The 126,406-nt window shown below is 43.3% G+C and overlaps 4 protein-coding genes across 14 annotated transcripts in view; 1 reads left to right on the forward strand and 3 right to left on the reverse strand.

Annotated features, from left to right (window-relative positions):
* cdh4 (cadherin 4, type 1, R-cadherin (retinal)) overlaps nt 1–6,308 on the reverse strand; it is a 230,048-nt gene extending 223,740 nt beyond the window's left edge. For all 3 annotated transcript variants that reach the window (XM_086040754.1, XM_086040753.1, XM_086040755.1), the window contains exon 1: nt 6,165–6,308. In XM_086040754.1, coding sequence (XP_085896880.1) covers nt 6,165–6,220 — 56 coding nt within the window. In that variant the 5' untranslated portion in view covers nt 6,221–6,308. The remainder of the gene's footprint in view (nt 1–6,164) is intronic.
* A 3,444-nt stretch (nt 6,309–9,752) lies between these two features.
* LOC147142593 (uncharacterized) lies at nt 9,753–28,518 on the reverse strand. 8 transcript variants are annotated; one of them, XM_086040230.1, is made up of 17 exons: nt 28,373–28,518; nt 25,999–26,114; nt 24,995–25,746; nt 24,759–24,916; nt 23,306–23,702; nt 22,658–23,032; nt 21,124–21,346; nt 18,637–19,174; nt 18,399–18,558; nt 18,175–18,291; nt 17,932–18,087; nt 17,565–17,721; nt 16,180–16,651; nt 15,791–15,938; nt 15,593–15,682; nt 15,317–15,512; nt 9,753–14,561 (listed from the first exon to the last, which is right to left on the reverse strand). In XM_086040230.1, exons 2-17 carry the CDS (start codon nt 26,078–26,080, stop codon nt 10,201–10,203), a joined length of 8,382 nt encoding a protein of 2,793 aa, XP_085896356.1. In that variant the 5' UTR covers nt 26,081–26,114; nt 28,373–28,518; the 3' UTR covers nt 9,753–10,200. The 8 variants fall into 8 exon arrangements, with proteins under 8 accessions (XP_085896356.1, XP_085896351.1, XP_085896352.1 ...); XM_086040225.1 differs by adding an exon at nt 27,074–27,130 and having other exon boundaries at nt 24,759–25,746; nt 28,373–28,484; XM_086040226.1 differs by adding an exon at nt 27,074–27,130 and having other exon boundaries at nt 24,759–25,746; nt 28,238–28,375.
* Nucleotides 28,519–36,514: 7,996 nt separating this feature from the next.
* Nucleotides 36,515–68,421, forward strand: slc25a26 (solute carrier family 25 member 26). Of its 2 annotated transcripts, none has more exons than XR_015088225.1 (10): nt 36,515–36,672; nt 37,812–37,968; nt 38,828–38,946; nt 44,177–44,281; nt 44,969–45,016; nt 58,585–58,629; nt 60,875–60,944; nt 62,535–62,599; nt 64,655–64,802; nt 68,165–68,248. XR_015088225.1 is itself a non-coding variant. In XM_086041688.1 (10 exons), the coding sequence occupies exons 1-10, from the start codon at nt 36,640–36,642 to the stop codon at nt 68,262–68,264; spliced, it is 816 nt and encodes a 271-aa protein (XP_085897814.1). In that variant the 5' UTR covers nt 36,515–36,639; the 3' UTR covers nt 68,265–68,421. The 2 variants fall into 2 exon arrangements, 1 of the variants encoding a protein (XP_085897814.1); XM_086041688.1 differs by having other exon boundaries at nt 64,729–64,802; nt 68,165–68,421.
* A 1,765-nt stretch (nt 68,422–70,186) lies between these two features.
* Nucleotides 70,187–102,278, reverse strand: lrig1 (leucine-rich repeats and immunoglobulin-like domains 1). The gene is made up of 18 exons (XM_086041002.1): nt 101,294–102,278; nt 91,974–92,045; nt 90,421–90,495; nt 86,772–86,909; nt 86,394–86,537; nt 85,577–85,720; nt 85,118–85,261; nt 83,287–83,430; nt 81,585–81,665; nt 80,417–80,488; nt 79,754–79,825; nt 79,485–79,648; nt 78,204–78,560; nt 76,986–77,267; nt 74,900–75,334; nt 73,819–73,953; nt 72,894–73,145; nt 70,187–72,589 (listed from the first exon to the last, which is right to left on the reverse strand). The coding sequence occupies exons 1-18, from the start codon at nt 101,494–101,496 to the stop codon at nt 72,378–72,380; spliced, it is 3,126 nt and encodes a 1,041-aa protein (XP_085897128.1). The 5' UTR covers nt 101,497–102,278; the 3' UTR covers nt 70,187–72,377.
* Between the last annotated feature and the right edge of the window lie 24,128 nt (nt 102,279–126,406).

Genomic DNA, 126,406 nt, shown 5'->3' on the forward strand with positions numbered 1-126,406 from the left:
TCCACTAATAGACTCGAGTCTGCGGACCTCAGAACCCGACTGGGTTTATATTCAATTAGAATTCAACTTCTTGAATGGATTCAGGACCCAAACCGTTCGGTGATTTTTAGACCAGTAGCAGAATTTTAAAATCTCTTCCCCAGCCGCCTGACCGGTTATTCTCTGTGTGAGCATCCGTACATGACTTTTGACCGACCGAAGATGCTAGCAAGCCTTTTAATTTTCTATTTGTGCGTTGTGTGTAAAAACACGCTGTTTTTTTTTTTTATCTGACTTTTCGGGGGTATTTGCCGGCTAAGCCTTCAAGTCGTCTGGCTTGTGTGTAGCTATAATCAGGCATCCTCCCAACTTTGCTGTCAAAAAAGAACATTATTCCCTTGGGATGTTAAGAATTTTGCAAGGAGCCATAGAAACGCGGAAAAAATAAACCCCGAGTGAAATGTTGCCTCACCGGGTCCCATGCGACACCAGTGTCACAGAATCAAAACGCAGAGACTAAAATGATTGTGGGTGTTTTTAAGCCAGAGAATCTCGTCTACAAATCACACATACAAAAATGGTTGCCCACAAGTGCATGGCGCACACCTCCTCCTGCAGCGTTAGAATAACAAAAAGAGCGGTGTTGTATAAATGACAGCAATATCTAAAGTGACTATTAACCTGCAGTTAACCTTAGTTAAAAAGAGTTAGTGCAGAAAAGGGAATTGCACCAAAAGATTTTAATGAGACTTTAAAAGTGGATCTGCGTGTAATAATGTCTCCTTTTTGCGTATTTTCTTTGCTCTCGCTTGATTGTATAGATCACACGGTTGCTGCCTGTCATTGGACCAAAGTGAAAAAATTATCGTGGGTAATATTTGACGGCTGTAACAGGCATGAATATTGATTTAGCAGGGCACATTTATGCACAGCGGGGCTTTTTCGTTTGTTTGGTTTTTGCCACACACACGCGCACACAAACACACACAATTCTCCAACCTACTTTTGAGCAAAGGTCTATAAACAATTAAAGCATAGGATGCAAGAGGCATTCGGCACAGAATAATGGTAGTGGTTGGCCTTTTTTCCTTTCTTTTTTTTTTTTTTTACTTTAAGTAACACTCTAAGGTTACTTTAAGTAACACTCTAATATATTGTATTTTTAACCATTTAAAATACGTCCCAGGTGTCTTACTAAAAAATGTCTCTGATATCATTCAGTCAAAAATACACAAAGGATCAAGACTTATAGCACGCTACATGCTCTATTTTTGTCCTGCGGAAGTTAGTCACGTCTCATACAAGTGAGTGACTGTTATCTCTGTCTTGCATACTCCTCGCCCAATAGCAGGTACGGATTTGTTTACAAAGATAGCTATGTTTGGATCTAGGTGAACACCTTTCATTTGAGTGTCATGAGTCAAATCGTCGATTGCATTTATCCTTTTTGGAGTTAGCGCTTCATCTGAGTCAGCGTATGCGCTAGCGTGCTGATCTGTGTACGTGGCACATGCGGCAAACACATGCAGGACAACAGCTAGCAGCTCTGGCACTGAAGTATTTTCACAAATGAGCAGATAATGCAACATTAACTCGGTTGTTTGATTTCACACTTGGTGGGTGGGCAGGCACTCCGGAGGCCAGAGCTTTGTATACAAGCAACCCCCCCCCCCCCCCCCCAAAAAAAAATAATTTCCAATATGCCCCTTTTAAAAAATACCTGCACAATGAATAAAAGTTGTGATGATGGTGACGAAGTCATTTATTCATTCTTTTTCTATTATTTTTTTTAGAGAGAAAAAAAACGAACAAATCAGAGCGGATCGGCATACCCAGGAACGGAATTTATTCACCCTTCGAGGTTCCATTGTCGCAACTCAAAGATAGTACCGGTACTTGAAGCAAATCGGGCGACAAAGACACAAAGCCTTCTTGAGCACCCATTAAATCGTTTTTGATGGAGGTGTTGTTACAACGGCGATGTCGCGGCAATATCACTAACGATAGCGTTGTCGAGGTTGATGCTGAAAGACTTTTGTTTCCCCCAGCATATCAGCATCATTCAACTGAGATTGGGTTAACGCCTCCTTCCAACACTTTCAATACACAAACTGAACGCAATTACCCCAAATGAGGGAAGCCCGAATTGTACCGCACTCGTTTTGTCTTTGTGTACCTAACGAATGAGTAGCGAGCCCGTGTGCCAATGAGAAATAACAGTGTGGGCATGATGAAAAGGACGTTCACACCGTTGGCATACCAAGCAGATGCTGATCAGCACAAGCTTTCGCTTTGCCTGCGTGGACCTTTGATGATGAATGCCAGGCGCCGCTCTGCTGATGGAAACGTCTGCTTCCTGCTCAGCAGACCAGCAAAGACACTCAATGGAATATAAAAATCGTTATATCGGAGAATGATACATAAATAAAGTATTTTTCCATGGGTTTGCTGGCAAAAAAAATGGTGTTGTGGCAAAACATTAAGGCGATTGTTCAATATGAAGGATTTTACCTGTCAACGTCCCGCTCTCCAGACACACAATTAGGTACACCAACCTAATCTAATGTGGTCCAAGCATTTTGCGAGTATTCATATATATATATATATATATATATATATATATATATATATATATATATATATATAAATTTGTGCTGCCAACCGATTAAAATATTTTAGCTAATCAATCGCAAACATTTCCATAATTGGTCACGATTAATCGGATTCTTCAACTACAATCTTTTTACGAAGCTTGGAACCAATATTTACTTGAGTAAAATCTTGGAATTAATGTGGGAAAAAAATTAAAGTACATTTCGATTGAAAGACTGTTCTAATAGCTTTCTTTGATCCTTGAATACGATACTTTTTCTGTAACACAACAGTTGAACGAACGATACACCAAAGACGTACAGCTAATATGGTATTGGAATTTGGCTTGGCAAAGTGTGACAATTATTTCGGATTTCTCCAATAAGCCGTCGAGCAACGTAAAAATCTGTCTTTGCGATAGTGACTCATCTAAGTTTGGCTGCACAGTGAGCAGAAGTCAGCTGCTACAGGAAGTAAATAAAACGGAATTAATTTTTTTATGTGCGTTGTAAAATTAATTACAGTTAATCTCCATAGTTAATGCTTTAACTTTGACAGCCCTAATATATATATATATATATATATATATATATATATATATATATATGCATACATACTTTATGTGCGTGTATGAATGCAGAAATGCTTATTTCTTATTTGTGTTGCAATCAGTACTTCTCTGTGTCATTGCAAAGCAGAAGAGGTGCTTTTCATTTTCTTTCAACTCTTTGCTGTTACCACGTGCTCGGCGCAGGCTTTGAGCAGAACAAAGTGGTACATGATACAATGACAATGACTGGAATCTTTACAGCTGACAGGGGGTAAAAAGTTATAAATGGAATGAAACCGAAGCACAGAGTAGTGAATTATTTAGTGTGGGTGCTGGAGCAAAGATCTGACTACTTGCTCATTTAAGAAGATTAACAGTTGTGGAAAATCACTCGGTTGTCAATCTTCACTGTTCTGAGCTAAAGGGCTGTGAATAAATTGGGTTTCATTTCTCCACTGGGAACTATTTGTCCCTGTTTCTTTTTTTCTCTGGACAGTACATCTGAGGACTTTTTTTTTTTTTTTTCCTCCTTCTTTTTAAGGATGGATTTCTTATCCTACAGAATTGATGGCCCTGTGTTTGTGTTTTGCTCGGTGGCCTTATCTCATTCATTCGTATTCAAAGGCAACGTCGTGAAACAGTGCTCTCACTGTGGGGAGTCATACATTTTGCACAACGCGGACAACCCTCATCTCATCGTGACATAGTTCTTTATAATGCCTCATACTCAACTTTAACATCTTTTGCAGTTTGCTCATGTGAACCATTAATTTAATGCTTGCTTCTTCTCCCCCCCCCCCCCCCCCCAAACCCTCCCCGGTCCCACTTTACTCCTTACTGTCACACTTTTTACAGCCTGCCGTTTACCAGAGAAGCCCATGCACCCAATGAAGACACCTTCACAGTCATTAATCTGCCACTGGCCACAGCCTTGCCTCACGGCCACAGATATATGAGCCAAGGAGAACAGGAAGCGCAACCTCTTCCACCTTTCTTTCTGACATCCCTTGCTCCGATTCAGTGCCACTTCTTAAACTCAAGGCTGTGTGCAAAGAGGATATCTTATTGGTTGTTGGCAAAAATCATTGTATATGTACGAGCGAGGAGGAAATGGATAATTACTGTACTCAACTTTAGCTACCGTGCTGCCGCTTGCCTGGTTTGTGTGGGAATGAAACTCTTGAAAAGTAAATGTTTGCATCTAGACTTATCATACTAACAAGGTCTTTTATCATTTAAATAAAGAATGGTGGCTTTATTCAAGCCTTCAGCAATCTGGTTATTTCAGTAATAAATGCAGACACAGAATTAAAGGGGAGGTCGGCACCTGAGGCCTAAGCAACTGTGATGTCATTTTCAGTCAACTGAAATGACAAAATGGCCGCCCCCTGAGATGGCTAAAAAAAACGGATGGATTTTGCTGCTTAACTCCTATTCCACAAACACAATATTAATCAGAATGCCATGTTTAGACTAGTGGAGCTGCATAGAAGATATTATTGTCAAGTAAAATCTGGGGCACAAAAGTCAGTCAAACCATGTTTCAGTTTTACAGAGTGTATTCAAAGATGACAAGAAGTGGGATACAACCTGGACAGATCAAAAGTCCCCTCTAGAGTAGCCTATTCATCTCATATTGATTTTTTTTTTTTATTCAACTTACTCTGTTCAGGGTCAAGGAGAGGTGGAACTTGGTCCAGATGACTAAAGTGTGATCGACAGACACCCATTCACACTCATTTTCACACCACATTTACAGTCTTCAGTGAACCTCACATGCATGTTTTTGGACTGCACGAAGAGGACCCCGAAAACTGGGGCAACAATGCAAACATAAAACCCATTCATCTTTTCTGAACAATTATCCTGTTCACGGATGCAGGTAGAAAGAGCCTCTCCCAGCTGACCTGGGCAAAGTCGGGATAAAACACCAATAACCCGAATTGGTTCATTGTCATTGGCCACTAAACTTGGAACACCAATTCAATGAGTGAGTTAAGACTCCCCAAGTGCAAAAACAGGACAAGCGCAGCGAAGGAGCAGCCTTTTTTTTTTATTTATTTTTTTTAAATGTGTTCCACACCGCAGCAAATTGGCCGGAAATTAAAAGTAATGAGCAATTACCTTTCTGATGAACTTCTATTACAGCCAGTTTTCCCAATGCTGTTCAGTAAATCCTGATTTGATCTTGTGTGATTAAGCTGAATTGAAAAAAAGAAACTTGCTTAATCTGTTATTGTGATCAGAAACAGCCAAAGAGACAAAATCTCCAAGTCACTCTGGCAAGGCTGCGACAGCAGAAGTCAAATAATTTCAGGCAAGTTTGGTTTGAATTGTAAAATACAGAAATATGCGTTCACATTGCTTCCATTACAACCCTCTTTCTCCATTTTGCTGCCAGGTCAACGATAGTTACCCTTTCGAAAGTACTTGTTGCCCTCTGTTTGAACCGACTGCTTGCTTCTAATTGAATCTTGCATTCCCGGCTGTGTGACGGCACATGAAAGAGCCTTCAGCAGTGGACTGTAATGACTGAACGTGTTCACAAAGAGAAATATCTAACTAACTAATCAATTATTCACTCACCCGCTCTGCCATGAATGATGGCGTGGTATTAAAGAGTAAGCACGTATGTTGCTGGAACGATGGAATTCGAGGGTGCAATTGTTTTAAAAGCAGGTAAAACATTGTGTGTGTTATTTTGTTGTCGGTTTGTTCTGTTGTGTGCAGTGACTGTGTATGTTTAGAGGTTATTGACGATTTTCTAAAGATCAAAAGTGGTCAACAGCACATTTTAATCACAGATGGCTTTGTGTCCCTTAGAAGATTCCAGTGTCCCGCCGGTGGGACGATCCCTATATATTCGCTATATATACACACACAACAACTTCAAAACATGCCCGGGCATGTTATATATGGTTACAAAACTGAGTTTCCAGAGATGCGAATGATGCCAAACATTTTTAGATACGATCATATCGGCAGGCTAGGCGAGCATTTCAGTCAAACACTCGCAAAAACACACAAAAAATACAGAACTCACCATTTCAGCCTCATAACGTCCAAGACAATGCCATAATCCATCAAAAACCATCCCATTGCGTCGACCAGGGTCGAGTAAAAGTATTCCAGTAATATAGTTTGTCCACACCAAGCCTTACATCTATAATGCCACGTGCAAGGTATCAAAACCTAGGTCTACTTCCTGGTGTCCGATTGACACCTGGCTTGATCCAATAAACTAATGTTTACTGTGTCAACAGTTCAACAATAGCCAATGAAGAATTTGTATGAAATTAGTTCCACCCCTCCATATCGATGATTCGTCATTTGTGCCTGCTAGAATTGCCAAACTTGCTGGTGATTGACGCATCCAACGGCCAATTAAATTCTTAATTAAAAAAACGTATTCGGTTGTTTTGCAAACAAGTAGAGCTTCAAATTTACTTTGGGTGCACCTTTTTAGGCGTTCAGGTAAAAATGACAGGTGGACTTTTAAAGAGTTTTAATGTATTTTTTAAACTGATTGAAAAAAAAATGTCATTTCTTTGTTTTCCATCACATCAGGTTTTTGAGACAGGACTTGTCCAGGTATACACCGACTTCCTCCCACATCCTCAAAACATTCATGTAGGTTTATTGAAGACTCTAAATTGTCCATGGGTCCAATAAACAAACGTTACAGAAAATGGATAGCTGGAATATTCACTAACGTCGTCATCGAGGGTACTTAAGCATGTACATGAGAATTTGCAGGCAAAACTAATAGATCACTACCGCCACCTGCTGGTCACAACTTTTAACGACGCTCATTATTTGAAGCACAAGGTGCACTCACTATATACATTACCAATTTCTGTTTGTGCCGTAATACAAAGACCGTGCAGCTTGTCCTCACTTATCAGGTACTGTGTGGTCCTTGGCCAACACTTGTTTTGTAATTTTTAGGACCTTTGTCGAAACAAAACAGTAAGAAATCGGAGATAAACAGGCACAATTGCATTAATTAAGGCTCCATTCCATTATTGTCATTTTCTTACAGATAAGCAGACACATTATTTTTTATTTTATTTCTGTTTATGGGACATATCATAGATAAGCAGCTATTTCAATCTTTTCCCGGTTGTCTTCTAAAAATGTGACTATGAAATTCTGTTTAAGGATGCAAGCCTTGCTAAACAAAAAATAAAAAATAAAGCTTCTGGTGGCCAACAACTTTGCACTGACAATATCTGCGCATGAAATCTAATGAGATGATGATGTGGTGCATTTTAAAAGACGGTTCTGAATTGATTACCAGGTTTATTTAAAAAAAAGAAATGCTTCAAAATGTTCTTGTAGCTGACAGTGCGCAGCATTGCAAAATTGGTTGCATCATACTGACTTGTATTTCCAATACTGTATCTTGGTTACATCACTCGGCTATTTACGACGGTCAAAATATTTAGCACACACCTCAGTACGATGCACTGCATTTCTCCACCACCGCAACCTACCAGGAAACCACAATACAGTATAACATATTGTATCGTTCAGTTTTTATGCAGTGCTTGAACAGAATCTGGTTCTAGACACCAGTGGGAAAAAAAAAGACCAAGACGGGCACCGCCGTGTGTCTTTTGTATTTCTCGGGGCACTCTAAAAGACTTTTGACTCTCTAGGCAGCCTTTGTGGTTTGCTCTTCTGGGGCATCAGCATCTCCACTGCATACAAATCCGCTTAGGAGAGCCATCTCCTCAACCTCCTCAGCACCTGCCAGCCAAGTCGAGGTGATGTGTGGGAGTGTATGTGTGTGAGGAGAATGGCAGCCAGGCATTCATCCCACGTGACCAACATATCCCTCACTTGTATAACACACTGACAGCACTGATGCGCTAATGGCAAAAGGAGTGCTACGCATGGTCCGTCATCGCTGCTGTCGTGGGTTTAGAGTTAAACCATTAGAACAAACTGTAAGGGCCTCTGTACACTTTATCAGCTGTTGTTTGCTGGTCATTCCTTCATCTATGTTATTCTATTTTATGTTATGTTTCTCGTCGTCCGTTACCCATGCATGTGTACGATCCACGTTGCACAAATCTTGCATACAACAATGCTCCTCTCTAGTGGTAAAAAAGTGGTATCGGTTTAAGAAAAAAAAAAAAAAAAAGTGGGCAATTAAAGTCGCGCGCAGCAGGTGACTGGTGCAAGACTCCTGTTAATAATAGAATGTTTTGCAAAACTGCACTTAACCCTTCAGCGCAGGGTCAGAGTTAGCCACACGTGGCTGAAATAATAACAGGCTATGAAAAGGGAAAACTTGCACAGAAAAGAAACTTACGAGTGGTCAAATTTCCATATGCCATTTGTAAATTCAGAATACCCGAGCTGTGTCAGCCTTGCGAAGATTAACTTGTTACGCATTGTAGTGCTATATTTAAAACCATGCATCATGCAATTTTGAATGTTAACTGTATCTTACTGGAAAAGCAAATTTCTATATTGCAGCTTCGTGTGTGTCAAACTAAAGTCTAAATCTGCAGACTACAGGTATGCTAATTTTATGTATGCATATCGTTGCTGTCATGTGAAAAACATTTATCTCCATTTTTTTTCATTTTCTTATTTTTACATTAATCCTGTTTCCGCATTACAAACATTGCATTAAAGTGACAATTCAATACGTTTCCGAAATTAGAGATAAGTGTTTTTCACAGGACAGCGGCGATATGGTATTTATGTCAGCATTAACCAGCCAACAGACTGCAAACTTTATTTTTAGAAATTATATGCGTTGGTCAAACATTTTGGTGTTTCTAAAAGTTTCAAAGCGTAATTCTCTTGTTTTAAGTGTGACAAACGGCTTCAAATATATGTGCCTCTTCTTCGTTAAACTGTACAAGCGCAAAGGAATACTTTCAAAAGTATTTTTGAATAACTTTAAGGTTGTTTTAATCAGTTCAAATGTGTTTAAAGGAGGTATCAAACTACTGTGCGGTATTGTAAAATTTCAATGGATTCATCCATATCGCCAAATATCACGTATTGCAGGTGGGTTTGGAACATGACCATAACATCTTCAGGCACACCCATAACAACTTGCGCATCACCAGAATATTTAGTGTTTAGGGGCGCAGGGTTACAGTCACTACCAAGCACCACTGGTCGTTTTCTTCCTCAATTTAGACGCTGGTCCAAAGAAAACTCAGAAATGTCAAAGACAGTGTACTCGGCTACTTTTGTGTTTTCTGTCCTCAATAGGAGTGAACGTAGGAAATTCATCCAGTTTGAATATTTTAATTATGATCAGGACGAGTTTGTGCGGTGCCCATGGAAGATACAAGCTACTGTATATGGTCGAGGAACATTGCCTCCAAATCATAGGAACTAACACAAAACCAAAAGGGATGTGTGTGAACTTGATTTTAGGGAAAAACAGATAAGACACTTTTATCTTCATCATTAGAATATCAATCATTAGATTCCAGTTCATTATAATAAAAGTTGCTCTTAAAAGTTTATTAAAGTTCCTTAAATTGCCATATATTTAGATATAAAAAAAAAAAAAACAGCTTTGCCTATTACATGAGTAGTGAACACACATTCACTGACATTTAGCAACCGTCAGTTAAAAATTGCAAAGACAAATCCATACGTGATCAAAAATGTTTAATTGAATTGAAACAAATGATTGATTAGGTACTGTAGATAAATGGAACCTTTTCTCATCCTGTTCAACAGCCACAGTTCGAAGCAGTTTTGTTTCAGATGATCCATCCAGAGTATATGGCTTTATTTTTGCCTACTTAGAAAAGTATTAAAAACATCATTATGTACATGAATACAATCATATTTACATTTGTTGTGTGACTTGACACAGAATTCTTTCCTAAACTGGGTTTGACTCAGTAGCTATATTCCACACCCCAAAGACAATTAACTTAAATGTTCTTCAGTTACGGTTCGTAAATGTATGAAACAAGACAGAAAATACAAACGCTGGAACCTATAGAAATGAAATACTGCCATTGCCATTCACAAGGATTTTCAGTTATTATAAATTATGTCTCTCCAAGGTTAACTAGTGTAGTTGAAACACACTAGGACGGGTTTTTATCATTTACTGCAGTCTTTTCTTTCTCCTTGGATTTTTCATGTTTGCTATTTTTATCTTCTCTCCTTTCCCTGATTCGGCTTGTTTCCTGGCGGTCCCTGCCACGGTCTCTTTCACGGTCTTTATCTCTGTCTTTCTCCCGGCCTCTCTCTTTTTCACGGTCTCTGTCTTTCTCTCGGTCTCTGTCTTTCTCCCGGTCTCTGTCTTTCTCCCGGTCTCTGTCTTTCTCCCGATCTCTGTCTTTCTCCCGGTCTCTGTCTTTCTCACGGTCTCTGTCTTTCTCCCGGTCTCTGTCACGGGGTCTGTCTTTATCTCGACTTCTATCTTTCTCTCTGTCTCTGTCACGGTCTTTATCTCTGTCTCTATCTTTCTCTCCATCTTTGTCTTTCTCTCTATCTCTGTCTGGGTCTTTATCTCTGTCTCTATCTTTCTCTCCATCTCTATCTTTGTCTCTGCCTCTGTCTCGGTCTCTGTCTTTATCACGATCTTTTTCTCTGTCCTTGTCTCTGTCCCTCTCCCGGTCTTTCTCTCGATCCCCATCTTTGTCTCTGTCCCTCTCCCTGTCTTTGTCTCTGTCGCTGTCCTTTTCTTTGTCTCTACTCCTGTCTTTTCCTCGATCCCGGTCACGGTCTCTGCTTCGGGATCTGTCACGTCTCTTGTCTCGCTCACGGTCCCGTTCTCGCTCTCTGTCACGATTTCTTCCTCTTTCGCGATCATAATCCCTTCTCTCTGACTCCCTGTCCTTGGTTCGGTCCTTTTCTCTTTCGCGGTCACGGTCTCTCCTCTTGTCTGTGTCTTCATCCCTGTGTCGCTCGACCTCTGCCTCTTTGTGTTTCTCACTCTCTTTCCCTTTGCTGCGCTCCCGTTCTCTGCTAGAGTCGCCATCGATGTCCCGCTCTCTGCTTCTGTCCCGCTCTCTGCTTCTCTCCCAGTCCCGCTCTCTGCTCCACCGCTTGCCCTGACTCCGCTCCCACAACGATCTCGCAGAGGGAGGGTTGTCCCTGTCTCTTCTGCAATCACCAGAGAGTTCCTTAAGTCTTTCTTCCAATGATAGAGAGGAACCAGAACCCTGCTCTCTGAGTCCTGCTTCAAAGTGACTGAAGAGTTCCGTGCTTTGCGGTTCTGAGCCTTCTCGGTTGGTGCTGGCTCTCCTCATGGCTTCAGGGAAATGTCGGTGCCAGAAGTCCTCTCGTCGTTTATCTGGACTGTGACTTCCTATGCGACTCGGAGGAGCAATAGGCGCCTCCGTGGGGGTCGGCAGAAGAGGGCCACTGTGACGAACAGGTCTTCCCTCATCTGAAAACCTATGAAAGCGGTAACGTTCAGAGCCACCAAAAGGCTGATCTCTGACTGCTCTATTCTCCTGTGCAGGAGGAAGAGCTATGTGCTCATTCAAAGCTCCTCGGTGTGGTGGTGAGTGTAGTCTGGGAACCCCAAACTTGGGTCTATTCTCCTGAAGCGGAGGAACAGCCAAGTGCTCATCCAAAGCTCCTCGATGTGGTGGTGAGTGTAGCCTGGGAACGCCAAACTGGTTTCTATTCTCCTGAAGAGGAGGAAGAGCTAAGTGCTCGTCCAAAACTCCTCGATGTGGTGGTGAGTGTGGCCTGGGAACCCCAAACTTGTTTCTATTCTCCTGATGAGGAGGAAGAGCTAAGTGCTCATCCAAAGCTCCTCGATGTGGTGGTGAGTGTGACCTGGGAACCCCAAACTTGTTTCTATTCTCCTGATGAGGAGGAAGAGCTAAGTGCTCATCCAAAGCTCCCCGATGTGGTGGTGAGTGTGACCTGGGAGCCCCAAACTTGTTTCTATTCTCCTGATGAGGAGGAAGAGCTAAGTGCTCATCCAAAGCTCCCCGATGTGGTGGTGAGTGTGGCCTGGGAACCCCGAACTTATGTGGATTCATGTGTTGTCCGCTAATCTCCACACTAGAAGGTGGGCCTCTTGATTCATCATACTGGCTAGGTGGAAGACCACGGTAAGCTGTCGCCGGACTGTCTTTGAAGATATTCAGAGGACGATTTTGATGTTGGTCCACATGTGTAAATGGGTGACTGTCTTTACTATACTGTTCCCGAGGGCCACGGCTTTGGTCTACCATTTGGGGTTGGATTTGAATTGGAGTTTGATTTGTATGGTCACCGTACTGAGATGGTAGCGGACCCCTTGGCCCTGAGAAGTGGGACAGAGGAGGAAGCCTGGTATCCAAAGGTACTGGTGGCGGCGCTGTAAAAGGTGGGGGAGGACCTCTATTTCCAGGAAAATTAAATGGTGGGGGTGGACCGGAGAATCGTGGAGGAGGCAGCTGATTTTGTCCATCAAATGTAGGTGGTAGGGGAAAGCCTGGAGGCGGGCCTTGTTGTCCACTATGCTGAGGGGGGATCATAGGATCAAAAATTTGAGGTGGAGGGCCTCTCTGGCCAATTGGTGGGTAAAGTGGTGGTGGTACTCTGGGTGGTATAAGGTTCTGAGGGGGTGGTCTTGAGAGTGGCTGCTGCTGCTGCGGTGGTGGAGGTGGTGGTGGTAGTTGGGTGCGTGTCCATTGGTTTTGATAGGGGGGGAATGAAGTTGGAGGTAGGCCATACGGATGGGTGCTGTCAGCTTGAATTGGAGGACCAAGTACTGAGGGAGGAGCATGGATAGCTGGTGGGGGTCCTTGCATAGACTGTGGCGCAGACATTGAAGAAATGCCTTGTATGGGCGGTGGAACTGAAATCAGCAGAGGTCTCATCATAGGATTCTGTCCGTGCCTTGGTTGAGGTGGGAGAAAACTAGATGGTGGGGGGATGTCACTTGGTGGTCTGTAATCATTGTCAAAGTCTAATGTTGTCCTGTGATGTCGCAGGTGATGAGAATGAGTGTCACTGAGGACTGGAATTGTGGAAGTAATTGTTGAGGAGTTTGGTGGATCGTTGTAGGAGCTACACATTGCCGTGTCTTGGCTATTGTCATCGTATTGCGAACCCTCACTACTTTTTAAAATACTTGCAGCATTTGGCCAAATACTATACTTGTCTGTCTCTATTTCAGCCTGGTCCCTCTCAGCCTGTGCTTCTCTCATTTTCATTTCTTTTTCTTCAATATAGTCATACTCCAGATCAGGTTCCAAAGCCTCTCCTAATAAAGGAATTGACACCTCTTCCTTCACAGTCTCCATAAAGGGCAGTGTCTCAGATTTCTCTTCCTCCATGGGTAATGGCTTCTCTGGGTCTTGTGAGGAGTCTGGAAGGTTCTCAACAGAAGGCAACTGTGGCTCTTGAACTGACTGCTGTGGTGGAGAAGGGCCATCGGATGACGACTCCTCTTTATCAAGCGGTTCATCTGTTGTTTTTGTCGTGCTACCTGCCACCTGGTGAGAGTCACGGCTCTGTCGAGGGTCTCTCCTCTGGTTAATCGTGGGTGTAGACGAAGATTTCACAAGTTCTTCCACTTTTTTACCTAGTTGCATTAACTGACTACTGCCCAAAAGGGTTGGAGGAGCCTGCGAAGCCCCAGTCAACTCACTGGATGGCATATACTCGTCTTCCTGTTTTTGTAGTGTCTGATTTCCTTTCTGCTTAAGGCTAGCCAGGGTCTTCTCTGAATCTGTTGCAGCTTCACATGAAGACTTTCCGGTTTCATCTGACACAGTAGGTTTGACTTCATCAAATATTGAGTCATCTTCAGGGTCATATGCGATATCATCTCCTTCACTTGGTACTACTTCAGGTTTATTTACTACCTCAACCGGTTTATTAGGCACTCTGTAACCCATGCTTGGATCGTACTCTTCCTCTGGGTCATATGGCCGGTCATCTTCATCCTCCTCTACCTGTTTCTCTTTTGAAATCTGCGCAAACTGCTGCACAATCGGATCGAGCATTGTAGATTGTGGGATGGAGGTTTCCGCACCCTGATCAGACGGCGAGTTGGAAGCTTCAGAGTCATGCTTTTTCTTCCCAAAAAGAGTGTTGAGGATGGTCTGAAGAGGAGTGGCAGTTGCTGCAGAGGCAGGGATAGAGCTGGATGAGGATGGGGATTCCACACCTGTGACAGAGGCTGTGGCAGGTGCTTTAACAGATGACAAAAGAGAAAAGACAGATGAGGTGGCCACAGCAACATTTGGTGTCCCAGTGGAGCTGACAGGAGGTGACCCTGGAGGAGTGGTGCTGAAGGGAATTTCCAAACTTTGTCGTGTGCTTCGCTCCACTTTGACTGAAAGAGGTGGCTTTGGAAGACCAGTGTCATCAATATCTTTCATTTGTATCTTAGAACGTTTCTCCTCAGTTTCCAATGGAACACCAGGACGCTTTCTATCCTTCTGGCAGATCAAGAGCCCCAGTAGAAGGTTGGGCCGGGCTGGCTCAAGTCCTGCAGAAATAATAAACATACACAAGTGAATTAACAAATGTAAGACCCCAAAACAACACCCCAATTTCAAACAAGGGTTTCAACCTTTTTTTTTTTTTATGCAACTACAAGGACCCACAGCAAAGGAGGAACAATGCATTTCTATCACATTATTCAGAGGCTTCACACTTCAAGTGTATTCATGTGAATGTGTGTGTGTGTGTAATAACCACATGGACATTGGCAAGTGCACCCAAACACTGGATAAATGACAATAATCAAATGAGTACACTTACATATGTTTACCTATAATCTCTCAATAGCGCTGGTTCAACATTCATAATGTTAATGCGTTCCGGTGGCGTATTGCCGCTGACTTGATGATGATCGAAACAACAACTTTAACTCATTAACATCATGTAAAACACTCTACTTACGCTTTCATGTGCTACATTTAATGGCTAATGCGATAAAAGGTTCTTGCGGGATATTAAGTGTTGTGGCGCTACTCACACAGCCAGACAAACTTATAACCCGGCACACTCTGACCCATTCAAAAGACACAGAGAGGGAAATACTGTTGGAGGGTTCCAAACAGGCCGTCGGTGAGGCCTGTGGGCCACCTACCGAAAGCCTATGCTTTATGGGTTGCTGCAATTGCAGATAAGTTTTATGTAGACAGTTGTTCTATTCCATTTTAAATATTTGTATGAATCCTGTCCAAAAGCTGACACACACAAACAAGACTCCATTACAGTTTCCCTTTAAAAGCATACCTGGTCCATCAAATGGTAAGAGTTTGGAGGGTAGTGGGTCCTTTGAGCTCAAAGGGATTAGATAAAGGTCTTTGATTCGCCGGTTGCTGTTAGCTACCACACCAAATCTTTTCCTGCTGCTGAAGTAACAGAAGAGAGACACGTAAGCTACTTCCTCTTCCTCTGTGGCTGGCTGGAATCGGATCAGACACAGCTCCTGTGATTGGTAGGAGTGAAAAGATCAATCCACTGTGGCAAAAATACGATTTTTACAATTAAACCTTTGCACAAACCAACCTTGGACAAGGAGGTTTTCAACTTCCCAACATAGTCCCACACTGTGTTTGGAGAAATGCGTCCTCCAACATGAATGGTGTCTGGCAAATCCTGCGTAATATTGACCAGACATGAAGCATTGCCATTTTTTAATACTTAAATTAAACACACTCGCAAATGAACGAAAAACATGACTAGAGAATTTAGACTTTTACTTACCTCTTTTAAGTACTCAAAAGAGCCTGAAACCAGGTAAGCCTTGGTTACAAACTTGGCCACAGACTGCATGTTGATGAACCCTTTCCAAATCCTCTCTTGACCATGGAGAAAGATTGCAGTCTCCCCCTCAGGAGGAGGCTCAGAAGTACTGTAGGGGGGGCGGGGGGGTTGCAGCACAATTTTAGATAGATTAGTTACTAAAAATAAGTTGCCACGATGTATCATTTATAACTTAAAACACACCCAACTCAACGTGGAATGCTTAACAGTCTCAAATTAACTGAGAAAGCATTGCTACATTTGAGTTAATTAGTTTTTGACACTTGAAAAAAAAAAGTTTGTGAAATTAGCTGATCTTAATACATTATCCTTTAATTAGACTAAAGTACCTCGCTTTCGATGGTTTGGACAAAGCCAGTGAGGGCGGGGGAGCAGGAGGCATAGGAAGGGGTGCTTTGGCTCCAACATCCAAAGGAGCAATAACAGGAAGTGGGAGTGTCTCTGCCATGGTATTTGTGGGTTTTTCTGGAGAAGTGTAAGTGACGGTGACGCCGGAGCCGTGTCTGGCCATGCGTGGGTCTCTGCGCGTGATGCTGACAGAGGAAACAGCGGGGGCGATGGCCTGGGGGGTCTGCACCGGAGGGGCCAGAATGTTAGGGTCCTCTTGGTAAATTTGTGGCTGGGACTCGAGGACCGCTTGCTCTATGCCAGACTGGTATGGTGGAGGGATGAGCTGCTGGTAGGCTGCGGCCACTTGTGGTTGGCTGACAGCAGCGGCTGAGTGCAACTCTTGCCTGGATTGGTCTGGTTTCTTTGTGGGTTTGCTTTTTTTGGAGGCAAGCTCATCTTCTGTCTTCTGACCTAAATGAAAAGGAGAGAAATACATTAGATGGATACACTATTGGTCGTTATGTCTTACAGTAGTTATGTAACAACCGCTTTAACACTGTTATGCAAGCAACAACTAATATCATTAGAGTAATTACTTCCTGTAGTCTTCCACTGTAGATGCATCATTGACTGGATGAGATGACATGATATCATGATTGGTTGTTATATCACTCAGTGGGTGTACATCCTCTATTAACCATTAGGAGCCCACACTTTGATGTTTACATGAGGACATTGAAAATGTTTTTGGACTAGGCTATGAATAGAGAGAAAGATTATTTGGTCAAGATACAATTGGAAGTTGGCTACAGTAAAGCATACCAAGAGGACTGACAACATGTATGTCAGACTTCCAACTGTTTTAGTCCAAGTACATAATTCACAAATAAGGTGGAATAGTAAAATATTACAATTCGGGGACAGTAATATTCTAAATATAAAATAATTTTAAATGACAGCAACTAGTAATACTTAACCTTTGTATGGTGTTCGGGTCTGTGGGACCCACGTTCAGTTTTTATCAAAAATGACTAAAGGCATATCTGAAACATCCTCATGGTGAAAACACATTGTTATGGGAGGGTTTTTTTTTTTCCTTTTTTTAAATTACATTTTATTTTTAAAACACATTAATTCATAAATGTGATCTAACAAAGGGAAACGGCAAACATTAACAATGTTTGCGGTTCATATGACTTGCAATTGGAATGTAGGAAAAATCTGTTGAGTACTTTAACAGAAAATTATTTGATTGTGTTGTTTTGAATAGGGGGGTCTACCAGACCCATCAACACTGGGAGTAACAAAAATACAAACACCATACAAGGGTTCAATTAGACCACAGATAATCCAAGAAAATCCCCCTCTGACCAGACTCATTTACCTGTGCATATTTTACAATTGAGGTCAAACAGATGAGTCCTGTGTTCCGATGTTGTGTCTTTGAGCATGCTACTGAAAATATCTGGCATAGTACTGCTCCCCTCACCAGCAGATGGCTGAGGTGCAGCTGAAGCAGTGAGGCTGGGCTCATCTTGGTCCTGAGGGAATACAAAAGACAAATGTCAAAGAACCACAACAGCTTTGTGGATAACCACAGTGAAATGCAAAGTAGGTTGAGTGCTTTTTTTTTTTTGATGAAGAAAAGTCAAGAGGAAGATCACAAAGTTCAAGCGCACTATTACCCAAGGCATTAACTTGCACAGGTGAAGAAAAAGTATGAAAACAGAAGAAAGTGTGCCACCACTTACTACAGAGGAAGCCATGCGAGAAGATGAAGCCGTGGCAGGGATACATACATCTGCATCTGATGGGGGCGGGGCATCCTCCACATCCATGCTATGAGAGTCGTACCTACTGCTTATTTTGGAATGAGCTGAATGGGCCCTTCCGCCTGAGGACTGGGCCTGCCGGTATAACGTGTCAGGTCAAAGACATCTCATCAAAAAGTCACTGACTAAAACAGTGTCGTTTGACGGTTAAGAAACATTTACCTGGGGTGGATCAGGCTTCTTCCACTCAGCTATCTCCTTGGAAATCATTTCTTCAGCGCTCAGCCTTACCAGTCGGAAAGGGCTAACCTCACCTCCAATGACCCTGTAGAACAGGCCCTGAACATCCCCACCCCCCCCATTTCATTTAACCTCTCTGTTCAAAATCAGAAAAGTTGCACTTTTTTTCATACGCCAGGGAAAGTTTTACATTCATGTTGACTCACTTTGTTTTTCGGGTCCTTGAGGTTGAACATGAGCAACCGGTACTTGTTTTTGTACTTGCTATCAGTGCTGAGGCAGATGTTGAACATCTCTTTCTCGATGACTGCGGCTAGCCGCGCGACCTCGCTCTCCGTCATTTTCAGATCATCGCTGTCATTCACCCTGGCGGGGGGAGAAGCGCAACAGAGGTGCTCGAATTCAAAATATTCTGGAGGGAATCAATATCGTAAGGGCTCTCACCTCTTGTAGAGGATGTCCGTCAAAGAGCGACGGATGTTCTGTCTCATCTGGTGGTTGGCGGGCGGCGGGACCGAGGACGCGGAGGCTGCAGCTGAATGGTGAGACCTTTGGGATGAAGAGTGACCCGAGGGAGCTGAAGACACCGGAGATGAGGGGACTCTTGAGGATGACGAGTGTTGATGATGAGACGGAGAGTCTTTTTGCTGAGGCTGCTTCTTAGGAATGGTAAAGTTGGTCTTTGTGACTCTTAGTGCTCCTGTGACATGGATTGGGCCAGGAGGGTAAGGGGAGGTGGACGAGGTGGTTGCCGTCCGCAGTTTCTTGGACTTTGCTGCAGATTTACTGGGAGGAGTCGTAGACCTCTTGGTGGCTTTGGAGCTGCTGGACTGAGAGGACGACGACTTCTTGCCCTTTGGAGAGACTTTGGATGCCCTCGTGGTCATGGTCTTCTTCACTTTGGTACGGGTCTTGGATTCAGAGGAAGGTTTAACACGAGCCGGGACCTGCTTCTTTGTCTGCTTCTCTTCTTTAGGAGGGGCTGCAGAATCAAAGTAAAAAGAAAAATAACACATTAAAATTTGCTACAATATCGACAATTACTGTGGCGTCATTCAATTATTTTGTACAGAGGAGCACCCAAACCACATGAACAATGTCAGCCTTTAGTCATTTGGTACAGCAATGAATCATTTTTGTAAGACTGTATTTGTGGTAGCAGCAGGCCTTCCGTACATCTTGCCTGTCAACAATATCTGACAAAGAGCTTCAATCTGGGGCTGAGCAGCATTGGTTCTTGCATGACCTGTTCATCTAAACTGACTTTTAAGTGGGATTATGAAAGAATTCTTGGTATTTAAAATTTACTCAACCTTCTTTACATCCTAAAGCTAGACAGGTGCCAATTCCCTAAGTCTAAAATGACATTAAAAAAAAATGCATACTTTTGAAAATCCTTGCAATGTAAAGACAAACTTTGATAGGCCCAGGCAAAATCCATAACCATCTTATCAAAATTGGCAAGCAAAACACAAAAGTGCAGTAACACCTCCATCATGATTTTACAGATAAATATTACACATTCTAAAAGTTACCCAGTAATTCAGCAACATTGTCAAACCTGCACTACAGAACAAAAGCCAAGCAAACCACATTTTTCAAACACACATGCAAGATATGTCCAGAGCTGCCTCCTTTAACAGTGTGGAGGCAAGTTGACTTTTTCAAAGTGCCCCAAACTGATCATGCCAGTGGCCCCTCATGTCCTTAAGTGTCATCAGAGAACATGAAAGCAACCACGCTTAGGTGTGAAGTCTCACTCATTGACTGCGGGGAGCCTTGGTTGAAACCTCTTGTGCAGGTAAATCACAGCTTCATTCTTCTAGCATCACCTCTGAACTTCTCTCAGGCCTCTCTTCCTTCTTTTCGCCAGTCAGGATAGGAACACCTGGTAGATTTCTGTTCCACCTGCTTGCCATCTGGGACATGGGCTGCACAATCTCCACCTCCAGTGCTTTTTCTTTGTACCAGACGTAAATGCTTATGTCGTTGACCTTCAAGATAGCCAAATGGCAAGCCAACACTGCTCAGAAAAATCAATCAATGAAGGGATCCAAAAATCTGTCACATCATCTTTTATTTTAAGACAGTTTCCCACTGTAAAAGATGCATCATAATGAGCTCGATGTTTAAAAAAAAAAAAGTCACCATGTTAACCTGGGGGACAGTGATTCAACTTTGCATATCTGAACAGGTCAATGCATTGTATAATCGGCTGTGGGCGGGTAGCAAAAGGTTACAAGACGTACCTGACGGAGAAATTACCTGCTGAAGTGATGAACCCATGGAGGCGAGACTTACAAATGAGGTGGTCCAAAGACACCACATACACACCGCTCTTATCCAAAGCCTAACCCTGATTAAACCATAATAATTTAATGTCTGAACTAACAACACCGTGATATCCCAGAATGCCTTTGTCTTAAACAGGGATACCAAAATGATGCAGCAGAGGCCAAAGTGTCCTCAATTAGCTAACGACCAGGATGACAGATCCTTCAAATCCCAAAGGGCAATTTAGCAGGACAATTAAGGTCACTGCCTGATGCACTGTACGCATCAGCCCATTTAAGGATTTCCCCTGACCGACTACCAGGGGGTCAATTTTGCCAGCCTGGCCATTCCCTTTGAAGCTACTGACATCACCTCAACAGCTTTTCTATGAATCTGATGTTGAGAATCTCTGCAGTGCCTCTATTGAAATGTTTCATGTTCATCCAAAAAAGTCAGATCACACACTTACCTTTTCAGCAGCTGCCACTTTTCCATCCAGAGGCACACGTCATCAAAATCACACGTAACATGTCACGATTACGTCTAACACAGAAAACTTCACAACTGTCCAGCTTTAGGTTATGCTAGCATGAAAGAAACAGCTATTATGCAAAAATGGAACGAGTTCAGCAAGAAGACCCTCAAAGAGATACATACACTTTTTGTTTAACACTGTTGTTGATATGGGTGTAGTCTTTTCTGGTGGTACTGCAATGTAATTATGGTCGCTGCACCAGGACGCAGTGGCAGGCGGCGGCGGCTGTTCCACAGCATGTGCATCTTCATCATCCTCATCAGGAACGTAGTCGTCATCTCCTCCATCGCTCTCAGAGTCGTCCCTGCTGTCCTTGCGGGCCCTCGTCCGGCTGGCAGCTCCCCTCTGAACGGATCAAAGAGATGCACATTAAGGCAGTTTCGTCACAGGACCTCAATGGCACTCGCCGAAACCGTGTAATCCTGCAACTCGTCAGGAAAACGCAACGTTGCGCTAATAGATCGATTGTATGCTGGTGGTTAACCAGCTTTGTCTCTCACTCACCACATCGCACTTAAATAAGGCCAACGCAAGGTCGTTTGCCAAAACATTTCCAGGTATGGTTGCAAGGGCATGCATTAGTTGGTTCAGTTTTTTCTGTCTTTAAAAAATATGATACAGCTAAAGCACACATCTGAGTGTGCATTTTCACGTGTATCATTTCCTTATCTTGCAACAGTGATTGCACATTTCTCCACCCATCTTCTATAATTCATTTGAGTCGCAGGTAAGCTGGAGCCTATCACAGCTGGCTTTGGATAAAAGGTAGGGTACGCCCAGTACTGGTTGCCAACCAATCACGGGTGTTATAATTATATACTGTAGTTATACGATAGTAGTTAGTCCCCCTTTAAATGGCAAGCACATAAGAAAATCCACTTGCACACCAATATCGCTAGTCACCATTACTTAGCACCACTGGGATAATTACTTTGTTCACACTTAAATTAGCAACATGCTGTTAGATGACCAGCAAAAAAATATTGGGGAGGAATCAGTTTGATCAGTATTGTTGGTGAAACGCCGCGCATGCTAATGGCATGTTCATTAGCCTCACGTGACTGAAGCTAGAAAAGAGTCGCTTGATATCTATGCTACAAGTCTGGACCTTTTTAATATCCCCCCCGACCCGACCCCCCTCCTCTTGACTACACTTGAGGGGGTTCACACCAGTTAGATTACAATTCAAAACAAAGCAAATGGGCAGTGGGAACACTAAAACACTGGCTGCTTTAAGATACTGTAATCATATTTGCAATCAGAATGTTTATGATCAAAGCACATTCTTCATCACAAAGTGTTTATGTTCAAGGCATTTAGTCATATACTGACAATATGAAACAATACCAAAACAGAGACAACAAAGACTACATACAGAAAATTGCACCAGTACAAGTCATGTTCATGCTAAAGCTCGGTGTGGATATGATTTTGTAGTTTTGCGAAAAACAAATGTAAGAAAAATGTGTCAGTAAAAAAGACTTATGAGAGGTGCTGCCATCTTAGTGATGACATCTTTGAACACAAGTCAACTGTTGAGCAACATGAAGACATGTGTCTGCTTGATAGCTCACCAAAGACACCTCGGTTACAAACGCATTCACTTCAAGAAGTCGTAGCGCACATCTTTTCACAACTTAATCTCGTCCAAATTACCTTTGATGCAGAGGTGGATTTCTGAGCTTTGCTCTTAGGCTCTTTGACTTCAGTGAACGACTTCATAGTAGCGGCAGCATGTCTCAGGATGCAGTCGTTGCCACAGTACACCGAGTCTGGCTGGGCGTTGCTCTCGCAGCCGGGGCCGATGCATTTCGGAAGAGACACGTCCTCCGGTGCCGCTGACTTTCCGGCCTCTTCCGCCTCCGTTGTTTTCACCTCCACGTTTGAAGCCACCTTCTCCTGCTCCATCTCTGATGGTGCTTTTGGCTCTGGCGTGGGGCACGCTATCTTTTCTGGCACAGGCGCCCCCTTCTGGCCGACGGTGGGTGGTGTTGCCTGCTGTATTGTCTGCTCCAAACCAGTACACAATAGCTGACAATGAGCACAGTGATTTAGAAGTGATGAGGCCATCTTAATGTCATTATCATTCATAATTGGACAGTATTCTCATTCCCACTATTATTCATGACCAATTTTTAGTCTTTTGAGAGCATGCAATGTGAGCAACACTACAGAGAAGTTTTGCACTTTTATGCTGTTATGTCACGTCTGTAGCCATCGTGTATAAAATGTTCAAGCCTTGACTATCAGTTATCCCCCCCCCAAAAAAAAAACAGTTAAATCGGATTATTTACAAGGACATACCGGCTGAAAGATTTTTATCTTCTTTTTCCCTGTAGGATTTGTGGCTTTCTCGATCCTGCCTTTGATCCCGATGTCCTCCACTCCTTTCTCGTCGGTGCCGGCAGATGTTGAGGGTAGTTGTGCTGCCGCTGCTAAACTTGCTGCGGGACCCGAGTCAGCAGCAGCGCCACCACCAGGTGGCGGCGGCTCAGCGCCAGTGCCAGCTTTGGTCTTCGCCAGGTCCGTGCTCATAGACAGCATGGAGGTGGCGGGCCTGATCACCTGGCTTTTTTTAGCCGTACAGTTCGGGCAGACGTAATCCTCGCCATTTCTCTCCATCAGACGCCCACGAGCCTCAGTTATGCCCACACAGTCTCCGTGGAACCACTCCTCGCAGCGGTCACAGCAGATCATGAACCTAGTGAGCAAGAACATTTGTGATGCCAACCCAGTCGGATTCCGCTCATTCTCATGATTTCTGCTTGTTCATATCAATGATTGTGTACATTTATACCAAATTGTCAAAAATATACTGATAAGTTTAGGTACTTCTTGCATGATTGAATTGTTTTAGAAATGCTCGTGGGCTAGTCAAAACAGTTTGAAAATGTGTTTCGCCCAAGTTCCATTCATTAAAATGCCTCAGACCCTGAATCACTCCCCTGAAGTGCTGCATGGTGGGAGCTTCTCATTAAAACCTCCGCAAAAAGGTATTTGCATTTGCGAGCGTTTGCAGCTTGTGTTGGGTGTGATGCTGGAATATCAAGTTGGATTCAACCTTAGTGAGAATCAAATGGGTTTTTTTGTCGCCATCGTCATTTGAGTTTTACAAACTGCTTATCGTCTACAAGTTACTTCACTCAGAAAATGTCAATAAATACACAGAAATAAATTAAATGGAAAATAACATTTAACATAAGCATGCCACCCCATGACATGCCGTCTCTGTGTCGCCTGGCTTGCTTGGGAACACCATGAGATCGCCCCCGAGCTGGAAAAAATGGCTGGGGAGATGGAAGTCTTAGCTTCCCTGCTTAGGGTGCTGCCCTGCAACACACCCCAAATAAGTGGATGGATGGATGTTAAATCTAATCAAATTAAACACCCCACCCCAAAAAATGACGAAACTTGCTGCTAATGCTTTCCCTACATCATGATCATATTTATATAAGGTCAACTCTATTTGAAAACGTACCTCAGGATTATGTAGTCGTAATATTTTGTCATCAATAACAAGCCCACCGACAGATTCCAAGTTACCAAGAGGACAAATTCCTTTGCTAATACACACTGACTCAGGGACAATTTACCGATTCGCCAAGTTGATGTTCAAATTCCAATCAATCTTATGATCCATCTATTATTTTTTTCTTTACATCTTGATTTTATTCATTTCTACAGGACCGCTTGTTTAAATGATAGAATAGTTAAAACAGTGTTAGATTTGCCGCCCAGTGAAGCATTCAAAACAAACCTTTTGTTGTGTTTCTGGCGACAGATGCAATAAAGTGCATTGGGGTCGTATCCTCCATCAGAATCACTGCTTGATGAAGATGAGGAAGAAGAAGCGTCATCGTCACTGTCCTCCTCTTCCTGAGACTTGCCTGTCTTGCCAACACCTTGCACGGGAGTCTGCGCTTTGCCAGACGCACTGTTCACATTAGCAGCCCGTTTTTTATTGATGTATGTTCGAATTGGGCCGCGCTTTACCATCAATCCCGGGTTTTCCGTGTTGTCCTCATCATTGCTGTTCTCCTCCTGAGCTTCCCCTTTAACATTGGGCTTCTTTTCCTCCTCTTTTTTCTCCGGACCCAACTCGGGCTGCTGGTGTTCCTGAACAGCATTTCCGTCATCTATTTTTGAGACAGAAGCCCCTTTGCCCGATTGCTCGGCATCCTTGTCCTGCAGCTCGGTGCCATCGCCGCTGTCCTCATTCTCGGAGCTTCCTTCGTCTTTGGCGGCGGCGCTTTCGGTTTGCCGTGTCCACCTGCCGCGCTGAGTTGCCCTTTGGGTCTGCTCCCTCGTGCTACTTCTTGTTCTCCTGTCGGACGCCTCAGGCTTGTCCTCCACCGTCTTTGCGTCTGCGTTGCCGTCGAAGCTGGCCTCAGAGGCAGTTTCTGCATCCGTTGGTGTTTGTGAAGGAGGATCTCCACTCTCGAGGGTTGGGGGCGCGCTCTTTCTTAGCACTCTTTTCGTAGTGGAGAGGAATTCCTCCAGTTTGTCAGTACGCTTGGACTGTCTGCCGCTACGGCGCACAGGATAGCGGCTCTCTGGGTTGTCGGGCGCTGCCTCCACTGGCATCTCTCGTTTAGCAACGGTGGACCGACGGAAGGCCCACGTTTTTTTTAATTCGCTGTTGGCTTTGGAAGATTTGTCTGGTTTCTCTATTGTTTCCTCTGACACCTTTTCACTTTCTATTAGGAAAGTTTGCGTTTGCTCACTGGGCTGCTCTTCTCCATCACCTGTAGACACATTGCAGAAGGCTCAAGGTAAAATTAATTACGGCTTCAAAACATTTCTCAATATTTTAAAGAATCAATCGAGGTTTCACAAACTACAGATGTGCTCAACTAGGTTTTTGTTCTTGTGTGCCTTTAATTTCCACCCACCTAAAGTTGCCTAAGGTTGATACAACATCACACCACACTACTACCCAATGCAACGCAAATATTCCCAGCCTTCATTAAGGGAAAAAACAAGCTCGTTCAAGGTACCTTGAGAGCAGCTATCCGTATGGTCTTGGCTCTTTTCTGGCTCATGAGCTACAGAGAGCTCTGGGCTCACATTCTCCTCCATGGGTGGAGTCAATCACTACTTTGAAACCGAATCACTAGTCAGGAGAAGAGCACAACAGAGTCACTAATGAAGTGCAAAAGAGGTCCAGCAGAGCCCTACTCATTAGGAAATCAAGAACAAATTTAAAAATGTGCTTTATACTTGTCCAACTAATGTACATTTTAAATCATACAATTTTAATAGGCAGGGGATAGAATGAAGACAACTTTGTAAAAAGTGCCATTTCCACTCCTTTATCGCCATGCAAATCAATGTGAGCCTTCAAAAAGTCACAAAAGGATAACAGGGTTCCTACAATTCAAGTCAAGTTAAATTCAAGGCATTTTAATTTTATTGCAAAGAAAAATTGAAACTAACTTCCCAAAGCCCCACATTGTCCCAAGTTTCTCGAGTCCATAAATGACATGCCGATTGCTTGATGTTACCACAAGTTAAGAATGTGGATTTATAGATTCGAGAACAAAAATAAAATCCAGATGATCATATGTTATCTGTTTTAAGACTTTTGAAAGACTTAAGACATTTTAATGCCAGTAAAGGCCTTGTTTTAAGATTCATGGGCCCAATTTAAGACTTAAGAAACACAGGAACCCTGGATAATTCAATATTTTAGGAATGCACATTTCTATTTAGTTAAAGATGATATATTTAAAGAAAAGGGTAAACAGGAGGAGTTACAATTTGATCCATTTGTATTACCTAAAATCTCTACAAAAGCAAAGGAAATTTGTTGCCACCGGAGTAACGGAAGTGGCAAGGTTTCTTTATATCACGTTACCTAATGCAATAATTAATAGGATGCATAAGAATGTGTCAGCTGCAGAACAATTCAAATGCATTGCCATATCTTTAAAAGAAAGTTTAACGGTTTGATTATTTGTTTCAGAACATAATTTTCACTCCTAAGCAGAACACTATATAATGATTTCACACTGCCACCCTAATTAAGGTTAAAAGTCTTAAGGAAATTGACTAACATTGTGAAAACTGTACCTGCAATTCCTCAACAAAACAAAGGCTTCACAAGTACAATCATCGGGATTTGAAGATCTGCCAGGAGGAAAAATGCAACTTAGGATAAAAGAATTCTGTACCTTGTAATCAAATAAGTGAGGATGTGGTTTTTTTTCGTATTTAAATTGTCAGAAGGCATCAGCTACATGTTATGCACAACAATATGCCTAGAGTCAAATTATGTTAAGCCATATCCGACCTCTTCCAACAATGTGCTATTTGACTTCAAGACATCCATGAATGTTTGGTCATCAAGATGCAAGTTAATTAAATAGCATAGCACAAATGTCCTCCAACAGGATATAGTAATTTGTGCAGGTATGGGGTATCCTCATGTCGTAGTTTCCTCCGACATAAAACAAAACCGTGGCGAGGTTAATAAAACGGCACCGAAACCGCGCCGCACCGTGCCACGTGACTGGGTGTGATAGTCACAAAATGGGAGGACGGTCCAAAATGGAGATCCAATGCTGCACCATCATAATTATGGGAACGCTAGAAAATGCGGCCATAACGTCCCTACATTGTGTAAACATGTCAAGAAAGTCGTGAAGAGCGGCGCTAGGCTAGCTGATGACGTTACGTTATTACCTCTAGAACGGGGCTATACGCGGCCCTCAACAAACACAATCCAGGGGCCTGTAAATGTCGCACCACAGCAAGAACGACCACGTAAAATGTCAAACACTTTCGAATGCAATGCACTCTTTACGGATATTGGCGCAACAGGGTCATGCGTAAGGCTCCACATCAACATGTAATGGCCGCAAAGCCTCAGTTGCTAATCGCGTTAGCTAACACAACGCCGCGCCGCTTCAACACAAAAACTAATCGATCTGGGCGTCTGGTGCGTGGCCGTAGATTAAAAGCGAAACTCGAATCGCTTCGTTTTTAAGTTCCACTTGATTGCCGTTGTAACGGCAGTGCTGTAATGAAATGTTCGATTTCAACAAATCCTCGTGAAAGCGACCGCCCACCACGAGCCTCAAGCTAGCTAGTTTGGTAAACTGCCATCTCGATGCGCATAAACACTTCATAAAAGATCATTTAAAATGTACAACAACGCCCGTTTACGATATATATGAAAACATACATAGTGATTAAATCGGACTTGTTTGGTGAGAATACGTAAGCACGTACAACCTTGCATGAGGTTACTGCAGAAAGCGTCGACTGAAAAAAAAAATCCTGTAACTAGTGAGTTGGTTAAAGAATCGAATGCATCCCATAAATATTTACAGAGAACAACTCAAGTAAAACCCACAATCTTCTACCCACCTACACGGCAGACATACGAAGATGCCCTCGCTCATTCTTCGGCCGTGCCTCCATTTTCCCAAATCCTGCTGAAGCTAGCTGACTGCGCCAGATGGCTGACCTCACCGTCGGCAGGACACACGGCTCCGTGACTCACCATCGCCCCGACTGGCTTGGAGTGGTACACCATACAAGTAATTCTCTCCCAACTTGTTTGTTTTTGTTTTGTCTGCATGTTTCAATATGGTTTATGCCACGACTAGAAAACCAAAACGAAACAAAAAAAATACAAATGGGTTACTTTGTAATAACTTCATCAATAACAGTCAAGAATCCCACTGAATTTTCTTTGGAAAATCAATTAATATTACTGATATGAGTAGGCTATTTAATTATTGGCACTTATCATTCAAAAGATAATATCTACTTCTAAGTAAAACTTTATTGTAAAATGTATGTATGTATAGTAAATGAAACAAAACAAGAAATAATAAAATGAATAGTAATTTCATCTTTGTCATTAGCGTTCCTTTTTTGTTGTTGTTGTTCTTAAATGGTTTTCACTCAAGCTGCCTTTATCGTTAATGCCACTGGAGAGAGCCAACCTATGTTGGATCTGTGAGCTGAAGTGCCAGGATGAGGCGGCCAATTTGCATTCACACTGTAGCAGACAGCAAAATAAAATAAATTGTGTTCATATTTCTCAGATATGTATGAAATTGTGAAAGTGACTGAACTATTGCATGACTTTACGATACTACAATTGTATAAAGACACGACTGTAATGTGTGTACACAATAGTGTAATGTCCATGTTCACTGTTCGCATTTTAGTTACGTAATCTTAAATAATACAGATTTATAAAATAATTAACTTACACTGGATATCAGTCGATTGCTGGAGTGGTGTTGTAATAAAAATACATCCATCAATTCATTATCTTACATGTATCAAAAGGAAGGGTTCTTTGATATCGGAATGGCAGCTGACTCTCATCATCCTAACTGCTATCTATCCTTGAGACTAATGTTAGGCAAAGTCCATCCATCCCTTTTCTATACCGCTTATCCTCACAAGGAGCCTATCCCAGTTGTCTTTGGGCAGTGGATGGGGGACACCCTGAATTGGTTGCCAGCCAATCGCAGGGCACACAGAGAGAAACAAACATCCGCACTCACAATCACACCTTAGAGGTGTCCAATTAAACTACCAAGCATGTTTTGGGAATGTGGGAGTACCCGGAGAAAACCCATGCAGGCACGTGGAGAACATGCAAACTCCACACAGGGAGGCCGGGGCCGGGATCGAACTCACAACCTCTGAACTGTGAGACGGACGTGCTAACCAGTCGACCACCGTGCCGCCGTAGGCAAAGTCTATTTTGTTTTATCTAGTAAATTGAGCTGAGCAAAACCTTTTAACTTAAACACAACCCTGCTTGTATTATGAGTGTGTTGAGCGAGGTTCTGTGTTGTGCAATTTATTTCACGAAACGCTGCATTGTGCTTTTTGTTTTCTATTTGTTGTCGTCCTGTAGTAATCATAACCATGCAAGGCACTAACAAAATCCCTAGCCATGTTTCTGCAAATGGGGGCAACACTGTCTCATTTCAGTTGATATTGATGGCAGCAATTATTGGAGAGATGAATTGTGAAATTAGCACATTAATTGGTTATTATCACACAATCAAATATGCTTGTCCCAAAAGAAATTCTTCTGGCGAGTTGCTTGATGGAAACAGTTTCACATGCTGAAAAAGAACATGACTGTATGTATGACTTGACAACTGATAAATGTGAACTACATCAATTATGCATGCAGGGCTAATGGAGTTGTACATTCTGACTTTAAAAGGCTGTCTCATTCACATTCAGCTCAATGAACAAGTTGGTTATCAAACGGAAAATCTTCCACACTATAATTTAAGTAAGATAACTGCAGTCCTCTATAGCAGTGTTTCCCAACCAGCGTTGGGGTACACGAGCACATTGCAGGAGGGTTAGGTGGAAACATTTAATAATGTACTTTCCAGCTCAATAACCTGTGGCACAGCTGCCCCAAAATCACAACAGCCAAGTGTCAACTAAAGTGTCTCATTAAAGATAAGATGGCTGATGAAAAGAAAGTAACACTGCTATAATGGGTTTTGAATATACATGTTCAATGTGTTCTTCTTCATATTTCAACTTTAAAGGCGTGTTTATTTAAAGGATCTCCAGTTTTTTGTGTTAAATGTTATCAGAGTTATGTATAACAAAAGTAGGTTTATTCTTTAGCTCTTATTCATGCCTAAGAATTAAATGTTCAAATGAAAGAAACGAAATAAAATTATTTTCATGTAATCGGTTGTGTTTCGCCTTTCTTTTGGAAAATCATCGCGTATGAGTGAGGAGGTACTCATGCTATGACCAAAAAAAAAAAGGTTCAGGGTACGCGAGACAAACGGTGTGGTGTACACATTCACCACTAGAGGGCACTGCGACACTGCAGCAGCACTGCCTTCGTTATCCAGATGTTATTTAAATTTTAAAGGTTAGCTTCTCCCTCAGTGCTCACTCTTTGCTATTTGAAAGGTCATCATTCGCAAGCAGAGGACAATCAGATGTAACATTTATGTTCCAGAATCATATTCATTGTCTCGAGCTGATCACTATCACATTTTGGCTCACACTCAAAAAGTTTTCTGATTCCAACCAAAGGTGAACATGAGAGTGTTCTTTTGCCCTGCTGTGGTCAGTCTCATCAGCAATGTATTCCCAGCAGTGTTAAAGCATTTCTCACTTACATGCTCAGAATTTGTCAAGAGTTCTCCTGTGACTAAAAGCGCCACAAAGTGTCAATGTGTCACACAGACGTTGGATTGGGGCCATCATATCAGCTCATGAAATCAAATGTCACTGTGCCACAGACCATAGGAGCACAGATCCATATTTCTATCAGACGCCACGTTCTGACCAGATAGGACAGGATTGTCGAGCATGTTTGTGCATATTTTACTGTGATGGAGCTCCTCGGTCTTCATTGAACCGCAAAGGAGGTTGGGCGAGATGCCTCCAAGGGGTTGGTTCATCAATGGACATGCATGCTCCAAAACACACATACAGTACATGGGAATTCTGCCCTGCTCCCGCTTTTCTATTAAACGTGCATGGCGTAAATCAATCCCCCCTCTAAATCCTTTTTTGTCACAAGACCCACTTAAGAGTTCTCATTTTGAGAGAAACGGGGAACCAGTATTATTGATCCATCTGCAGAAAAGAATGGCTGGCAAGCAACAGAGATGAAAGTACTTGTTCGCTGACCTCGTAACAAAAATGACACATGGTGCACCACAGACGGTGTTGCTTTGACTTTTGTGCCCCTTTCTCACTATGAACATGGCAATATTTTATTTTAGTTTTGCATCTTTTTTCTATATATGCTTTTTTTATGAATATAAAGTCTGATTTATGTAGAGATGATGGCGTTTTTTAAGGGAATTTAATTGTCTGTGTGGTCTGATTGATTGACTGTAAAATCATTGATTTTAAAGACAAACACTTGTGCTTATTTGCATGAATAGTTTGGCAGATCTCATAAAGTGCATTGTAATGTTTTTTGCTCTTGCTCTAACTGGCCACAACTACATAATCTGGTGAGTAAGAATTACATCTTTGTATTGTATTTTGTAAGATTATTGAGCTAAGCAGTCCAGTTTCTTGCACACTGTAGCTCTTTTGTACTGATCTCTTTCAATGTTTGTTTTATCAGTGCTTGGGTGAAGTCAAAATATTATTGTTTTTGTTTTTTGTTCATTTAAGTATCGTAAATTTGACAAATAAAATACACATCACATGACCAAACACAGAAAAGAGGTTAGCGGACTCCTCGTGTATGCTGCAATAACTACAGTAGCAAATCTGACTGCATTTTCTGTGTCAGTTAGTTTTTTAGGTATTGTTGACGAAACAGGTGCAACAAACAATTAGCTAGGCACTACACTCTCACATGAGCGAAAACACAAATCCACTCCGTCCCTCCAAAGTAGGGTTGCTCGATTCTAAAAAAAATATGAATGCAGTTTCGACATGGGGCTTGTTACACACTTCCCAGCCAGTTGAAGGCTAGACAAAGGTCTGCGATTGGCTGTTCGACCAATACAGGATGGAACCCGCCTCTCGCCCGTCAAAGTCAGCCGGTGTCGGCTCCAGCACACTCGTGACCAGAATGAGGATAGGCGCTACAGAGAATAGATGGATGTGAAGACAAAGTTGTGGGTGACGGGTCTTCCCTCAGCTCACCTGGTTGATGTGAAAACGCAATAGCACAGAGCACCAAACCCAAGTGTTTGCATCATGGCTGGATTCATCTCAGGAATCAATAAGAAGCATCGAAGCCATCGGCGCCGCTTCTGCAGCATGACAAGAATGTGTCACGATTGCTTTGTCTTGTCTGTGATCAATCCATCTTCCCAGCAAAGGATCAATATGCTACGGGCAACTCATATTTCAATGATGGCCCAGCAGTGTTGAACTGGCTGAGGGGGAAGCGAAAAAAAGAATCGGAAGACGAGGTTATGACAGGATTTTAGCCAGGTTTTTATGGGTCGTTCATATACTGTGGCATGCAATGAGGAAATGCCACCTAAGGTGAACAATCCAAGTTTTGAGTGGCACAGTTGTTGTGCAGCACAAGTTTGTGCGCTCCACGGACGGCACCGCAGCCTGACAGCTTGTCGATTCAGTGAATTTATAATGAATGTTCTTTTATTCTCATCTTTCTTTCTAACCTTTATCTTCTCCTTTACCCCCCCCCCCCTTGCCTCTTTTCCCTTTCTCCTTTCTCACTGTCACCTTCCTCTCTTGCTTTTGAGAATCCTCTCGCCGCTGCCTTCTGGTCTGCCTCCCTGTCACAGACCCTTGTAGCCCATCATCCTAAGAGCAAAAACAAAGATTTATTTGAAAGGCGCCTAGTTGCATCTCTGCCTGCTCCTGCTGTCGTGGTGGCCTAATGATGCAAATGTTAGGCTGTCTAATGAGCGGCAGTTTTGTCCCACCCAAGTTGGCCGCACTGCTCGGCCACACTGTCTCATGAATAATATCACTGTGTCAGATTCAAGATGTGTGCTTCTCTCAACTCACACGTAATTGCCATTACAGATGGTGCTTGACGGTATATTTAAACGAAGAAAAAATAAATAAATCACTGATCCACAAGGTTGTCTAAAAAGACAACTCAGCTATCTAATTTTAATATATAATTCACAGGCATTTCTTCAGTTCCACACCCACGGGTGTAGAGACGAGCGAATCAAGGAGAAAGAAGGGCTTGTTCTATTGCTATAAGCTTATACACTATTTTCCCGGCAGCCATGACGGCCCCGTTTGCACAAAATTTATTACATCATGGTATTTTGGCAATTTTTATCTCCCTTTTCAAGTCTTACTCTATGTTGTCTATCATGGTGTTCTGCAGGCTCAAAGGCAAAAAGTATGCAGAGTAGCATTGCTGTGTCTGCTAGACAACTCAAATTTTATTTGGTTTCAGCGTGATCCACAAATGACTGTTATCTGCTTCCTCTATAACAAGGGCTGGTGGAAGGAGAAAGCATCTCAATATTTTTCTTTTTCCTGCAGTATAAAAGACCACTGGATGCACTCTCACCTGTTCAAGTCATATAAACGTTTGACTCAATAGCTTATCCTCACAGACATTGCCATGCTTGCCAATAAAAAGAAATAAAGGGGGGGGGGGGCAAACTGTCAACTCGTGTGCTCTGTGTTACCACAATAACACTTGGGTTATGGCTGCTTGGTTTTCTCCCTCCCCACCTTGTGCGGCTTAATCCACCATGCTTTGCCCTTCAGTTTTTCAAAGACGGCCTGCGGGCTAGATTTGCCCTTTGCTGACTTGTGGCTGACAGTGAGTTAGTTTCCCTCTCGTTCACTCCTTTTTATCTCGGAGATGGTACTCCGACTGGGTCGAGATCAATGGTGCTCCCAGCAAATCTGCATAGACTTTGGGTGCTTCTTATTAACCTTACACAGGGGTGATGGAACACACCTTCTCTCATGCAGGCAGCCTTTGAATTTAATTTTTGGAGCTACAACTGGAAGTTTAAAAGTATGTGAACCCTTTAGAAGCGTGATCTGATTGCAACACAACAATAAGCATGATGCCACACAGACAGTTATATGTTTTCATGTTTTTTGGGGCACATCCATAAACATTCCCAGTGCAGGGTGGATTTATAATAAATCATAATTGACAAAAAAAACCCATTGCTACTGGTTTAAAGTTTGCAAAAGACTACCTACCCTGCATGTTACTGTGGACAGATGAAACAAAATTTGAATAGTTTGGAAGTACTCTCAAACGGACAGGCTTTGTTCTTGTGACTCTTACAGTATACATTGCAGTTATGGAGTTTAAATTTGGTTTGGTTCATTTTCCTGTAAGATACACAACAAGAGTTCCCTTCAAATTGGCATTTGGAATACAGGTCCAAAGTTTTATTCCCTCTCTTTGAACAGACCAATAAAGTTGATGAAAGATGATAGAAACATGACTTGAAGTCTTGACTGACCAGCATGATGATGCAAGTTTGCTAAAATTGTAATCTGCTATTAATATCGTGAAATGACAACGATGATATATCATGGCAATTTTAATATTGCGATATCACGATATTGCCAATATTGTGACATCCCTATTAGCTATATAAGTAAATATTTGTTTAGGGTAATCGTGACCATATCAAATTAATCTAATCTTATGCTCTGTATTTAATTTCTAAAAACACAAAATATTCTAAAGAAAATTGCCTAGCGTCATAATCAAGATTGCAAAGAAACTAGTCCACACATCACCCATGTCCCACTCAGTGCTTTCGAAAGAACACGAAAGGGTGAGAAGGAGATTGTAAGTGATGCTGTCTAGCCTTCCTAAGGCTTATTTTACATCAGGAGAATGAAGCAGCATCCAAGTCCAAATCCAGCTGAGGCTCACATTCGGAGGGATCCCTCCGAGACCCGCTTCAACAAGATGGATGATGGGCACAGAGCTTCAAACTGGGTGCACTCAGCCCAGACATCATTGGGTCCGGGCTGAATAAGGAGGTGGCAGCCCCTTGCCTGCTCTTCCCTAATAGGAGACACTGCCTGGGTGACAGTAGCGCATAAATAACCGAGTCGGGATGTCAGTGGAAAAGAACACATTCACTAGTACGCGGTCACGCAACAGTGTCATAAATGTATGAGGAAGAAGAATATATGGACTTGCAAGAAATGTGAGCTAAAGTAGGTCATAAAAGCACATTGTTAAATTCATTATTTGGTCAAGGACTCAGTTTTGTATCTATTGTCATACATCAGCATCCAAGCATGCATTTTAAAATGCCCAGCTGTGGACATATAAATAATATAATGAAACCACGTTTTTTTTTTAATGATAAATCATTCCAAAACCTGATGCCTTCATCTTGCTCTTCGTCAGAACAGAGCTTTCTATGGAGTCCAGGTCTCATCTTCACATTGTATGCATTTTCAATAGAGAAAAGAAGAACAAGCATTCATCCTTTTAGGCCAGTTTGCTAACACTGACGTGAAGAAGGAGCTGAAGCCACCTGCAGCTCAAGGACACAGTTGACCTCTACTTCTTGTCAAGTTACTTGCTTAGCAAAGGGGCCAACCAAATACACACTTGTCCTCTCATTGAAGCCATAGACAATGTATACATTAGAAAGTTAGGTCCTCCTTTGGGTATGTGAAAGCTACAACTCGTACAGAAACATACAGAAACAAGAAAAACAAATGGATCCACCTCATAAGTTTTGAACAGTCTTTCGAATAACTTGTATGATAATAACTTTGCAACGTCTTTTCTAACAGGTATTATGTTTAACATTTCAGCGTGAATGCAAACATACGCTTGTAACATTTTGTGCTTTTTTTAATAATTTTTTGGGGTAAAATTACGATTTGAAATATAATGCTCATCTAAAGAAAATTAAAGTGAGTATTTTACGAAATTTTACATAAACATTGTGACATTGTGTCTGTTTCAAAATACAGTACACGTAATAATACTTCCATAAAGTGAGTGTACAGTATCCGAGGAGACTGACCTGTAGTTGTCTGCGTTTGTTGTCATGTGACTAATACGTCATGAAGTAACAAGGAAGTCATTGCGTCAAGATGGCGGCGCCCTTGGCGGGCGTGTTTTGATTTCAGTTCCCTGTCAAATATGAACACATGTTCGTAAATTGCTGACTTGTGAGGCGGACGATAGGACGCATTGAAAGCGGATCATGGAGAGACGACAGTTCATCGCGTCCCTCGTGGTATGAACTGCGCTGCACTTTTACTTTTGACAGCATTCAACCAGTTGAACGCCTTTACCGGCTCAGTATAACATAATTGAACCGAGTCTTATTGCAGAGTGATTGGAAGTTGCAGTTACCGAAATAGCACGGAAATTATTGTTTTACAGCGGTGTACTCTCCATGCATATTCCTATTAAATTTGGTTTGATGCAGCTACTGATATCAGTAAGATCGCACATATATGACATAGATATTAAATGTAATAAATTGCAACAATTTTTATTGTATTGGATTGTATTTAAATTTTTCAAACATTTTTTTGGTATTGTTATAATCATCAATGGAAGAATACCTATCAGGAAAAAAAAACTCCTCTTGAAAGGTTCTAACCAATGTTGATGATGTTACTTGAAGGAGCAAGGAGGAACATATTGTGTTGTTGTTGGGTTTTTTTTCTCCATAGTTAAATTCCCAGGTGTCTTGGAAACATTTATGTTACATGCTTACACCAAACACAAAACATGATAGTGGGCTATGAATTAATGTCATTTTTCTTTTGGCTGATAAAAATTTTGAGGGCGTGATCCAGTCTCATGCCAACACGACAAAGACATTCCTTAGCCTGAGACCCTGCACTGCAAGTGTAACAGCAAGGTAGACACAGCAGAACAGTTCATTTTCCAGTTGTTATTGTATTACAACTTTCACGTTCTAAGATGGGAATGTGTAAATTTATTAGTTTTTGTGTTTTAGAAATACTGTATCAGAGGAGGAAGAACCAGGGAAAATGTACTACTACTACAAATTCTAAACTTACATAAACAAATGGTTTCTAAACAATTAATAATGTGTGTGTGGAATACTTAAAACCTTATGTAAGGAATGCAAACATTTGAAATTATTTAAAACAAAACAAAACACAATGATAAAATTATAATGGCGTTCCCCAGTGTAGACATGCTAAGGGATTAGAATGGCTAATGAACAGCATCAACATCACAAACAAATACCATGACAGACCATGTGGAAACTTAGCAAGACGTGAATACGGAGGGGAAAAAAGTGGCCAAAATCCCGCAGTGCACTACGAAATGGAGCTGCTGTGGCCGCTTGGAAGATGGCGTAAACGTAGCCTTAACAGTGTTTATGTTACCCAGGCTGGAGGGTGTGCTGGGATGTGTGTGGATCTTACCCTTTTCCCGCTGGACACCATTAAGACCAGACTGCAGAGCCAGCAAGGCTTCTACAAGGCCGGGGGCTTCAGGGGCATCTATGCAGGGGTCCCATCTGCTGCACTCGGCTCCTTTCCTAGTGGTAAGACAGTGGTTGTGATTGCAGCAAGTACTGTATTGTTTTGTTGACAGTTGAGAGATCACTCTGGCGCCTGGGCCGATACTAAAACTGGACAATGCGCTGAATTATTTTCCTATTCATTAAATAACTGCGGGTCGAGTCGACTGTGCAGCCTGCAGATTGTAGTAATGAAATATGTCATTTCATTTTCAGTTTGTGGTATCATAAAGTCAAGTCATGGCTCTCATGTGTGAGTTAAGTCATTCGTTTACAAGTGTCAGTTTTACTTTGTGTCACGCTGTGTGTCATTCCAAGCCAATGACAAAGTTTGTCTAATATCGTGTGATCCACGGAGGTTGAAAAAAATGAGCAATCCACTCTATACATCAGCCAGATAATAAAAGAATATACAGTGGACCCCCACTATTTGCGGGGGATAGGGACTGGTCTGGCCTGCGAATAGCGGAAATTTATTAGAAAATACACTGTTCAACACATTCAATATGCGTTTCCATGAAAATGGGGGAAAAAAACTAAAAGCTTCCAAAATATTAAAAAAAAAAAAAAAGATATATAAATATTGGGAAAAAAAATGCAGATGTCTGAATGAAAAGGAAAAAAAAACAGTGAATATGCAAATCCATGGGTGCCAAATCGTGAGTATACAGGGCTCCACTGTACCAGTAATAGATCATTAATTTCAGGAGTTTTAAAAAATTCAATTGAACAGTATTTCCTCATGCTATACAGCTAACTGAACATGTAGCCTGACACGACCAGCAGCTCATTTTCTTTCTTTTCCGCTCATACAAAGACAAATTGAATAACGGTGTTGGGGTCAACTATTTGACTCAAAGGTCTGTGTGGCTCTTGTTTTCAGCCGCCGCCTTTTTTGTCACCTATGACTGTGCAAAATCTCTCCTTGGTTCTGGCGGAGTGCTCAAAGAACCGTCAGTGGCTTCAGTCACGCACATGCTCGCGGCCTCCTTGGGTGAAATGGTAAGTGTGACCCTGCCGCCTTTTGTCTCTCCACTCTTGTATTTGTCTATGCAGGTGTGCAATTGTGACAATAGGCCTTCGGGTCCAGCTGGGTGAGTTGAACCGGCTTTCTCTGGGCCATCCCTGTATTTACTCCCCCTGCTGGGTAAAAAAGACCTCATTGACTAATTTACTGTGCCAGCTCCCGAGACTCCCAGACTCTCAGGTGACTGAAACCTAGGAGCAGTGTAATTTCCTCTGCCCATCCTCTCCCAGTCATACTCAGTGGGCCACTGGTATTCATATTGGCATAAAGCACAGAAGTAGAGGGACAGGGGGTACAGAAAAGGGGATGCCCCCCCTGCGATACCACAGTACGGGGTTTTTCTGTATTCATGGCTTTTAGATGGATGTAATTTACCCAAGTTTTGCATGTATATGAAATGTGGTTGTTCCCTGTGGGTCTGCGTCCCTGTGGTGTCTCACACTGTTTGACTCTCGCATTAGTGCAAATTCAGTCCGAACTGTCATTATAACAGAGCCATCACTGCTGGAGCAGACAATCACCTAAAATAAAAAAAAGAAGAAGAAAAAAAATTGCACTTGGTTTCAACTTTTTGTTCGTGGCTAAATCCAGATAAGTGTGAAAGGTGAGGCTGAGTTTGTTACTAGGTTTAACCCATTTCCCGCTGTTCTGGATTTGAGCACATCAAAGATCCAAATCCTCAATGTGGAGCAGAGCCGTTTCTGTATCCCATTAGAGTCTGGCTTCTGCATGCGTTCTCTTCAAAGGAAGTAATCTTCGGGCTTGGCCGCGAAAAGACTACCTTACTGCTTAGTTGTATCCAAGGTCAAAATGTTGGCACCGTGATGCAATCCCAGCCACTTATTGTCTCTTGAGTCTTCATTATTAGTCTCTTTTAAAAGTTATTGCACCGAACGCCTGTGCGGCAGCTCAGTGAGCTCGAGCTGGTGCGGATGTGATGAAAGCAGTCATTCAAGTGTTAGTGGAGCAACTGAGTGAGAGGCAAACGATCAGTTGTGTTTGATTCAAGTTTCATAACATTATTGATGTATAGGTTTACAATAGCTTTTGTGTTCTCTTTTTACGTTGTGTTAGTTAAATTTTGTTATTATAATGTCATTATAATCACATATTATGTAGCGGTAAATATTCTTTTGTTCTTCTTGGGGGCTACACACACATTGGTCCTGACAGTTACATGATAGTACATGTTGATTATAACCCAAACAGATTTGATCAAGCTAAAAAGCTACCCAATACAGAACATACACTAATAGACAGATGAAGTATGACATTAGTACAATTAAAAACTAATTTTTACTTTAGTAATAATACAGACTCACAAAAAACCCTTTGTGATTTGTCATTTGATTAGTGATAAATATAGATGAACCTTTTTTTTTTTTTTACTATAGAAATGACTATGAAAAGATATTGTAAATATAAGGACCAACTATCTTTGAGGCATACAGTACATTTAACCAGTTCCTTTACCAATACCAAATGTTATTTTATATTTTTATTGAGGCAAAGCTACCATTTTTCGTCTAACAAATCTCATGGCACACCACCAAATGAAAATGTCACCAAATGAATACTAAAATATTCATTCAGGCGATCATCTGAATTCATTCACAAATTGACTTATTGAGAAATCTGTACAGTTACAGGAAGCTATGTCTTAGTCTGTTGTATAAATACGGTAGCAACAAGTGGGTACATGAGTTTATTGTACCATATCGTCATTTTTAGAACATTTTTTACGCGAATGGGGTTTCTGCATTACAGACACCTAAGTGAAAATGTAAAAAAAAATTTTTTACAAAATTGGACATACATTTTAGACAGGACATTGACGTTATACAGTGTATCATCATCATCATCATGTAAAAAAAAACAAGAAATACTTTTATACAGGATCACTAAAAGTTTGGACACAACTTATCATTTTTAACTTCAGCAAGTCCAAGCATGTGCAAAAATCCTTTGATGTTACTCATCAATTCTTTGCAATAAATGTAATAATAATTCCGATAGAGACTGAAATGAAAGGAGGTCTCACATCCAAACCAAAATGTATGTATGTGTGTGTTTGTGCGCGGGTCCTCTCCGAAAAAGTCACTCGGAGGGATTAAAACAGTGACAGAAATTGGCCCCCGCCAACCAGCAATGTTTTGGTGACGCTGGGACGCTCCCATAAAGAATGTGTAAGATGATGGTGGCTGTCAGGCTGGAGCAGGCTGTTATCCAGCCATTAGATCAGATTTATCTTCATTCCCATTCGCCCGACGTCTGGTGTGAAAGCTCATTTGTCAAAGGCAGGCGGCGGCCTTCTCTCGCATCCTCACGCCCCTCCACCCCGCCCCGCCACATAGCCTTTCTCTTACCTCACATCTGTGGGAGGGCGTACGGGAAAATGTAGCGTGCAGCCGGCGATGGTAAAACTGGCAGCTACTTGAAGTTGGCACTGAGAAATAATCCATGGCCGCCTCGGAGCACAGCGCTGCGCTCTGTGATTTATTGGCTGTTGTTTCAAAGTTGGGAGACATGCGGTGTCCTCATACCTTGGCTTTTTCTTCATGACCTGTTTTTTTCCCGCTCATCCTCCCATCTTATTTGACCAATTTTGTATCCTTTACGGATTTAATGTATGAGGCTCAGTGAGGCCATAAGAAATAATGTCCTTTTTTTTTTTTAAACGCGCATTTTACATTAGAAAAATATCACAGCACAACAAACAAGAATGTCAAAAAAAATAAAAAGTCAGTACGCTGGTTAATCACGTGGGGAAGTCAAACCCCACGTGGGGAAGTCAAACCCCTGATTAATATTGTGTTTGTGGAATATGAATTAAGCAGCAAAATCCACCTGTTTTTATCCATCTCAGGGGGCGGCCATTTTGTCACTTGCTGTCAACTGAAAATGACATCACAGTTGCTCAAGGCTCAGCTAACAACCAATCACGGCTCAGCTTCAGAAAACAGTTGAGCCCTAATTGATTCTTACCTGATCCTTGAGTAGCTGTGAAGTCATTTTCAGTCGACAGCCAGTGACAAAATGGCCGCCCCCTGAGATGGATAAAAACGGATCGATTTTGCCTCTCAAACACAATTATAATCAGATATTATTGTAAATAATTTTTGGGGGGTTGACTTCCCTTTTAATGAGTAATAATTTCCAGACCAATAAAGTGAAATTGGACAATTTAGCACAGTGCAGTAAAGTCCCACAGCACACTATTGCTTCCTCATTTCTAGTCTGGGAACTGTCAGCCTCACCTTCTTCTGTGGCTCATCATTGTTATTCCTTCATTTGCATTCATTTTCAGTGATCTAAGATGTTTTTTTTTTACTAAAGTGCGTCATTTACCTTTGACTCAGTGCCCCCAAACAGCTCCCAAATAAAAAGTGTCCCTAATCTATTTGATGTAATCCTTGGCAATTTCTGACTTCACCTCTGCAGTGACAGGAGAAGAAAACTGCAGGCACCCTGTCCAATTTCATCAGTAATGACTTGTCATGGACACTTTATTTCTATTAAGCCTCTTTGCTTTGATTCTTTGGAGAATTGCTTTCGGAAAAACATGACATGCAATGTATTATAAATGCTTACTTGACCAAAGTGAGGAGGGTAAATGAGATCTTTAAGATGAAAAGCGGCTGGCATCAAAAGGGCTTGCGTGTGCATATTTATCCACTTGGTGGTGCTATTGATCCATGGTGAAATTAGTCAACGTGCCAGACTGCCAGTTAAACTCACCTGATGGTATGCAAAGACGCATTACCCAAACAATGAATGAATTACATTTGGATTTGAGACCGTTTGTCATGCAACAGCTGTTCAAGTCTTGTTTGCGGCTGCTCACTTTTTCCCGATAATCACAGACTTGTTCCCGAGTCACCTTATTGTCTGGCTGAGGATGACTGTGACTTGAGTCCTCTAACAGCTGTTGCTATAGCCTTCACCCCCACATCGAGTTTAAGAGCAATATCCTCAAGGGACCATCTCCTCAAACTTTTGTTAGGGCTTAAAGCTAAATCAGGAGATGGAGCACAAGTGGAAAGGGTGACAATTCATTTTTATTGCATCTCCTTGCTCACTCTTCCCTCCCTGTAGCGGCGAGAGTGACACTGGCAGTCTGGCATCTGTTCGACTGACTGGAGCCCCAGCAGGGGGACCTGCCCACCAATGGGGGTCCCATCCTAGATGCGGGATAAGTGGCAAATCCAGTCGCCAGGTGGGCAGATTTGCCAGCCTTTGGGGTGAAAGGACCGATCAAGCTGGAATATTCACGTCTATCTTTGCGTTCCACATATGGTCGATGTATTGGGCCGTGAAGTGCGTTCGTGGGTGTCCCGATTTTATCGCGTGTTGTTTGGATGACAAGGTACGCCTGGCGACCTCTTTGCCTGTTGCTCGGGTGCCATGTCTGCGGTTTGTTCTGCCATGTTAACTGGCTAAAATATGGCAGGAAAGCACCTGTTGGCCTGTAAGTGCTCCTTTGACTGGGGAACACTTGGGAAAATGCATCCACAAACAATTCCATGTCCTGCAAGGTAAATCAACAATGAATGTGTACAGTATTAAAGACCCTTTAGACCAGTGTGCCGCGAGATATTGTCGGATGTGCTGTGGGAAATTATGTAATTTGTGTGCCCGTGCGGTCTAGCGCCTGGCAGCGTAATCATGGCTTTACTACATCGTAGTACTCTTCCATACCAGCAGGTGGCAGCAGCAGCAGCAGGTAGCCAATTGTCTTTGTTTAGAGACAAGCGAATTAGTGACGCATGTTTATCCAAACAGGCCCATGTTTCACACTGAGTATCAATATGAAACCTTATAAAATACTTTTTTCTTTGTGTTTATTTAATTCCTATTCAAGACGTTATAATATATACGTCGTTCTTCAATGTTAAAAAATGCTTCTATAAACAATATACCACTTATCTTGTTAAAATAAGCTTTTTTTTTTTTTCTCAATTTCAGCTGCTGGTGTGCCGCGGGATTTTAAAAATGAAATAAATGTGCCTTGACTCAAAAAAGTTTGAAAAACACTGCTTTAGACCACAGGTGCGCAACTCCGGTCCTCAAGGGCCACTATCCAGCATGTTTGAGATGTTCCCCTCCTCCAACACAACGATTCAGAGGAATTGCTCTGCATGTGCCCGATAGCGATCCTGATCATTTCGCAGGAGTTCCCCAATAATTTGTTCTTCCATCTTGTAGGTGGCGTGTCTGATCCGGGTGCCCACTGAGGTGGTGAAGCAAAGGACACAAGCGTCTCCCTCATCCAGCACGTACCACATGTTTGTGGTTGCGCTCAGGGAAGAGGTACAAATGTGCAGTAGGGCTGCACGATATTGGAAAAACTTACGATATGCGATATGGATGTTGACTATAACCATATCGATATTATTGCGATATTTAACATCTACCTCAAGAAATTGCATTTTTATCATCTCATGAATGAAGTGCATTTTTTTCATGCGGCAAAATACGCAAGCTCAATGTGTTCTTAGCTAATTAATTGTAATTCCCCTCGATAATGCGATGTCAAATTCAGAAAAAAAAATGCATACAATTCCATAAGAAAACGATTGCATGTCTTTGCGATAAGGCCAATATCGCTATATCGCAATTTTTAATCGGTATATTGTGCAGCCGTACTGTAGAGGCACATTGTTTCTTTTTTTTAGTCAGCTCACATACAGTAGCTATTCCATTTCGCCAATATTTTGAACACTGTACTGCATACCTTGATCGAAAATTAAAACTATCATTGTTTTTAAATTTTAATATCTATGTAGTCAAGGCTTTTTGATTGATTTTGATGTGCTCACTGCCTTTTTACTTGCTACTCTGGGCAGCGGGCTTATTATATGTTTATTGTGTGATAAGGTTTTTAATCCCCAAATCGTAACCTGTAGAAGAAGGTTATTGTTGATTCATTCAGAGTGCCATTGTTCAACCAGCAGTCTTGTTCGTCATGTTTGTGTGCTTTTCTGTCTGATTTAACAGGGGGTTCGAGGCTTGTACAGAGGATTTGGCACTACAGTTCTCAGAGAGGTAAGATTATTTTATTTCGCTTTTGTCATTCCGTATGTTTACATTGATGGCAAGTATTTATCACTCGAAGGACTCCGCTCTAAAAATGGTACAGTAAAATCTGTCTAAGTTGAGTTCGCCTCCAGTTTCTTAGTATATACAAGTCCTAAGAAAATAACGTAGAAGTCTGAGACATAAAGAAGTACATGAAGGTGACACTTGTCTTTTAGTCTTTATTTTTTATATTTTTGGTTTGGAGGTAGAAGGGGGCGTAATCTAGTCCCCTCCGCTGTGCGAGCCTGTACTTATTTTCTGCCTCACTAAACTGATGTTATTCACGCAAATTCCATCTGGACAGCGGGGTGGGGGGTTTGGGGTGGGGGGAGGACAACAAGACACTGTGATTTCTCGGAGGGACTCAGAATAAATGAATACATTTGTAGCCAGGCGCACGACCTGCGTGCATACTAACACAGGCAGATGAATCGCAGCGGTGGCAGCAGGGATATGTGGCGCAAGCAACAGCAAAGGATCCCGTGTGGTGATTGGCTTTGACGCTTGTCGGGAAGGTAATCCATTTTCTCTCTGCCCCCTTCGCAAGCCACCTATCTCCCTCCTTTGGCCAAGCGACTCTGTCAAGATAAGTTTGTTTATGTGCTCTGGCGTGCCGCCTTCCTCGCTTGCCCGCCAACTAATTGGGGTTCTACCTGTGCTCTATATTCGTTACTTAGTCTTCAGAAGACATTCCTGATGGGCATGATACTACATTAGGGGAGGATGCAAGCTGGTGGAGCGCGGGGATGGGGCTACAGAAGTTGGAATGTGTTGTGCTATTTGGTTCACAAATTAGCACCAACACCAGTTCAGGTCATGGTAGCTGCACACAAGTTTGGTCCTCCGTGTCTTTTATATGCAAAAAGGTATTGTGCATTGCATACCTCATTTTTTTTGCTCCTGCTTTCTGTATGTGGAGTCACCGCTGGTTACTTTAACCATATTACGCCCCACGCACACACACTTAAAGAGATCACCTATCGAGATTATATTGTATTATCGCCCGAGGCCGCATTTCATCACCAAGCCACCAAATTTGTCACTTCATGTTGACAGCTTGAAGCGGAAGTCAACCCAAACATATATTTTTTTTAAGAATATGAATAATATTCTTGAAAAAAACATGTTTGGGTTGACTTCCTCTTTAAACATCGCTGTCAAGTCATCGGCTGAGAAAATCTGTCTCTGGGTTGTCATCTTGCTCACGGACACTGATGACAGACAGATGACGAAAGATTTATGTGGTTGTTAAACAGAAACAGCTACTTCTATACAAGACACTAAAAAAGTGATTTTCCATAATATGACACTTAAGACAAATTGTCACTTGTGTGCTGAATTGAAAGCCTTTTGTGTTGCGACTGCAAAAAAACAAAAAAAAGTTGGGTGAGAATGCAGTTGCGCCACTACTTACATAATTGGTGACACATCCTTTTTTTTTTCCCATATTTTTGAACTGACACTTGTAACACATATTTGTCATTGTTAAATTCTTAAAAACCTATACGGTACTGTACTCTTCCATTTGTAGTTTGTATTGAAATTGATTGATAATGCCACCTCACAATTCATAGTTTAAGAGGTGGAGAGCAAAGAAGATGAGAACAAAAGATAACAGAAAATAAACAATTGGCACAACAGCAAATAAAACCAAAGATGACAGTGACAATACCAAACAAGATATTGTTGCTGCCATTAACTAAAGTCGGAAAAAAAAATCATGTCATCTTATACGCTATTCCACTACAAAGTTTTGGGAAAATTGGTTGACTATTTTTTGTATAAAATGAAATGAAATCATTGCAATCACAAAGGGCACAAGTTGTATGCTTTTGTATTACCTTTCTGTACCACTAGGTGGCAGGCCAAGCTCAGTATTGTATAGTAGTGTGTACATTTGATGTTCACTCGTTTCACTCTTCTCTTTGCTCTCCTTTTCCCTTCTCCCATCTCTCCATTACCTCATCACACGCTTCAGTTTGGAATATCAGCCACTACAATGACTTTGTGTCCTCGGCTTTTCATCGAAAGCGCTGTAAGGCGACGTTCAATTTGATATAAACCGCACCAATTTGAAACGGCGTAATGAGTCGGAGATGAGCAATTGGATATCTTATTGGTGTCGTGGCTACAGTGACTGTGGCTGTAAGTGAAACTGACAGTCTGAGGCACCTTGAGCCCCAGTTGATTGACTTTTGAGTGCAGTCACTGCACACTATCAAGTTCTTAGACTATTAGACACAGCGAGACAATTCAGCTACATATGCGGAAGTGTTTCTTCTCGTTCATTCTCTACCTTGTCAGATTCTGAATACGTTTTAGTTTAGTTTGGCAGCCTACCTGGGCTTGTGATGATGTCGGCGTTGGGGGCGGGGGGGGGCGTAGTGTGTGCTACTGTCTTACGTCATCTATTTGCACCTCCTGTGGTGAGTAGCCAAGAAGCCTGCGATGACCTGTTGACTTTTGGTGATAAGACCCTTGACATGACTTGACCTGACGAAGTGCGGTTGGTGCCTTTTTGTGATCTGTGGTGATGATAACGCTGCCTGCCGTTCATTGCACACTAACGAGATGTTTGAAGGGCTACACATCCAGTTTTGTTTTTTCAAGTGTGACTCTTGGAGAGATGAAAAAAAAAAAGTCGGATGAGAGTGATCAGGAAAAAGTATTCATCCTCACCACAAAGGTCGGTTTTAAAGTCTGCCCTGGCCAGTTGAAAGTTAAAGAATAAAGAGTCATCCTCACCATTTAGCAGTGGGCAGTGGTGACAGTGGCAGGCCGTGGCTTAAATAAAACTAGTAAATGGGCATGAAATGGGCTTCTAATTGTCCGTAAATAATGATGAAGAAATAAAACTTGCAAATGGCGACATGGTGACTTTTTGCCATATTCTTTTTGTCTATGAACTTTTTTTTTTTCTTCTGAAAAATCAGATGCTTCTGCTGACCCGCTCAAAAACAAATAATCAATCAAAACTGATTCAAACTCAAAATGATGCTTTATTGTGATGGCGAGCTGTTCAACAAACAAACAAAAAAAAACGTTATAGCTGTCTTCTTTAAAGGGAAAGTCATCCCCAGCATTTTCTTGACAATTCTGATTTAATATTGCTTTTGTGCAATATGAATTAAGCAGCAAAATCCACACGTTCTCAGAGGGCGGCCATTTTGTCACATGCTGTCGACTGAAAATGACATCACAGTTGCTCAGGTAACGACCACCCACGGCTCACCTGTTTTCTGAGCCATGATTGCTTGTAACCTGAGCAACTGTGATGTCATTTTCAGTCGACAGACAGTCTTCAAAATGGCTGGCCTTTCAGATGGGCAAAAACAGGTGGATTTTACTGTGGGGCTACATAGAACAAAATATAGTAAAGAACATTTTTGCGTTGACTTCTACTTTAATCTATCATGATAGTTTTGACTGCCCCTTCGCCCATTCATCCCGATGGACTAGTCCAACTTTTTACTGTGCTTACTAGACTTGATTCAGGAAGATGGAAACTTTTTTTTTTGTTCAATTATATGGCTAATACGGGTGTAGCTGCATTCTGAAATGTTGATCTTTCACATTCACACCTTAAGCATTTCTCAAAACTGGACTATCGACCGAAACGGGATGTAATTCATAAACACTGGAGATTAACTTGAACCTGCTCAGATGAGTGGTTGAATGTTGTCGAAGACCTGGTTCAACGGATTTGACATCATGAAGATTAAAAAAAAAATGTTTTGGATGTCTTGTGTGATCTGCTCATATACGTATCGCCCTTTAGAAAATAGCTCTTGCTATCTAGAGAACCCACTTTTTTTTTTTTTTTTTTTACAAAATAATGACATCGGGTAGGACATATTTTGCTTGATTTACTGTCGCTTCCTTGTTCATCGGTCAGAACATTGTGTTTATGTCAGCTCTAATGGATTCATTGACTCGCGCATTTCCCCCCGGTTCCCTTAGCTGACAGTTGACCAGAGTATTCTAATCCATCCGGTTCCTTTTGGTTGCCTCGCTTGTATTTCTTAACAAGACCCATTTACTGTAACCACCAAATGACCGATAGCAGTGTTACTGGAGAGTTTTGCTGGCAGATGCGCAGGAGTTAGCTGCTCTGCTGTCAGGCCCGCACATGTGTGCTCTGCATGGTGCACATTTGGCTCTGGAAGAGTGCACGACTCTTTTGGATAATGAATTTGACGGCTTTGCCCCTGAGACCTATGGATCACACTTACAGACACACTTATGTAAAGCTTGATTTATCATTTAATCATTTGTAAAGCAGGGAGTGTCTTTGCCTTCAGAGGTGCGACCACAACCACATGCTAGTATCTGCCCTTTTTTTCTTTTTTGGGGGAAAAAAAACCCCCATGTTGGTTACTTGTGTTGTTCACATGATTGTTGATTAATGGGGACATTAACACCCAGGCGATGTTTTCATTTAGAGTCTTGGGGCTATATTTGCTTCCCACAACATTTGTTGTGCAGAAAACCTCTTGCGCCCTACATGTGTTTTTAATCATGTCTAGCAAGAGAGTTGTGGTAGGTGTTCACTGGTGGGAAGTTGTAGGTTTAGAATGTAGGAAACTAGAACGCACGTCATGTCAAAGGAAATTAGTTTCAGGGATATGCACTTCTCATTTGGAATTTAGTGCCCGCAAACCAGATTGAAGGTGATCTCATAATCCCCTCGACAGCAATATGCAAAAATAATGTTTGAAAAGGATGCCTGTTCTACTTGAGTTGAGTCGACATGTAACATAATACGAATCGCTGCAGTCCACAAGTAGCATTTGACTACAAGCCAGCTACCTTAAAGTGGCAGTCAACCTCAAAATTGTCTTTAGAATAATATGTTCTTTGTACCTCCGCTCGTCTAAACACGGCATTTTGATTTAGGTTGTGGACTATGAATCGAACGGCAAAATCCATCAATTTTTAGCCATCTTAGAGGCCTCCATTTTGCCACTTTGTGTCGACTGAAGATGACAACACAGTTGCTCAGGTAAAAAAAAACAAAACAATAACGGCTCACCTGTTTTCTGAAGGTAAGTCATGATTGGTCATTACCCGAGCTCTGAGCAAATAGCAACTCGACAGAAAGTGGCAAAATGGCCGCCCCCTGAGATGACAAAAAACTGAACTCATATTCCACAAACGCCATATTAATCAGAATGCCATGTTTAGACTAGTGGGGCTGCATAGAACATATTTTTGGAAAGAACATTTTGGGGTTGACTTCCCCTATAAAGAATACTCTAGCCACAAAATTCTTTTTTGCAATACCAGGCTAGGGAAATTCTTTAATGGCAATTTCCACTGGTTTGTAATAAAATTGGGCTATTACAATATTTGATTTATTTACATGAAGGGTTGTCCTGTAGTTTGTGTAGCGTTGTGTTTTTCCCAGACAGTGTAATCGGAGGCTCCCCAGAAACGGCACCCGGCCTGCCAACCCAACCTGTCCCTCTGTCTTGGCCCCGCCTCCGCTCACCATAGCCTTGCCCCTTTTACCTCTGCCTCAACCATCATCTTGCTCGCAGGGGCGCTAACGACCCAGCAGCATCTGGAACAAAATGCCTGGAAGTCAAGGGGCACCTGGAAGTCAAGGGGCACGCTGTGATCTCACTGCTTAATGTCCAGCGGAAGAAAGAAATATAAAGTGTCAGTCGCAGCAAGAGCATTATCTGTCTCAACCCCAGTCGAGGTTAGCAGTTCAAACCAATTTGTTTCCCTTTCTCGGCACAGGCTGAGGAGGACTTTGACTGCTGCGGGGGTTATGTGTAGGTTTGTTGCAATTTGTAATTACGTTACATTTCATTGCAAAAGTCTGAGGTTATATTTATTGTCTTAGCTTTGGTGTAATGACTTAATACAGCGTTTTTTTTGTTTTGTTTCTTCGCACGTTCAATATGGTGCAATCAGAAAACACACACAAAAATGTTTAGTGTTATTTTTTTCCACATTTTTTTTTTTTACAGCTGTGTTATTATTCTCATTATAATTCTAATAATAATCATTATTATTATAATTAGTAATTTATTTTTAATCATTATTATTAATACTAAACTCTCACTGACCAATGGTTAGAATGCGGTTACGTTTTGAAGAAATGTTTGCGCTCCCGTTTGACTGAAGGACTGACAGGTTGAGCTTTTGGTTTTGAAGGACATTTGCCAAGTTTGCCAAGACCTTTATTCTTTTTGAATTCTCATTTTTCCAAGTTTGCGTTTTGAGCTGTAATTCAGCATTGCGGTGCGGTTTGTCGTTGTCTAGGCCTGCAAGAGATTGATCAGGCCCATACATGGTTTTGTTTGACTGCCTCTGGTGTGTGTATGAGATTGTGTGCGCTCGCGAGTGTGATTGTGTGCGCTCGTGTGAGTGAGACTTCAAACTGCACTGCCAATGTATACTTTAGAGTATACTTCTCTCACCAGGTCCGTTTTTACTTTTCTTCTCCAGAATGTGCTTATCTGATTCCCATTTAACTTGATATGCATGAGTGATGAAACCGCAACAACAACCACCCCAAAAAAGTTTTCAGTTGGCCCTCAGGCAGTGATTGGTTAGCTGAAACAATTGTTTCATTGCTGTGGGCGTTGGTCCCAGAGAAAATATCGCGTGTAGCGCATCCACGTATGCGTGTGTTCAGGCATTTGTTTGTTGCATGAGGAACATTTTCTTGTTCTTCAGCTTATTTATTTGAGTTTCTGTCTCGTGTTAGGCGTCCCATGAAATACTTTGTAAAACACACCACCCAACTTGTATGCAAATAGTCTCAGAGACAGTTTTGCATGTACAGTTAAAATTCAAAATATGATAAATCTCTAAAATGATAAGCATGAGCAGTGTAGCCAACAACTGTTTCTACTACTGGTTTTACTGGTTTTTGGGGATGGATACTCCTTTGCTTTGTAAGTTGCCCTCTAGTGTGTTGTGTAAAAGGGTCAAGTCATTGGATGAGTTGATTTGAGTCTCTGTTGAAGCGCTTTGCTCAACTTAGGCTCACTTATCCATGCTATTTTTTTTTTTTTTGCTGCTGGCCATGTCAGTTTTGATGTATTTTTTTCAGGCGCGCCGGTGCCTCAATTAAACACTAACAGCTGTTGATTGAGTCTTGGCCAAGGCTACTTTGGTGTGATGTAGAGATCGATATGGTTTTTCTCAAGACCGATACCGATTATTAGCAGTCAGGGAGGCCGATAACGGATATTTGGAGCCGATATTCATTTTCAGTTAGGAAAATATTGGTGTCAAAATAAACTCTAACCTTGTTGAAACGTCGTTATATTTATTGAACAATTTTGCAGATTTGCATAATTGTGTTTTTTAAATTATGATATTTTTTTGGGACAATATACAGTACATCTTTGTTGTAAAATTCTAACAAAGTTCAGGGAGCTGCCAACATCATCAGCATGTCTTAAAAAGTTAAACGAAAACTTGAACAATAGCTCCCTATGGTTTTGTGCAGTAAATAAAGTTGTCCAAAATTTCAAAATGACCAAAATGGTAACATTTCACTTATCTTTGTATTGATTTCAAACAAAAACAAAAGGTGCAGAATGTTCCCAGGGTCAGTAGAATCTATTATGAAGTTAAAATTGAATACGAATGGTTCCTTGAAGTTAACACAGTTTTATTATCGGCCATCAGATTTTTAAACAAAGGCTGAGCGCTGGGTTTATTCATAAACATTCACACATGCTGTATTCAATAAGAAATGCTTATAGGAAGCTGCAGGGAATTGGTAGTTCTTTACCCTTTCTTTGTCCATCACATGATCACATTGAGGCTGCACAAGAATGCAAAAAAAAAAAAGACAAAACATCACCAACTCCGCATACACATTTGCTCGTGTTTCAGGGAAGGGTTTCTCTCAAGTTTATACGCTTGCTCTCTTTATTATTTGCCGGCACATTGTTTCGAACCCTCCCTCCCACCGCCACCTCACCGTCTCTTAATTAGCTCCCTTGTCACCTCGTTTCCCTCAAAACAAGTCCTAATTTGTTGTGGATAGTACTGGCCCACGCTGACATTTGCAGGGATGGAGCAGCTTGAGGCAACTGGGGACAGTGGTTTGATTGGCTTGTGGGAGATACGTTGCTGAATCGTCTTCTCCACTTTGGCTTGTTTCAACGCACACGCACGCACGCACGCAGAGCGCAGCCCTTGGCATTCAAAACTGTCAGGTGGAATTCGTCAGCAAGTGCAGTCAGACACGTTCTAGTTTGTACGGAGCAGGGGAGTCGGAGAGGCTCTTATGAGTGATTGCCAATCGCTTAAGGCTGAACACTCCTCACTGTTACACTGTAAAGGTTCTAAAAGGGGGCCCTTGCTCATTCTGGAGGAGGGATGACCTCTAACTCATCTATGACAAATTTGATTTTCCGGAAAACGATGCTCAAGGCTACTTGCTTTGTAAGCATTATGGATTTGAAAACGCGGTATACACACACATTAGACAAAATTGTTCGGTACCCCTCTGTTAATGAAAGAAAAACCCACTGCGGTCACAGAAATAACTTAGAACGCACATCTGACAACATTTACTGATGTACACCATATAAATGTTCAGCTGGTCTAGTAGCTGGGCTTTTCTTAAAATTTTTTTTGGGTGTGTATGCGTCTATGTGCACACTAGTGTTACATTGTAAGAGAATCTATCATGTTGTATTAGCAGATAATAAATGCTAACTTGAATGTGAATTGCTCTTCTCATGACCTACATTCATTCGACTTTTTGGCAATGTCCCCCGCTGGATTTTTTTTTTTTTTCAGGAAACATCCACCCTCACACGGCGTGTTACGTCTTCTGTTTCTACACGTTAGTGTAAAGATTTTGTCCCAGAGAGTCATCAGTATTTGCAAGCGTCTATTTTCGGGAATTACCAGCAAACTTTGTGACCCGACACAACATCGTACATTGTTTTACAGCTGCTTTGTCTGAATTCTCAGACGCAGTTCACCCCGCCGTCAAAAAGTTGGAGAGGGCTCCGATTAGGAAAATGTCGAGTGTGATGCAATTGGAAAACGACTTAATGCGCCTTAATGTGCTGCGCCAGCAGAACTGTTATCTTAATCCTCGAATCAAATTTTGTCAGCTCATTTTAGAAATTGAATTTGAAATTCTTGATGCTGTATAATTCATGTGGTGCATTCCAAATCCAAGGGCTTTGGGACATTTTGACAGATGGATTTGCAGTGGTCAATGGGTATCAAGTACTAACATGGGATCCAGCTGCATTCTCCAGCTCATGAATCATTTGCTCCACATCTGGTGGCAAGTGTGGAACGGACTCACTCAGCACATACTTGTTTGTGATCTCTTTTCAAGGTTTAACTTTCTTCACTCAGGCACAGTGTGACTGGCGTTCGTCACTGTCAACATTTGAGGGGAATAGATCGGCGCCAACATATTTATTTACCCACAACGTGAAATGAGATCCGATTCAAGAGCTGGATCACAAATCATACGTCGTTTCTTTTATTGTAATGCTTTTGTTTGGCTTGATATTGTCTGACAAAGATACATAATCACTTGATACAATTGCAATGATACTTCTACAATATGCTATTTTTAAGCATCTTGTCTTTGGTTACTGTTTTTTTCCCCCTGCAATTCAACATGACTAGAACTCAGCATAACTAAAGCCGTACGAACCGTTTATGCTAACCATCCATGTGTTTTGATAATTGTGATTTTCAGGTGTACCTAATGTTGTGGCTGGCAACTGGAAAGTTTTTTTTTGTTTTTGTTTTCCCACCCTTAAAAGACGGTATTGCTGAGCACCAGACGCAGTGAGAGCCTTTGTTCCAACATATTACTTTATACATTCGTCTTAATTTTGAGGGCTGTCCGGTGGTAGCAGCCGGTCGAGAACGTTTTAAAGACCAACAATTTAAGGATGGGATTTGTGGAAGGAAGAAAGCTTTAATATCATGGCGGCCCATACTTCTACATTTTTGTCTCAACATCCATCATCTTGCCTTGCTCTCTTTTTTCAAAGCTCATCAGTATGCACAAGCTGCGGTCTGACCTATTAAAAGTCGTTTGTCAAATTGCAGCCAACTGGCTTGTCCTCCAATCAGGCTCATGCGGAATATATTCTGACACGTGTTTTTCTGCCCTCCGCTGAGCGCTTAAGGACCTGTGACAGGCCGAAGCCTCTCGGAATACTAATAAAAGTCCCCGCTAATGCAGTTGGCAACTATGCCCTGCGCACGCACGCACGCAAACAAACAGACAAGACACAAGAGTGACGCAGCCCACATCTCCATATGAATATGAGACAGAACCCGACAGTCAGGGCAAGTGGCGCTGTCACGTTCCATCAGCCGCAAAATGTGTCGGCGAGCATGTTTAATGCCTCATCTCATACACACGTTCACCACGGGACATATGATCAAGTGCGATGACATTTGCATGGCAAATTGTGAGATATACCCACACGAAGCAGGGCAGGTTCGCGGGGGAGTCGCTCGTCTGTTTCCCAGCCGTGGAATCCTCTCCCCGCAGGCCGGCCGGATAGCCCAGATGTTTTTGAGGGCTTTGGGAGCAGATGCCGCTGAGCTCCTGGAACAAAAGTTCTCACTATGTAGCCAAGATGCGGAGCGGTATTTTGACAGGATTTCTGCCAGAATATACGCAGCTCTATGTAATTGCTCCACTTTTAGGGATTATCTGTTTTTTATTGTAGTCCATGCCAAGCGAATACGTAGGATCGGGACCCGGTCCAGTATTTTAGCCATGTCTGTTGCGGTTCAGCGAGGTCTGATCTTCAAACTGTAAAATGTTAGACTTTGTCAAAGCAAGAATCTTACTGGCAAGCACAAGATGACTGTGGTGGTTTTAAGATACAACGGGGGGGGGGGGGGAGGGGCAAAGTACATGGCACACAGTGATTGGACTCACCTTATTGGACACAACACACATTCCTTTACAGTACTCTGCCCACTAGGGCTGTACGATATATCCAAAAAATGTCAATGTTGCGATAACAGCATATCGCATCGCCACCCAATGGTTGGACATTATCGAGGGGAATTACAATGAATTAGCGTGATGTTATCATGTTGGCATTAGATAATGAAATTGTAATTTCTTAAGGTACCTGTTAAATATCGCAATAATATCGATATCGCTTTAGAATTATTGGTATAATTGTTTGTAATACCCATAACAGTTATAGTTTTTACTTATAACCGCACATTTAGAAAGTGTTGTATAATTGTAGTAATCATAGTTTGTTTACTTTTATGTATGTACTCATTTGTTCTTGAATACTGTACTGAATATTATAGGAAAAGTAGAATGTTATTTAAGGGGTAGGATTACCGTAGATAAGTTTATACTTCTTCCTACCCCCTTTCGAGCAGGTGTCTGCTTTGCCTTGCCATATTTTTAATTTCTGTTTCTGTTTATTTTCTTCCTTGTTTGACCTATAGAGAAATGTATACTATTTTGATTTTGATTTGAATATTATTTTATGTTCGAAATAAAAACATTTCATTATAGTCAACATCCATATCGCATGTTTTTCCAATATCGTGTAGCGCTACTGCCCACCGCATTTTCAACTTCTTCAACATTACATGATTGATTTCCTCTTTGAATGGCTGTGTCAAAAAAAAAAAAAAAAAGGACATGACGCTTTCAAATCCTTTTCAGAACTATTGTTGCTGTCGTTATAATTACTATTATAGGCTACTGTATAAATCTCATAATATTGCCATCAAATTCCACTTTCTGTGGAATCCTTGCGACAGTTTTTCCACTCGCTTTTTTGTCTCCTAGGCTTGGAATGCTGCAAAAGCCTTTGTGGGGGTAATAAAAGACAGGTGCACTTTTATTCTTTCGCAAAGATTACTCTCATCTGCTCACAGTTGGAAAATGGGGGAGTTCTCATTCCTCATATTCTGCTGGCCGGGCACCAACAGACCTACATCTAATAAGATTGCCTATCCTCTCCAAGGAGGGACAGACTTTTCTTCGGTCTGCCAGGAGAAGACAGAAAAGCAGGGCCCGCTTCACTTTATCCACAGAAAACTACCTTTACACATTTTATGAATCTTACATTCTGGAATGTAAGACAAGTGTACTGTTTCTAAGAAAAAAAAACAAGACATGCTTTTTAGCTGATAATAATTGGGTAACTGATACCGACTGTGTGTAATCCCCCCAGCCACCACGTCCATGGAAATGAGTGGTGTCGTTTTAGCCTTAGCGCACCACACCGACCAGCTAACGGCGTAACTCTCTAAAACACAGGTGTCAAACTCAAGGCTCGGGGGCCAGATCCGGCCCGCGCTCTCATTTTATGTGGCCCGCGAAGGCAAATCGCGTGTGTTGACTTGACATGTTTCTTTCAAATTGTCTTCACTTTTAGCACTACATATGAGATATTGCAAAGATTTGTGATCGATCCCTCCTTTAAAATATCTTATAATAAGATTTCAAAACTAGTCATCCAATTTGTTGTGTATAAGTGATAATATAAGACGATCATACATTTCTACGGGTTCGCAGTTGCAACGGCCCTCCCAGGGACAGCACAACTATGATGCGGCCCGCGCCAAAAATTTGACTTTAAACTTTAAACTGAAGGCAATAACTATTCCTCGAGACGGACATTTGTTTTACTGATTAGAGTGGAGACATTCTTGTTGAGCGCAGTCAACTCACTAAACTCTGACTGACCCGCTCCTGAACTTGCTTCAGTCTGACTCTCATGGCAAGCGTCGTACTGAAACAGCCCAATGAGGAGTCGCTAATGACATCGCAACGCCTGTAAAACCCCGGTTCAGCCACAAACTTTGTCAACCACAAATAAAGCTCCAATTAGCTGCAAATGATTTGCAAAGCTCTTGGCAATTTTTCTCTGTGTGCTCTGAGAGCAGATGTTGTCGATAGACTTTGGAGTTTGACTATGTTCAGATTGACTGTTTATATGAGGTCAACTCGCGTCGGACAAAGTGTTTAATTAGCTCATTAAATGGCATAAACACACTTGTGTAGTTGTAGGCTGATGAAACAGATTGGGGCGAGAGGCACAGATGGTGGAATGACACCCTTGTTGCCGTGATCAAATAGCATCAAATCAGTCAAACTTTTTACCCTCTCTCTCTCTCTCTCTCTGATTTTTTTTTTTTTTTCCTGGTCTGGTTTTTGTGCGAGGTGACATGCTGCTGTATGTTCACGTGAGATGATGATAAAAAAAAATAAAAAAAAATCCTGTGCACTTATCAATTGTATCCTGTGGCAATGCTCCAACGCCAGACATCAATCTGGCTTCTTCCCATCTCATTTGAAGTCGGCTTCTATATGCGGCCAACCTTTCCAGACCACCACAGGCCGTCTCATTCATTAATCATCAGCGGTGAAAAAGAACGAGGCAGGCCAACATATTTAGAGGGCAAAGCGGCGGAGAAGGTGGACGGAATGGCACAGGCAGCTGTGCATTTGCACGTTAAAGACGAACCTCTTGGACTTTGAAGACTAGCGCAGATGTTAAAGATTGCAATGTTGTGTCTTTCAGATCCCGTTCTCTCTGGTGCAGTTTCCACTTTGGGAATATTTAAAGGTACGTATTGCGTCCTTGCTTTGCCGATCGGATTTCTTTCCTTATCGCAGTCATCCAATGTCATATTTCTCAAGACCATTCATTGATTGTAATGATGCCCAGGGATTAATACATAGTAGCGACGATAAAGTTGACATATTTACAGCCGAGTAAACCTTAGTGGCAGCGGAAAGATGGATTGTTCCGTCCCGGTTTAATGGGTTCTTCACCCGCCATTATCATAGCTCACAATTCATGACAGTGCATCAATTGGAGTAATGTGCAAATCCACTCGTGTGTGTGTGTGTGTCTCTCTCTCTCTCCTGAAAACGTCTGGCAGTGAATGAGTTAATTGCGTGGCTCGGGACACATTACAAGCGCTTTCCCTTTGAAAAGACGGCGTTTTGTTGGGGTGACATCATGTCTCAAGGGACACGAGAGACGGAGAGTCAAACATTCCGTCAATGTTGGGGGCCTAATGGCTCAGCTAATATGCACAATAGCCTGCACGTTTGTGCGTGTGTGCATGCGCGTCCTGATTTCTGACAGTTGGGTTTTGGTATCCACAAGTGTGCCTTTGTCCCCTCAGTTAAAGGCCTTCTCTTTCTGGGGGCATCTGAATGCATGACTGCAAGCTATGAGCATTTTATCCTCATAGACCTTTGAACTTATCGACTCTATTTTTGATTAAATTTAGTCTGCAAGTATACACTCTAAAAACAGTTGGGTTAAAAAGAACACAATTTTGCGTCAAAAATGGACCGATCCACTGCTTGGATCAATTTGACCCAACTTTCTGGGTTGTTTTTGCGGAAGACAACCCCCAAAATGGGTAGCTTTGAACAAAACAACGCCAAAAATTGGACTGTTTTGTACAAAACAATGCAAGAAATGGGGTCAAATTGACCCAAATAGTAGATCGGTCCTTTTTTTTTTTAACCCAACTGTTTTTAGAGTGTAAACTGCTCATTTACATTAAACATCCAGAAGGATTTTTTTGCAGTCTCTGAAATGGAAGAATTTTTCCCACAAGATTAAATTGAGTCTTAATTGTGCTCCAAATGTAGAAATGAGTAAAGCTAAAGTCTAAAGTCTATTTATCCCCTTATCTTCTTCTCGGGTTGTGGGTGAGCTGGAGCCGCCGACCTTAGCTGATTTTGCTTTCCACAGATAGAAGCTGTGCTGGTAAAGCTCATCCTCACTCACTCCACACAACAAATTTGCTGAAGAGGTTGTCGGCGAGACAAATGTAGAGAAAATGCAAGAAAGCGACTCCAGACTGTGCAGCATGAAATTGGAAATCCGCACCACAGCAATTTTGCATTGTTGTCAGGAGGGAAAATGTCAGCCAATGAACAGCATACCAGATCAAACTTTATGGTCCTGTCCTGCCTCTACCTGGACGGCTTTCTGGGGAGATGAGAGGAGCTGCTTCCGGGGGATTGCTCCCTGCAGCTGTGCGACCTCCCGAGCTCTGCGGCCCAAAGTGGTTTCTGAAGGAAAGACTAGAGGAGTTGGGGGATCCGGTTTGAAACAAGAGAATAGGAAATAACACAGAGAGGAATATCTTCAACTACTTAAAATTAGAGATGGACCGATTTTTTTTTTTTTTCACGGACCAATACCGATTATTACCGTAGTAGTCAAGGAGGCCGATAACCGATATTTGGAGCCGATATTCATTTTCAGTAAAAAGGAAAATATGGACTACGTTTACATGCAGCCAATAAACCTTTTAAAAATATTGGCAGTATTCCGGTTTTTAAAAGCGGAGCTTCATCCATTGCTTGCTGTTATTTCTAATTAGGTTGTTAGTACATAGTTAGTAGGTTTTTACTTTCCCATTCCTGTTCGAGAAATTGCTGAGAACAATTGTAATTCATTTGAAAGCGTAGTGACTGAAACACGGTCCAGCAGACCAACAGAATTGCTCTGATTCGTCTTCCTGGTCATGATCTGGATTTTTTTCCCGGCCACTTGTTGCTCGGTAGACTTTAATATCAAATATTCCGATCACGTCATTTTTCACAAAAATCGTCCGGCGGCGATCGCTGGCCGATCGATCGGAGCATCCCTAGGGGAAACCACCTGACGGAATTCACCTCACAATACTTTACTTGAATCCAGCCGGACGTGCGGTTACCTGTTTGCGTTGCGCACACTAACGCGCGCATTTGCGGAACACATGGTTCTTTGTAATGCGAAATAGGAGATAACGTGCAACAGATTAACTCGTATTGTCTCTCTACTTTGCTCTCTCTTGCAGACTCAGTGGTCACAGAGACGAGGTCACACGCTCCACTCTTGGCAGGCTGCGCTGTGCGGCGCTTTTGCAGGTGCAGCGGATTACGGGTGCTGCTTTGGGAAAAGGTGGAAGGGGGGGGAGGGATGGCTGGATAGGTGAAAAGGTGGCTGCGAGGCCATTGCGGACGACGCTCGTGTGGGTTTGGTTCTGCTGCTAAAGAATCCCCCGCACTCGCCCAGCAAATCCGCTCACGAGGTCGGCGGGGAGACAAAATGGAGGGAGAATACGGGAAAACAATTCCCGACCAAACGGCATTGAATTGGAAATCTGCACTACGGTGGATTTGCGTTGTTGTCAGAAGGGGAAATGTCAGCCAATGAGCAGCACAGCACGTCAGACTTTATGGTCCTGTCTCAGTCTGGACGAGTACCAGGGGAGATGAGAGGAGCCGGTTCCCGGGTAATGGGTCCCTGCAGCTGTGCGACCTCCTGAGCACTGGGGCCTGAAGTGCTTTCTCAAAGGCAGACTAGTGGGAGGGTTTGGTGAAAAACAAGATGAACAAAGGAATAGAAAATAACCCGGGAAACGACATCTTCAACAAGCAGTGCGAACGCCTAAAGATGGAGTGAAAATACAAAGCTTCAGCCATATATAATCTATCGTCTGCCGTTAGGAAGGTGCTCGTGTTCCTACTTGCATTTTTTTTTTTTACATGAAAAACATGGGGGGTGTTATTACAGTCCACGTGTAGAGGGCAGGCTTTGCAGCCAACAGGGTGCCACCACATCCCATTCTACAGGGGCGCCATAATACAGCAACAGAGAGGTGTTGGGGGGGAAGCCATCAAAGGCATGGCTAGATCGGGTTGTGTCAAGAAGGAGATGTGAAAATATGATCAACCTGTGTGGCACCACCCCCACATCACCAGTACGACTACTGCGCTTGGCCTCACACCCTCACCCACCTCAGGTCATCTACTGATTATGTGTCAGCGTGTGTTTCTCAGGGGAGGAATGAGTCAGTTGGATGAAAAGTGTGTCTGTTTTTTGTAGCCTAATCGAGGAGCTCCCAGATGGATAATATTATCAGCTGAAGAACACCATGACGACGCTTCACCGTTTATGGCTGCATTCATATATTACTGTAACCGTGACAGCGCATATGCTTCCTTCTATGCTTGCTTTGTGTTTAACACTGTGCGCATTTAAAAGGCAAGTCAACCCAAACCTTTTTTTTTTTTTTTTTTTTTTTTTTCAAGAATATGTTCTTATACACAGGCCCACTAGTTGAAACAAGGCATTCTGATTAATATTGTGTTTGTGGAATATGAGTTTAGCAGCAAAATCTAGCCATCTCAGGCGGCGGCCATTTTGTCACTCCTGCCGACTGAAAATGACATCACAGTTGCTCAGGGCTCAGATAACGACCAATCATGGCTCAGCTTTCAGAAAAACAGGTGAACTGCGATTGCTCGTTGCCTGAGCAACTGTGATGTCATTTTCAGTCGACAGGAGTGACAAAATGGCCGCCCCCCGAGACGGCTGAAAACGGGTGGATTTTGCTGTATTCCACAAAGCTTCAACTAGTGCGCCTGCATAGAACATATTCTTGAAAAAAAAAATGTTTGGGTTGACTTTACACTTGAACGTGGCTCTGGAGTAATATTTGTGTTTCGCTGCAGGTGCGGTGGCAGCACTCGTAACCACGCCTCTTGATGTGGCAAAGACTCGGATTATGCTGGCAAAGGTATGCAAAGCTCCCTCGCTCTCCCCTGCGCAACGGCCGTTTTCAAACAATCCTGTCAGGCGACGCCTCGCAGGCTGAACTGAACGAGGTAGAACCGGGACAGTGAAGAAACGCACGCACGCACGCACGCATCTGTCATCCCATCTGGACAGTGCTGGGAAGACATGTTTGTGCGCGCATGCTTTGTGTTGGACGGGAGGACGGGAGACGACTGCTGCGTCACAAGAGTTTCCATCTCAAGGCCGCTTGTCTCCGAGAGGTGAACCAGAAGGTTCCGCGCGTTAACTCCTCGCAAGGCATCCTCTCAACACGGACGCACGTGTACGCACACATTGACTAGTAGCTTTCCTCTCTCGGCCCCCTCTTTCGGGATTTTTCTCCTCCTCCTTGGCTTCATCCGACTGTCTGGCTACCCTCCCTGCGTCCTGTGTGTATTTAAGGTAGTGCGTTCAGACTATAATCAGCCCACGCACGCACGCACACGCGCGCACATTCGCAGATGCTTCTTGGCGCTCCAGGCCCTCCACCCCCAGCTGTAGCTAGCGAGATACTGGAATTAACGCCACAAAGTTCCTTTCAGAAAATGATTTACTTGGAAGTGGATCGGTATGGATTGTTTTGTAAGCGATATGTGAAAAGCAGCTGCTGTCATTTCCCACCGGCGCAGCGACTTCACATCATCGGTTCGAGTTTGTTAGTCGTGTTTTAGATTCCCCGCGCATGAGCAGATGGTGCTGTCACACACGCCAATTTTTTTTTGCTATCACTAATCCAGCATATTTAAAATCTAATTTTGTAGCTCTCTGGTAATGTGTAATATCAACACACTGATGCATGAGCCAAACAACTTCTTATTTAGATTTATTTTGGATCCAAAAATGCGCTTTGACTGTTGAAACGTTCTGTAAACTTTTGAATGTCCATTTGTGTGTCGTTTCAGTGGTTTTTGCACAACTTGCTGTTATCTAAGGGCTGAAGGCAAACCAATTGAAAGAAATTGAGGGTCATCCGTGTGTCTTAAGGTTAAATGAAAACTTAAACAATAGCGCCAGTTTTCTACAGTAGTTGAAGTCCTCCCAAATTTCAAAATGGGAGAAATGTTCAAATTTAACATTTGTTTGTTTTGATTTCAAACAAAAACCAAAAGTGCACAGTGTTCCCAGGGTCAGTAGAATCTCTTATAAAATTAACTGAAAATGTAAATAATGAATTAACTCATTCACAGCCACTGCCGTATTTATTCGTCTTTTCACAGTCCAGCCATTCAATCCCAGGAACGTATTCATGTTTTTTTTTTTTTCAAATTTTTTTCAAGCGTTTGGGTAAAAGCCAGTCTCAAAATGTCTAGCAGTGAATGAGTTATTTGAAATTAAATTGATTTATTTTTACCGGCCGTCCATCAAAATTTTAAAAACAGCCGATGCCGATATCCGTCGAAACACTGAATATCGGAGCTGATAATCGGCCCGGCCGATAATCGGTCCACCCCTAGTTTGGAGCCCCGCGGCGGGAACTCCTGCCACACAAGCCTTGGCTGCAGCGCCCAGAGCGAGCATTCGTCCTTCATTTTGTTCCCCTCTCACACGAACGAAATGCGGCAATCTACCTTTGGTTCAAGCTTGTCAGGATTCACAGCAGACGCTTCCCACTGTTTCTTTCATGCTCAGTGAGCCACACACACACACACACACACACACACACACACACACACTGACTTTCTGTCTCTCCGCCATGTGTGCTGACTTCACCCCCACCGACCCCGTCCTGCGGGTCTCTGCCACCCTACAGTGATGGATCCAAAACTCACCGGCCGGCTAAGCCTTATTGTGTAAATAAGAAGCACTAGACTGTAGGCGTCTTGTGTGTGCATGCGTGCGTGTTTGGCCGGACAAATGGCCGACTGGGATTGTGAATGGTTGTCTGGCCGCGTGTCGGCGTTGTCACCCGGCTGACGCGGCTGGCCGTGAGGAGGGGGAGGGGGGCGGGTCGGGTGAGGGAAGCTCAAGACTAAACAGTGTCTCTCTCTCTCTTTCTTTCTCTCTCTCGACGAAACAGGAAGTGAAACCGAGCTTTTTGTGGCCATCATCGCACCTCTGTTGTCTGTGTGATTGTCTCTCTGTCTAACCTAGGCCGGCTCAACCACGGCGAGCGGCAACATCCCGCTGGTGCTTTGTGACGTGTGGAAGAGTCAAGGGCTGACTGGGTGAGTGAGCTTTGTAATGGCAAAGCACTGTCCAAAACGTCTTCCCAAAAAGATCCTTTCGGACGTGACCCGACCTCACTTCTCACATCATCTCTCTCTCTCTCTCTCTCTCTCTCTGTCTCTCTCTCTCTCTCTCTCTCTCTCTCTCTCTCTCTCTCTCTCTCTCATGTAAGAACGTTTCAAGGCAAACGGCGGCCTTGCTGTGGAAAGGGGGGGGGGGCCGAATATACGAGCGCGGCTGGAAATTGAGATGTATAAAAGCGTTTTCTGCCAAGGACGTGTTTTATTGATGACGGTGTTACAAAAGGCCAACTGGAAAGGTTTATTTGCTTGATGATGTGCCAGTCCAACAAAAGGACACGTCCGTTAAGGCCGCTCGCGGCTGCCAGCGCGACTACCAAGTGTGATTTAGTAAGCCCAGATCTAGTTTATGATTCCGCCGTGGGGCATGTACAGTAGATGATGGAAAGGCTATAAAATGCTGTTAAAAGGAAGCTTTGTTGGGATGAAAAAATACATTTATGTCAATCGTGTGACATCATAACAGCAGTAAGGTTTGGGGCTACACGAGCAATCACAGCTCGCCTGTTTTGCGAAGCTGAGCCACGATTGGCCGTTACCTGAGCAACCGTGATGTCGCTTTCGGCCGACGCGAAGTGACAAAATGGCCGCCCCCTGAGACGGCTGGATTTTGCTGCTTAACTCGTATTCCACAAACGCGATATTAATCGGAATGCTTTCTTTCAACTAGTGGGCCTGCACAGCACATATTCTTGAAAAAAAACAACAACAACAACAAAAATAAACAACAAAAAAACGTGAAATTGTTTACGTTGGCTACAGTGTGGGAATCGAATGGACACAAATGAAAGTCGCCCCTGTCGCTTTGTGTGTGACAGTAGCGCCGAGCGTTTCATCACACACATTAGCGCTAGTTGCGCATTGGCGTCTGAAGCCAGTGGGACGTCTGTGGCTACGGGCTGAGGGTTGGCCGGCCCCCATGGGGGAAGCCTCATTCCCGTAACGGCGGTAGTAACCAAGCAGTAATGTGGAGGCGAACCCCTTACGGCGGCCCCCGTATTCTGCCTCCTTCTCCTCTTTGTTTTGATGCACGCGCGTGTGTGTTTTTATTATGGACCGAGAACAGAGAATTAAGAAGTAAAGGCATCAAGTGAGACGGGAGAGCGCAATTAAAGAGACAAAGGAGAGGGTGGGGGTGCCGTCGTACCGCTTCGGCCTTGGCCGATACAAATTGCTGAGGCTTTAAAGCAATCAATATATTAATAGGCCCGATTGCAGCCTAGCGAAGCTCCAAAGCGCTTCCATGTGTGCGGCATGCCCCGGAGACCTCAGGCGAGGAGGGAGCAGCGTGACGCTCTCTGCAACCAGACGAACTGGCTGATTGTACTCCAGAATTTGCTGTAAACAACTGAGAGGAGCGAGGGAAAGGAAACGGCATTGCAGTTGGGGTGGAAAGTACTTGATTCGGAGGCAGTGATGCAACCATGCACCGATAATCAATCAATCGATTTATATACTAGAGATATGTGCTTTTTTTCAGGATACGATAGTGGTTATTATTAGTCAAGGAGGCCGATAGCCGATATTTGGAGCTGATATTCATTTTCAGTAAAAAAGGAAAATATTGGAGTCAATAACTTAAAAAAAAAATTTTTTTTAAAAGCATATATTATTGAACAATTTTTCAGATTTGCATAATATTGATTTTTTTTAAAAAATCATGACTATACAAGTTTGACAATATACATACAGTATTTGTTATTTAAAAAAAAAAGGTCCTGGGAGCTTCCAGCGTCATCAGCATGTCTTCAAAAGTTAAATGAAAACATCAATATCGCTCCCTATAGTTTTCGACAGTAAATAAAGTTCTCCGAAAATGACAGATGGTCAAATTTCACTTATCTTTGTTTTGGTTTCAAACAGGTGCAGAGTGTTCACAGGGTCAGGAGAATCTCTCATAAAGTTAACTGAATATTTAAAGAAGTAGTTCTTTGAAGTTTACACAGTTTAAAATTGATTTATTATCGGCTATCAGTTAAAAAAAAAAAAAAAAAAAGGTCGATACTGATATTCGTCAAAATGCTGAATATCGGCGTTGATAATCAGTCCGGCCGATAATCGGTCTACTCCTACTATATGCACTGGTTAGCAGCAAAAAAACAAGGGCAAAAAAAAAAAAAAATCGAAATTCCTTTCTTTGCGTTTTGCATGAGAGCGGCAGCAAAACGTTCTCATCACTGACTCGGTAAAAACGTCCAACGCTCGCCCATCCGCCCACACACGTGGAAGACTTCAGTCCGGACCTTCTTTTGAAAATCTCCTCTGTTCTTCTTTACTCGGGTCAAACCATGAAATTATATTTAGACCCTTTCCTCAAGAGGGATGAGTTTTGGCTCCCGGTCGGGGACTGCCAGAGCACGGCGGCGAGTTGGATGGTGACGTCACAGTGAGAGCCAAAGGAAAATGTTGACACATGCGCCGCGCTCCGTTCTTTTATCGGCCCGTCAAGCATTTCCATTATCAAGAGAGTCCTGTTACATTTCTTGCATACATTTTGCTGGGTTTTTAATTGGCAACATCAAATGAATTTATTATCTTTTTCGAAATGATTTTGTCATTGAATATTTCCTTTGTTTGCGATCAATTGAAAATATAGGTACATGAAAAGTAGGTGTGTACATTTAATTTTCATGAATTGCCTGAATGTTTTCGTAAAGCGGAAGTCAACCCAAATAGTTTTTTATTTTCAAGAAGATGTTCTATGCAGGCCCGCTTGTTGAAACAAGGCATTCTGATTAATATTGCGTTTGTGGAATATGAAAAATCCGCCCGTGTTTAGCTAGCTCAGGGGTGCGGCCATTTTGTCACTTCTGTCGACTGAAAATGACATCACAGTTGCTGAGTTGCTCACTTGCAACTGTGATGTCATTTTCAGTCGACAGAAGTGACAAAATGGCCGCACCCCTGAGCTAGCTAAAAACGGGCGGATTAACTCTTATTCCAACAAACGCAACCTATTTATCACAATGCCTTGTTTCAACTAGTGGGCCTGCAGTCTTCAAATACTCTTCACATTTAAATTGACATCACATTATAGTCAAATATTTTTTTGACAAGGATAAGCCTGTAATTTTGAAAACAAAGACTTCAAGATCAATGCATGATGCTTCTGTCACTGCAGTTCTAGCGGCCATGCGGCCCTTCGGTCCATGCAATCTCTCTTTATTTGACTTTTTTTTTCTCATGCGCAGACACGTAACATTCACACACAATTTCTGCGGGGAGCAGCAATTTGCGGCTAATACCAGTACTGTATCGTCTAAAATTACTTTTGTCCGCAGGCTGTTTGCAGGCAGCATACCGAGGATGACCTTCATCAGCGTGGGTGGTTTCATTTTCCTGGGAGCCTACGAGAAAGTCCACCGGACTTTGCTGTCGTAAGCGCAACGTCGGTGCGCGACCGTCCCCGGGCCGAAGAAGCCGCCGGTGGACGTCACGCAGCGGCCGAGGCCTTCCCACGAACCGATGTCAGCAAGAATCGTGTGTTAAGAAAGCCACTTCCCGTTAATCAAGACGGACTTCATTTTTTGTTTTTTTTTGTTTTACAACAAATGTACATGTACAATACGTGTGAAGTTTGGCAATTTGGCTTTGGCTCTTTTTTGAGCAAGTCTTTATTATGTGAACTTAATTTGACCTTCTCCAACTTTGGAATTCACATGTGCAGCTGGTCAATGTTTTATTACTTTTTGCACAACTTGCTCTTCTCTCACAAGGAGCTCGATGGCAAAATTCACAACAGATGGACCGATACTTTTAATAGTGTAATTATAACTGGTCTTCTTTATTATGCTGTTTATATTTTGAAATCACGAGACCACCCTGACGCCTTCGCTAGTGGTTGCAAGGCCTCAAGCGGGATGTTCTCAGAGAAGTGGCCGCTGAGCTTCGAGTGTCACATCATCAGCGGCCTTTTGCAACAGAGGGACTGGAAGAGTCACTGAAAGAAGTAGAAGTGGACTGGAACTTTGAACACTTCGACATTTGGAGGAGGTCAAATTCAGTTCCGCTGTCAAAGTTGTCGTGCATTTTAGAGTTATTTGGAGATTTCACCCTACATATGTCATTCTTTTTTGGCGGTTAACGACCAATCGCGGCTCAGCTTCAGAAAACAGGTGAGCCGCGATTGGTCGTTACCTGAGCCCTGAGCAGTTGTGATGTCATTTTCAGACAGAAGTGACAAAATGGCCGCCCCCCTGTGATGGCTAAAAACGGGTGGATTTAACTCTTATTCCACAAACGCAATATTTATAAGAATGCCTCGTTTCAACTAGTGGACTTGCATCGAACATGAACTTGAAAAAAAAAAAATTGGGGTTGACTTTCTTTTTAAGTTCATTAAGGTGTGCCGCTGGTAATTGTCCGATTTCACTTAATTGGCACGAGAAGATTATTTACCATAGTCTTTGTTCATGTATTTTATTAGCCATTTATACAACCAAATAACATTGTTTTAATCTTATTTCAGAGTATGTTTTGTGAAATGTTGGTGCGGTGACATTTTACTGTCAAATATGGGTCTTGGCGCAATAAAGGTTTTGGAAACTGATGATGCAGGGCTTCCGACAACTACCGACATGTTGCAAAAGTTTGTCAGTCAGTCGGGGACGTTTGTCTTGGTAATTTGGGTGGCGTGTAAATGAGGTAGGAAGATGCATTGGGTATGTGACTCATGATTTTATTTTCGCTATTGCGATTACAACACGACAGTATGTTTTATGTCATCATGTCATTTTTGGCGTTTACTTTTATCTATTATAAATGAAGGCCGAGCAACGCTATAATAAAGGCCGAGCAACGCAGAAGTCTATGGTATTTTTTTCTCCTCCACTTCAACGGTATCGGGAAGCAGATGCCACACAGGTGCGATTGTTTGTCATGCTGCTTGTCACCGGGTTGTTGGACAACAATGGTCGGCACGTGATTGGTAGAGGCGCTTCGATCCTCGGCTGGCAAACGTCCATCTGGAATGTGCCTTGACTGAACCCTAGACAGCTCTGACTTCATCGCTAATATTTTCAACAGCCCGCATAAGGGCAAATATGGCTGCTGTCTTTGGAGCTTCGGCCGACATTCCTGCTGGGAAAATCAGCTCTGTATGCGTGTGTGTGTGCGCGCGCGCGCGCTTTGAAGATCAAGGTCTTTAGTTCCATGTCTGCTGCGCACGCTCCATTTGAATTGATGACTCCTCCATAACCAGCCGGACATGTGATCGCTGCTAAACGGCTGCCGGCCGCGTGACTCTAAACAAAACACACCTTGATTCTGTTTAGAAAAAAAAAAACGAGCAGGAATCCAGCGTGTAAAGCCAAATGGGATTTTATTAGACACTTCAATACCATGGCAGACACTTTTAACATTTAACGCTGACATTCAATGTGTTTTAATAAATTAAAGTTGAACTACATCCCTAGTTGTTTGTCCCTTATACCCGCTACACTGAGTGCGATGGTAGCAGGTTATCGCCGCCATCCAGGGGCCGTCCGCGCGTGTCCCCTTGTTTACCCCGATCGGGTCACAGTTCGGATCAAGGGTGCAACTTGCATTTTGCCGTAAAGCTGCAGTGATGCTGAGAACATGGCTGTTTGCTTGTGGATTCACTTTACAGCAGTAACAACAATACACCAGTTGCGACTTTTTTTTTTTTTTTTTTTTAAGGCTACAGAGCTGAGCGTCGTTTCGAATGACATACAGATGAATTGAGAGCTTTGGAGCCGCTGATGACCTAAAATCAAGATGCGAAAGCTTCTTGGTTCTTGCTTGAGAATAAACTGCATTCCTGCTGCTTATGAAGGGAAGCAAAAAAACAAAAACAAAAAAAAGTGCTTCTGTTGGCAGGCCCCCTCCGCCAATCAGACTCACTGACATCATTGACACAAAAAGCTTGTCCTTCATACAACATCCACAAATAATGAAAGTAGTAATAATCATTTGGCTGTGACTGGTGGGATCGCTTCAGAGGAAAGAAAACATTCAAGTGCAATCAAGTGTTTTGTTTGCAATAGTGTACCAGTGTCTCTCAGTAAAAGCTCACATATGCTATTATTACACATTTTCTTTGACCATGCAATAAGGCACCACAGCTGGCTGTTGGTAAAAGCTGAAAAAGGGCTGTTTTTTTCTTTCTTTTTTTGTTTGAATAAAAATAAAAATACTATCACTCCTTTGTCATGCACATAAATCCAAATACTCTTTTGTAAAAGATATATAAGAAAACTCTTATGTACAGTTTGATGTCCCTGCACATTCACGTACTGTACATGGTTCCCGGCATTTACAGTGCCCTGAAAAAGTGTTTGACCTCTACTCAAATTCTTACTTTTTTTTGCATGGTTTCCCAACTGAAATGTTTTACATCGTCACACTATTTGACTATTTGTCAGGGCACACAGCATTTCAGTCAGATTCAAGTCCGGACTTCGACTATGACCGCTCTAAAACCGTATTTTATTTTATTTTTTCAAGCCTTTCAGAAGTTGACTTGCTGGTGTCTTTTGGGTAGTTGACCAGCTGCAGAACACAAGTGCGCTTCAGCTTAAGTTCATGAACTGATGGCTGAACATTCTCCCACCGGATTTGCTGGTAATGAGCAGAATTCGTGGTTCCATCGAGGTCCTGAAGTAACAAAGCAGCCCCAGACCATCACGCTACCACAAACATGTTTGACTGTTCATATGGTGTTCTTTTTCTGAAATGCTCTGTTACTTTACTTTTGATCTGTTCTTGAATTTCTTTGGCGCACGGCATTTTGTTGCAGCTATTTGAGATCTTTTTGGCCAACTTCATTTTGTCTCAGGTGACAAACATATATCTTAACCATATACCACGTTCTACCGGTTCAAAGTCCACAATCGCGACGGCGTCCGCCATTATGACTCCAAAGAATTCCGGAACATCCTCCGTGGGCTCACAACGTCGTCATGTGTATATTCTGACGCATTTCATTGGTTAAGAGACCAAGAATTGGATTAAAAAAAGATAATGACGTATACGCTCTACCAGCTTTAAGGGTAGAAAGACGCAACAGCGTCTAGTGGTAGAAAGGCGGTTATGCGCTCCCGGCCTTAACGGGTTAATCAAACCAGCATTTAAAAACTGCATTGACTTGGGTGATCTTTGATATTTTACATTTGCTTGTTGCTGTTAAACATTTAAAATGAGGGAAACGATGCAAATAAAAAAAAAAAAGTCTGAATTTGGGAAGAGGTCAAATACTTTTTTCACTACATTGTATCTGCTTCAAATGCAAGTCACATTTTTGGAGCTTAGAATTCTTACTGGTCACCTCCCAAAAGAAGGTTTTTAAACTATGTACAGCACATACGCTCAGATGGGACGCCACCCACACAAGCTCCGCCTTCAAACTCCGGATTCCCCCCTCGGCGCTCCAAGATCCACGACGCTCGGGAGCGCTTGGCCTCGATATGAGGTAGCAGTTTATTTCCCAGTGCAAAGAAAGAAAAAAAAAAAAAAAAAAAAAAAAGGTCCACGCAGCTACAGCGAGTCCACCGCTAATCGATGGCTGTCCTCAGGGGGGGCGCTCTGGTCGGGCGAGGCTCTTACGGCGTGCCCGTTGGGCAGCAGAGTCTGCCTGAGCTCAGGCTCGCAGTCGCCGTCCAGGTGTCCTCGGCTCGCCAGCTTCACCGGAGGGTGAAAAGAATCCTCCTGCCGCGCGTACGTGGCCGGTGTTCCTCCCGCTCCGCTCGCTGGGAAGGCAGGAAGGAGAAACTAGTCAGCGACACAAATAGACATTTGCTACGGCGAGGTCCTCCGCAAGCAAAGTACGGCCCGCGGGCCTGCCGCAGCAATAGCGAGCAGGACAAGTTGAGGCGCGCCATGACGAGTTTGGCTCGGGGCACGTAAGGACGCTACACTCCGAGCCGCCGGTCTTCGCCAATCAATCAACACTGACTACCCAAGATACAGTATTTGCCTCCACACGCATTCTGAAATTCCAGCGGGCTGTTTGGAAGTACGCGTTTTATTTTTATTTATTTATTTATTTTTTACCTTCTCTGTCGCGCGGATGGCATCGCGGCACGTCGCGGTTGTCGGAAAATCCTTGAGCGTCCTTTCGGATCCCGTTGCAGAGGGGTGCCGCCCGCTCCGCCGGGTGACAGCGCGAGTAGGGCGGAGGAGCGCGGTGCTGATGGTACTCGGTAAGCCCTGACGGGGCGAAGCCGTGCGCCTGGTAGTCGGGGTCTTTGGAGTAGTGCTCGCTGCTCTCCATACAGTCCGTGCACATGACCGAACCGTCGAAACCTGCAAGAAATTGAAGAATGCATCGGGTGAGGATGTTCACTTAAAAGTGGACCGACAATGGAATGACGTTTTTCTGGGTGACAAAATTAGCAAATGCTAAAAGTGTTAGCTTCTGAAAAAAAAACGTACTTTGCTCAGTCAAGTTGTCGACGCCACGGTTACGCGTCAGCTCATGCGCCACATACACGCGGTAAAGTGTAGGATTATTTGAGGTATTTTGAGAAAAAAACACGTCACAGGACATATCGAAGGTATCCAGCAATTGTTTTACACTTTATTCGATCGCTGAGAAAATTCAACCGAAATTGGTGTCGTGGGTTGTATTTCTTTCTGATATCAAGCGTGAGTTCCTTGCCCTTTCAGCAACTAAGTAGGCCAGCTCATGTTTCCATTCATTCCCGTATTTTACAAAAAGTGACTATTAAAACTAAACAATGCCTTGTTTGGATAACACGAAGGAGGGGAAGCAAAGACCGAACGTTTGCGTTTAACTCACTCACTGCCAACGACGTATTTGTCTTTTCACAAATTGTGTCCCCGGCTGCCGCGTGGCAAGTTCAGGAAGAACCCGATTGTATTGTAACATAAGCGAAGAGATTTTAGCGTTAACAACCGCTACATGGATCATTAGCAGTAACCTAGTGCAGGCCGCAATCGGACGGCGGTCAGCTACCTGTCGAGTCGACGATGTGTCCGTTGGGCTGAGGTCCATTTGCGGCCTCTACGCGGATACACACGTCCTGGCGCTCCGACAAGGTGCCCTGAGACGAGAGGTAGCTCGGCACGTCGGGAGGAACGATGGTCTCGTCTAAAGAGAAACAAGGCGCAGGCATTAGAGCAGGGCTCTCAAACCAAGGTTTGGTTGCCCTCGGGGGCGGGTTAATATATATATATATATATATATATATATATATATATATATATATATATATATATATATATATATAAAAAATATTGCGTTTGTGGAGTCTGAGTTGAGCAGCAAAATCCCCCCGCATTTGTCCATTTCAGCCGGCGGCCATTTTGCGCCTTTATGCCGACTGAAAATGACATCACAGCCAATTGCGACTCAGCTTTGGAAAACAGGTGAGCCGTGATTGGTCGCTACCTGAGCCCTGAGCGAGTGCGATGTCATTTTCAGTTGACAGCAGGTGACAAAATGGCCGCCCCCTGAGATGGACAAAAACAGGTGGATTTTGCTGCTTAAAGGGGGGAAATCAACCCAAACATATTTTTTCCCAGAATATGTTCTATGCAGGCCCACTAGTCGAAACACGGCATACTGATTAATATTGCGCTTGTGGAATATGAGAAATCCACCCGTTTTTAGCTAGCTCAGGGGGCGGCCATTTTGTCACTTCTGCTGACTGTGGATGACATCGAAGTCGCTCAGGGCTCAGGCAACAAAAAACAGGTGAGCCGTGATTGGTCGTTATCTGAGCAACTTCGATGTCATCTTCAGTCGGCAGAAGTGACAAAATGGCCGCCCCGCCAGATGACTAAAAGTGGGTGCATTTCATAAACGCAACATTAATCAGAATTCCGTATTTCAACTAGTGGGCCTGCATAAAACATATTGCGGACAAAAATTCTGTGTTGGGTTGACTTCGCCTTTAACTCATATTCCTCAAAGGCAATATCAATGTTTATGTTCAGGCTAGTGGGGCTACGTCGAACATATTATCGCCAAGAAAATGTTGGGGGTGACTTCCCCCCCCTTTAACAAACTAACATGTTTGTTGAAGAAGACTCACCCGTGTTGGTGACACTGCAATCCTCGCTCTTTTTCCTGGTCTGGTAGATGATGCACACCCACACCAGGGAGGTGACCACGATGCTGGTCACCACGGCGATGACCACGATGCCGACGGTGACCGTGCTCAGGCCGGCCGACGGGGCGCAGGGGCCGCGGCGCTGAGTGACCAGCAGCTGGCTGTGAGCGCGCTCGGTGCCCAGCGTGTTGGACATGAGGCAGGTGTAGCGGCCGGCGTCCTCCAGCGTGGCGGCGCCGATGACCAGCAGCTGGTTGCCGGGGGTGAAGTGATGGCGGTCGGAGGGGCGCAGGGGCTGGTCGTCGTGCAGCCACGTGATGCGGGGCGGGGGGCTGCCCAGCGCCTTGCACTGCAGGGCCACTGTGTCGCCCACGACCACGTTGCGATCCTCAAGGTCCTGGGCCAAGTGGGGCGTTTCTGCGAGGCAAGAGGAAAGACAATCAAATGTGTGCATTATTGGTTGTTTTTAGGAATTGGAGGAAAAAAAAAAAAAAAAAAAAGGTCAGAGGACAGAGTTTTGAGTTGAATATTTAATTGAAGGTTTGCATGACGCGGAAGCGTGGTAAGAAGAAGCGCTAAAGATACGTTAGCTTGTTATCAAGGGCCAAATAGGCTTGAAATGCTTTTGTAATCGGCTAAAAGGGAAGCCAGAACCAGTTTGGGAATGTTTGCCTTCCGCTCGGTTAATTTGCGCCATACTGGACGGACTATCGGGGGACCACGTCCCTCGACTGGGAAAAAAACAAACAGTTCCTCGAGTGTTGTCGTACAGAGGAAAGAAAATCGCGGTGTGATTTGCACCAAGTCATCCACGTGCGGTGTTACGCGTGGACGTGACTAAGTTGACAGACCAACAGCGCCACTTCCTCAAGAGTCACTTTTTTTTTTTAGCACAGCTGTGTTTCTGACGGACTGTGGCAGCTAATAAGCCGACGTATTTTAACTGCTGACATCTGGGTCATGAGAACCAATTACATATTCAAATCAAAGTCAGTCCCACGTCCCGTTTTGCAATTGCCTATTTTTTTTTTTTTTTTTTTTTTTTTTGACAAATGACAAAATGTGTGTTTGTTTTTTTTTTTAATTCTTTGATTGTGCCAATTCAAAAATGGAAAGAACAAAAGCTACCCAGATGATCTGAGCTACGAAACCTGACATCATGAAACATCTTAACATTTTCATTGAGCACAAAGAGGATTTCTCCGGGGACAAAAGCCTCCAGAGCACAATCATTCAACTGTTTCCCCAGCAACCATACGGACCAGTCAATGGAGCACATTGACCTATGTGTGTGTGTGTGTGTGTGCTCACATACTGAGAACTTCCCCTCAGAGCGGGACATACACAGATTAAGAGATCTCACTTAACCCACTTCAGTGGTGCGTCTCGCTTCTATCAATCCTCTCTCTCTCTCTCTCTCTCTCTCTCTCTCTCCATACTTCAGCTCATTTTCTCCACCGTCCTCCCCTCCGCCCCCCTCAACCAACACGCTCCTCCTTTCCCGTTTCTCTCGCCGATAGAATTTTCCAAACGGGCTCCTCCTCAATCCCAAACATCACAGATTCAGTCCGCCGGCATCACCGCTTGCTTCTATATTTCACTTCCTCATTCCAAACAGCAACGCGCCACCCAGACCCCTTTTAAGGGCGCAACCTCGTGACAACACTTGCTTCTTTTCATTCCCGACAAGAGAGCCCCAAGATGATCTTAGTGAGTCGGATTTTGGTTTGAAGCGACAAGGCAAAGCGGCCAACAAAGTGTACGCTCGCTCCCACGGAGAGTGGAGGTGTGGTGGTGGTGGTGGGGGACGTTTGGGAATGTCTAACAGACATCCCTCTGTGAGTCGCTCTTGCTCCCCCAACAATCCCCTTTGACCTCAGCGCTGACCTTTGGCCCCTGACCCGCAGCGAGGCCACAGCTGCCGAGGAAAAGAAAAATAGAAACGCCGGCCATTCTGCAGCTTCCCACACGAGAGCCGAGTTATTTACAAGCGCTCGCCTTTGGAGATGTGGGAAAAATATCCACACTCACACCCCGGCTGGGCCAGTACGAGCAGAATTTCGAGTACCTAGCACGGTGAGCGTGGCGTTGGCGGACACAGTTCCCGCCGTGTTTTTGGCCGTGCAGCTGTACACGCCCATATCTTCCGGCTTGACGTCCATGATGAAGAACACGTCGTCGTCGGGCATGACGTGCATCCGGCGCTCGCGGGCGGCGGGGAAATCCGTGCCGCCGTCCTTCTGCCAGGCGATCTGCGGCGCCGGGTGGCCCTCGGCGGCGCACTCCAGCCTGGCCGTGTGGCCCGTTCTGATGGTGCTGTCCCGGGGGGTCTTTACGAACGACGGCAGCACTGTGGACGAAGCGGAGGGTGGGGGGGGGGGGGGGGGGTAAAGCGGGCGTCAAAATCGACGGGGAAAAGCAATCGTTCGCCGAGACGACGGGCTGAAGAATAATTCTGTCATGAGAGCAACGGCGCCGAGCTATGAGAAGAGCGAGCAGCGGAGCGTTCGAGGAACGGCTTATGTCACGGAGTCAAATCAATTTGTTACGAGTGGCAAGCGAGAGAAGACTTTTTGTTCCGAGTGAAAGAGGAGAAACTCAGCATGGCTACTGAACTCAATCGCGTCTCTGTCAAACGGAACAATTGATAAGCAGATAAGCGCAACGTCAACAGGCGTTTTATTTGGTGGAAGTCATGTAATCACACACATATTAACAGATAACTGACGGCCATGTTTTTGCTAAACAGCCTTGTTTTGTTTCTGAAAAAAAAATAAAAAATACTGCTGATTGTGATCTATTTTCCGGTTAATAACAGCAATTACACCCATGTTAGCAAAGATGCTAATAGGGGTGGGAACGATAATCGTTTTTTTTTATGCATCAATCGGCGTATTAAAAAGACTCTGAATCGATTCATAGGTATTAATAATCGATTTTTAAAGTTTAACAACAAAAAAAAACCATTTGTACGTCGGACGTCTGTGCTAGGCTAAGCTAATACGTGACAAGATGGAGGAACAAGCAAAACCTCATACGAGCGGAGCAAAGTCAAAGCGTGACATACAAATCGTTGCTCTTCCTTGAGTTTTTTGTTTTAAAAAAAAAGGTACCAGTGTTTTACGTGGACTATAAAATATAATCCAATGTAGTGATGCATCGGAATCGCAATCAAAGAGTCATAAGCCTCTGAATCGGAATTAAATCGAATGGTGGGCCTCTGAATCGGATCGAATCTTGAGGTACCCATAGATTCCCACCGAAAGATGCTACTAAAAACTCTCACCGTTGACGATGAGACGGGCCTTGCTGGAGTAAGTGGAGCCAAAGTGGTTGGTGATGATGCACTGGTAACGGCCCTCGTGCGCGAAGGTAACGTGCCGCAGGTGGAGGATGGTGGTGTACTCCATCACGCCGCCGCCGCCGCCCGGCCTGTCGGACGCGGCGGCGCCTTGGTGGTGGGCGCTCACGTGGGCGTAGTTCTCCGTCTCGGCGTGTCGGAGCAGCTCCTGGTCCTTGCGCCACGCGAAGGTCACGGGGGACGAGCTGCTGCTGGCGGCCGTGCAGGTCAGGCGCACGTTGCTGCCGAGGACCGCGACGCTGGTCTCTGGCTGAACTGTGATTTGGGGTTTGGGAACGTCGTCTAAAGATGAAAGGAAGGAAAAGGATGAGAGAAGAGGAAATGGGGAGAGGGCACTTTGAATAACACTAGTCCAAACACGGCATTTTGATTACAATTGTGTTTGTGAATCCAACAGTTTTTATACATCTCAGGGGCGGCCATTTTGTCAAATTTTGTCAAATGGCCGCCCCCTGAGACGGATAAAAACAGGTGGATTTTGCTGCTGAAGGAGGGGAAGTCACCCCAAACACATTTTTTTCCAAAATATGTTCTACGCAGGCCCACTAGTCTAAATACGGCATTCTGATTAATTATTATTGCGCTTGTGGAACATGAGAAATCCACCCGCTTTTAGCTAGCTCAGGGGGCGGCCATTTGCTCACTTTTGACTGACAATGACATCGAAGTTGCTCAGGGCTCAGATAACGACCAATCATGGCTCAGCTTCAGAAAACAGGTGAGCCGTGATTGGTCGGTATCCGCGCCCTGAGCAACTTCGATGTCATCTTCAGTCGACAGAAGCGACAAAATGGCCGCCCCCCGAGATGGGTCAAAAATGGGTGGATTTGGCTGCTTAACTAATCAGAACGCCATGTTTCGACTAGTGGGCCTGCATAGAACATATTTTGGAAAGAAATATGTTTGGGTTGACTTCCCCTTTAACTCGTATTCCACAAACACAATCTTGATCAGAATATCAAGATTAAATATAGGCCAAAATGCTACTGTAGCGGAGGGGGAGATAACATTTGGCAAGGTGTGGAAAAATGTTTGCTTTATTTTGCTCAAATGTAGCTTCTTAATTTCAAATGATACCCAAGAACGTCTTCTCCAGACTTGAGAAGCACTGCCGCGGGGCAAACAAATATCATTTCAAAAAGACAAAGTCAAACATCCTGGAGCATGTCTGCGTTTGCAGAGCTAAAAAACACACACATTACTCACCACACACAAAACTGCTGGATGGAGCCAGAAACACACTGGTCGCCTTAAGACTCTCAGGGTGGGCACATGTGGCATTAACGCCACTCTGCATTCCGCGGCTCACCAACCACTCGGGCAGCCAGCGGAGCTGGCAGTCGCACAAGAAGCTGTCGCTCTGGATGAGACTGTGGAGCAGAGGCGATAACTGGATATTTGTTTGGGAGGGTGCGTGCGCGCGTCAAATTGAGTCACATTTTTTGTGGGTCTCATCGTGTGCGCAAAGTGCTCACAGAGTTTTGAGGTTCTTCATCTTGCTTAAGGCATCGGGCTGGATGGAACGGATAGCGTTGTCGCCCAAGTTCCTGCGGGGATGCAATATCGAGATCGGTATCAACAATAATCCTCAGACACTTTCTTCATCGTCATCATGCAGACGGTAAAAGGATCCAAGCCAAAACACGCGCGCACGCCTGGAGACGGCCGCGAAAAATCTCAATCGTCTCGTCGAGTGCGCCGCGCGTTCCGCAACGTTGTTCCTGTGCAGCGGCCGGGAACCGAAGGTCGTAGTTGAAGTTGTGCTAGGCTAACGAGGAAGAGGCAGCTGGGCACTTGCAATGGCTTCTCCCGGCCCGCCAAAGTAAATCGCGCGAGTCTACTTCAAGTCTCTCGCTGAAATCGGCAGCGAAATTGCAAAATGTCCGAAAGCGTGGAGATATGGTCAACATTTTCAATGGCTTCTCAATTCGAAATTAGTCAATCCGTTTGTTGTGTACATATATGATATTATAAGGCACTCATACATTGGTGATTTCCCAGTCATAAATGGCCCTCTGTGGGCAAACCACAACTACAATGTGACCAGCAACAAAAATGAGAGGAGACTGAAGGCAACGTCTCTTTGCCAGCCACTCACTCCCTTCCCAAAAGACGACAAAGCATTGTGGAATACTCACAGGTGTTCTAGGGTCTCTAGGCCAGCGAAGGCTTTCTTTGCCACGGACTTGATCTTGTTCCCAAACAGAGTTCTGCCATGTCGATGTCCATGGACGAAGACAACGGGAAAGGAGAGCGGAACACAATTAGCCCGGGCTAAATCGGATCATGATGAATTATCCAAAAGGAAAAGTGAGCGAGTGAGTGTGTCAAAGTGTTTGTGAGTGTGTGATTAAGCGAGCGGAGCGTTGTCCTGCTCTTCAAAGATGGGACTTTTGATCTGTATTGGAATGATATTAGCAATGACCCCGGAGAGTTGACGGCGATATTCAAGCTACCAGCAGAGAAGCTGAGCCAGTTGCCGATCTCTTATTTGGCGCCTTAATCACCAGAGGCCCCCCCCCCGCCTTCACCAAGAGGTTCGAAGCGAAGGCCCCGGCGTCGGGCCACATCGCAAAACCAAAATGCTCGCTTTGTCTCATGTGAACTGCTTGTCCCTAATTTTGATGTGCACAATGCGCAGTAATAATTATTAAAAGCACGTTCGGGTATGCTTGTGTGTACACTTTGATGTGCCGCCGCCCTTTTTTTTTTTTTTTTTTTTTTTTTGCATCCCCCCCCATGGCCCAGCTAACCAGGCTTTGGATTCAGTGAGCCACTTAGGCCAACACTTGGCAAAAGACGGGAGGGGTCAGGGTGTGGGCCGTGTGAGGCGTTTGATTTTGATGACTGAATGCAGCCCTCAATTTCAAGCTCTCTCAGCTCCCAACAACAGCGAGCGTGAAAGCAGGGGCAAGGAGAGCGCAAGCATGGAGAAGAAATGCAACTAAGCCTATTGGGGGGGGGGGGGGAGAACCCCCTGCCAGTGTGAAGAAAAGCCCTTTCTCTTCCTCTTTCTCCTTTTGCGATGCGCACACTGGGAACCATCTTGGCTGCGCATCGTCTTTTCATCCTGGTGCTTGATGACTTGGAATTACTGCTCAAAGCCAGCACCAACTCTACATCCCGGGAGACTTCTCAACTTTTTACATTGAACTTCTGGCCAATTTTAGAAACATTTCATCTCGGAAGTAGGGAAATGGGAACGCACGGTCCTGGGAGAGTGCCACAAACGAGTCCATTTTAAATACGATGTGATCAAAAAAAAAAAGAAAAAAAAAAGAGAAATAAAAACGAGGAGACACTCACAGCTTGCTGAGGCTATCCAATCCAGAGAAGGCCCCGTTGGTATCCTCTATTGTGCCTGCGATGTCGTTATGGTCCAGCTCCCTGCGGAGAGCGAGAGAAAGGAGAAAAACATTGGACGGAGGAAGGACGACAAGTTTAGAGTCGGCCGGCGCAAAGCCGAGCGAGTCTTCAAGTCATGGGTTGCCCCTTCACCCCCATTGCCGACCCAAAACCACCCACAGCCGGTCTAGGAGCCGATTTTCGGCTGCGCCCCGCCAACCAAGTGCATCCTTCCCTTAGCGAGGCAGACGAGCGTGCATGTTGGTGTTTTGTCGGGCCACACAATCGGCTCGGTCGGTCTGACAGCGGCAGCTACAGCACAGCCAAAAGTCTCGTTGGGCTTATAGAGCGAGCTTAGCAATGGCTGGGCAAAGGCAAGACTCGATTTGCTCAAATCAGGGCTTCTTTTTAGGGAGACTTTGGGAGTCCCTTAACACTTGTCGAATGCTTTTCACTTGCTTTCTCTCAAGGCCAACGAACTAGGAAGGGAACAAACACTCCCGACACTAAATCATCTTTCAAACTTGAGAAAGATCTTTGACGTCGCCGGCCAACCGCACCCACCCAGGGCCGTCTTGACAATAACAAAGTACCGCTCCTTCCCATGCTTTGCAGACCCCGCCCCCCGGCCCCCTTGTTCTTTTCATTCCCCCACTGGCCGTCAAACTGGAGCTGCCAATTTCCTACTCTTTCTGGCTGGCTGGATGTGAATGGTTGCTGGCTTGTTAAAGCAAGGCCAGGGGTGGGGGCTCAAGAGCAAGGGACCACGGCAGGAGGGAGTGGAGCGCGGACGGACGGGGGGGGGGGGGCTGCACGATGGGCCAACAACCCCCGTGGCCGGATAAGGGGACGCGCAGGCTTGTTTGGAGCTTTCACACCCCACCGCAGGCTCCGGTGCCGTGCCAGCTCAGACAGCAAAGCGGGCCCAATTAAAGCTGCCCCGGCTAACTTTCGGGCCCAGTCTATGGCCGTTCTCCCCTCCGCTGATTAGATTAGCTCTGCCTCAAAGACACAAGAGTGGCGGGATGAACGGGGAGGATGAGAGAACAGATAAAGTGTGTGTGTGTAGAAAAATAAGGAGGAGAAATGCCACGGTGCAGAGAGAGACACTGTGCGGGCACAACAATACCTGGCTCTGCCACCCAGACTGTGGTCAGTCACCAGAGTTCTGTCAATGTTCTGTTTATTTTTTATTTTTTAATTTTTTTTTTTGGAGGGTGGGGGTGTTTATGGTCCGAAGGTTTTGGAATAGAAAGATCCAAGGAGGGAAACTAACTTGTTGAACGAGCGACAAAAAGTCCTTTAGGACCAAAACAAAGCCAGACAAAAGAAAACAAAGCAAGAAAGACTAGAAAGTTGCCACAGAAACCACGACAACAGCGAGCCCGGAACACCTTGTCCAAATAAACAAAGGCTTGAATGCAAACGTGATCAAATTTTGACTATGCAAACAACTAAGACCGTCTCAAAATCAGCTGTAGGGACTGCATACTTAAATATCAGATAATGACAGAGCTAAACCAATATTAAAACATCTCCGCTTTCACTGCTCCCCTGTGGCACTTTTCAGCCTTATTATCCGCAAGGGCACCGCAGCTATGTGGGGGTTGTTGAGAGTGATTTCAACTTGTTAATGGCAGACGGGGGGGGGGGCTAGACTTACAGGATGCGTACAGCCCGGAGGCCTCTGAAGGCTCCCTCAGCGACGTGGCTTATTGAGTTGTGCCCCAGTCGCAGGGCGTGGAGATCCCCCAGCACAGCCAGACTGCCTTCATCCAGACGAGTCAGGTTGTTATACGACAGATTCCTGCAGAGGGAAGGAGTGAGTGAGACACAACAGCAAGTAGGGCGGCCAAGATAGACAGAAAAAGCCATAGCGGATGTTAGACCAATACGTAACCAAAAATAATAAAAGAAACAAGGCTCTTAGTAAAATCTTCACATTTAAAACTAAGGATAGGCCGATTATCGGCCGGGCCGATTATTGGCGCCGATATCTGGCATTGTGAAAAATATCAGCGTCTGCCTTTTTTTTTTTTTCTTTCTTTTTTTTTATAAATCTGCCAGCCAATCAGATCATATAAAAAGATGTGTCTGGGAACCCCATGCACTTTTAGTTTTAAAAAAATGGGCTAAATGAAACTTTTAGTATACAGACATTTTGGAAAACTCCACTGTAGAAATATTTAAGGAGCTATTATTTATTTGTTGAAATTTTCATTTTCTATGACATGCCACTGCACTTTTTGTTAGAATATAAAAACAAAGATGTCACTATTTCCCAACATAAAAAATAAAAAAACTGACATGTTACAAATACAAAAAGCTGTTGAATAAACATGCTTAAAGGCATTTCAACAGTGTCGGAGTTTATATTATTAAATCATTGTGCTGAAATATGATCCTTTTTACTGCAAATGAATATCGGCTTCAAATACCGGCCTCGCATCGTATCGGCCCTGAAAAAAACAATATCGGTCCGTCTCTATTTAAAACACCCATAAATAGTCTTTCTTGAGGCCAACTGTGGATCTAAAATGAAATTTACTCTCAAAAGGGAACATTGCAGGATACACAAGAGATGAATACACTTCACACTAGTATTGATTGTTGTCAAACATTTGACCGTCCTTCCTACTGCCCTTCCCCTCCTCATGTATGCAGAGAGCCTCGTTGACAGCACCGCCTGCCCCACGAGGGATGCAAAAAAAAAAAATAGACGCCTGATAAAAGAACAAGCTACAGGATCACTACATCTCAAATAAACCCAAGTTACTTCTGATTTCTGCCGAGGGGACAGCCAGGGTGCAATCTATCATTCGGCGACAGGTTGACAGGATATGGCCCTCAGATATGAACGGCAAACTTACATCCAAGCCATCTAAGTCGTAATCTTGTCTTACTGTTACACATCAACAAACACGGAAACCCCGAGCCGCCTCGCAGTTAGTCACGCCTCAGCTGAGCAAAGCACTTTATAGCAGTCAAATGACTGTCATGTCAACAGAAGAGGGAAGGCGCTCAGGTAATGCCTTGTCCTTCAGGTGACAATGGGGGCAAATGCGATCCTTCCGTGTAATTACCACAACACAGCTAGCAGACGCACGCGCAGGATGGAAAAACGGCACAAAACAGCAAAGGGACTTGTATAAGACCGTTTCAAAGCTGTTGAGCTCAAGTCTAATTATGGGATAAACAGGATTATCCTTGGTTGCTATAGTATAGCGTTTTGAGTGCACAAGCCCAATGTCATTCAACCTTTGTAAAGGTAGGAAGATATTGGTGGAGCGTAGCTAAAAAAAAAAAGGTCTGTAAAAAAAATTAATAAAAACTGCGGATAATTCGAACGGTCTGACATCGACAAATTGTTGCTGAATTTTGGGTGTGCCGCAAGCTGTAATTTCATGCGCGTTATTGTTTTCGTTCTTTGCCGAGTTGATGAATATGCCGTCGCTAACTGTGCACTTCACACTGATTTTGGTGCTGGCACTCACAATTCCCTCAGCTTCTGGCAGAACTTCCAACCATCAGGATTGATGCGGGTTATTGAGTTGTTACTGAGGAAAAGCTGCTGAAGAGACGTCAGCCCATACAGGGAGCCGCTGTTCACCTCAATCAGGCTGTTGTACTCCAGGTGTCTGGATTAGAAACAATCAATCAGATCAATCTGGCGTTTATGACAACAGAAACATGATGACATCAGATCTCCAACCATCAAAAGTCATTTATGTCTACTGCAGTGCGAACTACTATTACAGTACAGTACATGATTGCAATTCTCAAGAATGAAAATGACGGCTAAGACACATTTGTCGGATTGAAAACCCAGCGAGAGGCATTGAGGAATGCTCCCAAATGAAAAGAAAAAGTACATTTTGGGCCACATGCAAATTTCTGAATATGCTAGGCGCTAATGCACTGCTTGTGTTTCACGTCTTCCCACAGGTACGTACAGGACTTTCATCTTGGCAAGATCCCAGAAAGCGCCGTCAGTCAGCTTGCTGATGCTATTTCTTTGGAGCTTCAGCACCTCCAAGCTGGAAAGGCCCTGGAAAGTCAAACCCTCAACCTGACGGATACGATTCCTGTTGAGCTCACTGCCGACACACACGAAGAACAAAATATGGCAAAAGATTTAGAATGCTTTATATCCCCCACACAGAACCGTCACATGCAAAGATGGACAATGTCACCCATTAAGAAAAAAACAAACAAACACAAACACAATATTTAACAATTCAATAATAATAGCATGACCAAATCACTAAAACATTAGGCTTCAGAAAGACAAAAAAAAAAATCAAAGCGCTTTTATGAAGAAAAACATTTTTAATTTTAATTATTGCTCTGTGCTTGATACGTGTGTTAAGATTGCCCTCAAAGGAGGAAATATAAACAACCCAGCCTATTCTTTTGTCTATAATTTGTAGTCACACAGTTGCCTCGCCAACAAAAGGCACCAGTAGAACCTGATGGAACTAAAACAGGTTCGACTTCAATCCCAAGAGCGCCTTTACTCTTCGGGTTGAAGGCGTAAACGATCGATACTTGAACCTGAAGCGAGACAAGTCAGGGAAGTTTGGCTAAGCTAATACGGAGAATGAACTAGCCACTTCGGGAACATGGAAAAAGCCAAGAAATCTCTGTTCGTATACAGCAGCCTGTGTTTGCCTTGTCAGTCTGTCAAAAATGCCTCGAAAGCGCATACATTTATGAGACATGAACTCGACTGTATTTGTTTGGCACTGGTGCAAATCCAAAGGTACTCACAGCTGGGTGAGTCTCGGCAGCTGGAATGCCCTCACAGGGATCTGACTGACGCGGTTTCGGCTCAATCGCAGGACCTGCAGAGTGGAGCCGAGATGGTCCAGTGCTCCCGGCTCTAATGCGCTGATCTTGTTGTTGCTTAGGTACCTGAGGACGCCCAAACACAGCTGCACACTCACTACACGCATACCGACTTGCGAGTTTCTTCTTTTCGGTGAGGTCGAAAACTGCCCGCGCAAAATGGATGAACTATGAGCATCGTATCGACATTGTATACAGTTGAACAACAACGGCTTGAAAAAATAAAATAGAAGTGGCAACATGTCACTTGTATAGCTGCGTTTTGTTGAGTACGTCCACAAATGTGCCACAAATACTTACAAATCTCTAATCTGGAGGCCCGCAGGAAAGGAGTGTCCTCGCAGTTCAGTGATGTCATTGTTGCTCAGGTCCAACGTTTCCAAGGAAACCAAGTTCCTGATTCGTATGCCCTCAATACTGCCGATTTTGTTATGATGTCTGGGAAGTGGCAAGAACAGATATTTTTCCTGAACAAACTGAAACATTCACAGCGTAAAATGAAACGTGACTTTTCGATTTTGCTTTACTGGGAATCACCGCACCGACGTCGAGTTGTACAAGCATTTTTTTTCGGAGAACCGTTTCAAATCTGTGTTGTGTGGAGTTGAGCAATTTGACACCTGCAAACGGGTATCCAAGCAAAATGACGAGTGGACTATGGAAATAAACTCTCTTAAAATCTTGAGACGGTCGCAGGAGAGCTGCTGCCTATCCCGGTTGACTTCAGACAAGAGGCAGGATACATCCTGGACTGTTTGCCAGCCAATCGCCGGGCGCATATAAACAAACAACCAGTCACGGTCACACCTACACACTGTCTTTTAACGAACTTAACGCACATTTTCTAACGTGGGAGAACATGCACACGCCGCACGGGAAGGCCAGAGGCGAGGCATGAATTGAAGCCATCATCATACTCAATCACGCCGGAGCAATGTTCCGCGACTGGTTACAGTCTATTCCCTGGGTCGCGTGTGTTGAAAGAGCCAAAGAAAGCAAAAGAGAGCAGGTGTTCCACCAGTCAAACTGTCAAAACAAGGTCAGTCCCTCCTTCCTTTCTAGCCTTCAGCTAGCAGATGGACACACACACTCATTTATTGTCGGGTGGGGGTGGGGGTGGGGGGGGGGGCTATGAGGGGGCCACGCCGCAGTGCCCACCTGAATAAACACAGGCACAAATGGGTTAAGGATGAACCGTGCGAGCACACAAACACAAATAACAAAACACGCGCGGGACTGAGGAACACACAGTGGCTACTTTGAGCACCGAGCGTGGGGGAAGGGATGGGGGAGGAGAAAAATAGGGGATGGTTAAGAAGTGAGGGAGGGTCAACAGCTGGTGACCTCTGCTGGGAAAAACAGATCAGCCTCAGACTGGTGGAAGAGATTGACCTCTCTCGCTCGTTCCAGTTCCATCACTCCAGCCCCCGCCCGGTCTTGCTCCCTCCCACGGTCGAGAATCCAGCTGCGCGCGAGAGAGAGAGAGAGAGCGCGAGAGAGTGCGAGAGAGCGCTCGGCGTCTTTGAAGTAGGGACACACAATAGCGGCGTTTATGAAAACTTGAGTGGCCGACACTGGCGGCAACGATTAGCATACGGCTAACAAGGCTGATAAAGGGGGGCGCTCGCTTCGCTTTTGTTGCCTTTGATGTTCGAGGAGTTTTATTCACTCTTGCTTCTACTGTACTTAATTCCCAATCTCATTAACATGGCCCATGGACCAGCTGGTTAGCATGAGCCCGGGTCTTTTTGACACTTGTTTTACGGTATGCAACGCATCAGCAGTTGAGACAGGCAGGACACTTCTCTAGATTCCAGCGCCACAGTCCAAGGCAATTAGTAGACCCATTCGCAATGGACGCTGGCCATCACGACAAAAGGAGAATATTTCAAAATCGTATCAGCCGGCAGCCAGTGTGATTTGCCCCCCCCCCCACCCCCCTCCCACACAGGACACAAAACGCCCTTCGGTGTCACTGACGACACCATAAACTTTCATTTCTCTTTTTAAACTTCCGTTTTCTCAATTGGTACACTATTTCTCTTTCGCCGAACAGTGATGTCACCCTGATCTGAAACATCGCAACCCCGCCCCCCCCCATCCCTTCCTACTCATCCTCCTTCCCGGCTCGCTGTCACCCATTTTACAGTAAGCTATGTGACGGACAGCTGCAGCTGCAAGTGCTTCAGTGGAGCCTTCACTTCAGCTGTGTGGCTCTGTAAATACTCGACCCTCCCTCTAGCCTCTTCTCCTGTCAGACCCGTGGGCCCTTCCCTGGCAACAGGCTTCAAGTCAGGCCAAAAAAAGACCCCCTGATTATTTGGAGGGGCGTCACTCAACAGTTGGAGTGAAAAAAAGGTTTTCTGTCGGGGAGAAGTGGTACATGGAATGGGAGAACGATGGATATTTTCTCTCCAAAAAGTCAAGTGCATCCACCAACTGGTGAAAGTCTGTTGGGAGGCACCGCAGAAGTGGCAAAAACATCATTGAGAATAGTTTTGGAAAGATGTCAAAAAGAAAAAAAGAAGAAACCTCAAACCTCTGCCTATATAAAGCAGAAATACTCTTGAGCACAAAATGCGTCAGGATGAGTTCTGAGAAGCGAGCGCATGACGGAGAGGCTAAGGTGTGACTCTTGCAAATGATATGATGATCATCACCGGTGTTACGGGAAGCAGCAGCTGCGGGCTATCAGGCAGGCGCCCCCCGCGCTCAAGCAGGGTGTCAAGAAAATGAAAAGTGGTTCATGCTAAGGATGAGCTGGAAGGATTGGGCTTGTTTTAGGACAGGGGTGTCAAGCCCATTTTTGCCGCCGGCCACATCACAGTTTACGGTTTCCCTCGGAGGGCGTGAACACATAAATGTAGGATGGCCTTATGTTGAAATCAGAAGCCAGTAAATAGGTTGTGCAATTATTTTTCAATTTTTTTCAAAGGAGGGATTGGTAACAAATGTTTGCAAAATATCATATTTAGTAATACGAGTGAAGACAATTTGAAAAAGAACCATGTCAAGTCAACACGCATGATTTGACTTCACGGGCCACATAAAATGATGTCGCGGGCCGGATCTGGCCCCCGGGCCTTGAGTTTGACACCTGTGTTTTAAAATGAATGAATGAATGTTCCGTGGTCACCCAAGACAGAAAGTTAACGTTTCAGTTTCTGAATGCAGGATTGTAGTCAATCTAAATAAATCAACAATGTCTGCTATCCAGCTATAACTCGCACATCAACATCAGCGTCAAGGTTGTCAACTTTTTAGCCGTTACCTCAGACGAACCTTCCTGCTTAATGTTTGATTTGAGTGTCATGGGATTTGAATAAAATCAAACTGGCAAAGTGGGCCCACAGTTTTGACACAATCAATCAACGCTTGCAGTCCATTATAATGTGTGATTTTTACATTTTAAATGAACAAGCACTGCGGCTGAATTTTGCAATGACTACTGCCAAAACCCACAATGTAAAATAGAAGGTACAACCTTTTTGCAATCCTAATTTCAATTGCTGATTGAGAGTGCGGCTCTACAAGCATTAGCACATACTCTCCCTCCCAAATAAGGCAGGAAATCTCCAGTGGGATGCCAACGCAGGCAGTCCCCACAGGCACAACTTACAACTTTACGCAAGCAGTCTGCTCACATGACACAAATGTCCGGCTGATAAGATTATATTTTCAAATCTTATAATGATACCTAAAGACCTCAAATGGAAATCTAGTAATCACTTTTTGTGATCCTGTAACATTCTAATTTTGCAGATTGTCCAATGCTGACACCGTTCTAAAACTGACACGTAAAAAAAAAAAAAAAAAAAAAACCTTTGCATCCTTGACGGATGTCAGGAGACTATTTCAAGAGCATTTCAAAGAGGCCAGCGGCCTAAGAATACAGTAACCAAGAGGCCGCTCATTCTGGCAAAAGGTTTGAAGTGGAGGCCATACTCACAGGTAGAGGGCTACGATCTTGGAAGCTGCCTGTCCTAAATCTGGTATGGAGGTCAGCTCATTGTGGTCCAGCCGCCTGAAAGATGGCAAACGCACAGTCGCTGGTTAGTGAGAACACTTGAAAATAATATCGACACAAAAGCGACACATATTGAGGAAAGTGTGAGTGGCTGGCCCGACGATGTCACCAGTGGGTATATAATAAGCTTTTTCCTTTTTCGATGAGTGTGTGCGCGTCTTGTGTTGTGGCACAAAGTGAAACTGAGCCAAGTCCTCTCCCCGCCATATAAAATATTTACAAGGCCAGCGTCGGCTACAGTATCAGGTGGTGGAGGGGAGAGGCTTAATATAGAAAACCACCACTTATTCTCAATCGGACTTAGTTCAAGGTAACACCTACGAGGGAGCTGCTACCAAGCGCCAACCACAAACGTTACCCGTTGACAAGACTGCGCCGCAAAAAGCAGCAGCTACAGTCCTCGGTCCTTAGTGTATGTGAGGGGACAAATAAATCTTCGCCATGAAAATTTCGCCAGTGGAATGGAGATGGACACCAGAAATATACAACTGACTGCCTCCGGAGACTTTTCCTGAGATACAGCTGATCCCAACGATACAGTCGGTTGCTTCTCATCTAAACCAAACAGCACCTGTTACTTATTACCATTTGGGTGTATTTCATGGGGGGGGGGCTACATGACTCAAAAGAAAAATAGACTGGGTTAGGTAGTGCAACCAGCTTTGGAATATTTGTTAATGAACTGTCAAAGTAGTTTGCGGTTTAATTAAACATGCTTCCATTTGCATTATGCAGTACTAGTAGTACTCATATAGTACATATTTATATATATATACACCGTTGACCTGATAAGTCACATTTTGGGGAATTTCCTATTTTTTCAAAAAGCCATACTATTGGTCAGTCCACATTACTGACCAATATCAATTGTTGAAAATGGCTTGCTTTCTTTTACTATGCATTTTTGGAGTCTCCTGAAAAGTTACTGATTTGGAGGTACAAGATTTTGGCCCGACACTCGCAAAATATACATACATACATACACACACAAATATTGGCTGCACGATATTGGAAAAATATGCGATATGGTTGTTGAATACAGCGATAGATATTATTGCGATATTTCCTAAAAAAAAAAAAAAAATTTTTTTTTACTATCTAATGAAAGAAATCAATTTTGTTCATACAGCAAAATAAACAAGCTCAATTTTTTTCTTAGCTAATTAATTGTAACTACCCTAGATAATTTAAAACTACTGGCTGGCGATGCACATTTAAGTTTGTGTCTTGCTGGTCGAATTCAGATAAAAGCAAACAAGAAAATGAAATGACTGCATGTCCTTACGATACGCATATTGGATAAGCCAATATTGCGATATCGATTAATTGTGCGGCCCTAATATATATATATATATATATATATATATATATATACATATATATATATATATATATATATATACACACACACACACACACCAACATACACCCACACACACACACACAGTGAATGTTTGGTGTGTAGGGATACTTACAACTCTCGTAAATTTGGTAGGTTGGCAAAAACTTCTACGTTGATGTCAGTCAGCTTGTTGTGGCCAAGATTTCTGAGAGAGAGAAAAAAAAAAAAAAAAAAGGATAGCGATAATGAATTTGCAGAACGGGCGTAACATTTCCAGTGAATAAGTGATGCATTTTTATTTGGTTTATTCGTGGACATTCTCAGTAGTCACAATTAGGAGCCTGATGAATAGTAACAGTCTGCCTAAGGTGCCAAGAATGCGAATTCAAACTGAAAAAGCGCAAAATCCTCCAGTTGAACACAAGCAGGTCAAAATCAATACCATCAATGGAGAAACTCGCTCCCCTTGCTCGCTATGCAAACAAAACCAACGGGCCATTCATCTGCACAATCAATTGGCACTTAAGTCCAACATTAGATTTAATAGCGGGCACTCCGTTTACAGAGGATGACTGACTTGTTCAGCGATACCTCAGACAACGTGAGGGGGGCGGAGGGTGGCGGGGGGTGGTAGCTGCAGGTGGGCATTGAAGGGCAAACATTTGCATTTCACAGAACGCTTCCCATGCCAAATTCTTCAAATTAATTTCACGCATAAACAAGTCCAACTTATAGTATGACACACACACACACACACACACACACACACACGCGCATGCACGCACACACCTCCTGCTTTGCTGGCCCGCAGCCTGTTGGCAGAGTTTTGGCTGCACTGAGAGCAGTGTTTGTGTTTGCTGCTGGGGTTAGACTGGGTGAGACAAAGGGAATCCACAGATCCCAGCCTAACCCCCCCCCCCCACCCCCCCCGCCCCCCACCTCCCGTCCCTCAGTCCAGACGTGAGAGACTGACCAGGAATGTTTTGCGGGCTTGCTGAGAGATGACTTCTTGTTCGGGGGGACACGTTTACCTGACGCGCCACATTCCTCAATCTGTCCCACGAGGGAAATGGTAAAAATGCCGCTACTGTTATTCAGGATTAGACTCAATGAATGTGACTAATAGGAAATAGAGTCATTGACCCAACAAAAGACTCTTCTTGTCTAACAATACACTTTCTATAACCATTTAATCCAAATCAAGGTTTTTTTTTGGGGGGGGTTGATGGATTTTCCTTTCGTGTCTCCAGGGCTTGATTGCAGATAATGACCACTTCCCTCCACGTGTCCTTCTCCTTGTTTGAGAGGGAGACAAGCTAATAGCTGAGCATGTGTCTGGCCTCCAGGCCGAGGTGTACATGTGTGTCTAGGTTATGATGGTTTAATGGGGCACCTCCCTTTGTGGTCTAGATCGCTAAATTGTTGTCCCCTGCAAAAGGAGGCAATTACCTCCTTACGGCGAGGCTACGTGTAAAAAGAAAAAAAAAAAAAAAAAAGAAAATAACGAAACCGCAACGTTCCTCGGAGCTGCCACTGCCTCCGAGGTATGTATTTAGAAAACGCGCCCGCGCACGCAAAATGTGGGAAAACTGCTGTACGGGTATTAAAGGCCGCAGCAAACAAACTAAACCACTCCTTTGTTTGTGTGCACGCCTGCATGCACCCGATTTCCTCTGCCAACTGTGGCATACGCTCAACAAGTGTATTTATCTCTGCTTCATTCAGCCTGATTTATTTTCTTGCCTATCAGATAAGCTTTGCGGCAATTTAACACCTACTGTAGGAGAATACGGTGATAACAGTAGTTCACCTCCCTCTTTTCCCTCCTCTGCTGTGGAGTGGAAAGGGGGAACCAGCACAAAGCGTGGTTAATGCTTTCCAGATAGCGGCCCAGCAATTGCTGCCAAAGGAATTTGCAGTGCAGAGATCAGATGCCTACCAGTCATTTCTGACTGATTCACGGGAGAGAGAAAAAAGACATGTCATGTCGTTCCATATAAGTAGCCGGGAAAGGATGCGTATTTGCAACTGGAGTAGACACCGGGACACAACACGGCACACTGTGAGAAGTCATTTGGTTGTCGAATGCTACGCGTTATTAGGCACCACTGGTTTATACAAACAGACAGAACTGTATGATAGAAACATTTTGGTTTTTTTTTTTTTTTTTTTTTAAATGACATCAAGTAAAGTATACGTTCAAGTCTACGTTCATATTACGATTACAATCAAATCCACAAACTCTTGTAGCTTATAAGGATACACCAAAAAAAAAAAAAAAAAAAAAAAAAAGTAAAACTGCTTATTGATGATGTCTTAAAACCTTTGGAGTTAAAACCTACAAGTCTGCCAAAAGACAACTCGAAGTTATTACTTGTGACTCATAACTTGTGCAGGTGGTTAGTTATAGTCCAGTTCATCTCAGAGCGTAGGTCACAATTTGTCATTTTAAGTGGCCCAACTGCTGGAAGGATTTGTGGCTAATCGAAAACATTAGCGTCAAACTTGCCCAGCGAGAAGTCTTTCCAGGAGTGAAATGATCAACGAAGCCAAGGCCGTTCTCAGCAAAAATCAAGAAAAAGTGGAGCTCAGCGGCTGCACCTTGCCGCTTATTTGACATATAGAACACATTAAAAAGCTTTTTAAAAAATAGCTCTGCTATGTATGGCTGCTGTGGGACCGGAGGAAATCTGCGAGTATAAGGTTGATGTCATCGTGGGGGAGGCGGGGGGGGGGGGGAAGCAAAAGCGCACGGACTTGGACATGCGGCGATACATCATCATTATTCTTCCTGTTCCTTTTGCTACATAAATGCTTTCTGAACTTTGCTCATCCAGAGTGTTAAGTGATGTCAGTGACGAGCCCCACGGGGAGACAAAAGCCCTTAAATGTGGTCACTTTCATAGCATCGTAAAACTCATCAAATAATAACCTGTGTGTCAGACAGCCACACACACGCACGCACGCACGCACGCACGCAAACACAGACACAAACACACAATTCTTTCTGTCATCAGGATCTGCTTTATAGGCCGGCAACTGCAGTCAGGGTGTACACAAAAACTAGCAGCAGCTCCTGGATACGTGCCGGTTCAAGAGAAAAGGAGGTAACGGAGTAAAAGCCACCATCTTAAACTACTTTAAATATTTACACATTTGATATCACTAACAGCATTCGAGTCTATTGGATTTGAATTTGTATAAATAAAACATATAAAGCAGGGATGTCTAACCCCGGTACTCGAGGGGCCCTAGCCAGCATGTTTTAGATGATGATGATGTTATATAAAGCTAGTTTTGCAATCGGAAGCCAGTAAAGATTGCTTGTTCAACTATTTTCCTATTTACTTTAAAGGGGGATTGGACTATGCTTATAATATCGCACCATTATTAAAAGTAATGACTATTTGCAATTTGGGTATTTTAGCAAGAAACGACCTGATGTGTTAACTACATTTGACTAATCCCACATGAGTACTCATTCGAGGCGGAGCCCGCATGAAAATCAGAGAACTGCCGATGGACGGGAAAACTAGCAATGGCGAAGCGGAGAGAAGATGGAAAATCAATCGGTGCCATTGCACATTGGCCACAGCCAATACAACCATTTGTGATGTCCTGCGCTGGAAGAACCAGATGTGGAGCCAGTCGAGCGAGAAAACAGCTGCAGTTGACGACAGAAACACTGCGGGAACTATAAAGAAGGCCACACCAGGAGAGGAGGCTGCACCAGAAGCTCATTCGCAGCGAGAACATGAAGGCCATGTTGGAAGTTGCAAGAAGCAAAAAAACAGACAAACCCTCAAAAATGATGGGACAAAGTTTTATTGGTTTGTTGAGGCTAAATATTAAACTTGATCAAAGTGATTGAACAACCAGTTCAATCACTTTGAAGAAATGAAATGGTCTGCTTCTGATCCCTAACAAACAAGCTCATCTGTGGAACACAGTGGAGGCAATGTCAACGCTTGGACTCGCATTCTCCTCAGACAGGCTCATTCATCTTCATTGATGGAACAAATGATGCCGACAGCAAAAGGAACTCGTAAATTCCCAGAAACATTTTGTCCGTCATTCGCAACCAAAGTGATTAGGAGATCCTTCACATTGAAGCAAAAATAATGACACTTAAGACAATGCCGAAAGAACAAAAGAGTTCACCGGGGGGGGGGGGATCGGCCAACACAATCTCCAAACTTGAAATCCTGTCAAGCAGACACTTGACCTGGCAAAGGGAGTAAAGAGGCTCTGGTAAAACCCTGGAAAAGCCTCAGAAAAAAACGAATGCAAAGGTTTGGTGATGCCATTGGTTCATTAACAGGATGCATATAGTCCTCGCCCCCACGCAACGCAGCAAAAGAGGCGCCCGAGCCTTTGAGAACGCTCAGACTGGGAGAGCGAGTTGGTTTTCTTCGACTGTCTCGGGCAGGATGTTGAACCACATCTTGGGGCCATGTGCACTGATGCCTTTGGCACACAGACAACGCTTTCCAAACGGAGAGATTGGGGCGAAAGGGTCGGCAGTAGCCAGAGGCGCGGCGTGACCTCAACGACGCGAGGATGAGAATAAGACCCGAGCTAGCCATACTGCATTTAGGTTCTTTGACATGACCTCTAACGCTCTCGCGTTTGTTTTTTGTTTTTACTAATATAGAAACACTTAGCAGATGGAGACAATTCACAGATGATTCATTGATATGAATCTACAGTGTAGACACAGACTTTAGGGGAGAGCGACAGGGGGGAAAAAAAGTCCCTGTCAATACCACTGACAAGATTCCTGCAGAATGACTTGCGGAAGCAGCTGTCTGATTGTCCTTACGACCAGTGCATGGCCGATGAGTCCAATCCATTTCCTCATATTTGTTTTAGCCATTGTCTGTACTCCAACTCCAACATAGCCGTTCTTAAAGGGCTCAGGTCTAATCGACTAATCACGGCTCACCTGTTTTCTGAAGCTGAGCCATGATTGGTCGTTAACTGAGCCCTGAGCAACTGTGATGTCATTTCCATTTGACAGCAAGAGGCAAAATGGCCGCCCCCTGACATGGACAAAAACGGGTGGAATTTACTGCTTAACTCATATTCCACAAACGCAATATTAATCAGAATGACTTAATTTGACTAGTGGAGGCACATAAGGCTTATTATTGTAAAGAAAGAAGTTTGGGTTGACTTTTCTTTAACCAACCGCCGCCAAGGAGATGTTCTACATATTCATTCTACACTTATTTTTCTCATGACACATGTATAATTTAGAGATTGACCGTTAAATTATTATGATTATGTTTTGACAAATATGCATCTTTGTTGTAAAAATCAAAAGCTCAGGGTCATAAGCATGTCTTATAAAATTAAATGAAAACTTAAAAAATAGCGCCCTATATTTTCTACAGTAAATAAAATTCTCCAAAATTTCAAAATGACAGAAATGTTAAAATTTCACTTGTCTTTGTTTTGATTTCAAACACAAAAAAAGGTGCAGAATGTTGCCAGGCTTAGTAGAATCTCAAAAGTTAATTGAACATTTACATAAATAGATCCTTTAAGTTAACAGTTTTCGATTGATTCATTATCGGCCATCAGATTTTTTTTTTAAAAGGCATATACCGATATTCGTCAAAATGCTCAATATCAGCGCTGATAATCAGCCCGGCTAATAATCAGTCTAGCCCTTGTGTATTTGCAATGCTCGCCAGTTTTATAGTGTAGCGTCACACCAAACAACCTCTTAAAAAAAAAAAGGGGGTGAAGAACAGCTGATAAAAAAAACAGCGCCTCGTATAACATCACCCAGAACCCTCCGTGCTGCTCAAAGTGTGACTTTAAAATATCTGCCAGGCACACAGCAAGGGAAACTGCAATGGCAATAAACAAACTTGGTATATAATCACTCTCAATACCACAGGATTACAACGTGGCGTAGTGTGAAATTGCCGTGAAACCGCAAGGGTTATAAGCCCGCTGAGAGCTGCTGTTGTTGCTATGTGTCTGCTGAAATGTTCATCAAGCATGTCTGCATTTAGCCACTCCGTCCACCTTGACAGCAAATGTTCCAAGATAACTCATAAGCACGCGACGGGATGGCTATAAAATCATTTCGGACAAAGTGGCATTCAAGTAGCACAACGACATGTATGGCAGCGGCGTGAGTGGAGCCAGCCTGAAGGCATGATCGGTGGCGAAACCGCATTGTTGACCAAACACTTGCATGCGGGAGGCTGAAAAAAGCTGCCCCCACGGTCCTCCCCGCTATCAACTCGTATCCCCACGGGCCAGGTGACCTGGAGCCCCGCCCACTGCCGGGCCGGCCGCTCGACGACCAGCCGCTATCAGGAAACCACCAACACAAATCCATTTCCTGAGGGCAGAGGCCAAAGCCAACTGTTTAGGACAGTGTCGACCAATACGTCTGCTCTGTCAGGTTTGGGGCTTTGGTTCGGGGACAAGTAGCGGCAGAGCATGCCAAGCACATTGGGGAACTTGGGAAACCACTTGGGAAATGCTGAGTTACAAAGAGGATCATTCAGTGGTTGGCTTCCGCTGGCTTTAGACCAGACTTTCTTTGAGCTAATGTTGCTGCAGTGTAGCGTAGTAATGACCACTGAAAAGTACAACAAAATGCTATAAAAGACTACATTCTCATGTGAGAAATGCTGGCGAGTCAAACACTGCATATGTGCTTTATCGCTAGCCGGTCACAGAAATGACAGTCAAAATTAATAATCCTTGTGCTTTTTTTTTTGGGGTGGGGGGGGGAATCCCATTACGTTGGTGGCACTGTGGGCAAAGTGCTTTTTATGCACATTACTGTGGCTGAAAATAAGATGAGGCACCGCTCCTGAGAGACAATATGAGACCGCATGAGATGAAACCTGCTTTGAATGTCATTACGGCACCAATCGGACGCAACGAGCAAACAACCGAGGAGGGGGGGGGGGGGCTCCATTTGGTAGATGTCAGAAGCACTCCTCTAGATGGGAAGAGTACAAGTGAAAAAGACCACTTGGATGCATTTTAAGAGAGTGGAGTGACCTCCTTCCCTGCCGTGTTCCATCATTCTTATGATATGCACTTTCTTGTCAAGAAACATTGACAATCAGGATCACAAGATTATCTGGACTACTGTAGAGTATCAAGCCTCCTTTTCTCCATATTGGCTCATTAGAAGACATGCCCATTGCCCACTGCTAAGAGTAGACTTGTACACCCGCCACATAACCACAGACCTTCTGAATTGTCATCCATTAACCCATTAAGGACTAAAGCGCCTGTCTCAAGAGCTCCCCGAAACCGTCGGTCGCCTTTGGAATTACCCTTGAAAACCTAAAGTTCTCCCAGAAATTCAACACTTACAAAATGATTAATATCTCAGCCCATGTAGCAGACAGAAACATTATTCTAAAAGAATTAAAGAGCTTAGACATGTGGCTTTCACACAAGCAGAATTTATTATCATTATTTACTGTTCCAATCGAAGATGTAAAAATAACGTGTCAGTGCAAGAGAAACACTATTTTAATTTTTTTTTTAAATCGAGTGGTAATTACTATCCTCTATTCTGTTACAAAGACGTCAATATCGTCATTGTCTACAAACCATATCATATCACGTTCGACTGGTTCCATTGGTCGTGCGCATGGTCTATATAGCACTGCCGTTACTTATCAGAGCTCCCGGCGATCGACGGCGTCCGCCATTAGCCTGCCTACGGCTCGAAAAAACACCACGACATCCTCCGCCGTCTCGCGACGCCGTCACGTGTATATTCTGATGCATTCAATTGGCTAAGAGACGGAGAATTGGATTTTAAAAAAAAGACACCGACGTATTCGCTCTCCCGGCTTTAAAAGTAGAATGACGCAACAGCGCTCCCGGCTCTAGTGGTAGAAACGCGGTTATGCGCTCCCGCCCTTAATGGGTAAACATTTTGCAAACTTTTGTCCCAGCATAGAACGCACACATAAGTGGTTACTGCATTACCAGACTGCATCAAGATAATCGCAACACCGACAGGGCGGCCCACTCACTTTATTAGCGCCGTGCTATAAAAGAAGCTACAGTAATTTACCGAGAACTAGGTTTTGACAAATAAAAACTGCTTCCTTGATGAAATCCTGAAATTACCCTTTTGTGGTTAGTTAGTTAGTGTAACAAGGGCTCAGTCAACGACTTACAGCAACAGAGTTGTTCTCCGAGTTGCCTGCCAACAACTGAGTGACAAGCAGAGAAATATGCAGCTTAGTGGTTTAAAACAATCATTTAAAGCTGTAAAGCTTGATTTTCCTGGGCTAACAAAACTCAGAGAGACCACGGTGGATCAGCACTGCCGTCATACACAAGCCAAATGCAGCTGCTATGATGAGACACTTGCCCAACGGAAGTTACACAATTTCTGTCATGAATACCATGATAGTGTTTGCATATATTCGCAATGAACACAGGCAGTACTGCACTTCAGCGGCATTGGTTGTGTGAGCATAGAAGTGGCCAAAATACATTTGGTGTTGTTCATATTTTTAAGGGGACTTTTGAAAAGTTGCTTTTGTCATTGTGAGATGAAGACAAATGGCTCTATTTATGTGCCTAGCTCAAGTCTCGTGTGAGGCGTGGTCTAAATCTGCGCCGGGGCGGGATGAACTGGGTTTTAGTCTTTTCGCAGACGCACGCAGCTTGGCGTAGTTAAAAACCGTCCTTTTGCCATGTTGTGGGCGTGAACACAGCCAAATTGATTTGCCGCTAATCAAAGTGGCTCCTCCCATTCCCTTTCGAATTGGCCTGTGAGATGCACGGTCCTTCACATGACCAAAGAAGAAAGTGCTTCATAATCAGACCTCCATGGGAGGATGACGTAAAGTTGGCTAAAATGTATTTTATTTTTATAGTTGCCCAAAGATACTTTATCTTTTTTCTGCTTAATGTAAATAAATAACTTGTGAGTGATAGCCGTTTACCACGTGCATTTCTCATATATATATATATATATATATATATATATATATATATATATATATATATATATATATATCTATCCTGATTCTTGCAACCAACAGACGTGTGTTCACTTTAGGCTCTATGAAAACAGCATCTACAGATGATGCAATGTACAATTCATCCAGCAGTGCTAAATATGGTCTGACATTGGGCCTGACTGGCTTGGCCACTTGAGAAACATGTAATTAGCTGTATATATCCATCTTCGCACAACAAAAAGTTAGAGCAGACTTTGTAAAGTTGCATTAATGGCTAATGACGGTCTTGGCTGACAGGTGCTTTGCCGCAGGTGAAACCTCAATTTACCATGCAACTTCATGCAAAACCGCACAGAAATTAAGACAAAAAGCTTTTCAAGTATCAGACAGACAGACAGGCAGGCACTTGTAATTAAAGTTATAATCAAATATGTACAGAGGAATTAAGTCACTAATAAGAAGAATTAAGGGATTCACTTACAAGGAATTCGTCTTGACAGGCAGATCTACAGGCGGTGCTGTTTGCTCCAGATTACTGCAGTCTACTGAATCTCCATTGCAGGTACAGTTGTGAGCACACTGCAACTCGGAAGTCAATCCTTGACTGATGAAAAGTTCGAGTGAAAAAAATAAATAAAAAACACAACGAGAAACATATCCAAAACGTCCCGGGGACGCCGCCATTTTGTATCCACTTTTAAAAAGCGCCGCCGCTGAGTTCTCCCCCAGAACCCGCAAACGGGAAGATTAGTGCAGCCTGAGCCCCGTAACGATCGGTTGCACTTTAAAGCATCCTAAAAGTCTCCTTTGAATTGCACTCGATACCAAAGACACAAGTGCTGCGCTAGCAAAAGTCATTTAGGACAGAGCTCCAACTTTCCCCTCGATGTCCGACGCGCGTTTCGAATCAAAGGTGATTCACACTTTGGTCTGGAGGGCGAACGAGTCAGAATATTGCACTATTGACTCAATTTAACAATTGCTAAGTGCTGATGTAACATTTAACGCTACATTCTCTGCGTGCCAACCAACTTGTGTGGCATGTTTGCAAACGTCCAACAACCCAAAAAGACGTTTAAACGGCACGGTGCGCCCCCCGGTTCACTGGAAACTTGACGCACAGGTTGCAAAGTTAACGTCGCTTAACAGTGACCGATGTGCATGTAGCTGAATGACCAGCACACAGTAAAAGTTGAGCCCAAAACTCTTTACACCGTAAAATGACTCCAGCGTTGGTCTCAAGCCGAGCGAAGCATAGCGTTCAAATCTCAGTCTCGACTGTCTCAATCCAACTTTGAAAAGGCCCCCCAAACTCCGATAGAGATCCCGATCAGTAGTTTATCTTTTGCAGACTGTAGTCACAAAATCTAAACAATCCGAGTAATAGTAGGAAAAAGAAGCGTCCCCCTCCTTTTGACCGTGTTCCGCCACCATGAGTTTTGTCCTCTGGCTTACTTTTCCTTTTTTTTTTTTTTTTTTTTCGAGTAGGTTAGTGTAGTCCCACGTTGGAAGCACAACAGTGATTCCAGGAGCCTCCTTTGGCTCACTGCAATTGGCTGTTTGTAAATGACGTGGGCGTCACACCTATCCCTCATTGGTTCGTTTGGGTACTCCATGCACGGCCGAGTCGCTGTCAGTCAGTGGTGTGAAGGCCCGCCCATGTTTCCCACCCCGGGGTGTGAAACCTCAAACACCGCCCCCCGCTCCTCCCCCCGCGGACTCACTCACTCTCGCTCTTTCTTAAAGGGACCGCCAGTGCTGCAGACAGCCCAGCTAATCGCTTTACAACGAGCCATAATCACAAAACCGGTTTAAAATGTCATTACCTTTTCATTTGAGGCGACCGTAAAGGATATAAATGCTCAAACGTCGTACACCAAGTGTACGTTCGAGCAGTTTGTTGTGGTCTAGTGTGGTTTAATTGTAGTGTCTTGATATTCGCTGTGGTTTTATCATGCAGCGTTGACTGTATGTTCACGTTAAATTGCACTCCATAGTAGCCACACATTTATTTTACAACAATAAATACCGGTCGTACTTGTGACTGAAGTTTAAGGCGTCATGTCATCTCTGAAATGCACATTTGCAATAAATCAGTTTTCTCATTCGACTCCTTGCCAACAAATATTCCATAACATCTTACCAGGCATTGACATGTTGTGTTGGTTGACGGCATACAATTCTGGGTGATTGTTTTGAAGCCCCACATTTCATCGCTATTAATCATGCTTGCAAGGCACACAGATATAAGCACCTGCAGCACTTCAGGCACTTTAGTGGTATGGTTCCTTGTTCCGTTTCCAAAGAATAAGAAAAGGTTTCACATTGCAGGTGAGGCCTCCATCTCTCCTACAAGAGCGAGGAAGCGATTTCAGCAATGGGACACTGTAAAACGCACTCTTCATTGGTATGTCATAAATTATTTTCATTTAATGCAGTGAAATTGTAGTGTCTTGATATGTTCTATGTTGTGATACCAAACCCACAACATAAAACAACAAACTCGACTCCAACAGACTGAAAGTCTAAACCAGTTCATTTAAGGCTGTAGTTACTGTTTTCACACAGCATGTAAAACCCTGGAGCTAAAACAAATTACAGGGCATTTGACTAAAACACTTGTGATTAAACAAGCGATGATTGATACGTTTCTAATGTTTGAATATTAAAATAAACACCCAAAATGTTTTGTTTTTTTTTCAAACATATAATTAGCTCTTTTGTACTTACAAGCAACATGTGCCGAGGTCTCCCAGCCCAGTTGTCCCAAATATGCTTGACACAGTATTTTGATGAGCATACAACAGATGGATCAGGTCCTTTGGGATCTATTTTAAGGGAACTGTTAGTGTGATTTATTCGGTGCGAGACCTGCTTTTAATATCTTAGCAGTCAAATAACTAAACTAATCTAGCAGGCCACTAGGTTAAAAATTTGACCAGTATTCCAGCTGTAGAGCCCTCTACGCTAACATATTACAAATACACAAGCTAACCACGTAAACCGTGTCATTTTGAGTTTAAAGGGGAAGTCGACCCAATAGTATTCTTTGGCATGGCATTCTGATTAATATTGTGTTTGTGGAATATGTGTTAAGCAGTAAAATCCACCCGTCTTTGTCCATCTCAGGGGCGGCCATTTTGGCGCTTGCTGTCGACTGACAATGACATCACAGTTGCGATGTCATTGTCAGTCGACAGAAGTGACAAAATGGCCGCCCCCTCAGATGGCTAAAAACGGGTAAATTTTGCTGCTTAATTCATATTCCACAAACGCAATATTAATCAGAATGCCGTGTTTAGACTAATGGCGCTACATAGAACATATTATTGTCAAGAAAATGTAGGGGTTGACTTTCCTCTTGCAATTGATTGCAAAATTCAGTAGCATTATAAAATCGTGTGACTTATTTGCCTTAGACCTCAGACATTTCACACGGCAGCGTCTTGAAGTGATTGTTACAGATTTATACCCTCCATGAGCCCTGCAAAGAATTGACATGGAAAGGAATGCATTAACAACATCTGCTAGCATAACGCGTTCCTCTCCACTCATGGACTCGACTGGCTTTTGTGTTGCTGTGTGAAATTGTGACTGATGAGACGAGTGGACGCGAGTCTTCCATGACAGTGCTCTGTAAAAGATTTAATGACTGCACCAGATGAGCCCTTGTCCATTTTCTGTATGGAAGTTTTTGACACCAGCCATAGTGGTGTTTTCGCAGCTGGAATAGACATTTTCAAACGCAGGCTCGTCTCCAGTGGAAAGCTGGCATAAAAGGTGCGCGCGACTCAGGTGCGCACTTTTCTGGGGGCAGCCAGAGAGACATCATGATGTCGGGTAGATGGTTGATGGATGTGCGTGGCCCATGGGGGATTCATCATGCTTGTCTTTGTGGAATCTTCAAAGATAACAAACCATCTGCTGCAGCGATTCATCAACTGTAAAACGGAGAGGCGTGAAAGCCCGCCAACTGGTCATACTGGGAGTGGATTGCTAACGGGCGTTGCAGGAGCGTGGAGATGCTTTGCTAATAGGAAGCAGAAACGTTTGTCGTCGATATCACGCTCCCCGCTAAGCTGCAATGCAGATGTAGCGAAAAGTACATTGTCTAGGAAAATAAAAAAACTTCCCATGATAGCAATTTTGTATGGGAATGAGGTAAAAGTTGAGCTTTGCATAAAGTGGATCCATGTCATTTCCAAAAGTCTGTTGGGACGCAGTGAAAATCAGCACAGTGCCTAGTGGTGAGCACGTCTGCCGCTCTGTTCTGAAGTTGTGGGTTTGAATCTCTTATTTAGGGTTTGCATGTTCTCCCTGTTCTTTCCTGGTTCCAGCTCACTCCCACAATGCACAAACTGCACGTTAGAGACTTGAAATTGCCCATTGGTGAAATTGTGTGATTGAATGTTTGTCTATTCGTGCCCTGCGATTGCCTGGCGATCATTCAAGGATGTGCCCCGCCTTTTGTCCAACGTCAACTGCTATAGTCGCTGCTGCACTTTGTTTTTCACTCTGTCTGTTCAAGGTTGGAATTCTACAAAGACATCCACTGGTTTGCACTATTCATAATCATTTTAATTCAGTTCATTCACCCAAATACACAAAAATGTAAAAAAAAATCTGAAACTATGACAGCACAACATACCCACCACATTAATACTTTTTTTAAAATCATTATTTAAAAAAATGCATTCATAATTTGTGTAAATGCAGATTAAAAAATGTACATATGCCTTGGACAGTATTGTTTTTTTTTAGATTGTACAGCTATACCTAATTTTGTCAACAGGAAGAATGTTGACATATTGAAATAAGAAAACATCAATCAGATAATACTTGAACGATTTTATTTTTTCACGTGGCATGTGATTTTTATTCATTTCTGTATTCATCCATTTATTTATCATATAGAGATGTGGCTCATATTCTAAGATCAGGGCGATGTGTGCAAGCGTGTTGCAGTCTGACTCGGAAAAAGTCTTTAAACAGCAATCATATATACATATTTTTAAGTCATAAAAGCAGACCTGGACCCACCCTACCCAAAATTTCATAGAAATTTGTCGTGTGTGCATATAGAATATATATTTTAGCTCAGTGTCACTATGACCACACTGCCCATTGCCTCATTCTTGTGTGTGCAGTATTTTATGTCAAGAATAGTCATGTAATCGACGGAAGAACGAAATTATATAGCGGAACCATTAACTCTTGAAGTTGTGGGAGTTTGACACGAATTCTGGCGCAAAATAAGCCTTTGCAGTCTATACAAAAAAAAGTGCTTCAAGAAATGCCTGTTCTTGTGGCTGTTTGACAGCTCAGCAGCATTTGCAGGTGTCTAAACATCGCATTTTCCGGCCTCTCTTTTCACAGTATCACTATTTCCCGTCTTTCACAACTGGAAGCGTGAGCTCAGATGCACCCTTCTTCACAGTGTTTGTCTAATGAGTAGAGGGTGTTCTGTGCCAAGTTTCTGTCATAAGTCAGACGCGTATCTCGGTGGCCCGGTGGCAAGTGATGAGAGACACGCCATTCCACATCCCTAACCTGACCTGTTCTATCACGTGGTGGGTGTGGGGAGAGGCGTTTGCCCGCTCTGTTATGCTAACAGTTTAAGCCACAGTGTCAGCCGCAACGAAGGTATGCATTGTTGAAAGTATGACCAAAATGGCCGTTAATTTCCATGTCTTTTCAGCAGGTGTTTACTTGTGTCAACACCGCGCTGACGACGTTGGAGCAGCGAGGCCGTACACGGACGTGCGACTCCTGTGTATTTGGCCGTGTTTGTTTTAATAAGCCTTGTCAATAGAATATTTCATAAAAGAAGCGATGGCCTGGAACTGTTTTTGTTCCATGTAAGGAGAGGAATGTGCTTGTTTCACTCTTTGAAAGGTGACCTCTGTGTTGTACATCTGTGGCAGCCAAACACCGTTTTGTCTGCCAGCACGCTTTGTCCCTCTGTTTTTACTGTGGATGCATTTGAACTACCAAGGGATCTCATCTCACACTGTCTTTGTTTCTCACACTTGCTCACGTAGGAGTTTTGTTGACAATAAAATGAGTGACTAATTGCTCACTCAAGTGTCCATTCTTCCAGTCAAGCATGTTTTTATTCGGTAGGCTTACAATTGAACAAGCTACTATACGTGCTACTATATTTCCAAATGTTTCACATTGAACTGGAAGAAAATGAAATGTTTCTCTGACCTCAAATGACACGGTCGGTTTACGCACAGTTGCGTAACACCTTTAGACATTTACCGTGCGGTTTAATGAGCCGGCTAAATCCGAGTGGCTTGCTAGTCCAAATTCAATTAAGACCTTCAAAGACACCACAGGCCAGAGGTGGAAAATTCCATTTAATTGAAGTAACTTGATCCTCTTTTACTGCACACAGAGTCATATATTGTGTCTCTTGGGGTGTGTTATGTTCCTTAGCACGTTATTCAGTCTCATTACTTATAACATGCAATCACATTTATATCATTGTGAAGACATCGCTATTTGTGTTCTCTGATGGCACACTTTTTACTCGCAGATTTGAGCCCCCCCCCCTCTAAAAAAACACACGTTTAAATCCACTTACTTCCCTCTGAAATGCATAACTACAATGATTGAATATGGCTATAGTTTGCTGCATGCACACTGGCTCATTCAACAGAAGCTTCATTTATCATGCACTTCCTCTCTATACTCTAAAGGAGGTACAAAACCACCCAGCAGGCTAAGACTGACATTCCATCAGTGAGAAAAGAGAGCCCATATTAATCAAAACTCCTCTTTTCCAGAAACCTGCTTCTCTCTCCGAGGCTTGCTCGTTAGTAGAGGCTTTGGGAACACTTGTATGGCTATGTGTACTACAAAGAAAAAAAGGAGGGATCGTCCTTTTTCCCCCCGTGCTGCTTTGCCCCTGACAAAATTGGGCCTCTGTGAATAGCGGAGGCTAAAGCGGAGCTGAATGAGGGATGGAGGAGTGGGACTCGCTCATGCAGAGAGCTCCCGGCCCCCTCTATACCTGCCTCGGAGAAAAGAGCGACCACCTGCTTCTGCTGAGCTTTTTCCCTGGCTTCAATAGAGACTTTGTGAAAAGAGCCTGAACAGGAAAGATGAATAAAGCGGGAGTAAGCAAGGATTGGAACTTAGGGAATGCTTGAAAAGCAAGTGTGAGGCTTGAGCAAGGCACTGGGACGCAAAGAAGCTGGAGTTTTTACATAATGTTATGACCCCCCCCCACTGTGCATTCAGCTCTACGGGGTTGGTGCGGGACAGAGAAGAGAAGCAGCTTACTTTAATCAATCATCATGGAAATTAGCATGTTATAATGAAGCTGTTGCTGAGCCTGTTGTTTGGATCATTTCAAAGGGGGGATTGACTATCGAGCTGAGAACTGCAGATGTGGGCCAATGGAGCCATGCTGGAGCTCAAAGTGAAAGTTATTTATGGGTCGTTTACATGACAACAAACAAACAATTTCAAATAGTTACGCGCCCCTTTGCTGTTTGTAATGTACAGCGCACGGTAACGATTGACATCCATTAATTAAGACCTACGAAAACAAATGAGAATGCTGTAATATACACGCCAGGCCAATAGTGGGTGATAGCACAACTGCTTGAATCTGAAACCGATTTTTGAATCATCATTGTAAGTCGAAGTGAGTTTCGATCGACATCTTTAAGTCTCTCTGTTGGAAACGTGAATAGCATAGTAAATGTACTTTACTGGACAAGCTTTATGAGAACAAATGCAGGGCTGCAGTGCATCGTTGTTTTGCTTGGGACGTCCTCACCCATCCTCAAAGAGGAACACTTAACCCACATGCACACAAGCCTTCTGTCTTTACTGCTTATTCTGTAAAGATAACAGCGTCAATTTGGACAGTCTCATGTAAACAACAATAGTCCTGATATAAATATAGCAGGTGCACAGGCAAAGACAACAATTCAATTCATCTTTTTTTTTTTTCAAAGGTATTTACTCCTGCATAATTCTCCCCTACCGCTTCATTTTTATTTATGCCTTGTTTCCTTTTTCTCCCCTCCTTCCTCTCTGATTGCCCTCAGGCCTCTACTGCTGCTAATAGGATAATGGCTGCCATGTTATGCACACTTAAAACCCACAGAAGAGCGCCGAGGAGTGTGTGTGGATGCATGTGTGTGTGCTTTACCCAAAGGGCTGCTTGGAATGCCGGATGTGTTCAAAAGTACAAGTTAATTTCTTTGCAACGATTGCACAGTGAGACAATCCCACCACCCGCACTGAAGTTACACTAGACACTAAAATCAGACCACTTCCGCTAATATTAGCTTCCACTAACCGTTTGGGTGAATTGAGTTAGACGTAATCAATAATCCATGGTAACATTAATCACCTTTTTATTGACGCTAGTAGTAATATACATCAAAGACGCATCAATGTGTGGCTTGTAATTTGTTCAAATTTCACTAATATACTTGATGGTTGAACTATAACTTAGCATGGCTAGCAAGCCACTTGGCTATACGACGCTTCTGCCTCTGTCTTTAAGCGGAAGTCGACCCCTCCAAAAAATTATTTGCAATAATATGATCTGTGCAACTTCACTAGTCTAAACATGGCATTCTGATTAATACTGTGTACTGAGTTAAGCGGCAAAATCCACCTGTTTTTAGCCATCGCAGAGGGCGGCCATTTTGTCACTGCCATTGACTGAAAATGACATCACAGTTGCTCAGGTAACGGCCAATCACGGCTCTCCTGTTTTCTGAAGCTGAGCCATGATTGGTCGTTATCTGAGCACTGAACAACTGCGATGTCATTTTCAGTCCACAGCAAGTGGCAAAATGGTCGCCCCCTGAGATGGACAAAAATGGGTGGATTTTACTGCTTAACTCATATTCCACAAACACAATATTAATCGCAATGCCATGTTTCGACTAGTGGGCCTCCATAGAACATATTCTGGATTTTTTTTCCCTGCTTCTGCCTGCTTTCCTCAGTTTGTTTAGCGCTACCTTTCCAAACTGCTATGGTGGGATCACTCAGTTGCAAAAGACCATTAATCATCTGATCACAGTGTTTATTCAAGACAAAGCAATTACTCATATACTTGTCAAATTGCACCGTTACCTCTGACACAAACACATATGACTTACATATGACCCAACTTTCTGGTTAAATTCAAGTTAGAGAGATTGTCCGTTTATGTCAAAATCATGTCTTGACTCATGACTGGAGGCAGACATCAATTGATCAGAAGCAGGAAGTGGCGCATCATCAGGCACAACTATAAAACTATCACCCAAACACCGAGATTGATCCAACATGTGGGTTGTATTAACATTCCCTTGCACCCTGACAAATGTTAAAAGCAACCCAGAACACGTTTACACAGGCATTCTCCATGCCGTCAAATGTCAAAATTTTTGGCATCTGGTATTACACAAGACATTGACAATGTCTTCCATATGATATTCTGTATCTGGTAGTGTTTGGCAAACGTCACAGAAACCCCAGAAATCAGAACTTTCCTGGTGGTTTTGAGGTCACTACTTACTGTGTTAGCATAAACAACGCACAGATGTAGCGATTGGTTCAATTGAATTTTAATATCTGCTAGCTTCGTCGTAAACATCACCATATCGACAGTTGAAGTCAGGCATTTGTCATCAGGTCATGACAGTCACTGACAGCGAAAGACCGTTCTTCTTCATCTCTGTCATGGTTTCATTCCTACAGATCTCTTTAACCTATGGCACCAAAGACAGCAGAAGGCAATTAGTTTTGCTGTTGGGTGCTTCTGCGTATCAAACCTGCTTGATCGACGCCAATCCTACACACAACACACTCGCACGCTTTTTTTTTTTTGAATCTGCAGGCACATCAGGAAGGCCTGGAGTGAAACAATATGCCACATTTAGATTTAGAATTTTTGTACTCTTTCTCTCTTTATTTTATAAGACAGCGAGGTTTTTGCAGAAAAAAAGAAATGATAATTTGACATTAGTACTCTCTCATAGTGTCATTCCTTAAAATCCCTCTCAGAAAACAGTGTCATTTGTTATCAAATAAAATAAACTTTTGACAAACAGATCTACAGAATTTCTCCGATTACATTTCCTGGCCTAGTCACTGGTTGCTCTCGAGAATTTTTTGGGCGATCTTTTATGTCCTCCCAGTCCCCTCCTAAAAAGACATTGGCACACACTCACCACGTCTACGATGACGTTTTCTTGGCAACTTGGGGACGAGGACGCAGTTGCCTCACGTAGTACTGAAGTGACAGTGGTCTGGCAAGAATGATGAGAGGCAGGCACACAAGGCACACAGAAACATATTTAGAAGAACCTAATAGTTTGCTGGTCCAGACCAAAGTGGAAAAAACACGTTTGATCTTACATTTATTAACTATTGACATCATCAAAGCAACATTTTCAGGACTTCCCTAAAGTGAATGAAAAAATTGCCACTGTACAGCTTATCAACTACGTAAATAATATACTTGTATGACTTCAAACAAAGTAACTCTCACAAACCTATCCTTTCAAAAATAAATACATTAACCGCTAGAATGTGCTGCTTGTCTCCGTTTATGCCCTGAAAGTCAGACTTGTGTCGATAAGGACAATTAGCGTCTTGACACCTGTGTGGAGGTTCCAAGTCAAACACACCAAGGTTGATTAAATTGTGAGCATAGCAGGAAATTAACCTCAGGGTTGAAGTGAAATGTCGAGTGTCGAAGTCTGGGAGAAGATTGATTGCCTTGGCTAAAACTTCATCATCTCACATTTCGTCTTGTGCCTCTTCAGTACAGGGCAGTCTTGATACTTAGTTTTGCAGAATGAAACAGATTTCGATATGACTATGATTCGTTTTGCCGGTTTTCATGGAAGTACATAGATAGATGAATGGATATTATACATTGTAAGGCATTTGGTGTAGGGGCAGTATCATTCTTCATGTTATATGTATTGCGTGCCAGCTAGTTCGTAAGCCTCACTCCTTGACACTTTAAAAGGGAAGTTTACAGTTTTTTGTTTTTGTTGTTTTTTTCCAAAAAGGCCCTATGCCTGAGAAAGAATATTCAATTAGAAGAGCTGACTGACAAGTTGTCAATCATTTTCGTGCACATGAGCTCATAGCCGTTCACCTACACACCCCTTGGGCTTTGGCTTCGGGAGCTTCTCTGGCATTATTGTTGGAATTTCCACCTCTGGAAAAACACCAAACAAAATTTCCCTCATTTGCTAACAAGTACACATACGATTAGCAGACAGAAGCAGAGTTTAGGGACCTCAGGCATCTGAGAAGATTCCGAGGCGACGTGGAATTAGCAACATTTCTGCTTGACAGATACTTTTATCACCTCTTTTTTCTTTATTCCCAGAAAATAAAACTTCAAACCAATAAATTTTGTGCTATAGTAACCGTTTATTATGAATGAAGTCATGCTACCAAAGTAGCAACTGTGGCTAGCTAACATGGGCTTTTTTTTTTTTTACAGCGCTAATGCTAGTTTAGTATTGCTAGCACTGCTATTTGATAGAAGCTGGACAGTGTTCTCTGCAACAATCACAAATTCTGAAAGGCCATGTTTGAGAATCACGTTCGTGCGTGTCCGTGAGGGGCGCGGCTTTGGTCAGACTCGAGGGGCGGTGGTTGAATTAGTGAAGTGAGGCTAATAAGTGCAAATTCCCCTCTTTCAGAGCTGCACTGACTGGTGGGTTAGAGGCCTGGGCTTTTATCCTCCTGGGCTAGTGTGCTCAACTCTCAGAGTGGAGACCTTAGTCGCGCAGATTTGAGGACAGGAATGGTCTGTTCGGGATGGCCCCCCATTATAATGAGAAATTGCTTCTGTTTTGTTGATCATAACTCCCCAGCTGAAAATTCACTTTATGGTGACAGTAATATGAGGCATCAAACAGGAGTCATTGTGACATTGCCAACTTCGTGTCATAGATCTAATTGCCCTAGAGAAGATTGTACTAGAGAAGGATTTCTTTTTCGTAATTATAGTCTGCACTAAGTAGACAAAATCCTTTTAAGCTGTTTTGTAAAGGCAAATCTCACTCGCACTTCAAAGGCATTATCCATGTAATGTTATCCGGGTATAAAAGAAAGATCCATGTTTTCCAAACAACTTGTACAGCCATGTTAACCCTGTCAGCAACCCATCGTCACCGTATCATTCTTTCAACGCCTGACTCTTAAACAATCACAATGAAACAGAAGGTTACAGTCGGACTGGAATGTGGAAATGCAAAGCGGCACTTCGTCAGAGCAGAAACATTTGATTTGCGCCCGGGATAAGTTGTTTGGACAACCCTCACACCCTCAACCTGTTTGCTCTGTGGGTGAATGTTTGTGTGTTTGCGTTATTGCCAGAGATGAAAAGGCGCAAGATGTAAAACACAAAGCAAACCAGTGAAATCTTTGTTATCAACACAATAGCGAATGTTGAATGTTTTAACATTCTGTTCCCTGTGTAAAAGTCCATAAGAGTAACTGGATCGGGAGAAATGTGCTGCAGCACACCATCCCGTCTAGAATTCGACTCCAATCTGACATTGTCGTGTTCGTAAAAAGCTTTACTTTGTTTGTTTTCCTTAGTGTCCTGTTATTTTTCACATTATCCTACCTTCTGCTTTTATGTCTCTCCCCTCTCAAACCTCATTCCGTCCGACAGCAAGTTCTAATACATTATCTAATACATAATGTTTCAACTAGTGGGCCTGCTGGGAACATATTCTTGAAAAAAATATGTTTGAGTTGACTTTAAGCCTTAAAGATAGTCTACTGAACAGCTCGCTCAAATTACATGAATGAGCTGCGCAGCATCCATTGAAAAAGCTTTACTGACCGTGCAGTACATACAAAAGTCTGATATGTTTGCAGCAACATGTTCAAGGTGACGCTAAGTTTGTTCTGGCCCAAAGCCTCAGGTGGGATTCTACTCAAAACAATGCTACCAGTCGTGGGCCATTGCTCCACAGGTGCAGCTCTGAAGGGAGATGGGGGGGGGGGGGGGAGAAAAAAAAAAAAACGTAGTTGTTGTGACTTTCAAATGAAAACAAACATTGAGCTCTTCAGCGGCGGTGGCCATGCTCCCTTTTTCCTCACCGCTGTAGCATTTTTACTGGGCAAGATTCCCTCACAAAGCTACAAAACAAACAGTGCAGTGTGAAAAGCGGCGAACACGGCCTGTTGTGACGTGTATGTGGTGAGTGAGTGACCGTGTGTGGTGGACATTCCTGTTATTGAGTCTATGGGGGTATTTTTTTTTTTTTTCTTGTCGGGTAAGATGTTTTGAAAAGCCCGGTCCCCCTGCCAGTGCTCACCTGTTGAGCCACGACAACCAAACAAATGGCTTCCATTGCCGCCCACTGTGGCCTTTGACCTCTTAGCTTTCAGTTATTCTGCAGAGGGGGTTGTAGGAGAAGCCTTCTTGGTTCAATAGTGTCTTTCCCCGTCCGAGCAGCTCAAGTGCTTAGCTGTTTAACACCTGTGGCTCCATCCTCTGAGCGCCAACACAACTGCTCACATATTCCAGAATTCCGCAGACAACTCATAGTCATTTGTCATGTCTCGTTCTTTAGACACATGAATGCGGCTCACAGAATTCATGAGATTCACAATGGCCACAAAGCAAATGTACTGGTTAAAGCATTCTGGGAGCACACACCTCCACCAAGGCTTAAAAGTTTGTCAAAATCGATAAATGAGTCTCAGATCTAGCTTTGAAAAAAAAATGGTGTGGTGGATTTACTCATTTTATTTCATCAACTGGCTCAAAATGAAATCATATGGATAAAGATGCATTTTTTTGAAAAGATGTATAGTCTATTTTTGTTTTACCTGGATTGAGAGGATTTTATTTCGTGCAACCACTTGATGAAATGAAATTGAGTAAATGCAACAAAAGCTGTTTTTTCAATGATCTTAACACATTCACAGCCAGACATTTTCAGACCCTCTTTTAATCGAACATTTGAAAAACATTTTTAAAAAAAATCTAAATCAATTCCTAGGATTGAATGGCTGTACTGTGAAAAGACAAATAAATACGTCCTTGGCAGTGAATGAGTTCATAGTGCAAAAACATGCATTTAATTTCAGCAAAAACTGATCTGATGAAATCCCGCACACATAAAAGCATCTGGTGAAAATTAAAATCAAATCTGGTAAATTAAAAATTGAAATTGTCAAGTCAAATGTATTTATATGGCCCTCAATCACAAAAAAAACCTCACATGCCCACAGTTGATGACATGCCCTGATCTTAAGCCCCAAATTGAACCTGACATTTCTAAATATTAACCCTGTTAGTATAATAAACCTTTCTTGAAATACTTTATAAACTTTTACCTTCAGAGCATATTTGGAAAAACGCGCTGTACAGTATTGTATCCTGTAAATCACCTTCACATCTTAATGATTGCAGCTGGTTGCAAAGAGTCTCTCACTCCAGTCAACAAAAGCTGTCTAGTTTCTGTGCTTGGAGATATATCAGTGGTTGAAAGTAGACGGCGTTCAATTCTGCCCCTGGTAAGAACTTCACTGTTAAAATAGCTCATTAGTCATTAGTCCCTGTAGTTATTATGGCATCACATCAAACAACAATCCTCTATCCCACAGTGGATTAAATACATTAATGACATGTTAGACAGGCTATTACATGTACTTGTCATTTTCCAAATAGCTTCTATTGGGTTTCTCCCAATGCATACATGAACTAAAATATTCAGCACTTCAAAATGAGCCATCACTGAGCATTTTTGCAGATGGATACTGATATATATATTTTTTAAATGCATGCAAGCAGCGGTTCCCTCCAGATGAGGACATTCCTTCAACAGTGAAAAGCCAGCTGCTGTCCAGCCTATATGAAAGTTAAAAAAAAAAATGGTCTGACAGGTCAACTAACAAATTGTATTAACAAAGCTTTTAAAATTGAACATTTTGAGCGAAATGGTGTATGAAGGTAGTCACTCTGACAACCCCTGAATCAAACACAGTACAAGAGCTGTCGGAATTCTCACAACGCATTCTACCTTTACAAAGATCACACTATAAGATTATATGCACGATTATGTTCTTTCCGGATGATGCAGTGAAATTTTGACAACACTGCAAATTACGACCGCATGACCTCAAAACATGCTTTGCAGAACACTCACGCGCAAATACACACAGTCCGACACTCCATCCCTGGCAAATACAACGACAAATGATCATTCTGACAAAACTATGACTTGTTTTCTGCCGTCTTTCGCAATTTTGGTAGGAAATAGATAAAGTACTATTGCACACATTCGTTGAAAGGGGAAATCAATCCGGGGGCGGCCATTTTGTCATTTCTGTCGACGGAAAATGACATCACAACTACTCATGGCTCAGCTTCAGAAAATAAGTCAGCCGTGATTGGTCGACGGAAGTGACAAAATGGCCGCCCCCACAGATGGCTAAAAACGGCTGGATTAACTCTTATTCCGTAAATGTAATATTTATCAGAATGCCTTGTTTCAACTAGTGGGCTTGCATTGAACATATTCTTGAAAAAAACACGTTTGGGTTGACTTTTCACTTTTAAGCGCAATTACATGATGCGCTGTCCTGTGAAAACAGCCAACTGAACCATCCGACAGATACGCCAATAGATTCCTTATTCACATGAAGAAGAAGCCTTATATTGGAACAGCTGGGCCATTTGTGTTCGCTCTGCGGCATACCAATGGTAATAAGTCATTGCTCATATCAAGCCGATACAGATGCGTCCAACGGCAACAGTTTAGGAATACAAATGCGGCGGCAAACAACAGCAGCACCTGGCTAATATCTAGCAGTAAGTAGAGCATAATACTTGGTGGATTAAGACGTAAGTGTGTGTTTACTCTTTGTGTGCGCGCGTGCGTGTGTGTGTGCATGAGGTCATTGTTTTTTGCAACTCTCCAGCTGCTTGTCCGGGTTGGTAAAGACACCTTCCCACCAAATATTTCTGAACAAGTTGCACTGAATCTGAACCTCATCCATGAACAAAGGATGCGTACATTTCGTCGAGCACTTTGAAGTCGCCGGTGTGAACACAACAGGAGTTTGTTCCAGTTAACTTTACATACAGACCACGATGGACCCATCAGCAGTCAATCGCAGATGGTGAACTGTGCATTGACCGGAAATCAAACTGGATGACGGCTAGGCATTTAATTGAGTAATGTATTAATCGAACATTTACACCCCCCCACCACCACCGCCACCACCGCAGTTGCACTTTTATCGAATGATGTCAGTAGCATCCCATTGAAGAGCCAGAGTGCAAATGCGTGCTGTTTAGCGGAAGAGATTGGGTATTTTGAGAGCGTATCGGCGGTACAGCCCGTTAATGAATATTTGATGACAGTTCCAGCTCTCCTCAGCAGCCGCTCACAGATGATCTCCTGACCTTCACACAGCCCGGGCCGGATGAATTATTGAGAGTCGAGCCGTCAGTCATGAGCGCTGGGCGGAATGGACAATGAGGACCCATCGGCGACTCGCGCTCGCGCCGTGTCATCCGCGGCACTGTCACATGCTAATTGGACTAATGTGCAGAACAGGTTGCGAAAGAAGGGTAGAAGAAGAGAAATATCGGCAAAATAGAAGGTGCCGTTTTATCTCGTTTAAGTTGGATGGCGATTTCTACAGATGGCCTGACATTTGGGATCAATGAAACCCTTTTATCCGTGTAGCATGAAGAATGTTCTCATGTGCCAAATGTTTTTGTTGTCTTCCAAGAGATATCTGTTTCACATCATTAGTTTGCTTTTACGCTTGCTGTCAAGAGATATCTGTTTCATATCATTAGTTTGCTTTTACGCTTTCCAACACATGTGTATGTTTTGATGAAAGGGACTGAACAGCGTTTTGCACACTGTGGGGTCCTAAATCCATGCATGGGGACAGCAGATTAGGTAACATGCTTTGGTTTGTTTGGGTGGAGCGTTACAATTCAAACATTTATTATTAAGGCAAGAGAATAGGAGGCCACTTACTGTACCTCACGTAGCTGCTTCCCACCTCACATTTGTTCTTCTCTTAAAAAGTGCCAAGTTGAGGCTGCTCTAGCAATCAAAAAATATTCTCACAAAAGAAAGAAAAAGCTAATAACCGTCAGAGTGGATCCTTTGCTGCTCGCTGAACTAAACTCGTGTGCAGTGCCCTGACATCTCAGAGGTTTGAACTCGAACTTTGCCAGGACTCCAAATGAATCAACTTCAGGGCAGTTTAACTTAAGACATTCCAATTGTGAATTTTCCCAAGTATACTGCATATTTTAATTAAAATAATAGTGAGTTAAAGTGGAAGTCAACCCCAAATTTTCATTTACAATATGTTGTATGCGGCCCCACTAGTCTAAACGCGGCATTTTGATTACAATTGCATTCGTGGAATATGAGTCAAGCAGCAAAATTCACCCGTTTTTATCCATCTCAGGGGGGAGCCATTTTGTCACTTGCTGTCAACTGAAAATGACATCACCGTTGCTCAGGTAACGACCAATCACGGCTCACCCCTTTTCTGAAGCTGAGCCGTGATTGGTTGTTCGCTGTGCCCTGCGCAACTGTGATGTCATTTTCAGTTGACAGCAAGTGACAAAATGGCCACCCACTGAGATGGATAAAAACATGGGATTTTGCCATATTCATATACCAAAAAAACAATATTAACAAGAATAGCAAGTTTAGACTAGTGGGGCTGCATAGAATATATTCTTGTGAACAAAACATTTGGGTTGACTTCTCCTTAAATACGTTTTGTGTGATTTATAAGATACATGAACATTTTAAATGTGCATGTAAATGTCAGTTTACATGTCAGTGTTATCAGTATAGTTGGTTCGAGGGGCCCACCCATATTTTTCCAACTGTGTACAAAAGCAATACTTTTGAGGCAAGGGTACAATAACTATGTGTTACCCCCCTCATGAAACCTTTGCAGTGAATCTCTTTTCGGCGACTACCTCCACGTGCAATCATTTTTTCAACACGTCGATTTGTCTGTGTATTTGAGCCTGCGTCGCCCTGCTTCGGTGTGTCTGTCAGTCGTTCCTCAGACCGGTGGTCCCAGAGACCGACTCGTCCCCTATCAGTCACATGAGCGTGTCACATATGATACTTCCTCAGGCCTTGGCCAAACACCATGCGATCCCGCATCCAACACTTTGGGCTGATCCCTTTCATCCCCTGTGCTGCCTTCAGCACTCGCACGGCTGCCACTTCACCTCCGGCCTTCTTGTTGCGCTGGACATGTAGTTGTCGCCCACCCTGCTCTCTGCTCCATTGCTGCTAGCAACAGCTGGTCTCAACTTGCAGCTGATGGGCGCTTTTTCTTTATTTATCTTTGGCTGGATGCTGTTGGCAACACGGGCCTGAAGCCATCTGCTGTAAACAGCAAGTTTACAGCAGCTGGCTTTGTCTCACACAGAAATGCAGTAAATCTTTGTGTTGTTTGATGATAGAATGATTAAATACTTTGTACTTTGTACTGCGAGCAGTGCAAAACCGATATTTCATCTTTGAACCGAGGGACTTTAAAAGTTCAGGGTCAGTTGAGCAAGAGCGCTCCCAAGATGGAGGCGATTCAACTGTTTGGATAAAAACGGAGTCAAAGAGCATTCATTCATTCAGTTTCTTGATAGTGCTGTCCAGTAGTTCACTCGTGCAGCACTTTGTTTGCCTCTCAACAAACAGGATTGCTGAACACGAATAGCTGGGAACCCTAATTTGGAGCCCTAACCCTTGCCTAACACTAACCCTGGTTTGAAACTGTGACTATCTATCTATCCATCTATCTATCTATCCATCTAGCTAGCTAGCTGTCTATCTATCTATCTATCTATCTATCTATCTATCTATCTAGCTAGCTAACTAGCTAGCTAGCTAGCTAGCTAGCTAGCTATCTATCTATCAAAAAAAAAAAAAAATCATCAATCAAATCATAACTTGCAAAAAATGTCAAATGAAAACCAATGCCTCCAATTTGTCCCCATTCCTCCCAAAGGACAAAATTGAGAGTGTAATTAGAATAATCCGAAATTGTTGCTGTCGTAATACCCTGGAATTGGGCAAAGTCTGGAACTTTGGGTCCATATGTTTCTGATTCTTTTTCCTGATGTACTTGTTCTCTTAAGACCCGGTGTTGATAATGGCCCGTTTGGAATACGACTCATTCAAAAGCCCGCACCCTCCAAAAACTTTCCAAACACACGCCAAATCCTTTGAAGCTCTAAATGCCATTGTCTCATCTTGGCACCATACATCATTTTGAACTCAAATGGTTTGTGTGGCTTTATTGCCTTCGTATTTTTGAACTTTTGCGAATTCCAAATAGGTACAAAATCACGGCCCAAAATAAAATACAGGTCATAATGATTTTATGGAAGGAGAAGATTTCAGTACCTCGACTACAATATGTCGAATTTTATTGCGCTTCTAATCGAAAAGACATCATTTCACCCAGTGCAGTTTTAAATTCCCTCTTTTCCACAATGTCTTTCCCAGCCGCAAGGCACTTAAAGTACATACAAGGACATTCTTTCGTGAAACTGTTTTCCTTCTGTCAGCATTGTCTCCTGGACTATACTTCCACAAAAGGTCAAGTGCGTTCCGTTCTGATCTCTTGTATCTGGAAGAGAAACCCGAGAAGTGTTTTACGCAGCTGGCCGCTGCGACTCGACAGTCTGCTGAGTTTTATACAGGATCAGCACAAAATAATCAGCCTGCATCGTCATTTTACATCCATCACCACTCAGCCAGTGAAATATTATCAAGTCTAAATGAGTGCTGAATATGAGCGATATGCATGTAACAGTGCAATGTGGCATTGCGTAACCTGCGAAGGAGGCATAGAGTTGGTGGTATCAGATCAACCGTATCGAATTTCTCACCGTCTCACTCTCTTGGAATCGAATTTAATGCAGCATGTTGCTTAACATGACATTTACCTCCTTTGACCTTTGCCATTTGTAAACTCCTGTCGCATCCCCACGCATGTGTTTGCACTGCAATTTCTTTGTGGCACGTCTTCATATCATACTAATATACGTGTGTGTGGGGTGCCGTCACACACTTCCACCAGGGGTTTCGAATTTCGGGATGCGCATGGAAAAATGTCGAATATCACAATTAGGGCACCGTCTCTCGGGACGTAGTCGCAAGGGCGTTGCTCGGGAGAGGCGCGGGCAAATCGCTGTTTGAATTAGGACAAGCAATTGTGAACACTTTGTATGTTTGATTACAAAACGCGACTGCGCTGAAGTGAGGACAGGAAGTCAACGCTGAACCTTCCCCTACGTGTGTTACAAAATAATCCCTGCAAAGAATTGACGCACAGTATGTTCAGTGCACATTTTAGCAAATGCGAGTAAAGTTGAAGTTTTTTTTCCTCATCGATAGAGAGAACGCTAAAGAGTTATGGCAGACGAACCCGAGGAGGGAACTTTATATTCTATTTCTTTTGGAAGGAATATGAAAAACAGTTGAAAAGAGTTGAGTGGCTGTTTTGTTGAACTTTTCCCTAGTTCCACCTGGCTCCTTTGAAGGACTTTTCAGCCATGTTGGACCCTCGGGATCCGGTGCTCGGTGGAGTGGACAATGCACATGGTCTGTAGTCTGGACTGTGCGTGTGTGTGTGTGTGCGTATATGTGTTTTAAAATGTGAGTCTGAAGAGGCAGCTGTCCAGCTCATCTTCCCCCCTTGTGGCTCGCCTCATTTATAATTAACCCAGATGACCAGGTGGCTATGTCCCTCTGTCCCTGCCAAGGCATGCTTCTTTCTAACCTCTGAACTTCTATCAGACATTCCCCAGCTCATGTTTACCGCTTGTGTCGTGCTTGCTTCACCAGCTTCACCTCAGCTCTCGTTTTGGAACGGTGCAACTGTGCTACCAGAGGAGCGTTGAGGGCCTCCATCTCCGTGCGACGTAAATCTGCGCAAAAGCGCGTTAGGCGCCAACTGCGGTCGAGATCTTGATCGACTGAGATTTGTCAGTCCAGCAAGCGTCAGATTCAGATGCTTTTGTCGTCCACCCTCACATTGCACCATGCATTATTTTTGTTCATTCGTATTCATTCTGTACTTTGCTCGCACAAAAAAAGAAGAAAAAAAAAAAGGCATTTGCAACAAATTGCAAACCTTCTCGATTCTCTCCCCAAAAGGCAGGGTAACCATGGCTCTCCAATCTTCCCTCTCAAATGTATCCTTGTGACTGCCCACGCCCTGACCACATCTTGCCTCGCTGTTTACTTTGGCACTCCGCAGCACATCCGTTTAAGCACCTGCCGCCCCCAACCCCAGTGCCTTCATTCACCCTCAGCCCCGCAAGCATTCCAAAGGGTGAGCCACGTGTCCCTGTCATCCTCTAAATGGGTGACAATACAACTGTCCTCGCCCTTCAGGACCAAGGACCACGACAAAAAAAAAAAAAAAACTCACACTGGTTGCTCAAAGGTTGACGGCAGGACCGGGAGAAACAGGTGTGTGATATTTCCCCCCACCAGCTGTCCCCCGGCTTCCCCCCCGCCAATATACAAACAATTACATTTCGAACTAGCTAATGCAGCCTAACTAGTGGGGTGGTCTCCTTTTCTTTTTTTTTTTTTTCCAAGGAAATGCAACCCTAAAAAGAATTCAAACATTGTGTAGTGAGTAAAATGATACACCGAGACCTCAGTGTCTAGGTGAGTATATGTAAAGTCCACGGTATTATTGTTTACAACTAGGACAGATTCGATGGGAAAGAGGGACTTGATTTTCTCAGGGGTCTGAAATGGACTGATGACATTGTGCCAATGTCTCTCCTTCCTCAACAGTGTCTTTTCTCCCTCTAGACTGCTGGCTGCTACGGGCCCCATTTAAGGTTGCTGATGGTCTTAACCTTTCGCTATCAGCAAGTGAGGACCCAGGAGAGGTGCAGATTATGTGCCGTGATAGATGAGGTAAGGTAATAGGGAGGATACACAGTGGTCTCCACTTCAAAGTGAACACTGCCTAGTGCCCACATTCGGTAACATGAGACGCTAGACCATTCACTTGAAGTGATCTGGTGATTACGGCGCACAAATAAAGCTCGAAAAGTACACAGTTGATGCGACACTCCGAGCCACACCGAGAAGCACCTCCGAGTCATTTTGCTGATGTGTATCGGTTTTAAACGCAATATAATCTGGGTGGACTTGGCATCATTAAAATCTTGGGCTTTCACTGCTTCCCTCAACTTGGGGGGAGTTGAGGGAAGAAAGCACGACAACACTCACAGACCTCCCACCACGCACTTAGGTCCCCACACTGTTCTGATAGTGTGTCAGCATCATGTCTTGATACAATACTTTCAACGTGAGAAGACCTCTGTCTTTGCAGCGCACAATAAAAGAGAACCGTTTTTTTTTTTTTCTCCATTCCACGGGCTACTCCCAACCAAATATGCCAGTAAAAGGATATTTCTTCTTGTCGTCGTGGCCAGGATAACTAGAAAAGGGGAAATGTTGGCAGGGCTAGTGTCTCATTTTTATTAGCCTTGCCAATTGTTGTGACTGGTTGACTGATCTGATGTGGAGTAATCAAAAGACCTTTAGGCACGTTGATAGAAGGTAAAGAGATTGGAACAATTTTCAGAATGTGCTGCTTTGAGGCCTTTTCGCACTGCACTTAGCAGAGCATACCGTCATTTAGTGCAGTCATCGTGCACACCGGGTTGATTGAAAAATATCTTGGCGCATTCAATACGAGAGATGGTGGCGGAGTGACTTCAGAGTGACAACGGGAAGAGATTTTTAGCAGAGTTGTATGGTGAAAACATTATGGAGAAGAAGGAGGAAAAAAAACATTTCACGCAGTGTCCCAGAAATGTCATACCATGGCTTGGTAAAAATGACTGATGGACAGAGATCTCCATAACTTTGAATGTAACCAGGTTGGTAAAAAGTGGTAGAAACGGGTGATTTTAGCATTTTTAATAATAAGTATCATCTTAATCAAAACCGAGCATAGTCACACGCTACACTTGGATCACGTCGCCCCCTCCTTATCAAATTTAAAGCCAGGACTTTCCGTTGCAACTGTGACGGATACATATTGCCGAGCTTCAATCTGCTTTAGATCCAAACCAGCGGGAATAGGCATCTAAAAGACATCCTGTTCTGTCCGTCGCAAGTTTTGAGCAAGTTTATGTGGTACCGCCGTCATCCTACCCCACTGTGGCTGCCCTAAAAGCCAAGTGCGGCGTGTGAGAGCCTTAAATCAAATATTCAACACAAGTCCAAATTCCATTGTAACTCTGCGGTTGTGTTCATGTTCTTTCGACAAATTAATCAACATAAGTACTTGTTGTTCTCTATCTTAATAAAGTAATAGTCCTTAATATACAGTTAATCAGTCAACAATTTATTGAAATTTCAATGAGGAGGATTTGGACCCTTGACAAATATGCCTTCAGCTATACACGCATTCAGTCATGGGCAGAGACCAGCTGTTACCTAAAGCTGTCAAAGACAACAACTGGACTTTACAATTCCCTCTCTGTGAAACATCGCACCACTTTTCAAACATCCAAATCTGATGAAAAGCATTATGTGGAAATCCAGTTATGAACAACATGATATGCCCTGTATATTTTTGCAATCTGTCTCATTTCAGAGACACCTTGCCAGCCTCTTTACTTGATCATCTGCCCAATTGAAGTGAAGTGTTGAAATTCTTTAATTGCTCAGGGCTAGTTTCTGTGCCGAGGGCTTGGAATGACAAGGTTCGCTGGCTGCTGAACTCCCAACATACACTTGGGTGTGTTTGCAAAAAGACGGGACAAGCAGGATCCAAGCAGACCAGACAGTCAATAGAGCCCAATGGGAAACAAACAATTCTGGGTAATGTGTCATTTTGGTTAGGTCTATTACCGGGGGGCAGGGGAGTGGGGTGGTATTGAGGTTTGCTGTCGGGATCGCTGACGGAAGCCCGTTTAAAATCAGAGGCGGACCGGCCTGTAGGCGGGTCCTATTTTACCCCCCCGGAAAAAAGGCGAATGACGGACGACGGAAGTGTACCCACGCTACAGACGGATGACGAATAACGGACGCTCAATTTTTAGTAAAATGCCCAGCTCTGGCGCTTCCGACTACCAACTTCGACAAACTATCATTAGCGCCCCCGCTCTGCGTGATATTTGAAAAGAAAGACTCACCGTGGCATGGAAGCCTCACCGTGGCCGGACTAAATGCGTGTCCTTTTAGCACCTTCTAGGACCTTTTGTGTTTTATGTAATGTTCAGGATTTAGTCCAGCTGCCACGAGGCTTCCATGTCTTTCGTTCCAAATACCGCCCAGCGGGGGGGACGATTACATAGACGGAAAAAAATTTGATTCCGACTAGGGATGGACCGATTATCGGCCGGGCCGATTATCTGCACCGGTATTTAGCTTTTTGACGAATATCGGCATCGGCCCTTTTTAAAACCCTGCTCGCCAATAATAAATCAATTTAAAACTATGGAAATTTTGAAATTTTCATTTACTGTAGAAAACTAAATGGAGCTATTGTTTAAGGTTGATGTATAGGTATAAAATGTATACAGTATTGTCCCAAAAAAAATTGAAATAATAAAAAAAAAAAAAAATCTACATCAGGCAAACCTGAAACATTGTTCAATAAACATGTTTTTAGATGTTGCAACAAAGTTAAGAATACATTTTTCTTTAGATTTTGATGGCAATATTTTCCTTTTCCGAAAATGAATATCGGCTTCAAATATCGGTTATCGGCCTCCGTGACTACTAATAATCGGTATCGGTATCAGCCCTGAAAAAAAGCAAATCGGTCTATCTCTACTTCTGACTATGTTTCGTCCGACAATTTTTTTTTAAATTCCCCGTCTATCGTTTATCGCCTAAAAAATGACCGCCCGTCATCGGCGGAATGGCCAGCTCTGCCTCTTACTATGCCCGCGACACTCTGTGCAGTAGAAAAACAAAAACAGATCATGGTTTTTAAAGCTCAACTGAACTCAGGGCTGAAGTTTATTGCTTGGAGAAAAAAGGGCTTCAAAATCTGATCTATGTTATTGTTGGTGGTTTAATAAAGTGCAACCCCCAACGTCGATGGCCAAAGAGCAGCTGGCTCTGCCATGCTCCCAGAAGATTTTGTTTTCTCACGCCACTTTGGTGCTCAGTGGGCACCTGTTAGCCCAACCTCAGGCAGCAGATGTTCCAGCTACATTCCATCCCAAAAGCATGACTATTGATTTGGAAGAAATCCCAACCTGGGCCCATCGTACTTGTATGCTTTGAATTACAAAAGTGCTCTGTTCCACTACAGTTTCTACTGCCTAAAAAGGAAGCATATCGTTTAAGTGATGGAAACATTGCAAAGCTGTTTGTTGTGGAACATGAAACTTTTAAAATCGATTGCGAAATCTGTTTCCCTTTAAAGTGGTTGGGGGTGTTATCTAGAAATTAATGGCTGTTATTCTGAAAAAAAAAAAAAAAAAAAAGTCAAATAAACAAACCAAACTCAACAGTAAACTCAAACAGTAATCATAATGGGCTGTAACAATTTTTGATTCTGACAAAAAAATAATATTTATCAAATT

This window comes from Filicampus tigris, chromosome 9 (genome assembly GCF_054856515.1).
Source record: "Filicampus tigris isolate MCC_2025a chromosome 9, RoL_Ftig_1.0, whole genome shotgun sequence".
Lineage (NCBI taxonomy): Eukaryota > Metazoa > Chordata > Actinopteri > Syngnathiformes > Syngnathidae > Filicampus > Filicampus tigris.

What these genes read in the sequence shown, in the direction of transcription:
- LOC147142593 (XM_086040224.1), bottom strand. Translation starts at nt 26,080, where the DNA reads ATGGAGGAGAATGTGAGCCCAGAGCTCTCTGTAGCTCATGAGCCAGAA. An exon ending in TACGGATAGCTGCTCTCAAG is followed by an intron (nt 25,747 to 25,998) that starts GTACCTTGAACG and finishes ATGTGTCTACAG; the next exon opens with GTGATGGAGAAGAGCAGCCC. An exon ending in AGATAAAAATCTTTCAGCCG is followed by an intron (nt 23,033 to 23,305) that starts GTATGTCCTTGT and finishes GCTCATTGTCAG; the next exon opens with CTATTGTGTACTGGTTTGGA.
- slc25a26 (XM_086041688.1), top strand. Translation starts at nt 36,640, where the DNA reads ATGGAGAGACGACAGTTCATCGCGTCCCTCGTG. An exon ending in TGGTTGCGCTCAGGGAAGAG is followed by an intron (nt 44,282 to 44,968) that starts GTACAAATGTGC and finishes CTGATTTAACAG; the next exon opens with GGGGTTCGAGGCTTGTACAG. An exon ending in AAGAGTCAAGGGCTGACTGG is followed by an intron (nt 64,803 to 68,164) that starts GTGAGTGAGCTT and finishes TTTTGTCCGCAG; the next exon opens with GCTGTTTGCAGGCAGCATAC.
- lrig1 (XM_086041002.1), bottom strand. Translation starts at nt 101,496, where the DNA reads ATGGCGGCGTCCCCGGGACGTTTTGGATATGTTTCTCGTTGTGTTTTT. An exon ending in CTACCAAATTTACGAGAGTT is followed by an intron (nt 90,496 to 91,973) that starts GTAAGTATCCCT and finishes GCCATCTTTCAG; the next exon opens with GCGGCTGGACCACAATGAGC. An exon ending in TGCCAGAAGCTGAGGGAATT is followed by an intron (nt 83,431 to 85,117) that starts GTGAGTGCCAGC and finishes TTCCCTCTGCAG; the next exon opens with GAATCTGTCGTATAACAACC.